The 109,211-nt window shown below is 45.1% G+C and overlaps 9 protein-coding genes and 1 non-coding gene across 14 annotated transcripts; 4 read left to right on the top strand and 6 right to left on the bottom strand.

Annotated features, from left to right (window-relative positions):
• Positions 1 to 5,212: 5,212 nt before the first annotated feature.
• On the bottom strand, positions 5,213 to 16,903 carry LOC146252586 (large neutral amino acids transporter small subunit 1-like). The gene is made up of 11 exons (XM_084679621.1): positions 16,828 to 16,903; positions 15,295 to 15,846; positions 14,876 to 15,001; positions 11,797 to 11,902; positions 11,565 to 11,609; positions 10,750 to 10,873; positions 10,351 to 10,454; positions 9,754 to 9,850; positions 9,163 to 9,312; positions 7,497 to 7,671; positions 5,213 to 7,093 (listed from the first exon to the last, which is right to left on the bottom strand). The coding sequence occupies exons 1-11, from the start codon at positions 16,901 to 16,903 to the stop codon at positions 7,017 to 7,019; spliced, it is 1,632 nt and encodes a 543-aa protein (XP_084535747.1). The 3' UTR covers positions 5,213 to 7,016.
• Positions 16,904 to 17,984: 1,081 nt separating this feature from the next.
• On the bottom strand, positions 17,985 to 18,235 carry LOC146252585 (RNase MRP). Its single transcript, XR_014732171.1, has one exon.
• Positions 18,236 to 22,676: 4,441 nt separating this feature from the next.
• On the bottom strand, positions 22,677 to 39,765 carry LOC146252584 (N-terminal EF-hand calcium-binding protein 1-like). 2 transcript variants are annotated; one of them, XM_084679665.1, is made up of 13 exons: positions 39,354 to 39,765; positions 35,862 to 35,886; positions 31,056 to 31,164; positions 30,343 to 30,368; positions 29,845 to 29,942; positions 26,094 to 26,230; positions 25,685 to 25,806; positions 25,406 to 25,488; positions 25,165 to 25,218; positions 24,724 to 24,836; positions 24,397 to 24,474; positions 24,175 to 24,266; positions 22,677 to 24,002 (listed from the first exon to the last, which is right to left on the bottom strand). In XM_084679665.1, exons 1-13 carry the CDS (start codon positions 39,471 to 39,473, stop codon positions 23,974 to 23,976), a joined length of 1,086 nt encoding a protein of 361 aa, XP_084535791.1. In that variant the 5' UTR covers positions 39,474 to 39,765; the 3' UTR covers positions 22,677 to 23,973. The 2 variants fall into 2 exon arrangements, with proteins under 2 accessions (XP_084535791.1, XP_084535792.1); XM_084679666.1 differs by lacking the exons at positions 35,862 to 35,886; positions 39,354 to 39,765 and adding an exon at positions 32,272 to 33,393.
• Positions 39,766 to 40,031: 266 nt separating this feature from the next.
• On the top strand, positions 40,032 to 47,442 carry alas2 (aminolevulinate, delta-, synthase 2). Its single transcript, XM_084679664.1, has 10 exons — positions 40,032 to 40,139; positions 41,157 to 41,518; positions 41,640 to 41,732; positions 42,014 to 42,236; positions 42,800 to 42,984; positions 43,411 to 43,590; positions 43,972 to 44,136; positions 45,036 to 45,304; positions 45,753 to 45,915; positions 46,773 to 47,442. Exons 2-10 carry the CDS (start codon positions 41,182 to 41,184, stop codon positions 46,934 to 46,936), a joined length of 1,779 nt encoding a protein of 592 aa, XP_084535790.1. The 5' UTR covers positions 40,032 to 40,139; positions 41,157 to 41,181; the 3' UTR covers positions 46,937 to 47,442.
• ttc34 (tetratricopeptide repeat domain 34) lies at positions 47,427 to 56,181 on the bottom strand. 2 transcript variants are annotated; one of them, XM_084679662.1, is made up of 8 exons: positions 56,059 to 56,181; positions 53,594 to 55,389; positions 52,910 to 53,132; positions 51,659 to 51,851; positions 51,155 to 51,321; positions 50,753 to 51,026; positions 50,313 to 50,527; positions 47,427 to 48,704 (listed from the first exon to the last, which is right to left on the bottom strand). In XM_084679662.1, the coding sequence occupies exons 2-8, from the start codon at positions 55,318 to 55,320 to the stop codon at positions 48,168 to 48,170; spliced, it is 3,336 nt and encodes a 1,111-aa protein (XP_084535788.1). In that variant the 5' UTR covers positions 55,321 to 55,389; positions 56,059 to 56,181; the 3' UTR covers positions 47,427 to 48,167. The 2 variants fall into 2 exon arrangements, with proteins under 2 accessions (XP_084535788.1, XP_084535789.1); XM_084679663.1 differs by having other exon boundaries at positions 53,594 to 55,376; positions 56,059 to 56,168.
• A 711-nt stretch (positions 56,182 to 56,892) lies between these two features.
• On the bottom strand, positions 56,893 to 64,438 carry LOC146252581 (tumor necrosis factor receptor superfamily member 25). Its single transcript, XM_084679905.1, has 9 exons — positions 64,287 to 64,438; positions 63,969 to 64,053; positions 63,601 to 63,735; positions 63,306 to 63,411; positions 62,308 to 62,423; positions 61,622 to 61,783; positions 61,391 to 61,458; positions 60,803 to 60,866; positions 56,893 to 59,218 (listed from the first exon to the last, which is right to left on the bottom strand). Exons 1-9 carry the CDS (start codon positions 64,299 to 64,301, stop codon positions 58,821 to 58,823), a joined length of 1,149 nt encoding a protein of 382 aa, XP_084536031.1. The 5' UTR covers positions 64,302 to 64,438; the 3' UTR covers positions 56,893 to 58,820.
• A 629-nt stretch (positions 64,439 to 65,067) lies between these two features.
• Positions 65,068 to 71,982, top strand: znf362b (zinc finger protein 362b). Its single transcript, XM_084679904.1, has 9 exons — positions 65,068 to 65,164; positions 66,263 to 66,326; positions 66,785 to 67,031; positions 67,173 to 67,277; positions 67,519 to 67,846; positions 68,083 to 68,307; positions 68,426 to 68,504; positions 68,698 to 68,856; positions 69,211 to 71,982. The coding sequence occupies exons 2-9, from the start codon at positions 66,264 to 66,266 to the stop codon at positions 69,325 to 69,327; spliced, it is 1,323 nt and encodes a 440-aa protein (XP_084536030.1). The 5' UTR covers positions 65,068 to 65,164; position 66,263; the 3' UTR covers positions 69,328 to 71,982.
• A 29-nt stretch (positions 71,983 to 72,011) lies between these two features.
• On the bottom strand, positions 72,012 to 94,181 carry ccdc30 (coiled-coil domain containing 30). Of its 2 annotated transcripts, XM_084679902.1 has the most exons (29): positions 94,146 to 94,181; positions 93,198 to 93,323; positions 92,032 to 92,214; positions 90,601 to 90,721; positions 89,921 to 90,111; positions 89,630 to 89,719; positions 89,289 to 89,363; positions 88,214 to 88,367; positions 87,910 to 87,981; positions 85,827 to 85,984; positions 85,517 to 85,608; positions 85,130 to 85,322; positions 84,376 to 84,477; positions 83,923 to 84,048; positions 83,422 to 83,559; positions 82,684 to 82,862; positions 82,207 to 82,522; positions 81,800 to 81,922; positions 81,108 to 81,278; positions 80,664 to 80,873; positions 80,325 to 80,482; positions 79,923 to 80,088; positions 79,598 to 79,719; positions 79,195 to 79,336; positions 76,927 to 77,063; positions 74,584 to 74,701; positions 74,422 to 74,489; positions 74,000 to 74,207; positions 72,012 to 73,315 (listed from the first exon to the last, which is right to left on the bottom strand). In XM_084679902.1, the coding sequence occupies exons 2-29, from the start codon at positions 93,210 to 93,212 to the stop codon at positions 73,133 to 73,135; spliced, it is 4,011 nt and encodes a 1,336-aa protein (XP_084536028.1). In that variant the 5' UTR covers positions 93,213 to 93,323; positions 94,146 to 94,181; the 3' UTR covers positions 72,012 to 73,132. The 2 variants fall into 2 exon arrangements, with proteins under 2 accessions (XP_084536028.1, XP_084536029.1); XM_084679903.1 differs by having other exon boundaries at positions 73,173 to 74,207.
• Positions 94,182 to 96,515: 2,334 nt separating this feature from the next.
• On the top strand, positions 96,516 to 99,406 carry LOC146252578 (epithelial membrane protein 3-like). Its single transcript, XM_084680174.1, has 5 exons — positions 96,516 to 96,665; positions 97,754 to 97,845; positions 97,933 to 98,035; positions 98,330 to 98,470; positions 98,791 to 99,406. Exons 2-5 carry the CDS (start codon positions 97,768 to 97,770, stop codon positions 98,964 to 98,966), a joined length of 498 nt encoding a protein of 165 aa, XP_084536300.1. The 5' UTR covers positions 96,516 to 96,665; positions 97,754 to 97,767; the 3' UTR covers positions 98,967 to 99,406.
• Positions 99,407 to 99,496: 90 nt separating this feature from the next.
• Positions 99,497 to 107,708, top strand: zmynd12 (zinc finger, MYND-type containing 12). Of its 2 annotated transcripts, none has more exons than XM_084680172.1 (8): positions 99,497 to 99,735; positions 101,649 to 101,790; positions 102,131 to 102,302; positions 102,482 to 102,651; positions 103,167 to 103,289; positions 103,432 to 103,513; positions 104,293 to 104,438; positions 107,552 to 107,708. In XM_084680172.1, the coding sequence occupies exons 1-8, from the start codon at positions 99,623 to 99,625 to the stop codon at positions 107,561 to 107,563; spliced, it is 960 nt and encodes a 319-aa protein (XP_084536298.1). In that variant the 5' UTR covers positions 99,497 to 99,622; the 3' UTR covers positions 107,564 to 107,708. The 2 variants fall into 2 exon arrangements, with proteins under 2 accessions (XP_084536298.1, XP_084536297.1); XM_084680171.1 differs by lacking the exon at positions 107,552 to 107,708 and adding an exon at positions 106,129 to 106,586.
• Positions 107,709 to 109,211: the final 1,503 nt, after the last annotated feature.

The following is a 109,211-nucleotide window of genomic DNA, read 5'->3' as shown; positions in this document are numbered from 1 at the left end:
TTCTCTCCAGAGAGAGAAATACAAAGACTGCAAATGCTTTGAGTTCCCTCGGCAGTTATTGGGGGTTCTCTGAGAGAGCGTCTCTCTCTGTCTCCACTTGGCCTCAGGATGTGACTGATATGTAGAGGTCAAAGGTTATAACCTCTCCTTTAGTTCCCTTTCCTGGTCTCCTGAACCATGCCCCTCCCCATCCCTCTCTTCTACATCACTTGTACAGGTGAATAAAAAAAGTTGCTAAATGTGAAATGTTACTAAAGAAAAAAAAAAAACATAACAGTGGGTTTTAAAGTTTTTGACTAGTTTTATTAGGTGTTTTAGGATTGTGTTGAACTCATCTTTATCATTTTTTGTGAAGAAAAAAAATAAGGCATTTAATTCTTAAGAAATTTTGGTTTTCACTGTAGCAGGATTTGAGTTTCCATGGAATGGTCGCGGGGTAGATATTTTGTTTGTGTATAAACCTGCCAAATGTACTTCTTTTATTTGTAAAGCCAGTGATGAGAGACTCCATTCTGTTTTGTTGAATAACATGTTTTGCAATATGGTCATCCTATTTAATTTGGCTTACTGGTTTCGCATCTATTTATGAATGATATGAAGTAAGGTTTTGGCTTGTTTTCATCAGGGTGCATTATTATTATTATTATTATTATTATTATTATTATAACCACAGTTATTCAAATAATTAATATTTTTACATCACTTACTGTTCGCGCATTGGCTTTGTGCCTGCATTTGGTTCATTTTATGTCACAATGCTTCTTTTGTTTTCTTTTGTCTGTAATAAAATGTTTTAAGTGGACAAAGAGAGTTTGTCTCTACTCATTTTGACTAGTGAATTACCAATTAGAGGCCACATGTCAGTTTGGTTGTGTTCTGTAGCTTCCCACACAGGCTAGTGTTGCAGCACTTGGTAGGGTTATTATGTGTTGTGGAACAGGGTCTAAATTAATTGGTGCCACCTGCTATTGGGCTGAAACTGATATCAGCCTGTGTTCTCTGTAAAGCTTAGGAAAGTACCATGGCTGGACATAAGCCTTGTCCTCAACTAAATAACTGGTGATACAGGTTTTGCATCGTTAAAAAACAAAGATCAGACTTTAGATTTAACTAGAAACTGTGAGGTGGTTTTACAGACATGAAACCTTTGAATACTGGATTCAATTAATTATATTATTGTTGAGCCAAATACATTAACAATGTAGGAGTCAGATGGCTGAGCGGTGAGGGAACCGGGCTAGTAATCTGAAGGTTGCTAGATCGATTCCTAGCTGTGCCAAATGATGTTGTGTCCTTAGGCAAGGCACTTCACCCTACTTGCCTCGGGGGGAATGTCCATGTACTTACTGTAAGTCGCTCTGGATAAGAGCGTCTGCTAAATTAGTAAATGTAAATGTAACAATCCCTACATCTGCAGACTCTAAGTTTTTCCAAAAGGGCAGTCAAACATCGAAATAAGGGCTGAACATTCAGATGTGAGATAACGAGACAATGTGACATACATACACTTGAAGTTCATACACATGAAAGATTATGTATTGATGTCAGTGAAACTCCACCCCCCACTACACAGGATAGGCCAGCAGTCAATGACAATGAGGAGGGGGAGCGGCAGCGATAGCAGTCTGTCACTGGGAAACAGGAAGAAGAAACTGACAGGTGAGCTGACAGCTGCTGCCTTATTGGTTGTGGTTAATAGGCTGATGCTGATTGGGTGGAATTGTTCTCCTCGTTGCAAGATGCACTGCGAGACACAGTGTTGTCTGACCCTTGCAAACAAGACCCCTTCAATTGTGTCTGCTCTGTTGGAAAAAATCCAGTTTAAGCTGATTTACCTTCTAAGATCTTGCATTCTTTACTGAAAGATGCTACGCAATACTACACAGAGTACAATGACTGTTCCTTCTGTCTCGTTTGACTGAATAGTGGTATTTGAAGGTATAGATAATTGCCTCTGATGGGCTTCTTAAAGGAATACATCTGTTGAGTTGTGTCCTTATTTACAGTAGGTGTTACAGTAGGATTGTTTGGACCTCTGTGGATTTCTCCCCACAAGGCCTATGTGTCTAGGGTTAGCCAGGGAAGATAAAAAGACTGTCGAGGTTGATGCAATACGCAGCCTTGCTAGTCCTACCTGAAAATGAAAAAGCACTGGCTCTCACTTATGAATTTCACAGTTGGATTAAAGGTAGAAAATAAATGGAATCTATCATGCCTTCCCCCTCCCTTTATCCCCATCTCTCCCTCTCTCTCTTTCTCTCTCTCTCTCTCTCTCTCTCTCTCTCTCTCTCTCTCTCCCTCTCTCTCTTTCTCTCTCTCCCTCTCTCTCTTTCTCTCTCTCTCTCCCTCTCTCTTTCTCTCTCTCTCCCTCTGTCTTTCTCTCTCTCTCCCGCTCTCTCTTTCTCTCTCTCTCCTTCTCTCTCTTTCTCTCTCTCCCTCTCTCTCTTTCTCTCTCTCTCTCCCTCTCTCTCTTTCTCTCTCTCTCCTTCTCTCTCTTTCTCTCTCTCCCTCTCTCTCTTTCTCTCTCTTTCTCCCTCTCTCTTTCTCTCTCTCTCCCTCTGTCTTTCTCTCTCTCTCCCGCTCTCTCTTTCTCTCTCTCTCTCCCTCTCTCTCTTTCTCTCTCTCTCCTTCTCTCTCTTTCTCTCTCTCTCTCCCTCTCTCTCTTTCTCTCTCTCCCACTCTCTCTTTCTCTCTCCCTCCTTCTCTCTCTTTCTCTCTCTCTCTCCCTCTCTCTCTTTCTCTCTCTGACACACACACACATACACACAAACATGCAAGTGGGCAGAAGTGAGAGATACTATATTGTCTATTTAAAAATGTGATGTTAGAGTGCCCCCTAAAGGTACATTTTTGTAAAACACCAATTAGTATATTCACATTATGCATGTACACTCTACACTGTGCTGGGACCATTTCAATTAATCGTCTCAATTAACAAAGTTACATGTTACCTGCAGCTGGCTAGCTTGCTTTTTACATTCGATAGCTTATGTGCCTTGGCTAAGATTGCGCACCCTAGGCAACTACCATGTTCTTTAAATCTCGGTAATCATACAAAATGTATTATGTAGCACTGCGAGCAGCCAGCAAGAATATGGACGTCACGTGTTTTGTATGAGGTGAGTTGATTGGTTGACACGCCCAAGCGTCAAAAATGTAGAAACGTTTTCACAGTCCCAAACGCTTGGAGCTGTGGCTCTGCTCCTTCACCAATCCAGATTTGTATTGATAACCGCCAGATATGGCTGAAGTACACACATCCTTCACTCAAGTAGAAGTACAGATACTTATGTTTAAAAAGACTCTGGTAAAAGTTTCAAGTATTGACTACACCTTTTCACTCAAGTTAAAGTAAAAAAGTATGGGCTCTGACATATACTGAAGTAAAAAGTAGTCATTACCTGTTTTAGTATTTTAGTAAAATCAACATAATAATAATAACAACAACAGTGTAACAACTGTACAACAACAGTGTAACGACAGTGTAATAACAACATAATAACAGTGTGACAGTATAACAACTGTGTAATAGGCTACAACTCCACGCCTCGTCGCACCTTATGTGAATGCCCGCACACTGAGGACTAAACATTTAAGTAATTAGATATGAAGAGTAGAGAAGTTATATCACGTAGGTTTGTTGCACCTATGAGTGTGAGATCACATTGCATTTATATTGAAGTAGGCTACAGAGCAACAACCAATTGCAAAACACACACACATTAATTAACATAAACAGCAGGGTGATTGTCAAACCAAGAGTTATGAATACAACGTTTTGTCTATTTAGTGGATGTTTCTCTTGGGCATGTTTAAGAAAACAGAGTAGGCCATGGGGATGACTACTAACAAACGACCCGAATACACGGTTGTCGATGTATTGTACAATGGCGCCATCTGTTGCCACTGGTACTTCAGCTTGAGTCTAACAAGTTGATGCAAACTGAGGTATCTTATGAGGGGCCGTTTAATACACTGTTGTTATACTGTCACACTGTTATTATGTTGTTATTACACAGTTGTTACATTGTTGTTACACAGTTGTTACACAGTTGTTACACAGTTGTTACACTGCTGTTACACTGTTATTACACGGTTGTAAATACTATTGTGTTGCTTTTACAAAAACACTATTACAGGTAGTAGTAATGACTACATTTTACTTAAGTATATGTCAGAGCCCATACTTTACTTTAACTTGACTGAAAAAGTGTAGTCAGTACTTCACCTTTTACCAGTGTCTTTTTAAACATGAGTATCTGTACTTCTACTTGAGTGAAGGATGTATACACTTTTGCCTTCTCTGTGTATATCGTAGCATCAAATTATTTTAATAACAATAACAATTTGAATAGTAAGCTAGTCTACGAAGCTACCATGGAGCTAGGCAAGAAGGCAACAAGAAAAAAAGTTTTGAAAAAACTATAAAGCTTTTTGTGTTGTGTGTGAAAAAGGTTTCAAAAAGTAGATTTTTTTTGTTGAATGTTTGTGTGAATATGTGTGTCAAATGTGTTTATGTAAGGACAGTTTGAATTATTTCCTGGGCCCTCATAGTATCTTTAATGTAAACACACACACACAATAGGATATATAGTTATATTCGCTTATGTATCTACATGAAACAATATATACTCTATAACTTTACTATAACTTTACTATAGTGATTTTCAAAACGAGTTCACAACATGCCAAACCGTAGTGGCTTGTGAGCTTGTCCAATCTCCCATCTGCAATATTGTCTTCCCTGGATCTGGTTCTAATGTCTCATATCCAGCGAGTTCATTTCCTCCGCAGGCGGATATGAGCTCTGTCGTCAGCGCGGGCAGAAGACAGAGCCATCTTGGGCTCAGGATCAACAGACAAAAGGAGGATCCGGTCTTTTGCGTCGCAAGGAAGGAGGACAGGAGGACAATTCGTTGAGACAAAACTCACAATGTAATACAGTACCAGATGTGATGTTGATGTGATACAGAGCGAGGTATCGTGAGATCGTGTTCTGAAACTCATTTGAAATGTACTTCCTTTTTTGTAGGAGTAGCCCATAGTAGTATGAGTAATCTTGTTTGTTGTGTTCAAAAAGGAATATACCCTTATCAGTTTATTATTTGTCTGCCAGTGACTCTATGACTCAGACACAATCACAGTAGATTTGCCATCAGTAATAATCTCCACACTCAAGTTTGAACAAAAATAGTTTTAATTGCAGCCTACATGTACCCACAACGGTCACTAACAATTAAGTTCAACTAACAATTTTTTTTTATTTTTTTCTCATAAAGTCCCAAGATGCCAATAATACAATCAAAGATTTTACTTATTACACATGATACTTGATACTTTGTACACACCTGAACAACAGCACAGTATGTTGTGCCTCACATGTAGAACAGTGACTACAGAGGACTCAAGAAGGTGGCCATTTGAAACGTTACATTTTAGTATGTAGCATATTTATACTCAAACAAAAATTGGTAATCCATCCCCATATCCTTATTAAATGTACAGTATTCAGTCTGACTGTAAACTGTAATCAATAATTTCACATTCCTGTTACTCTTAACATTGTGCTTCCTGTTTGCTGTTATAGTGCCATTGACAGGTTGTTTCCAATCCACCGATGTTTGTCAGACCAGGATGTTGTAGCATTACACAACTTGCATAATCGCAAAAAAAACATGGACGTCATCTAAACAAAAAAAGCCTCTTCATTAAGTTGTGGGGTTTTGTATGGAACTCTCCCGAAAGCAGTGTCCCAAAAACAACTGTTCTTTTTCCTCCTCCCTCACCCATAACATTATTATATCCTGCTGGCTCCCTGGTTTGTGCTAGTTTGTGCTTTTTCCAGCTCCAATAGGTTCAAACTGGGCTAGGGAGAGCTGTATGATTTACTTTCAATATGACAAAAAGATTTCGGTCAAACAACCATCTCTGATGTCACTTAAGCTACAGAACTTGGAACATTCATTCTGGTCTGAATGTCTGAAATTATCAAAGTATCAGTAGCAAAACAGCCATCCTGGTATAGGCACATGTCTTCATGTGCGAGGGAGCAAAAAAACATTACAATACACAGACATAAGAATGTGGTCCTTGTTAAAGTGGAAAATAAAACATGATTATTGACGGGGAACGTCCAAGTTCACCAGTGCGGTGTGATGCTTAGAACACTGCTGGTAACTTCAGGTGTGTCATAGTCATGATACGATATATAAACATCCCAAAAGAAGATTGACTACGGTGTTATGAGGCATGGCTTACAGGATGAGGTATACGGAGGGTTAGGCAACACAAGACGGAGCTGCATCACAATAACAATCTTAAGGCAACACATCTGAGCATAAGACAAGACAGCGTCACTCTGTACAATGTGCTCTCGGTAGTGCTGGGTACAAATCCTTACGTGATTGACTTGAGGATATTTTCTTTGTGCCACAAACCAGCTTTGACCAGCCTAATTGTAATTGTAAAAGAGTATAAACTGACAGAAAATAATAACGAGATTGTAAAATGCTAGATTTTTTTTTGTTGGAAGATTAATTAATGTGTTGATGTATTTCCCTGAATATTTCTTGTTTTTTTCAGGGTTAGGTTTTATCGTAAATACAGCGAATCGTTTCTTTAACCCTGCACTGTGTTGAATCAGAATCTGAATTAATCACTACATAAAGTTATTTAGTACGACTAAGATTACATAATGGTTCATTGTTATTGTGTCTATTGTTAGTAAAGTTTAGCACACTGTCCTCACATTACCCTTTTCCAAACATGCTTCTCAGGTAGTTAATACAGTAATTCACAAGTAGCAGAAATAGTTTGAGGACTGAGGGCAAGTTACAAATAATTCCTACGAAAATGTAAAAATAAAATAAAAAACGAGAAAAATAACAATACGCCAAAGTACAGAATACATTCTCTTCAACCCAACTTTACCAGCAGTCATGGAAGTCGAGCCACAAAAGTAACGCTCCGAAACGCTTCACCCATCCCTCTTGGGGGGTTGGGAACCCCATGCAGGACTACTCTGCAGATTCAAGCACCTCTCGTTCCTCTGGGACGGACATCAAGACCTTCTGGCAGAACATCGTGAAGATCTCTGAGTAGAGGAAAGGAGACAGGTGGCTGAGCTGTTAGGGAATCGGGCTAGTAATCTGAAGCTCGCCAGTTCGTTTCCCGGCCGTGCCAAATTACTTGTGCCCTTGGGCAAGGCACTTCACCCTACTTCGGGGGAATGTCCCTGTACTTACTGTAAGTCGCTCTGGATGAGAGCGTCTGCTAAATGACTAAATGTAAATGAGACAGGAAGTATGAATCAAACCATGTCGGCTGTTGTTATTGTGTGCTTTCACTCAGTCTGACTGGGAAATTGCACTGTAGTGAGCAGTACCAACAACCTGTAGCCTAAATAACAGCCATGCAGCATACATACACATGTATGAGGCTCTGATGAAGTTACAGTCAAAAAAGGAGGAGAGGGGGGCGTTCTAGGACCAGCTCACCTAGAACCTTCTGGATGACGTGAGGCTTCTTCCACTTGTAGCCCAGCAGGTAGGCCGGGATGCCTGTGAGGATGATGGCCGTTCCTATGAGGCACTCGAAGGGTGCGGCCCAGAAGGACACCACGATCATAAAGACACAGCCCAGCACAAACACAATGGGGATCACCAGGCAGATCTGCAGGGAGGAGACGGGAGGATGGCGTTTAACCATCTAACGTCAGTTGAGACGAAGACATGTGTAAACATCTAATGTTACATTTAACGCATTGTGTGGTACAAATGAAAGCCATTTTACCCGAAGCAACATAAAATAGTGAGTACTATGTAGTCAATAGAGCAGACAATTTAGGGCCAGCAGTGTTTTGTTCCAACAGTATTTCAGCGGTTAGTGCCAAGGAACGGTGTGCATTTGTATAATGTCCTCAGTGTTATTGTCACCAGTCTAACCCAGGGAGAGTTACGGGTTTGAAGACTGTTGGCGCAGCGGGGCGTGATCCGTATTCGTTTTCTTAAACGGCAAATCTGTTCACATTTTGAGGATTACTGAACACTCAGTCTGCTCTCAACTCCACATAGTAAACATAGACACGAAAGACATATTTATCCGGTTGTTGTTAAACAATAAGTGGTCTGATATGGATGGGAAGATGAAAGAAACAGGGCTAATCAAAGCAATGTTCTCAGTTTAAAATGCACCAAAAAGAACTGACAACAAACATACTTTCCTGCAACACGGGGGAGAAATTGTTCCCTGGTTCCTGTGGTTAGCAGTTTCAATGGGGTGTCACTAACAATGGAATCAATCTGCTCAGTTCGGCATGCTATTCAGGTAGTGTGTTCCCACAAGACAAGGGAATTTGCACTAACAGTTCTTTTGGGTGCTGTGGCACGTAAAACTAAATATAAGGAGATATTGCAGACAAAACAGAATAAGATATTTGCAGCCATACTCATTTGAAAAGGTCAGGTCATAATATAATATTTTTATGATAACATACACTTGAAAAGTGTATTTAAGAGTCCTCCATGTCCTTCGCGGCATTTGGAGAGACTCTGAGAATATAGCTTGAATACATAAAATAAAAAAAGTATTTCTATGTAGTCATTTCCGTTTTGAACATGGGAAACCATTTATTTCAAAACTGAGGGTGGGGCGCCCCGGTAGCTCACTGGAAAAGTGCACATACCATACAGCCTGAGGCCTTACCGCAGCAAGCTGAGGCCTTACCGCAGCAAGATGAGGCCTTACCGCAGCATACCATACAGGCTGAGGCCTTACCGCAGCAAGATGAGGCCTTACCGCAGCATACCATACAGGCTGAGGCCTTACCACAGCAGGCTGAGGCCTTACCGCAGCAAGATGAGGCCTTACCGCAGCATACCATACAGGCTGAGGCCTTACTGCAGCAAGATGAGGCCTTACCGCAGCATACCATACAGGCTGAGGCCTTACCACAGCAAGATGAGGCCTTAACGCAGCATACCATACAGCCTTACCGCAGCGGCCTGAGTTTGAATCTGGCTTTGGCCCTTTGCTGCATGTCTTCCTCTCCCTGCCTTTCAAGTTATACTTCTCTATAAACTGTCCAAGTAAGCATAAAAAATGCCCCAAAAAATATATATCTTAAAAACAATATGGCAGTGTGTGGTTGTGAGCGGGCCATACCTTGATTGGGCGGTGGAGTTCTGGCTTTTTCCAACGTAGCCAGAGCATCCCAGCGATGGCCATGCCCACACACAGCCAGGTGAAGAAGCTGAACAGGTTGATGACAGAGAAGATGTCCTGGGAGATGGCATACAGCATTGACAGGAAACACTGGAAGGAGCGGAAACACAGAGAGACAGAGGGGGGGTTATATTGTACGGGTTAATGGCACAGTGGTGCCATCCTTCAACTGCCATAGACTGCAGTAGCTGTGAACCAATTTGGGACGGACATCTTGTTATTACAGAAATGTACTTTTTCATCAGCTACCATATTATCAGAGATGGAAAGTAACAAAGTACAAATACTTCATTACTGTACTTCAGTAGATTTTTCTGGTATCAGTTCGTAACAATTTTTCTGACAACTTTTTTACTAAAACACTAAAACAGGTAGTAGTAATGCCTACTTTTGAATACAATCTACTGTCATGTTTATAGTGAATCTTCCACCCTCAATTGTCCATGGAAGTTTCTCAAAAATTCTGAATCTGTATTTCACAATTTAGAATCTATAATTCACAATTTTTACAATCAGTAGAAGTAGACTTACAGTGAAAATGAGGGAGGGCACTGGGGTGAAGAGGTCAGTGTGGACCAATCCCAGCGCAGCAGGAAGCTGGCCCTCTCGAGCACCAGCGTAGAAGAGCCTATGAAGCGAGGAGAGAGGCAACCAGCCAATCAAGACCAACCATGTGCCATGTGCTACAGATGGAGCGAATTGTTTTTGATACTATCTTTAGGTTTTAATTAAAATGCAAAAGAGCTGAATATTTAAGCTGCATATAATTAATATTGCCCACATCTCCATCTTTCTCTCTTCTCCCTCTCATTCACTCTCACTCTTTGTTGTCTCTCACTCTCTCTCACTCTCTCCACTCTCTCTCTCTCTCTCTCTCTCTCTCTCTCACTCTCTCTCACTCTCTCTCACTCTCTCTCACTCTCTCTCACTCTCTCTCACTCTCTCTCACTCTCTCTCACTCTCTCTCACTCTCTCACTCTCTCCCACTCTCTCCCACTCTCTCCACACTCTCTCTCTCTCTCTCTCACTCTCTCTCACTCTCGCTCACTCTCTCTCACTCTCTCTCACTCTCTCCACTGTGCCTTACTCTCTCTCTCCTTTAACTCTGTCACACACACACCTACTGACCGTGCTGACGTGAACAGACTCCCGTTAACGGCGCCAAAACAGGACAGACCCACAAAGACTGGGATGAGCCAGGACATGACTCCAAGATGGTACTCTCCAAAGCTCTGGAACACCACAGCAACATCCTCTCTCAAACCTCAGCATTATCACTGAGATCACGCTCAATACTCAGAACCAAGCCGGTACTCACTGAGCAGATGATAAAGGACAATTCTAACAACATTACAGAAGTTAGTGCCGTGGAACAGTCTTTGCAACAATAGCGTCATATTTCAAATGCCACATTACAAACATGTACATTTCATGTTTGTAATGAAATCGAAACTGACCAAAAAACGGTCAGTTTCGACAATCGACAAACGACAATCCTCTGCTTCCTTTCAACAAAGAAGTTCTTACCACGGCGACCGCCTGTGATTCCACCATCACTTCAGGAGGGATGGTGGTGAAGTAGGCCAGGTTGGTCAGAACATACACCACCGTCACAATGGGCATTGAGATGATGATGGACAGGGGCAGGTTCCTGGAGGAGAGGGCAAAGGTCACCAATGATCCTCCAAATGGCACACACACACTTACGTAACAGGTGTGGCCACGTCGCTCGTCAGAGTCACTTTCACACGATTTGGACCAAACAGGGGCTTGACCTTGTGACCTCAGACTTGTAAAAGCGACCATCATTTTTGTAAACATTGCTTTAACAAGCTACGCCACAGAGAAGCTAGCTCTTCAATAGTGCAGGTGGGCTGTATTTATACTGAGGAGTGAGTTTAACCAATTCGGTTACGCTTACATTCGGTAAATGATGCATAAGGAAATTTGTTTTGGTCACGTTCATAAGAGAGCTCATTAAAGTATTCTACAGTTGAAGAGAAAGTGGGTTGAAGAAATGTGTTGACCTGTTTCATGCAATTTGATCACCGTGCTAAATGTGAGATCTCATAAATAAGCAGGATATTGAACTGAAAAATGAAAAGATTACATTGACAGAACTATATTAAAAGAGCACAATATGATACCTCAGGCGTCACATGACTTCACTATCACCTCGAAAACAAGTCCATGCAATCAACCCATCGTAAGCAAGCTTCGTGAAGTTGGGAGAACACAATCATATTGCACAGCATAGCCACTGGATTCGTGGATATGTATATTTACAGGGTAGCTGTTACTATGCATAATCCACAACACAACCTCCGTCACATTTAAGTCACCTCTCTGGGTTGATCATCTCTTCAGTCACGTAGTTGAGGTAGTTCCTTGAGGAGAGGAGTCACAGCGAAACACAGAACTGATTATGACACTGATCAGACAGGGCCCAAAGATAACATACAGAATCAGGGGATTTTGATCGATTCATTCACTGATCAATGTATTGATTTACTCAATCCTGCATGTAAATGTTTTCGTTTTAGTGTATGGTGGCAGTGTTTTCACAGTCCCTACCAGCCTCCAAAAGCAAACAGTCCACTGTACAGAGCCAACACGATGTTGTCGACTCCCCATTTGCTGTCTTCAAACGCCCGGTCCGGCATCAGATATGGCACGTCACCTGTTCGGACACAGGGAGACGGACATTGATAGACTGAACTGAACGGAAGACGAAACACAGTTTGGACATTAGATTGTAATCTCTGTGAGGGCGTGAGGTAGAACCTTTGACTGCAGCTGAAGAGTTTGTAAACCCTTCTGTACCTCGCTTTGGATAAAGAGTTGGTTAAATAAATACAGTAGCCTTTTCTGTTAGGCTGTTATTATTACTCTAAACCAGTGGGGTTGTGAGGCCTGGGCCTCTGGGGCTTAAGCCCGGGGTCTTAACACACACACACAACACCTGCAAGTTAGCTGTGAACGCCCAGTTATCGCACAGCATAATGTCTGTAAAATCAATAGCAGCAAAACAAAGCAGGAAAAACATAATAGGACATTTGTATCTTTTGGGGAAATAAACTTGGGAAATGCAAGCATTTAGAACAGGAATCGGTTGTAGAGGAGTTTGAGAGGATTCCAGAAACGCAAAGTGTAGCAGCAGAGACAGAGTTGCGGCTACAGGTTTGTGCAGGATTGTGTTTGCAAATGTAGCTGGTTAGAGGCTGCTCGTGCCTGCTGGCTTTCTGTTGGCAGTAGTGGTCACGCTTGACATATCAGAGGTGGCGTGTGTTGGCATGAGTCGGCCAAGTGCAACATTTTGCGCTTGGGGTGCGGTGGGACTCTGTCTGGGGTCTGGGCTAAGCCCCTAGTCTCTTCAAACTCTGAAAACGCAGCTGCCTCACTGTTACATTGCTGAAAATGTCTGACACACCAAACCAAACAATCTCAGGTAACTTTTCTGTCCTTGCAATGTCTAAACAACATGCAATCACCTATCTGGCCAACATGTGGACCTGGGCACAAGGGTCACATATTTCAAAAAAAAAAAATTTGAAACAAAAGTTGTGGGAAGTTGATTTTTGGAGGGGTAAAAAAAGTTGAGAAAAAAAACAGCTTTCAACAGCTTTAAGAAAATATTTTCGATCTTGTCACATTTTAATAACTTTCAAAAATTTGAATGCAAAATGTTAAACCTAGCTGACGTTCAGCCACACCGGGAATCTAACAGGCAACCTCTGACATCTGAAGTATGACAACTACTAGGGATGGGTCGTTCGGCTGTAAGAGCCGGCTCTTGTAGGTTAACGTCTGGAGCTGGCTCGCATATCTGAAGAGCCAACTCAATTTTTTGTAGATTAATATAGCCTATACAAATTAAATGATTATGAAATAATAAATTTTTTTTGTATTTAAAATAATTGACTAATTCAAAGAACAACACAAAAATATTTGTAGACCTAAAGGCGCACGAGGCTGGCTGCCAGCCCAATTTAGCCCCGCCCACACAAAAAAATTGGTCGGGAAGTTTTGTCTGGACAAGCTCGGTTGGGGAAAAACTATGTATACAATGAAATTGTCAGGGCGGGCTTTATACGATGATGGACAGATGATCAACAGTAACGTTATCAACCACATCACCAAAGAGCGCTTGGGTTGAATTCGTTTTCAACAAACAACATATTACATTGCTCTGATTGCTTGTAGGTTTATCCAATTGAGCAAAGAGACATTTGTTTTACGAGTTCGGTTGAAACACGCCCCATAGTCACAGCCCAACGGAAAGTTATCAGACTCATATTCTGACTTTAATTATGAGTAGGCTATGACACTGTCAGGCTAAAGGCGCACACGATCATCCTGACATTTTGTTCCTGTCAATCATACACGTGGTGTCAACCAATCATACTGCATGAGGGAGGGCCGAGTCAACTCACACACTTAGTCAGACCAGTAGTCGAACCTCGGAGGAGAGAACCATGACAAATCAATGCATTTTTAAAGACATTGCGGTTAAGGTAGAGTATGATTTCATTTAATCATTTAATTCAAATTGTTTTCACACCTATCATAGTCAAATTCATAGTTAAAACATGATTTTTTTTAAAGACCCGTTCGAGAGCCAAAAGAGCCGGATAAGAGCCGGAATGCCCATCACTAACAACTACCAGTCGCACACTTCATCACCCTCGTGCATGTTCCAAGCTTTCAGCTTGCCGCCCACTGTAGTTTCCATGGCAACCCAATGAGAGAAACACAATGGTGTCCGGCGTGGCTTCGCAGCGTGAGCAGATGTAGCAAGGAGAAGAGAGAGCGAGAGAGACAGACTGGCACATTTAGCTCGTCCCGCCCTGTATGTTTGGTGGTTTTCCAAAAAAACGCTATGTGGTTAGTAACAATGAATGGAGTTAGGTAATGGACACAAATCAAGTATCTAAATCAATACAAATTTAGGCAGAGATCCTGATGAAATACAAATTTGCCTAAATTTGTATTGATTTACATAGCCTACTTGATTTGTGTGTATATATATATGATAATATTCATAAGCCGAGTGTATAAAAAGATTTAGAGAACGAATCAAATTAAATCCAGAAAATATATAGGCCTAGGCCTAGAAAAAACCTACAGAAAATCCATCAACGAAAACAAAGAATATCAGTGACACATTAATCTTCTGGTAATTTACCCTGACATTTAATATTCAACTCACCACTTAGACTACAACAAATCAATACCTTCCACTGGGAGGCATATATCAATATAAGAAATACAGCAGTGGGCCCACTTGAAGCTGTTCAGCAGAGCGGTAGTAAAACTAGAGCCGTCAAACCAGCAGAACCGCACTGACAGAGAAACCGAAAAATATCTATATCAAATCAATTGTATTTGTATAACCCTTTTTACAGGCAATGTCACACAGGGCTTCACATGCACCCATAGAACTGCACCTAAACCTACCTGAACCCATCAGCACACGTTCATGATTTAGGAACCATCGGGGGAGACCAATTGCAGCCCACAGGCCATGGTGATGGAAGAAAACCATAACAAAGAAAGAAACACTATTCAGAGTCCTCCAGCATTCATCAACCTGAAGCCCCTGCTGGAATCAAAACCCACAACTCAGAGCTACGAGGGTATAACTCATCCGTACCTGTACCAATCTGGATGAAGCCGAAGATGATGATGATGATGAGGGCCAGCAGCTTGGAGGCGGTGAAGAGGTCTTGGACCTTGGTGGCTGCTCTCACGCTGATGCAGTTGACAAACGTCAGCGTGGCTGGAAGAGGGAAACCCAGGGAACAACATTATTGTCCCCCAAATACAATGTTCCGGATTGTTTCGCATGAATATAATGGCTCGATCATTTCCACGTGGATATACATTGTGTGTGTGTGTGTGCGTGTTTTCTGTTCCGAAAGGCCAAGAAAAACACTAGCCTTCAACTGCGAATACATCCTGTTTATCCAGTCTCTAACCCCAGGGTTACGGTGACACGCAGTTGGCCCACACATAACGTTTGTTTACATGACATACGTAAGTGTAACACATCGCCGTGCTGGATGCACTCACTGAGACACAGACAGGCGATGATCTTGGCGGCGCTGTCGGGCACACTGCAATGAGGGTACAGCGGCTTGAGCAGGTAGGTGGCGAACACCAGCGAGACCACGTATTGGGAGGACGGTCGGATAATGAGCATCTCCACCCACAGCTTGAGGAAGGCCGCCAGCTCCCCGTACACCTCTAAGATGTAGGTGTAGTCGCCCCCGGATTTGGTGATGGTGGTGCCCAGCTCGGCGTAGCACAGGGCCCCCATGGTGGAGATCACCCCGCAGACCGACCACACCACCAGGGAGAGGCCGGCCGAACCCGTCTCCTTGACCACGCCGGTGGGAGTGATGAAGATGCCAGAGCCGATGATGGTGCCGATGATCATGCCCACGCCGTTGAACAGCGTGATGCTGCGTTTCAGCTCGATCTTGCCCGTCTTGGGTGGGGAGCCTTCGGCGGGGGCGGGGGCGGGGGCGGGGGCGGGGTTGGAGGGGCCGGCCAGGGGAGAGGAGGGAGACGGGGGCTTGTCCTGCACTATTTCCTCCTCGTCCGGTACTGCCTCGGTCGTCACTGAAGGGGGGAGAGGAGGAGGTGATTAGGAAAAGGAACGGGTAGAATGTTTTCCGCATTGAGACAACGGTGATTACAAAAAATTATACTTTTCTAACCATGTGTTTTTACATAGAACTAACAGACTCTATGAGTTTACATGAACCAATGCCACAAACATACTTATGGACAAACAACAAGTTTTTAGGAACTGCAGACAGCTCACTGTGGTTAAACTAGGTTGAACACGTGACCTGACACAGATGGTGTGTAGCCTGTGTGTGCTAACGTGTGCATGTGTGTGTGTTTGTGTATGTGCATGCATGCATGTGTATGTGTGTGTGTCATGCTAAGGGCCCAGGGTAAACACCATCCCTCACCCTTACCCTCCTCCATCCTGTTCATCTAGAACCAAACCCCAGTAACCGTGGTTACCACTTACAGATATGCCGTGTCACATTGGAGGATGGCGTGTAGGTGTGTTTGTGTCAGAGTGGGTCTGAGAGCAACCGTTAATGGTTACAAGCTCTTCACTGCAACCTCTTCAGACACCTTTAAGTTATTTGTGTTCCACTGAACGCCTCATGTCAAAACAGGCTTTCTGTTTTCCTCTATAGCACAGCAGGGGGTTAAGCAAATTCCATAAAAAAACCCAAACATCCATGACACAGTCTAATTACGGAGGAGGCAGACTGGTCCACCCCTTCATAACACCTCCATCTCATAGTGAAGCAGCCAGACTGATGAGTGGGAGACCATCCTGTCTGACCACGCTGCAACACCAGAACGTTCCCTAGCACGGGGTAGGCAGATGCAGCCATGCACCATGTGGTGTGTCTATGCATGCATGCGTGTTCATGTGTGAGTGTACGCTTGAGCGGGTGTGCATGCGTGTGAATGCGTGTGTATTCATGCGTTTGTTGTGCGTCTGAGTGTCCTGTGTGTGTGTGAGTGTTCTGTGTGTGTATGTTCTGTGCGTGTGTTTGTGTGTGTTCCACCTACCCTCCATCTTCTCCTGGCTCCCAGCCTTGTTAACACTCTCCCGACTGCTTCGTGATTTCAGCTCAGGCTCCGTCATCCTGTCCCGCTCTCTTTCCTTCTCTCTCTCTCTCTCTCTGCCTCTTCCTTCCTTCCTTTATTTATATACGCTCTCTTCCTCCTCCCAGGGTTTCTCTTCCCCTGACACACTATCTCTATCTCCCTTTCAGTCTCTCGATACTCCCCCGTCTCCGTGGTTCCCCTCTACCTAGTGCCTCAGTCTGTCTCTCTCTCTCACACACACACAGTCTCACACACTCATGCAATCTCTCTCTCACTCTATCTCCCTGCTCTCTCTCTCTCTCTATCTTTGTATTTATCGATGCCTCTCTCTGCTCTATCTCTTTCCTCCTCCGAGCGTGTCAGTGCAGAGCGGGAACGTGCTGCAAGCGGAGCCTGATATAGTGATGCTGCTGCTGGCTTGCTCCTGACCACGATCAGATGAGGAGGGGTGGGGTGGGGGGGCTACGCCCACTCCCACTGAATGATGGGAAAGCTCAGTGGAGGAGGAAGTAGGTCACGCTAGCTTTGGGAGGGAGCCTCCCTGTGAAGCTGTCTTGTTTCTGCTCTGGCTGTGAGGCGCCGGTGTGTGTGTGTGTGTGCGTGTGTGTGTGTGTGCCATGAACAAAGGATGGCGGAAGAAAGCGAGGCACTCCACCTAGTGGACATGAGGGGGAGGCCAGATTTCTTTGTTCTCTTCCATGATGGAAGAGGGCAATACAGGGGAAATACAATTGAGAAATTATATAACTCAATTTAAGTATTAATTTAGCAGAAACTGTTTTCTAAATTCCATTTCAGTTCTCTTGACACATGAGGATTTGTATCTGGATCCTCAAGGTTTGCAGCAGACTCCTGAGCTAGGCCATGATTGTAATCATCCTTGACTGAATTACTAATTACATGAATGTTCCTTAAAGGAATTGCTGTCTGATATTGGACAAAACTATTTCATTGTAGGCTATCAAATCGTATAATCCAGTGTAAATAAGAAACCAATGTCAAGAGAGTGTTTATACAGCTTTCATCCACTAAATGGCGCTCCTACCACACTAATTGGCAAGTGTGCTTGGTCGAGGGGGGGGGGACAGTTTGCTTTTGTGAACTGAACATTGTAAAAGAGCATTCGGAGAATGAGCCCCGTTCTGTTCATGCGCATGTATTACTTGCATACCTATCGCACTGACAATGACGGCTTGAGAGTGCCAAGCTCTGCTCCGAAGAGCGTCTTAGCTGCATAGTGACACGCTCAAGCCGGTAACTGCATCCACGCAGAGCAATTTCTGCTACGAGTCCGGGGACTTTCCCCTAGGCGGATATGGAGAAACTCGTTCTCTGTTGGTAGCCTAGTGTACAAGTATTCTGAATGCCCGGATGTTTAACGAAGGTAGCCGCTATATAGCCAAGAACCATAACGTAATTATTCCACTGACGGTTTGTGAAGTTGTTCATCAAATAATCAATCGCAAATAGTTTAATATTGCGATTTTAATAGGATGTGATCTAATTTTAGTCCTTCCATTAGTTTTATGAACTTGTAAGTAGAAAATACAACTGCAAAGTTCGGAGGAGGATCATGGGAAGTTTTAAAGGGACAGACCTCCATAACCTCCATTCGTTTTGAAAGATTGAGAACTTTATATATTTTAATCCACTTTCTATATTGTCTACAGTAAAGTCTTGTGGGCTAAACCGGTACCTAATATCGTTTTTTGTTGTTGTTTCTCTATTTACATTTATGCCACAGTTTTGCATATTAGTTTGTTAGTTCTCTAGCTTTCCTTTTGTGTTTGTTTCTTGTTCACTACTTTTGTGTTCCCTGTCAAAAGTGACCGCCCTATTATAGCTGACTATAATTCCATAATAATACATATATTATCAACTAATGTTGTGTTACATCTTTTCAGAAACTTAAGTTCTTGCAAACATTACAAGTTTTAAACTTCTGTTTGCTATTTATGGCCTGTAGGCCTCATTGACACAAGTGTATGCAACACATGTGCATGTTGGGTCTGGGAGGTTAAGGGTGTTGTCTGTTGTATGGGTGTGTGCCTGAAATGCCTGAAATGTTTGTCTTACCCATTTTTTGAATGACCGGTCATTTTTGACCAGGAACACCACAGGTGTACAAAAGTTAAATAAAACACCCACATTTTTATGAAATTCTGAAAAAAAATTGGGGCTGTTTGGGCCATTTTTATGGAGAAAACAAGGAAATCGGTCAATTTTGACCGGAACACAACAGGAGGGCTAGAACTGTTTGCTCTCTAATCCTGTCAAGTCTTTATTCTTGAGATGTATTTGCTGTGCCCTTTCCATCTGTGTTTTCCTATTAATTTGTATTTCTAACTCCTGCTTCCTTCCTTCTCTGCACCGTCAACGCCCTGCACCCTCTCCTTTTCCATCTCCCTCTCAGTCCTCTCTCTTTTATCTTTCTATTTTCTGTTCCCATTTTCCGTCACTCTTTTCTTCTCATCCTGTTTCCATTTCCCTCCTCCACCTTGTTGTCTTCGTCTCTGTCCTTCACTCTCATCTTGCTTGTTTATCTTCCTGTTTTCCTTCCCTGTTCTTATCAAACTCCATCTGTCTCCTTTCCTCCTACATAAGCTTCTTTTCATCCTATCTTTTTGCTCTCTCTCTCTCTCTCTCTCTCTCTCTCTCTCTCTCTCTCTCTCTCTATCTCTCTCTCTCTCTCTCTCTCTCTCTATCTATCTATCTCTGTCCACCTCCTCTCTCTTTTTCTTTCTCTTTCTCTCTTTTTTCTTTCTTTTTTCGCTATCTCTCTCACAAACGCTCTCTCTATTTCTCACATTCCCTCATTTCTCCAAACTGTTTTGCTTTTTCTTTTCTCAGCTCCTGTCTCTTATGTTCTCTCCTCTTGCACGGCTGTCTGGCTCAGAGCTTTCTGTACCTGTTTCCCCCTCTCCATCCTGTTCTTTCCATTCATTCTGACTTACCCTTTTATACTTTCCTCCACCTCCTCCTCTTCTCCTCCATCCTGCAGTTCGTATTGAGCTAATCTTTCTCTCTCTGCCCCTTAAAGTGTCACATTCCAGTCTGTCTTCTTTCCAATAAATCTCTTATATTCCCCATGCTCTTTATTCTGCTTCCTTTATTCTTCGCCTCTAATATGAAATGTTGTCTCCCCTGGTGGTCTCTCTCTCTCTCTCTCTCTCTCTCTCTCTCTCTCTCTCACTCCATCTCTCTCTCACTCCATCTCTCTCTCTCTCTCTCTCTCTCTCTCTCTCTCTCTCACTCTCTCTCACTCCATCTCCCTCTCTCTCTCTCTCTCTCTCTCTCACACTCCATCTCCCTCCCCCCCCCCTCTCTCTCTCTCTCTCTCTCTCTCTCTCTCTCTCTCTCTCTTTCTCTCTCTACATCTCATCCTTTCTTTTTGCCACTGACACATCTTCAGTTCTTTCTCTCCTTTCCTTTCCTTCCAAACATTCCACTGAGACATCCTTCGCTCCGCTCCTTCAATCTCACTTCTTCTGTCACAACCTAACGACCTGATCTTACTACCGTTATGTAATTACCATATTGTGTAATTACAATTATCACTTCATTTCTATCATGACATCACAACGATCCTTAGGAAACTATATTTATTTTACAGTGTATGAAGCTTGAAGATATAGCTTAAATATTACGTAACATGGGGCCTAACCCTAACCCTATACTGTAATTAACTCGCCTGACGTTTTCTGTTTATTATAACTGATGCATTGCATAATGTTTTGGATTTCTCCCGAGTTAAAATAACACGTGTGTGCGTGAGCGTTCATGCATCTTTATTTGTCAGCCGCTCAACCTGAAACTGAACGAAATGAAACAACCGAAATGCAGCAAAGCCCATCAGATAAGCAGGATCAAAACACCGCTGTTTTTAATTCCTCCTTGATCAATTGTCACCAGAACTGTCCTAGTTAAGATATGACTCGCTGTTTTCACTGATGTAGAACACATCTTCTGCTCTCTCAGACAACTGCTCTAGGTTGTCTTGTTCTTTTCCCAACTGACAAATCTCTCCAGTGTCTCCCAGGCCTTCCGCTGTTTTCCGAGACACGCGATTGGGGTACCGGCATACTGCGTTTCCATGTAGCGCTGCTTTGCTTCGGCACGGATGCATCACTGCCTCTGTCTGGCTGTCGTGGGCTCCGATTGTTTTTCTTTCTTTCTTTTATTTTCTTTATCTCTTAGCTCTTTTCTTTTTCTATTTCCATACCATATCATTAAAAAAATAACACCCATTAGGGCACTGCTGTTATTTAAGATAGCAGCAGTGTTCAGATCTACTATTCAGATGCCGTGGTTGAGTGCCAAATGCGATAAATGTCCCAATTATCCCACAGAGTAAATTGATTGGACGTCCAGTATGTCTGCTTTTCTTAAAGACTGTCTTTCAGATCTTTTATAAGATGGTCTCTTGCCATACAATTGATACACCTTATTACAAATATATACACTAAAGTATCGGGCAGATTGGACAATCAAACAATGGCTGGTTTCACAATCAATACAAGCCCAAAAGCTCCTGAAAATCCATATAACGGGTTGTTTGAATAAGGAGTCCTGTTTCCAGACAGTGTAAAATAGAAGAATAGGATTAAGGTCTTCAACACAGAGGAAGATTTTATCTGATAGTCTGCCTCTCAGTCTTGGCCTGCCGTCTAGGATTTCCACCTGCTCTGTTGTGGAACTCATCCCTTCATCTTTGAGACGACTCCAAACCACCCTTATGCAAGAGCTATACTATCTGAATGAGGCTTGTGCCGTGGCAACAATGCTGCCTTAAGCACACAGAGCCTTGTATTATATTCTGAGAAACTGACTTATTCACTGTGCATCCAGTGTTTGTCTTTCACAGAAAATACACCCATGCTGTTCCTGTCTTAAAATGAGTTCAGTTTGAAGCTGAGGGAGATGATGTTTCTCTGTGGCGAAGGACTCGCCTCTCCGGTCATACACATGTGATAGACCCCTTTGTTTGTGGTTGGGTTGTTTGGAATAGAATCCTCGACTAGAACCCAGAACTCTTTCAGAGAACGTTAGCATCTTCTTTTGCCCCTCCTTGAGCCCAAGCTTGGGATCGTAAACCACTTGGGGGTTGTAGGGTGAAACTGAGATGCCTCTAAGAGGGTCTCTGATACATCCTGTGTGTGACAGGCAATACTCACCAAGGTCTAATCCAGTTGAGCTGGCCTTGGACCACAAGAAAAACCCAGCAGAGTGGAAAAGGCTGGACCTTACTGGCTCATTTTCAACAAAGGTCTTTTTTAGTCACTTGGCTGTTTTTCTAGCATTTTGAAAGGCACCAGCCAGTGATATTATAAGCCAGTTATTAATATATTCATGAGGCATTTCAAAGGAATAGCCAGCAAAGCCAGTGGGGAAATAAACATTTCCTGGAGCTTTTGAACAGCTTTCTTTTCTCTAAAACATCCAGACTCACCAAGCACCACAGGAGGCAAGACTCAATTTTCTAAATCTTTTCTGAGAAGTTGGTGAAAGCCATTGTTCTTTGTCATTGTCAAAAATCCTATCTTGAGGATATTCCCTAAGCTTGTTTACACCCATTGTTGATGAAGCAACGTACTTATGTCAACTTGAATGAAATTAATGTTACAGCTCTAGGGTGAAATAATAATCCCCTTATCTTTTAGAATGCTTCTAGTATATACAGAATGTCAATCAACCATTCAAAACACTCTCCTACAACAAATCCAATGTTTATAATGTCATTACAACCAGAGGAAAACAATTATAATAATCAAATAGGATATAATCAAGTCATAAACTTTATTTCATGCCAGAAATAAACATAGCATTCACAATACAGTTTTAACATTGATTTGTAAAAGATTGTAAATGGTAAACAGCCACTGAGAAATATTTCCACATTCGTTCATTTTCTTTAGGCAAGTTTAGCGTCATACAGTACCAGACTCTTTATTCATATTTGTTTAACACATAAACAAAACGATTTTTTATATTTTATCCATATCCAGACTCGAGGCAAAATACATTAAATCTAATGAGTTATCACCTCACCTGTTTTGTTCTGAACACAAAATATAATGGTTTAATTTAATCATCAAATGTAATAAATCTGTGTTGTAAGACAACATATTAGATGTGTTAATGGCTTTGCTTGATGGAAAAATAACAGTACTTGGTTACATCTTTTATCTGTATCTAAACTATTCTCATTCAGACCTATGTTATTAAAACCTGACTAGAAGGTTGCACTTCAAACCACATGACATCTACAGTACCTTTTGAATCACTTAAACAGTCTTATATAATTTAAAACCGTAGGTTCAGAACATGAAAACAGACAGATTCATAGGTCCAGTCTGTCGGCCAAGGCAACAGTCACTGTTTACAACTAAGGTGCTGAAGTGTCACTAGAATGAGTTGGGGTTTATGTTGTCCTATTTTGGGGCAACCCAACCCTTTTATGTTTACATTCTATCTAAGAGAAACCTGTCACTTCACTGTTTGTAAGCTAGAAATGACTGTTGGGATCAACATTTCACAATATAGAGTAGGGGGGATTTTAGATGATGTCTATGTCTCTAAGTCATCATCTGCTTATAGTTTCTATATGCAAGCTAATAACTACAGAGCCAGTATGAATCTTGGTATGAAGATGTTAAAGGAACTACAGTTTTCTACAATGATTTTCTTTTACTACAGCACAGCTGTATGGGAAACCAACTATCAATGGGAAATTGTGGATTTTCATGCAAAGTTTTCTTCAAGGATGTGTATTTACATGAAAAGAAAATCATGAACAACATGTTCAGAAAGATATTAATGACGTACAGCTAAAGTCATGACATCAAGGACTCCAATAACACAACAATTATTGCAGTATTTCAAAAATCTCTCCCATAAAGGATTGGGTTTGGTTGACCGATTCAACTAAGCAGTTGTAAGTCGTGCATAACTTTTCAGTTTTAAAATTATATAGTTAACACAATACGCTGTTTAATAAAATATTCCTGCATGTCACATAATAATAAATACACTGAAAACAGTATAAATTGTGAAATTAAACAAAATAATATCTGCTTTTCTTCATATATTTTGAAAACATTGCTCTTGTCAGTTGTTGTTCATTATCCACCAAGATGCTGTAAGTAATAATTGAAAATACAAACTTGAATTAAAAAAATATTCCACTAAGGAACCAACCAACTAATGAATAGTTATTTTTAATGATATGTCAGTAAAAATAAAGAGATTTAGGACCCAAATATTAAGACTTCTAAATAATTGAGTCCTTGAATATTGTGGAGCTCCTACCTGGTAGTAACATAGTAGAGACCATCTCAGGATCTTCAAGGGCATTGATGATGCAACGCTGGAAAGTCTTGCTGATGGATGACTGTTGGTAGCTGGGGGAAGAAGGGGCGGGACATATGAGATTAGTGGACGGTACTGCAGTTGATTGACTGACATATCAGGCAGTGAATAACTTCCCCAGGACTCTAGTAGTAAACGAATTAGCCTGTACAACAAGCTTACCTCATCCAAGAAAGGCGATCCTGCCAGAACTCGTACATTATGAAACAGGATCTGTCTGGAAGGTTCTGAACAGACACACTGGAGGTAGAAGGAGAGGGAGAGAGAAAGAGAGAGAGAGAGAGGGAGAGAAAGTTAGAGAGAGGTAGAGACAAATTGAGTGAGAAATAGAGTGACAAAGCGAGAGGGCGAGAGTGGGCGAGTGAGGCATACGTCATCAATCTGCTAGAGCATAATCGATTCTGACTCATTGATTGGAGGAGATCAAATCAAATAATGTGTTATTATCTTCCCACTGGCCCATGTATCTGCTGAGCAGCAGGAACCTACTGCAGATTGTTGCTCTGGCTGGATGTGGCATCTGTGTAGCTCTTCAGAGCCTGCTGGAAGTCTTCAACATCTTTCTCCTTCACCAACATCTGTCTCTGGACCAGCAGAATGTTCTGGTGAAGGAAGGAGTAGTTTGATGTTTAGACTGGAGGTTCAGCTTCTCTTTATTCTAACTCTGGATACTGGAACTCTGACTTCAGCTCAGTGCAGTTCACACTTTATGAATGGTTTAAGGTAAAACTTCGGTAAAACTTTCAGATTTTAGTCAAGCAGCGCTGCTTGTTACTAAAGCTATCAATAAGAAAATGATAATACAATAAAGCTTAAAATGTATACTGCAAATTATATTTACGTTTTTTTTTTTAAAGTCTAAAACACTGTGATACTCCAGGGTACCGGGTGTTGCAGCTGACGTCTAAATCCTGTCAAAGTCAAACTCACCGATTTATACGTGCCAGCCAGTGTGTCCTCCTTCAGTGGCTCAAGATGTGGACTCTGCAAATGGAGGCATGAATATTTCAGTTGGTCAGAAGCGGAACGAGCCGGAGCCTCCGAAAGAACGGGACTCGAATCGAGCTCAAGCTCGGTCCCCCCCCCCCCCCCCCCCCGGTTACAGTACGCCTCAGAAGCACTGGCTCTGAAGTCTTGACGTTAACCCTTGACTGACTGAACGGTACTGTACCTCGTACTCCAGCTTGTCTATCAGCTGCTGCAGACGGTGGATCTGGGAGCTCCAGTGGTTGTCCAGCGGCTCCACGCTGACCCCTGACCCAGGAAACAACTTGTCACATTTAAGCAATTTCATTTCAAACCTCTTTTTTGAGGTTTCAAAATCTCAATTTTATGATGTTTTCCCATTTATTGCAAGGCTGAATGTGAGTCTATTGGGACTAAAACTGGAGCAAAGGTAATATGTAGCCCTGGAAGGAAGTAAATGGGGTCAGATAGTGGAGGTCCTCACCTGTGGTGAGCATGCCTGAGTAGGGGTCTGTTGGAGACAGACACATGTTCTTCTGGATGCGACGGTTGGGGCGTTTGGTAAACTTTTGGATGGCCAGTTCCTCTGGCTTCTTGAGCATCTTCCTACATACGACACCGCAGTGATCATCTTCCTCATCACAACCATGACCATCATCATCCTCATCGTCAAAACCACGACTGTCATCGTCCTCATCATCATCATCATCATCCCTATTATCATCCTCATCCCTCTCTAACTCCTCTCCCTCATCATCATCAAAACCACGATCATCTCCACCGTTCTCATCCTCATTATCGTCTCCCTCAACCTCACCATCATCACCACCACCACACCCCAAAGGGACTGGAGGCCTGGTCTGAGGGTTATGTCTTGGGGCCACTGTGCCTACCTGCCAGGGCAGCTCTGCTCGTCCACGGCCTCCATAGCGCACTCTAGTGATGACTGCAGGGACTGCAGCTGGGTGGAGGTCTCGCGGAGCAGGAACCGCGTCACAAATTGACCCAGCACTGATGAGCTCTGGTACCCCTGCAGAAAGGAAGTAGAAATGTACTCAAGAACTTTGTTTGAAATCTGCAACGGACATTGTTCAACTGGATTCACGGTTAACTTAACGATAATGGTATTGATCAACATGAATATTGACGATGTAAAAATCAAATTGTGATTGACGTTTGATGGTAGCGAGTAATGGGTTATTCTGAAAATGTCTTTCATGTTGTTTTCATCTGTTGTATCCTTCAGAATATGAAGCCCTTTTCCTGAGTAAAAATGCTTCTCCCCCACAGCTGCCCCCCCCACAGCTGCCCCCCCCCCACAGCGCTGTAAAATGGAGTTTGTGAAACCCAGCAGGTAAAGTATTGAAAAGATTGTTTTGAAAAATTGCAACCTGTCGATTTGGTTCCTTTAATTTTGTCGTATATTCCCCCTGGCTGCTGTTTTTTCTCTATTCTGGAAGCTTGAAGTGCACTTCCAGAGCAATGACCTCTCATTTATGTCAGACCCCGCCTCCCTTCTCACACACACACACACACACACACACACCTCCCCTTCTCAATCTGACAGGGCATCGCAATCCCAGACAATAGTTGATGTTTTGAGTTGTTATATATTTTATCTCAGCTCTCTACTGCAAGGGAGAAAACATCTTCTGTATTTTTTTCAGTCCTTCGTACGTCCTAATAAAGTCAACCTATGCTCACAGTATTGACAGTTTATCATCTAGAACAGGATACAGGTGGATCACGTCTGTATTTCAGCTGGTTCACTTATCAGCAGCTTTTCCTTGTGGAGGTGATGTGGTTCTGCTATTCCTCCTCCACCAGGAGACCAAACTGTTCCGTTAGTGAGCTGCAGTCTGCTTCTGAGAGGAGAGAAACCTGATACAAGCTCCGCTCCAGGACAAGTTCTGTTTTCATTTGGTTTCAAGGTTAAGACTTGTTAAAGCTGATTACAGCTCCAATCTCATTCTTATCTGAAGACCAATGTCCTCAGAGGGAATACTGAACGTAAACATGAGCTGGATTCAGTATTATTAGGGGAACTGAATAAAACAAAGTTAAGAGATGTGGGAAGGCAGAAATGGAGAGCGGAGAGTGAAAAGAGGGGGCGGAAGAGAGGATGAGTGATAGAGCGAGAGGGAGAGAGAGAGAGACAGAGAACGGAACAGTAGCTTAGTGACAGGAAAGAGAAACAAGGAAAAGTATATGACAGGAAAAACACATAGAGAAGGGGAAATTAGGGAGGATAGTGAGAGACAGGCAGATAATGGAGAAAGATAAAGATTGTAAGAAAGAGAAGAGAGGAGAGGAAGGAAGATGATGAACAGCTATATTTTCTGCTGCAGTTCTACAGTCTGTGGAGGGCGAATGACGTCAGACTGATGGACTGCTGGGGGCTCATGTCAGCACAGGTTATTGTCACGTCACCCCCTTGGCACATGGATGAGACAACAATCTCTCATGCACGCCAACATACAAACACATACACACATGCATACACACACGCATACACACACACATACACACACGCATACACCCACACATACACACACGCATACACACACATACACACACGCATACACACATGCATACACACACACATACACACACGCATACACACACGCATACACACATGCATACACACAGCACTATTATCATAGCCGTTCATCTACAAAAACGTCAGGCATCGAGGCAGCTGGGTGTCCACACACTTACCAAATCATTTCAAGGCGCGCTTATAATCACGAAGAGAAATAACAATTTCTCCCGCAGGCCTTACTTGAAGGTTGCAGGGGAGATCGATGGAGAATAACTTCTGGTATCGATCACGTCTAAGTGGAGATATTTGGAAGTGAATTTGCACAACGCGCTTGAAGAAATCTTGTTATTCTGTGCTCGTGTGCGTCCGTTCTCCCACTCAGTGTGCTGGCATGTGACATGCTCTTTAATCTACCTCACATCCTGTTTGATTCAAACACTTCTGCTCTGCGTGGCTGAAAAGCTGGATATCCACTGCTCTAATTGGCCGGTTGCGTAACCTGAGCCTGATTCTTGGAACGTTGTTGGGTTTTAGAAAGGACGTGGCTGTGACCACATCCTCGTGGTCATGGCGACCTTGTGCTGTCTTGTTGATTTTGCCCCCTGATGGCAGTTCATAATCGACAGACTAACTCCAGATTGTGATATTGGGATCAGGCCAAACAGCTGCTGCCACAGAGCTGTGCCTACACGTTTAAGGAGAAGCTCATTATCATGGTGTGTGTGAGGATATGAGACAGAACTGTCACCAGAGAATGGAGCAGGTTAATGGATGTGACAGCGTGCTGTGTCGGGGCAGAGGATTGTTAGGAAGGTGAGAGGACCGCAAGACCCCCTCTGGGTTTACTCCAAAGGTGACAGAACTGAACTGAACGTGTTGGATGAGACAAAACGATCCTGTCTGTCTGTCTGTCTGTCTGGGACAGTGAGAGGGCTTTCAAACAGTCAAACATGGATGTCTGCAAATAAGTTCTAGAATGGTCACTTCTTTGAAAGCGTTCCAAGTTCCACTATCAGTTACAATATTGCAAACTCAGCTGATATGCTTTTTATTATGACAAACTGAAAAACAACACTTTATGTGGTGAGTTATGGTTTGTTCAAGCCATAAATAAAAAAGGAAATTTGCAAAGGGCTCTGCGATTGGTAGTGATACAGCGGCAATATTGGCGATCTTTCTCAGGAACTGGATTTTGAATAGAAGAGTTGATCAAACCAGCTCCACGGCATTGTGCTCAGTAGTATGGGAAGTCAGATGGCTGAGTGGTTAGGGAGTCGGGCTATTAATCAGAAGGTTGTTGGATGATTCCTGGCCGTGCCAAATGACATTGTGTCCTTGGGCGAGGCACTTCACCCTACTTGCCTTGGGGGGAATGTCCCTGTACTTACTGTAAGTCGCTCTGGATAAGAGCTTCTGCTAAATGACTCAATGTTAATGTAAATGTAGTAGCCTGACATCTAACCTATGGCCAGAGCACTTAAAGGTTCTCTGTTTCACTCTGGAGACGTAGGACTCTCTGAAGGCTTATCCGGGACTTTCACAAGGATCAACTGGATTCTCTGTATGGCTCTTTATCAATATTTATGTCGGTCTCTATAGAACCATGTGTATCTTTCTAAAAGCTCTCTAGGACTCCCATAAAGGTATCGACTGGACTCTCTATGGCTTTGTATGGCTCTGTATGGCTCGCACTATAAAACTCTCTGTACGACTCTCCAGGGATCTCATAACGCTCTCATTGTCCTTGCTCTCCAGTCTAGTCCCAGAATACAAGAGGAGCAGGTGGGTGGCACATCCACCCTCCTTACTGTCACATCACCGTCACAGCTGAGAGACCTCCCAAAGCCTCAGAGAGGACTTCAAACTGACAGCCGAGACAAAAACTAAAACCTACCCACCATCCCGTTGGGGAAATGAGGGGCTTTGGAAAACTCTGAATGTCATGCGCAAACAAAGTCTGAAAAGGCTATCAGTTGAGTTGTCACACTGAAATCTTCACTCACATTTTAAGTTGAGCCAGCAAGAGGACATGAAAAATAGGGGGTGGAAACGACGGATGCTCGTTGTGAAGTTGAGAGACGGTTGAGAGGTTTGACACTCACCTCTTTAGTTTTGTCCATGGCCTTCAAGATGGCGACATTGAGCTTCTCCAGGGAAGAGAGGACATTCAGGTACTCCCCCAGGTGTGGAGCAAAGTACTCTGGAGGAGAGACAAGCTTGTCAGCACTGCCAACTCACCCTCCCTTCATCTGATTTCATTTATTTTTCCTCTCAGGCCACAGTGCTGAAGTGAGAGGTTTTATCTGTTAACATGACAACACACCCACAAACATCAATTACTGCTGCCTGTCATGGTGGCCAATAACGTGGAAATGCACACTACTGAGCTTCCACTTCTGTGAAACCCAGATTGGGATGAGTTGTTGGATGCAGTGGCAGTCAAACTGCCGACCAAAACACACCTCTCACTTTATAGCTCTCTCAAAAAATGAAGGGCTCTTTCAAAGCAACTGCAAAGACAAGCCATCAAAGCACATGCCTTGAATGCAATTTTGACAGCAGAGTCTATAAGAACACATTGAAGAGAGAGACAGAATTACCTGACAGTTTGTCTGTGTCCAGGTTGCTGAGCGACAGGGAGATTGATGAAAAAAAGAGAGACTTGAATTACTTAAATGGCATCAGGAGGATTAGTTGGACAGAAATGTTTCTTATCGAAAGCCCTAAAGGTCAGACAAAATGGTTTTCCTAGAGACAGAGAGCTGTTGATTGACAATCAAGACACTGTGAAGGAAGTCATCAGTTGGGCCCTTGGGCCCTATGGAGCTGTATGTGTGGGTGCAGAACTGCAGATAAAGAGAGAAAGTGCTAACAGGAAATGGTGGCTAATAAATGTCAAATCCGAGGGGTTCGCCTCTAGATAACAGCATGTCAAGCAATCTCGTGCATACGCTTATCTTAACACTTTAAAATGTTCATCCGAAAACTTACTGTTTAAATCAACAAGGCTATACTTCTATTAACAGCCCCTCGGAGCAGAGGAGCGCTCTCTCATCCTAAAACACTCAGACGGCGTACTGTATAGTAAACTGGCCCGCGTGTCGATGCAGCTTGCTCGTCACAGCTCCAGTCAACATGCTGTTTTCTGCCCTTCTTACACTGAGATCCTGCTCTAGATTCCAGCCCCTTGATGAAATATTGACACGTCCTCTTTGAAGCGTCGACGCCCGCCCCGCCCCGCCCCCCCCCCCCCCCTCGGTGTGCAGATGGCGGCTGAAGTTAGGGATCCCACAGGGTGATCCTCTCCACTCACTCCGTCTGCTGCCTGTCGATGGAGAAGTACAACTCCTGCATCTGGCCCTCGGTGAGAATCCCATCAGCGAAGTACGACTGGAACTCTTCCAGGGACAGCTTGCCATCGTCTGAGGACAGGAGATAAGGAAAGATGAAGTCCCACCAAAAAAACAAACACAAAAAAAAACATTTAGGAGGGACCTTTTAAACCTCTGTTGTTAAACTACTCAGGTTAATGGAATGAAAAACTGTGTATCTCAGAAATGCTTGCAAAATTAATAACATGAGCCTCTCGGCCTTGTTCTCTGCACGCCCATATTTCAGAATCCAATTATTTCCCATTACTCTCTATCTTGTTCTCAGATTCACTTTGTACTTCCACACTCCTGTTGTCAAATAAAACCTTCCTCTTTGAGATATAGACTTCAAAGACAATCTATCTTGAAATTATTTCAAGCAGACAACTAAAGAATACGACCTAATTGCTCCTCTATCTCTACCGTATTCAATTACATTATAATGTAACGAAATGATTGATTCAGCGTTTGAATTAGTGGTAGTGTCACTGAATACTGAACGTAATAAGATCGGCCTACTGCATGTAGGACCCATGACAGTTATTTCAGTAAAACCAAGACACGGGAACAGTCCATTTGTAAATGGAGGTTGTATAAAAGTCAATTCAGATAAAGAGATGTGGTCTATTTCAGCTCTCCTTCACAGTCAATCCGCTCTCCTCTAAGATAACAAAGCCAGCCAGGTTAGCATTAACCCACAGTTGTTCTCTCACACAGCTGAAGTGAAGCACAGGACTGAAGACGTGTGGATGTGTGTTGGGCCCAGACAGAGAGCCTGCAGTGAGTGAAGCCTGGTTGGAGCTTTCAGAGCCTGCTGACAGGACGACGGTGGATTAACGAGCTCTTCCCCAGGGCAGGCCTTGGGCACACTTAGCAACAGATCTCAGAAAGACACACAAACCCACCGTCCAGGCAACAGACATCAGGCTGATACAGGTTTGGGGTAAACACTAACATCTGTTTGTCGGTTAGGAAATGACTCGTCGTGCTTTCGTGCCAGACGGTGACTCGAGATGGCTCTGAATAATTTCGATTTGTTTACAGTAATTCCAAACCATCTGTGTTTTACAGATAATTGTGCGGTCGTTGTGTTCTGCCCCACAGGCAGCAAAGGTCTACACAGACTACACATCGTTTTTACTTGTATTTTTTCCTTACCCAAATGACCACATAGACAAGGTCTAACAGAAGTGAGTCCAGTCCACTCCCCTTAACCTCCGACTGAGAAGGTGAGACACTGGGATACATGAGACCCAGGCTGCCATGTTTCCCACAATGCACTGCGTGCCGAGCGCAGGTTCAGGCTCCTTAGCTCTCCTCTTGTTCTCGTTCCTTGGCTTCACCTGCACAGCAAGTTCCAGTGGTCTAGTTTCACACCCAATTACCCACCCGGAATACGCAATCAGTCGCAGCGCATGCCAGAACGCCCATTATGCAAGGAGTCAATGTTCGTCATAGAGAACAGGGGCTATTATGATGCTGAGTGAACGGCGCTCAGAACTGTTGCTCATTGTCCTCTCACAATATGAAGAAGCAGGTTAAATTCACTGCTTTTGTGATGCTATGTTCTGTCTCTTCTGTCTCACGCTGCAGCGATGCCTCGCTAGCCCGGAGAACAAGGACACCTGGAAATAGCCACACGTCAAGATGACAACCATTCTGAGTCCGACTGTGTGTGTTAACAAGCTGGCTGTGAGGGGAGATGGCCGTCACTCATCACCTGTCAGGACACAGATTTGTATCTAACGGAATATGTCAATTTTACTCCTCTTGATCCAGATTCTTTGTGGTTAAGATGTCAATGTGACACAAGTCGACTGCTAGGAAATTAGGAGTTGTCAAGATTAAAGCTAGATTATGTAAAACGATTTAGTTTTGTGCCTATTGGCTCCAATTTTGTCCTCAGGCTTTATAACTTTTTAACGTGACCTAGATCAATGCAATCCCCACAACAACACTATCTTTCAAGGAACACATTCCCTTCAGAGCGCTGGGAATTAAAGGCAGACGAAAATGGACTCAGGCCAAAGTAGAAAATCATCTGCCAGTGTCGTCATTGCCATGGTTTCAGTGGGGCAGTGGATTCCAGAAAACTCTCTGGTCTTTCTGCAGCATGACCAGAGAGCTGGAAGCATATTGTTTTCCTGTTTTACACTTAAATAAACATGTCAATACATGGACTGTCAACTAGGATGTTTAGTATTGACAGTACAGAAGGGGCTCTAACTAAATAGATAGAAATTCTGGAGCTTTCCAATCAGTCTGCATAGGAAGCTTATGACAGTAAATCTTCTCCCAGTATTTCAGTTTACATCTGAGGCCTTCAATTATTTTAATGAGGTATTCCCATTGGTCAAACTATTTCATTTACATCCTAATAAGTATTAAAGCCAGTGAAATTACACGATCAGAAACCTTCTACTTGGCCTGTTGGCCCTAATAAGCAAATTCAACCGTCCGACAGTAGGCCTCATTAGTAGGCCTCATTCTTTGAAAGGCAGTAAGTACAGGGACATTCCCCCCGAGGCAAGTAGGGTGAAGTGCCTTGCCCAAGGACACAACATCATTTTGCACGGCCTGGAATCAAACCGGCAACCTTCTGATCACTAGCCCGATTCCCTAACCGCTCAGCCTCCTGACTCCATTGAACCTAAACTCAAAAGAGTGCACGGGCAGATTGGTGAGTTCTTTTCAGACATTATTCCTCACGATGGCACGGAGACGTGGACGGCGATGCGGCGAGCAGCCAGGCTTCATGATGTGGTGAATCCGCAGTGCTGTCTACGTATCATGGCTGCCCACTCCCTGCTGCACCACGGGAGCCTCTCCCCTCCCGGGCGTCCGACTCAGCCAGTTACAGACGCACGAAACCCACGGAGGGCTCGGCTGCGAACCGCAGATAACTACGGCAACGCACACACACTCAAGTTCGTTCGTTCTTTGATTTTTAAACTGTGGAAGACAGAAGAAATCTGTGAGGGGAACCGTTTGATGTCATTGCAGCAGAAAGATAATCTGGTTTAGAAGCTCGGGGGTTGGAAGAATAGCGTGCTACATGAAAAAGATACCAGGCGTGAAAGTGTGAAGGCTGTGCTTATTGAGATGCATTTATCATGAACCAGGTTGAACAGACAAGCCCCTGTGGAGCAGTAAGGGACACATCAACTGCTCCCTCGTGTAGCCGGACCACCTGGCTTCCTGCTTCCCACAGTCCATAAGGTCACAAGCCAGGGCTCCAATCCATATGTATGGGTTTGTCATTATTTCTCTCTCTCTCTTTCTCTGTCTCTCCCTCTTTTGCACCCTCCCTCCCTCTCTCCCACCTTTGTCTCTCTATCCCCTCCCTCCTCTCTCTCTCTCTCGCTTTCTCTCTCTCTCTCTCTCTCTCTCTCTCTCTCTCTCCCTCCTCCCTCCTCCCTCTCACTCTCTCTCTCTCTGGGGTCAGTATGTCCTCCATCTCAGCAGCATGAAAGCCAGCTGAGCTCCTGACGATGTAGTCTGAGATCAGCTGGAGGGGGGGGGGGGGGGGTCACTGCAATCCAAGTGAGAGCAACCAATAGAGAGAGAGAGGGTTAGAGAGAGATAGGTAGAAATAGAGATTCAGAGAAATAGATAGAGAAAGAGAGATAGAGTAGATGTAGATAGACAGATAAACAAACAGACAGACAGCAGCAGCCTATGATCATGTTGGGGCGAAGTTTGTGTTTCATTATCACAGCTCTTACATAACACACGTGGGCCCCTGTAGGAAGCAGACCAGGCCTCATACATGCATTAATCACCGTCCTTATTACGTTTCACATTCCATTACGCTCTGATCCCGGGCATGAATAAAACATTAAGAGGAAACACAACCACCTATTTGTCACTTTAATTTCCTGAAGCTAAATGCCCAACTGTGTTGTGGTTCGGCAGCGAGGACGCTCAACAAATACTGTTTGAAATACAGAACAAATCTATTTAAAAAGATGAGGGGGCGTGGCCTTTGCTATGCTACTAAAACTTCATGATGCATTGATTGTCTCTGCGTAACAAAGAATAATGACAATCAAGCCTGACTGCTGTAGTAGGTCAATGTTAAGGTCTGTCTCCACTAGTCCTAAATGTCAACATGAGAGGGGATCACTGAGTTGACAGCCGCACGGCGGAGTAGTCACACTGAGTCAAGGGCAGCTCCATCTCTGCAGCTGGCTTCAGTTAATTTCAGGACGTTACATGACATGGACAATGTCTCTCACCCTTTGTGTGACACCCCTGTCAGGCTAGGGAGCACACTCAGGCACAGACTGATCAATGACACTCAACTGATACTTCCAGCCCGCTGCTAACCTGGGGAGGGGAGGGGGGGGGGGGCAATTGAGTGCTAGTCCACTTTAGTCTACTCTAGTCTGCTCGATACTACTTAACTTTGAGGATAAAGGTTATATTTCAAGGATACTCTGTGACACGCTTGCGTGTAAAAATGGCTATACAAATACATTTGCTTTGATTTGTTACATCTCTGTGGACCTTAGCAGGGTCCTTAGGTCTGTGGGGGAATCCAACACAGATGCTGCTCAGCCCAGCTGCCTTGGTGTCAGAGGCTGTGTTCCTTTCAGCTTCCCAAGGCCGAACCCAGCCAGCCAGCTACTCTCACAACCATGTCATCACGGTCACTTTGTGTACCGAGAACTGGACTCGGAATCGGTCAATGTCTGCACATGCCGTCATAACATCTTCAAGTGGAAACAGAGATACTTCATACTCACCATTTTTGTCTGCACGGCGAAATATCTAAAAGGAGAGAGAGGGGAAAAAACAAGAATTTGTTATGTAATCCTGTTTGATCCCTTGAGTAATTATTGTGAAACAAGCTGGAAATGTGTCCTCAAATATGAGGGAAAACTGTTATCTTGGGGCAGGGGGGAAACAAGGGTAAGGTTGGACACAGAGAGAGATTCAGCCTTGATTCCACCACTAGGATGAGGACGGGCAGTGATGCATGCAAGCAGCCTACAGTACGATCTATTTATGAGCCAGAGAAAACGTGTTATAATAAACCACTGTATCTAATTCATGTTTTGGCATTCTCTGGCCTATCTGTGCACAGCGGAGAGTCAGTGGAGGAAGGCTGCAATTTCCGAAAGGGTTTAAATATCGTGGACAAAAAACGGAAATGAGAAAGGTGACATTTATGACTGGAAACAGCTCAAGGAGTAGGTATCAGTTGAGAAATGGCATGACAGTTTTCTGTTTCTCTCTCTTTCTCACTCCCCTACTCTCAATATTACATAAAATAAAAATAAAACACTTCAAATGTTCTTTTGAGATCCAGTCTTGCCTGTGGTGTAACAGTTGCCGTGTCATTGTCATTGTCTCCATTAAACATTCAGGTGGCACTAAGGCAGTCCACACAATGCACCTCAGTGGGCTGCGCGAGTCCCATCTCCTGCAATTGAATCCCACAACCCTTTAACCTTGTGTTCTCCTCGGGTCATTCTGACCCATCAGTCATTGTGACCCACCTTTGTTTGCGACAATTTTACCGCATACAAAAACAAAGTGAAGCATTTTCTTTTAACCGTTGGGCTGTCTCAGACCCCCCACATTGCGAAGGTTAAAAGAAAATTATTTTTATTTGCCTTTGTATTGGGTAAAATTGGGTAAACACAACGATGGTTCGTTATGAACCTTTTGGTCATGTGACCCGAAGGCAGCACAAGGGTTAAAACAGCTCGTGTGCACCCGGTGTGTTCTGCGTCCCATCATGATCCCCCAGCCCTCTTATGGTCGACTGGGCCTCCACAGCGAAGCCTCTCCCCAACATCCATAGCTGTCAGCTATCGAACACACCAGGGTGTGAAGCTCCCAGATGAGGTGAGCAGCCTCTCTTCCTGAACAATCACACAGTCCCCAGACTGATATGTTGTGAGCACTCACAGCAAGCTCTCTGTGGTGAGATACTTTCGGATTCCGGACTGTTCAGAAGCAGCTGCAGTCTCCCATCACAGCAGTACACAGACCGGGGATGCAAGCTATTGAAGGCGATAGTTACTGTCGTTCATAACCGAGCCAGGGGAGAGAAAACCACCTATAGCAGCGGCCTTGAACCCGGTTCCTGGAGAGCTTTGAATCAGGTGTGCTCAAATAGGGTTTGAGTGAAAACCTACAGGGAGGTAGGTCTCCAGGAACAAGGTTGGAGACCCCTGAACTACAGGACGGTCCCCAGAACCTTCTGGATGACAGAGGTCTGGCTACTCTATAGGAAACACAGAGCATTCATCCACTGAGATGATGAGGATGATCTCAAAGGGGCGTGACGGTGTTGAGGATGATGAAGGCTAGGATGAAGTAATCCTCCCACAGTCTTGTTTAGGTCATTAAGAATCAATCTTGCATGGGTTTCTGTTTGGCTTCCTTAGGGCTGGGCTATTCTCTCTCTACACTGATGCCCATAGTGAGAAGAATTGCCAAGCTGTTATGCTTGCTCTCATCCAGGTCAGTTGAGTCCAGCAGGTACACAAGACGCAAGGGTCTCCTGTTATTTGCTAGGAGTCTTAAACACACACAATGCAAGCTCTTCTTTCTCCGGCACCTTCTGAAGTAAAACTAGCTACACAACGAAAGCAAACAACAGGCAGACATATCTAAGCGAAGGACAATCTAGACATCAGCAAACACAACTGTTAAAAGCCCTGCAAGACCAGCGGCCAAACCCTTAATCAGTTCTCTAACCCCTTCATTATGTAAACTTGAAGGAGGGGTATTTTCTCTAAGGACGAGGGAGAAGGGGGTTACACAATATTGCCTACAATGAATCTTGCTGCAGTTTAATGGGTCCATGGAGAAGACAGCTTCACAGATGAGACGAATTTCCAGTTTTTCATGCAAATGATCTGAAATTCTGCTTTCAGCCCCATTCCCTCGTTAAATCAGGGAAATCATCAGAACTAAAAAGCAAACAATCAGCATTACAAGGCGAAAAACTAAACACTCCCACTTTCGACTGCTTCTGTGTTGTTGGTTGAGTGATGCCAATATGTGTGGATTCGCTTCAACTGTTGTTGTTGGGCCAACTTCACTGTGGGGAGATTTGGCCTCAGAAACACTTCGACAACAGCGTTGTGTTATTGGAGGAAGGCAGGCGCACTTAGCATGCCAGCCGCTCATGTACATTTACTGTATGAAGTTATTATCCCATTACTTTCCAATAGCTGACATGATCTGATGCTCATTGTTTTGTTTTTTGTGCAACCTTCTAAAATGGATTCAGAGAAAAAGAGACACTTGCATCTCTGCCAAATGTGCTCTTCCCTGAGGTTCCATTCAGTGGTCAGTTAGTTCACTACCTAAATGGAAATTGGAGAATTGCATTTTCATCAAGGGAGTATGAGGAGAGGCCAACTGGTTTATCAGTCCATGTTTGGTGAATATGCTTACTGTTAATTAATGTATAATTAAACAGCCCAAAGGGCCCCGATGTTCAAAACACATTTTTGAACCCTTTTTACATTATTAATTAAGGTGATAATCTCTAAAGAACGTAACGCGACTACTTTCAATTCTGTCCTTGATACATATGCTTAGAGATGATCAATGAAGTGGTTTTATGTGGAACATTGGAGTAAGGGCTTACAATAACCTTTAAATTATTCATAGCAAATACTTATTGGATGCTCCTGCTGCATCCGGGACGTCGGGCACTTTTAGCAGCATTATTGTATCATACACATGAAAGGCTACATGCAAAATGGCAATTTCGAGCAAAACCAATTTACAACCAATGTCATGACCTTTGTGGTGGCCGATACCAATTGGTAGCTTAGTTTATCCCAGAGATACAATAATAATAGTAACTACATTTGTAGTGACGATGTTGTTTTAATATTTTAAGACTGAATGGAATTTGGTGTGAAGACGTGCAGGCGTGTTGTGACAGCGGAAGGCACGTCGTGAGACGGCATTACTACAAGCACTAATGGGTTTGAAACCTCTCACCTTGGCCTTATAAAGATGATTGGTAATGAACTGAGTGGAACACATTAACCTTAATTAGGCCCACAATTGGTCATTAATTAAAACTAGTGAAAAGGCTTGGTTCGACTTGTGATGTAGGGTTCTGCAGCCTATAGAATGCTTTACCGTGAGCACCTGTCAGAAATGTCATTTCATCCTTTCACAATGTATGACGAACTAATGACGTGATGTTAATGCTTTTATTGAGATATGTGCATTTAATTGAATATGGGAAATGTACTTACATCTTGGAAAATCGAAATCCCTTGATTTTGATTTTTCTGCTGCAGCTCTCTTTCGTGTGTTTGGTGGTCATGCTTGGCAGACTGAAGACACATTGTTATAATTTCTGTACAGGCAAGCATTTTGAGACGATTCTTCTGGCAATGTATACGCTTTAGTACTATCCTTGATCCTTGTGTTGACCGCGGTCGGCTTTCGTTACGGCTCTCTCAAAGATGCTGCACGGTCTTGCTGCGCTTTGCGCTCTCTCTTCCAGGGTGCCCAGTGGGCAACAGCGCAGCAATTTGATTCGATAACGTCAGGAACTCCGCCTCTCACTGTCACGAGCGAAACGCTATTCATAAAATTCAGAGGAACGCACCATCTGCTGGCGAGCACAGTGTTAAATACTGTAGAAGACGTTTGAGTGGGGTCAATAACATCCCCGCAAATTCAAATGGCCTAATTGAATGTGTAGCCTAGTGATGAAGATAGACGATTACAGTGAAAATCCCACAATGATGATAAGGATGTTAATGACGATGAGATGAAGAAAAAGAACGCAATTAAATCAAACACTATAACATTGCCGGTCATCAATAAAGTTTAGCTGAATATTATTTGTCATTATTAAGAGTCATCTTCACAAGTTTCTGCCATTGGCCACACATTAACCGTAACGCCTCTTCTAGGGTGTGAACCCAGTAGATTATTGCATGATGCAATGAACGTCATCATAATAACTTCTGACGCTATTCCAACACTTAGTCTTCTGATGCTTGAAGTTCGTCCTCAGTGCAGGTCAACAGGTGAGGTTTTCAGAATTATTTTTTATTTAAAATGTTTTGGGGTCATATTGATTTTTAACAATATAACCTGTAACATTTTGGTAACCCTTTTAATACAAACGTTCGTAACCCTAACAATGTTTGATCTGAGTTCTTTGTCAGTTTTTTTATATTTATTAATATAATATTTTCCAACTAAGTTAGACTACTAATAAGGAATAAAGGTTTTGTATGACCTCAAATGGTCTGTAAAATGTATAAGGCTATTAAAAAAGACACGCACTTCTGTCCTACAGTGTAGGTCCAATAGGTGCATTTCTTCCAAGAGAGAAGATCTTGTCGCCAACCCTAAAAAACACAAGAGTGAAGCACATATCCTGAGAATTGCTTTATCTTCACACTGCAGTCTCCCTTTTTATGACATTTTTACTGTCAGGAGGTCAGACATCGGACAGCAAGCTATAATTCAAATATCACTTTGAATTGGTTATTTTTATAATTATATTCTGCCTATATGGATGGCCCAAAAAGGCTAGGCGTTACTTTGTGTTTGCAAATCGGGGTCCTTTCGTTTCCAAAAGTAGAAAGGCTTCCACGTTATTGCTCTAGTCTATAGGAATACTTTAGTCGATTTTATACAGTGGATTGCTGCTCTGCTCTAATCGACCACAGCGAAAGTAGAATTACGTCGTCTTCCTAGAAATCTTTGTTCAGCACTTCGCAGACCACGGACAGCGCGTGCCTGCGGGGGAAAGATAAGTTCAGCTGTCGCGCCCTCAGGGAAGACGCACCTAAATTTCACTTCGTATCAAACATGTCTAATGGGCCACACTGTTCACAAATACATACTTAACAACATGTTTACAGTATGAAAGCTCTGTAAACAAAATATTTACGTGGAACCAATACTGGACTACTGGAATTAGGCCTACTTAATTGGTATTTTTGATGAAATGATACATTTTCTAACATAGACTGATTCTACACCTATATTGTTCCATCATTGAGTTACATTATGTGTTCTCTGTGTTTCTTCAGTTAAACAGCATTCAGTAAAATTGCCATGGCTGCCTTATTGCATCACTGCCCATTCCTGAAGTCAAGCCACAAGCCGGCTTTACGCCGAACAGGGGCCGCTCTCCTCTCCCTGGCTTATCGATGCCCCATCGTGGCTCGCCAGATCACCATCTGTGCCTCGTCTTTCACTGAGACCAAGACGGGCATCTCCTCCAGCCGATCAGCTGGTCACCTGCCCCTGGGGTTGGACTCTAAACGCCATTTAGCAAAGTCAGCCACTCAGGTGGCCGTGTCCATATCAAATGGCTGTCCCTTCGTGTCCTCTCAGATGGGCATGGTGAAGGCTAGCGCGGAGGTTCAGGAGGACGTTGAATCAAACACAGGTACTGAGAAAGACTAAATGGAAAGTTACAGACACTATCCCAATGTGTAAACGATGTGTGAAATATGGATAGTGAAAGTTGTGAACCACACCATTAACTTATTTTGTCTCTCTGTCGACAGGAGCGATGAGTTCCCTCCTAAAGGGTCTTAAGGAGACAGTCTGGCCTTCGGTCCAACCAAGCACTGTGTCCCACCTGCTCAAGGATAACATGGGTGAAGCCTAAAGATAGGACTTAGTCATTCTAAAACCCAATTTTACAACCTCCCATACACTATGGTTACTGGAGAAATCATGATGCAATCAATTTCATGGAAAAACATAAAAATGACTAATGTTATTACCGATCGACTGTTATGACTATTACTAGGCCTACATCTTAGACTACTTGGCTAGTATTCCTACCATACTCTGATAACAATTTAACAGCAAGGGGCACCAAATTATTAAAATCACTTGGCCAAGAAATCAAGGACACTACCTTTTACCTCTCCAGTGGGACCCAGTTTTGACTATGATGGCTTCTTCGATGGGAAAATCAGCGAGAAGAAACAAGACCACACATATCGCGTCTTCAAAACGGTGAACAGAAGTGCAGACGTCTTCCCATTCGCTGAGGATTACTCTGTGTCCGGGCGGGAGGGGGCCCACGTGTCGGTGTGGTGCAGCAATGACTACCTGGGGATGAGTCGACACCCGCGGGTCTTGCAGGGGATCAGGTAAATCCAGTCAATCTCTGAAGGCCTATTGGACAAAAAAATTATAAATACATAAATAAAAACATTTTGAGGGTAGTAATATTTTAATGTTTGGCTTGTGTTCTTAAAAAAAAGTCTGAGTATTGAGTAACAGTTTAAAAGGTGAAAGATCCAACCACATCCTCTTTTTTTGCCAGCAAAAGAAGATGTAGTTGGATCTTTCACCTTTTAAACTGTGATACTCAGACTCATTTTCATTTCGTTTCATTTAGTCATTTAGCAGACGCTCTTATCCAGTGCGACTTACAGTAAGTACAGGGACATTCCCCCTGAAGCAAGTAGGGTGAAGTGCCTTGCCCAAGGACACAACATCATTACGAGCCCAACTCCCTCACCGCTAAGCCATCTGACTCCTGAAGTCTGAATACTCAGACTTTTGTTTAAGAACACAAGCCAAACATTCAAATATTACTACCCTCAAAACGTTTTTCTAACCACATCCTCTTTTGCTGGTTTCGAGAAGCGTGTTGTAAATGGACTCCCAAGTTGAACATTTGTTTCCTTTTGTTTGTGTGTGCCGTCAGGGATGCCCTGGACCGGCATGGCGCGGGCGCTGGGGGCACCAGGAACATCTCCGGCACCAGTAACTTCCACGTGGCCCTGGAGGTGGAACTAGCAGAGCTACACCAGAAAGACGCTGCGCTGGTCTTTTCCTCCTGCTTCGTGGCCAATGACTCCACACTCTTCACCATGGCTAAAATGCTGCCAGGTACTGCAAACTCAAAATAGAAATATAATAGAATGTGGACTTTTAATGTTCTGGTTTGCAGAGCTTTTATTATACAGTGGTAAGCCTGACCTAAGAAGAGACCAGTGGTTTGGTATTGATACTGTAGGAAGAGGACAAGGTGGCATGATTGGAAAGAGGCAAACATCAGACATAACCTCCTGACAATGTCGTTAAATGTTTCTTACCTTCTCTATAAAACCCCTGAGAACAGTGTGAACGCCATTGTGAACTCACAGTAACATCGTTTTTGATCAATTAAAGTATTTTTTTGGGAGAAAACCGCTTTACACAGAAAGACTCAGACTGTGGCGGTGCAAGTACAGCTGCAGAGAGAAAGTTATGCGAGTTGACACGGATGAGAGTTCATTCTTTGGGGCCTTGTGGCATTTTGTGTCTGACGCACAGGCTGTGAGATCTACTCTGACATGGGGAACCACGCTTCGATGATTCAGGGCATCAGGAACAGCGGTGCCAAGCGCCACATCTTCCGCCATAACGACAGCAGACACCTGGAGGAACTGCTGAGACGCTCCAACCCTGGGACGCCTAAAATCGTGGCCTTCGAAACCGTGCACTCAATGGACGGTAATTGTCACTAGATTTTTGTTGGGTTTTTGGTTTGTTGAATTCAGTCTTTGAGTCTTTTTGTAGCAGTTGCTCAATCCCAAAATCATGTTTTCAATGGATAAGACTTCTAATTCAACACCATTCTATTATACTATTTCCGAAACTGCACAAAGTATGCCATCATGGAGTGCTAAAAAGTCAACAATTCTTGCTGTGTTTCGAAAACAAAAACGCTGAATGTTAGTTTTTTTTTTCTTCGTAGACGTGTGTGAACACGTGACTCTATTAATAGGTGCGTTCGACTTCATGCAGCGCCGGCTGCAGCCGACTGTTGGCGCCGCCGGCGCTGCATGAAGTCGAACGCACCTAATAGTCCCGTTTTTGTGCGTGTGCCTGCAGGTGAGATCTGTCCCCTGGAGGAGCTTTGTGACGTGGCCCACAGGTACGGAGCTCTGACGTTCGTGGACGAGGTGCACGCCGTGGGCCTGTACGGCGCAAGCGGAGCAGGAGTCGGCCAAAGGGACAACATCATGCACAAGCTTGACATCATCTCCGGAACCCTTGGTAGGTCAAAACTTGATTCTTCTTCCCACAAAACTTGATTCTCCCCCCCCCACAAATGATTTACAGTAGCCTATACTCTGTAAATAATTTGGAGTTAGATGACTGAGCGGTAAGGGAGTCGGGCTAGTAATCGGAAGGTTGCCGGATCGATTCCCCGCCGTGCCAAAGGACATTGTGTCTTTGGGCAAGGCACTTCACCCTACTTGCCTCGGGGGGGAATGTCCCTGTACTTACTGTAAGTCGCTCTGGTTAAGAGCGTCTGCTAAATGTAAATGTACTACGAGGGAAAACTGTTAGAAGTCATTAGAATCCCACATAGCACAACGGCATTCTGCAAACCACTGTGATATGATAATGTGCTAACGGTTATCATGCTGTTGTTGTGTATTTATTCTTACACTTACACGTTGTTAACGTAAATGCAAATGCATAAAACTTGAGAACTTGTCTGTGCCTGTCTCCGTATTGTGTGTGTCTCTGTAAAATTTTAGGGCAAGATAAACACAAATAGATGAGATTGAGGCAACAGACATTCCTTTTAGCTTCTGCCCTATACAGCCAATCAACACTTGTGCTTGTACACCCGATAGCACATCTAATGTATGCCACTGAAAATGCAGCAATTTACTTTGACCCCTGCAGACTGTAGTCAACTGAGGACAGAGAAGCTTCCTCTGCTCGGTGCAGAGGAATTATCAGCTGTGAATATGCGTGGTACAACCCATCTGGCCAGATAGATAAGAGGAACATGCAGTGAGCATGTATACGGATCAGTGGGAAAGTTGCCCTGAGTACTAATCTTGACACTGTGAAAGTCAAAACATAAGCTGCAGGAACACAAGATAGCTATCAGCCCATGCGTGTCATACTCATAGCTTCACTTTTTTTTCCCCGATAAGGAAAAGCCTTTGGATGTGTGGGAGGCTACATAGCAAGCAGCGCCGCCCTGGTGGACACAGTCCGCTCCTTCGCCGCAGGCTTCATCTTCACCACCTCCCTGCCCCCCATGGTGCTGTCAGGGGCCCTGGAGTCTGTGAAGGTCCTCAGGGGCCCAGAGGGCCATGCGCTGAGAAGGGCCCACCAGAGGAACGTTAAACACATGAGGCAACTGCTCATGGACAAGGGCCTGCCGGTGGTCAACTGCCCCAGTCATATCATCCCTATACGGGTGAGAGATCTTACTGTTCCATCACTGTCCTCGCAGCACAACTCTAATATTGACAGTTTAACAGAGCTTGTTTTAAAAAACGTCAGATTTTTTTTTTTTTTTTACTTTAGACATGTTTCCCAGTATGTTCCCACCAGAATATCTCAATATTTCACACACATCCCTAATAGTCTTAAAAAAGCTACATTCAAAAGATTTCGCCTCTTATATCTGTACCAACGACATGCATGTATCCTGAAAATGTTTTTGACTGGTTTTAAATGAGCTCGACTAGTGATACCAGTTCTATCAGGCCTGTGGTGAGACACGCTCCCTCCTGCTGGTTCTAACCGCTCAGCCAGTAAGATGGCTGAGCGGTTAGGGGAATCGGACTAGTAATCTGAAGGTTGCCTACAGTAAGTAAGTCGCTCCGGATAAGAGCGTCTGCTAAATGTCTAAATGTACCCAGGTGGGAGACGCAGAGCTCAATTCCAGGGTGTGCGACATCCTGCTGGAGAAACACAACATCTACGTCCAGGCCATCAACTACCCCACCGTGCCCCGAGGCGAGGAGCTACTACGCCTGGCTCCCTCACCTCACCACAACCCCGCCATGATGGAGTACTTTGTGGGTAAGTGACTGACAGGATGAGTTATATATATATTTGATTTTTTTCATGGTTTATTGGACAGTTTTGAAGTGAAGTGCAACAGGAAAGGCAGGGTGAGAGAGAGCGAGAGAGAGAGAGAGAGAGAGAGAGAGAGAGAGAGAGCGAGAGAGGGGAGGACATGCAGCAAAGGGCCAAGGCTGGATTCAAATCCAGGCCGCTGCAGTAAAGGCCTCAGCCCACTCATCCAGTGAGCTAGCAAGTGTCATGTGACACAAGTGTGTTCCTTGGTCATCGATTCTTTCTTTTTAAACATAACCCTGACCAAGTAACCCTGACAGAGAAGTCTTGAGGGATGGGTATAGATCAATGGTGGAGCAATTGACTGCCGATCAAAAGGTCACAAGTTTCAAATTCAAAATGATTGGTCCGTTTCTAATGTTAGCGATGCCTCTGAATCCTGCTACTGAACAGGCTTCTTTATAGACTGGCACCCTGACTTTATAATTGGCTACTGACTGTTCAAATGCAATGTTTGACTTTTTTAACTAGCAAGGGTAGCCTAGCAACAGTAGCCACATTTTTACTCAACCTCCCTAGCAACAGAACATTTTATCTAGCGGCATCTCACTCTCACAGCTAGAATGTTGCCATTTCTGAATAATGTTGTGTTGATAACATGAGCACTCAATGATAACATCGAGTGCTCTCCGATTCAGGGAATTTAAATCAAAGCCGGAAATTGCTCATTCATTTTGTTCACTCATGCTGATATATGGTGCACTCACTGCCGTTCACTAGGGGATAGTGAATGACGCTAGAGAGCTAGTTTTGCTGATCTCCTATTGTGACTAACGCATGATAACCCTTCTGATCGGCAGATAAACTGGTGGAGGTGTGGCAGGAGGTGGGGCTTATGCAGAACAGCCCGGCAACCTTTTCCTGCACCTTCTGCGACCGTCCGATGCACTTCGACCTCATGAGCGAATGGGAGAAATCCTACTTTGGCAACATGGAACCCCAGTACATAACTGTGAGCGCCTAACGCTAATCATTGTGACGTCACAATCAGAGAACATACACAAGTTTAATGTATGTCAGGCTTTGTGAAGTATTACTGCAATCATTTCATTATCGAGTTGACTACATTCCTTGTTTTTTAAGCCATTTATTTTTATGTCAAGGATTCACTTACTCACCTAGTTATTGTTTATTATTTCAAGTTCATGTTCCAGTCATGACTGAGATAATGAGTAGAGAAAGAGATAAATAAAAGTGTCTTCCCATTTTACATAATGACAAACCTGCACACGGGCACTTTAAATATATATATATATATTTATATAATCTTTGAGTCACATAAAATGTATTGATTTATCAATTAACGTCCACATGCTATACCAGTGAAGGATAATAATAGTGAGTTGTGCTAAGATAAATGTTACAGATCACAGATCACTTCCCATCACTTGAACACCTGAATAATAATTGCTGCAGATTTGATTTGGTTTATTACGCAATGATTGATCAAATAAACTGGAATAAACAATGCTGAAGGGTACTTGTGAATTACTAGACTCATTACACCCCCACACAATAACAGCACAGACATTATTGCATAGTTAGACTGAAATACTACGTAACAATCATTTTGTCTAAATCTGAAGACCCTGTATGTCACCATTATTTAAAAAGTCCTTTGGAATAGAGTCGAATCCTTTAAGATTCGAGAGAGGAGAGACTTGTGACTGTTCCCTACAGCAGGAAGTGTAAAGACGTCTCAGAATGTGCAGTACCAAGACAGCCAGTACTGTCCTCATTACTATTCACCCTCCTGCCCCCTGAGCATCACTCACCTTCTCATCTCCAGGAACAGCCACTTGCAGTGTGTGACTAGTGGCACACACTGCTTGTGAGTGTAGCATTACCTCATGTAACTGTCCTGCAATGAGCGAACGGGAGAAAGGGTAGCAGCCATAGCTCACTGGTAGAGCATTTACCTATCTAGAGGTCCATGGTTTGAATGCCCCTCTTTGTACGTTGCTTTGGATGAAAGCATTATGCTAAGTCAATACATCATGAATCCAGTAGTATTCCATCATCCTCATCATCCTCATCCTCATCATCCTCATCATCATCCTCATCATCCTCATCCTCATCATCATCATCCTCATCATCATCATCCTCATCATCATCATCATCATCATCATCCTCATCATCATCTTCACAGCACCACACAGCAGGGGTGTCTCATCGGTATAGCGAGCCGTCTGTCCCTAGTGAACCAAGCAAGGGCTGGATACCTCTCGTTTGACCTTCCCCCTGAGCCTGCGTAGCTCCGCGTGCTCGCCGTCCACTAGCAGGCCACTCTCCAGCAGGCCCCAGGCTCTGGCCAGCTGCTGCTCCCCGTAGCTCTGCAGCGCCCCCCTGAGGAAGCACTCGGCCAGGCAGGCCCTCCCCAGCCCGGCCTCCACACACCGCAGGGCCTGGTCTCGGTGCAGCTCCAGGGCCCGGGTGAAGTCCTCCAGGCCGGGCCCCTCTCGGGAGCTCAACACCAGGCTGCGGCCTCGCCGACAGAGGTCCTCCGCCCACAGCTGGGGCTCCTCCGCCTTGGGCCCGGCGTGGGTCTGGATGACCCGGTCCAGGTCGGCCACGGCCCGCTCGTGGAGGCCCAGCTGGGCGAGGCAGGCGGCCCGCTGGCGGAGGTACTGCAGTCTGGACTCGCCCATGGCCCGGACGGCCACCGTGAGGAGAGACAGGGCTTTGTCCCAGTGGCCGTTAGATGACACGCTGCTGGCTTCCTGGGCGGCCGCCTACAGGGGGTCACACAGACGCCTGTGGCTTTAGAGTGTTTCATGAATCATCATTAGTCTGTCTACGTCATATGTCTGTGGCTTTAGAGTGTTTCATGAATCATCATTAGTCTGTTTTAGGGCAGGGCGGTATGGCCTAAATGTTTATCATGCATTGACGGTAACGATATATATATCACAATATATTTATTATTTTTAAACCGCATGACAATGCAATCGGCTAATCTACCGCACTTGGACGTATTTGGATTGGGTAACTCCGGTGTGTCGCATCATGAGTTGAATTTTCCAGATGTTTAATTGCCACGGAAGAGCGATTTCTCAGTAGCCTACGTGTTCAACAGTAGCCTACGTTTATGGGATCGCAAGAAAACTCTGTTAAATATTTGTTGTGAGTTAGCTTGAGCTATAAACAATTATGACATGGCTGAACACTCGATTCTGTTGGCCTACAATAAACATTTCACAATTCTAACCAACCTGGCATTGGATTTGTCAAATGCATTCTGGTAGATTGTTCATATCGCACACATTCATGGCTTTCAGGTGGTGAAAAATATTGCTAGTGTTTCCACCTTTGGCTAGCACAATTCGACGACACAACTTACAGAATAGGCTACTGTTTGTTGGTTGAACTATCACTTGATTTATATTTTATACCAGACAGAAACACTTTACTTAATACATTTATTAATATTTCGTGATATCCATGATATGGCAAAATCCAATATTCGCTTAATATATCCGGTATTCCGGTATTCGCTTTCATACCGGTATACTGCATACTCCTAGTCTGTGGCTTTAAAGTGTTTCATGAATCATCATGAATCATCATGAATGCATTCTCTACATTGGATGTATTTTAACCCTTATGTTCTTCGGGTCATTCTGACCCATCAGTCATTGCGCATACAAAAACAAAGTGAAGCATTTTCTTTTAACCGTTGGGCTGTTTCAGACCCACACATTGCGAAGGTTAAAAGAAAATTATTTTTATTTGTTTTTGTATTGGGTAAAATTGGGTAAACACAACAATGGTTCGCTATGAACCTTTGGGTCATGAGACCCGAAGGCAGCACAATTGTATAAATATTTAAAGTCTTCAAGAAAAGGCTTAAGACGCAATTGTTCCGGGAGTACAAGGGTACTTGCTGGACCTGATCTTAGCTTCCTCCAGGAACACAATGACTCTTTTTGAGGGACTTGTTGCTCTTGTTGGTTAGTTGGAACTGATTTAACTTCTTGTACTCGCTGTGAATTATTTTATTGTTGCTTGCTTTTTCTACAGGTACACTCTGGCACTTTTTGAGGTTCATGTTGTTTAATTGTAACTTGTCTAAATACATGCTCTTATGGTTCTTCCCTTTGGGACTTATTTGCTTTCCACAATGTATGCTTCATGTTTGGCTACCCGCAATGTTTGGGGCTATCTCATTGTTATGATCAGTGACCTATGGACTTTTGTAAAGCTCTCTCTTGGTAGTTGCTTTGGATAAAAGCATCTGCTAACTTAATAAATGTAAATGTAAAGTAAAAAAAAAAAATGAGAAAGTTGCCATTGTACTGTGAAACCAGCTGCCCCCCTTGCTGCCCGCCAGGCTGTCCTACCTGAGCCATCCGTTTCTTGTGGGAGGGAGGGACCAGGGCGAGGAGGAAGTCCAGAGAGGAGGCGTCCCTCTGGGCCAGCGTGCTGAGGCCGAGGGCAGCCAGGCGGTGGTTCTGCTGCCAGGCCTCCACCACGCCCAGCCTGGCCTGGGCCTCAGCCTCCCTGGGCTCCCGACCAAACACCTGGCTCAGGTGGGCCCCTGCAGCCTTCACCTCACCTGCCACAAACACACATCCAGGGAGACACACACACACGCACGGACACAGAAAACGTGACATCTTATACATTGCTCAGACACCTCTCCTCAAAGCGATAATCAATCAGCAGTACAGCAGATAATCAGTAACACGATGGTACAACGGTACAAGCATTGTCCTCCACAAGGCATAGCTAGACGTCTCAATAGAAGGCTATCCGTTAAGCAGAGCTGAACTCATCTTACCTTTGGCGAGGAGTATGTCCACATAGAGTAGGTGCCATCTGGGGTCTCTGCAGTCAGTCTTCATCAGGGCTCCTCCAATCAAAAACGCCTCCCTGAGCTGCTCTTCCTGGCAGGGGACCGCCCTCACGGCCAGGATCTCCATTAGATTGGTTCGGCAGTACTGCTGCAGCCAATCGCAGACAAGCTTTCTTGCCTTGTCCTTGAGTGACAGGATGTCTCTAGTGACCGTGTCAGTGCTTATCTGCAGAGCAGTCAGAACATCCCGAGTGCACTCCTGGAAAAGGAAGGTAAGTCGATAGGAAAATATGTCAAATTGACTGGATAATTGACATAAGCAGCTTGACTTGCTTACAGGGCTGGCCTGAATGTAGTTGAATGGAACTGTGATTGGCTGTGTTGTACCTTCTGCTGGTTGAGTGTGAGGTAGGTGAAAGCTCTACCACAGAGAGCGTGCACATGGTCAGGGTGCTCCCTGAGAATGGCACTGAAATCAAAGATGGCCGTCTTACGTTGGCCCAACAGGGCATAACACCTGGCCCTCTCCAGCAGTGAATCTGTTGCCTCGCCACCTACAACAAGAAATCAGATGACATATAGATCATATACATCTATTTTAACATATGTACTGTATATATTAACACTTAACCTTAACTTGGCCCTTAAATATACCATTAGAACAAGCAATGAAATACATTTAACCATAGATTGTGAATGAAAGCAAAAACTTAGAATGCAAAATAGAATATTTGACTCAGTGTGACCTATTTCAGGCTCAAATACAAGCACTGCCATGTACATTGAGCTAACATGTACCATCGCTGCATCGCTGACCAGTACCACACAACATCCGTTCCAAAACTCTTGTTCCTGTCAGAAAACACCAAAACAATCCCAACAGTGAGTCACCTGAGGCCATGATGGCGATGGACAGGTAAGCCACGGCCTCCCTGAGGGAGCGGTCGTCTCGCTGGCCGTCCAGGACGCGTTTGGAGGCGGAGTGGCACTGGCCCTGGAGGAGAACACGGTCCTCCGGGGTGGCCAACACCAGCAGGGGGCGCAGGCAGCTCGTGTCGCCACACTGGGTGAGCTTCTTCAGCAGCTGGGACAGGAAACGGAAAAGGAAACTGTCAGCGTTGTGAGACCCTTTGTTGGCCACCAGAGGCCCTCGCTGTGTTTTCTTGTTTTTGGTTGTTAATCTGTTCTCTCATTATGACATATTGTTTTCAGCTGTGCCTCGTTTGTTCTGTGCTTTTTAAGTGGCTTGGATTTTTTAGTTCTGTGCTTAGTTTTTCCTCTGTCCTGCCAAAGAGTGAGAGTCATGCTTTTTGACAATCTATTTTTGTATGTTATTTTCTGCTTCCAATAAAAGGAGGAAAGACACATCTTTTGGAGTCTGCTTTTGGGTCCACGCCTGCATTCCTGACAGGAAATAGGACAGAGTGAGTCCTTTCAGTTTGGGTGGTTTGAGAGAGGAACGGTCACATCTGGCGGCAGCAATTCTGAGCGAGGTTATAACAGTGTCAGAGCTAGATGTCTAATGTTTCACAGTGTTGCATAATAAACATTACAAGGCCATTTGTTATACATCATGATGTCTCCAGGAAGTCATGTGGAAATAGTTAACGATTCACAATATAGATCCAGACATGACTTCTTCATTATGATTTCACCTATATCAGCCAACTATATGTGCCTAAAACAGGTCAGAATCAGAAAGGGTTTGAATCGCCATGAAAGTCAAGGAATTCACAGACAAGGAATTTACTTTGGCAGGAAGGTGCATACATTAAACATTTAGGAATCTTAAAAACTTACATGTGGTCTAACTATACTAAAGGTACAGTATAGTCCAGCAAATACTAAGGGGATTTAGAATTGAAATAGAATATACAATAAACTATCAAAAAGACACAAGCACCAACAAGATGTCAATCATCGCATGGCGGTGTCTGGCTCACATTTACACTGAGTCATTTAGCAGACGCTCTTATCCAGAGCGACATACAGTAAGTTCAGGGACATTCTCCCCGAAACAAGTAGGGTGAAGTGCCTTGCCCAAGGACACAACGTCATTTGTCACGGCCGGGAATCGAACCAACAACCTTCTGATTTAATAGCCCGACTCCCTAACCGCTCAGCCATCTGAGCCCCACAGACCTGGTTGGCGTCGTAGAGGAAGCCGCGGTGCAGTTGGAGCAGGGCCAGGCGGGCCAGGACTGAGGCCCGTGGGGTGAAGGGTCCGAGGGCCAGCAGGAGGCGGTGGGCCTCCTCTGCCCGGCCCAGCCGGTACAGGGCATCAGCAGCCAGGATCTGAGGCTCGGCAGAGCCAGGCTGCAGCTCCATCAGCAGCTGGGCCAGGCAGTGAACTCCTACAGTAGTCCTCCAGACACAGACACACAGGACGTCTGAATTCACTTCTCATTTCTAAGGGAAGAATTGACTGAAATCGGTTGGGCATGATTTTCTGACCAGTTTTATGGGAGATTACAAATTTTTCAGTCGTGTCAGAAGTCTAAAAACAGTTCAAATCCCTGTTATTAAATCACAATCAATCCAACAAGTGTCCTACAATTGTTCCCCGCTTTGGAAAACGTGTCTGCTAACACAAAAGGTATTCACAGCTAGTCCTAAGGGTCCTCTGTCCTGCTTGTTTTAGATGTTTCCCCGGCTCCAACACACCTGATTCAAATGAATGAGTCGTTAATGAGTCGTTGTCCGAGCTTCATAACGACCCATTCATTTGAATCCGTTTCGCTGTAGCAGGGAAACATCTAAAACACACAGCAGTGGGCCCTGAGAATCAAGGATGAAGACGCCCCGCGACCGACGACATGACCTTACCCCTCCCTGTGGCTGTCCTTCCTCTGAGGGGTCGGTGTGTCTTCCCCCCGCTGCTCGTCCTGGGGCTCAGCGGCAGCGGCGCCGGGGTCTCCGTGCCCCTCCAGCATGGCCCTCCCCTGCTCTAGCAGCACCGTGCACAGCAGCCCTCGGCGGTTCCAGGGGACCAGACAGCGCACCGTCAACGCCGTGTCCTGGGGCTGCAGGCGGCTCGCCGTGGCGTAATCCAGCGCCGTGAGGTAGAGCAGGCCGCCCGTCATCCTCAGGAGACCCCGGCCGCACAGAGCCCGCACGCAGCTGGACGGATGGGGCGCGTTGTGCTCGATCACAGCCCGGAAGTCTTCCAGCGCCCCCCGGTGGTCGTCGGAGAGAAGACGGGCGTAGCCTCGCAGCACTTGGACCGTGTTCTGGTAGCTCTGCTGGCTCGGTGCCGCGGAGGCCAGCTGGCTACAGATGGAGAGAGCTTCTTTGTGTTCGCCTCGTAGCAGCAGGCAGTCGGCCAGGCGCACCCTCAGCTCTCTAGCGCCCCCGTCGGACTCAAGGTGGCACAGCGCCCGCAGCTGGGCTACGACCGGGTCCAGCAACTCCACGCCCTCTGTGGATCGCAGGTCGGGTCGGGCCATAACGGTCTCCCTGTAGCCAGACAGGCCTCTTTCAGCCTGCTGGCGGAGCTGGACGCGGACGGCTGCTCCTGTGCCCTGGTCGACGAACAGTCTCTGAAAGACCATCCTGGCTGTGGCCGGGTGTACCTCGAAGGCCTCTCCCAGGTCCCTGCACACCTCTGCGGCCCGACCCCCCGCTGAGAAGAGGGCGGCCGCCCGGCTGGTTAACAGGTTGGCTCGTCTCTCTGGCGCCACACCCTGGCCTGCCTTGCCCTCAGCTGCTGCGCCTGACTGGACTCTGCTCGCCTGTGGCGGACCATTAAGGACGGACGAAAAAATGTCCGCACTCTCTTCGAACCTGCCCGTCGAGAAGAACTGGGCCGCTCTCAGCTCCTGCACTCTCGAGTCCCCTGGTAAAACTTCCGTCAAGAACTCCAGGAAGTCTGAGGTGTCCGCTGGGTCGAAACCTACAACCTCCTTTATAGCATTTCCAGTCTTCACCTCTGGAGTCAACGACCTGTGTTTGTGTGAAATTTGCTCAGAGAACGCTGTCAGTATTTTGGGCAAGTGTTGAGCCTGTCGGCTCGTCACCTGTATCACCGTCTCAGTTTTATTTTCTCTGAAAGCCTTGAGGTAAAGAGTCAGACCTTTGGGATTGTGAGGGTGAGCTAACAGGCACGCGAGTGCTCGAGTCAGCTCCAAAACGACACGCGTGGCACCTTCGGGGCGAGGGTTTCGCTTTCCTTCCAGGAGAGTGGAGCAGCGTGCGAAAATCTCCTCGCTGCCTTGACTGGCACTTTTTAGGACAGACTCCATTTTGAAGAGCGAGGCTGATAAATTGTTGGGGCTCAATGTGGACAGGAATACAGCTGCTAAACCTTTGTTGAGGCCTTCCATGGACACCGGGGCATCCCCACGCCCATCAAGCCAGTCTTCCAAAGTGGAAATAACCCCGGATAGCCTTGACCTATCCAGGCTTCTCATGTGTGAGACTGTGGATCCAGCATGAGTCCTGAAGGCAGTGGTGTATAGGGCGGTGGCCCTCCCTAACTCTCCAGCCTCCAGGTGTTGGTCTCCTTCTTTGCACATGTCTGCAACTCCAGTCCCAGGCCTTGGAAGGCCTGTCATGGTCAGGTTGCTCCTCACTCTACAGCTGTTCTACTGATCCGGTGAACTCCACATTACTGTTAACAGAGACTGAGAGATGGGGTAAAACTATTTCAAAGTTCTCAATTGATTGTCTTCTGAATCTCTTAACTTAATCAGCAAACATTAAAAACACTAAAATCCCTTATCCTAACTCTGTCATCCATGCATACCTTTTGGGCCATTTATAGCCGAACAAAGTGTTGGCTAGTATGTTGTACAAAAGGAGTAACAATTTATTACTTGTGTTTCTTACTGAGAAACATGACATTTTTTACTAAATAAGCACAAATCAAGGGAAATCTTCCACCTCATGAATCACCAAATAGGCCTAGGGGTCACATTTTCCCAGAGGAAAAACTATTAAGAAAAACCTCGTTCCCAACAGCTTCTTTGCAGAGCTTCGGACACCGATTACTTGAATTAAAATAAAAACTACGAAGGGCTACAATATTGTAAACAGTAGACTATTAGTCCAAGCAAACTGATCAGATGCACAGCATCTCAACACTTTTAAAGTCAATTCACCATTCGGCTCAGCCTTCACAGAAATATTGTCCACGACAAGAGACAAGACCTAAAAACTATGACCCCATTGCTGTAATTCAATACTACGTAACTTGCTACAAAGTCAGAAATTGAGGGCAACTTAAGCTTGAATTTAAGAATGTTCCGTTTTGCGACTCATATCGGGACGATTATAATGACATAGACACTTACATCCAGCATTTCTTGATCTCCTTTCTTTACATCTTTGTTCCCTACTTTTGCGCGACCCAGTGTCTGTTGTTGTTCCCGTGGGCATGTGTCTGGTTACCATGGAAACCATTAACGCTCACGTCCCATTCAGCTCAAATTTAAAACCATAGACATGTCTGTTTAAAACGGGCTTCATGGAACTGAAAACAACCAAGACTACAGAGCAAGTTAAATATAGCCTATACCTTTATTCACACAACAGAAAAGTAGCCTATAGCCTACACGTATCCAAATTAAGGACAACTTCACAGGCGTTCTTGTTATTAGTGTGATAACCATTTGGATCTGAATGTAGCTACGCTATGGCTTGTAATTTAAGTTGGGATACAAATGTATCTTTGAACACAATAACATTGCACTAAGGCACATTTCTCCAACAACATTGGCTCTATATTTTTGACTACCACTGCCATCTTGCGGTACTGACACATACCGCTGGTATCCTTTCATCACTACCAGAGAATGTTCGGCTCTGTCACTATTGTGCTAGATGACGTGGAGTTGCCGTTTGAGTGATCCATGACTCACATCATCGCTCAGCCAATCATCAACTAGGCCTACTGTAGGTAGACTTCTAACGCCACTTCACTCGAGGGCCTCTTTTGCAAGGTTTTCTGTCCCCCCCACTCATTGGTCCCCACCCCCACGTTGCCCTCATTTCATAGTGATATGAGAGATAAAATGTTCAGCCACAATTTGGAGCATGTTTTGTTGTTGTTGCAGTAGCTAGCCTAGAATCGACGAGTCTTTGTTGCTGTTTTTCAACTGTTAGCCCAGTGCCCCTGCAAACGTTGGTGAAATCTGTGCCACTTATCGGCGAATGTTTTTATTTATCGCAAACCGCTCGTCCAAACGACATTACAGTGAGTCGTCCTGAGTCCTGAACCATTCATTTCAACTTCATACAATGCCCAGTTCTCGAGATAATCAAGCCACAGAGAGACACACAAACACTACTGGACTTATAGATACAGCATCTTTATAATTTAACTAAATAAACTTAATTCATACATTTCATTTTATAAAACCAAGGAGACGAGCATAGGTAGTTTCCTGTACATTGAATAGGCTATAATTATATCCCAACCAACACATTTCACGTTTTATGATAATATGAACATCATCCGTCATTATTAACATTTTCGACAGTGACCATAAACCATCAGTCAAAATAAGATTTTACAATTAGGAAATAAATAAATACAACCTTATTACTAGTGTTGGCATCTTTCCTTACCCAACTTGCAATATGTGTGTTTTCTCTCAGGGATAAATAGTTTCACTGATGTGTCAGGTGTGGAAAAAACTGGGGAAATTTGACTGAATTTATGTTACATTTAGTCATTTAGCAGATATCCAGAGCTTACTTACAGTAAGTACAGGGACATTCTCCCCGAGGCAAGTAGGGGGAAGTGCCTTGCCCAAGGACACAACATCATTTGGCCGACCGGGAATCGAACCAACAACATTCTGATTAATAGCCAGAGTCCCTAACTGCTCAGCCAAGTGACCCCTGATGATTAGATGATTATTAAGCTGACCACTACCCCATTATTTAAATATTAAAGTAATAGAAAGATCCTTTATCATACATCAGTGTAGCTGTAGTAGTTGAAAATGGCAGGGCTGTCATATTCAGTTTGCCTTGTGAGGTTTCTGTGGTGATGTTCCATTTGACCATATGAAGCGTAAATATAACTTTTAAGATAAAAAAAAAACTTTATATCTATCTGGCTACATGATACTGTTAGGATATCATATGACAGTTCATCCTGTCTAGCCCCAGAGGTTCCATGTTGCAATTCGATCAATTTTTGTCATAAAGACCGTACGTCAAGGACTCAAAGAATCAATAGTCCTTTACTGCAGGTTCGAAAGGGTATGAGTCAACGTTACTAATAAATAACTTCAAACAGACCAAGGCTTCTTCTAGAAAATCTAGATTACAAGTGCTTGCAGGCAGCTGTAATTTCATAGCTAATAGGTTCATAGCTACAAAGTATGGTTAATCCACTTTTATAATCATAAACAAACAAAAGGATGCCTTCCACCCCTCTTCCAAACCCTTTCTTATCTGAACCTGAAACTACCTCTTGCCTCAGCATTTGTTTTCTGATTTGGAACTGTAAATGAGGGCCAACTCCTCCACTTTGATGTCCCACTACCACAGGCACAGGGCCAGTTTGAACCTATACCTACCCAGTGTCGGCTCCAAGGGGGGGGCACTGCCCGTCAATGCCAAATGCCCCCCCCCCTCATTATTTTAGAGATACGTTTCTATAAGAAAGCGACATACAAAACGCCCCCTAGTGAAAACCAAATGCCCCCGCCCCCCCATCCAATTAATTCAGGAGCCGAGCCTGTCCCTTCTTCCAGCTGAACTCAAACTCACACACTACCTGCTGAGCCCTCTCTCTGTTCACACATCCAGGTGATTAACAGTCGTACGCCCATATGCACCTTCGACATGTGTCTTTACCTCTTCGTTCAATTGTTACTTCTAAAACATCAATTCAATACAGTGAATGTTTAGGTACATATTCATGTACACATTTTGCTTGGTCAAGGTCTATGGTCCCGTGATGCTGTATGATATCATTGAGAGTCACTTCTATGAGAGCCCAAACTGCATTACGTAGACACAGAACCGTTTATTACCAACGGCAGTGTGTCTGAGGTCCTACGACACCGTACCAAACACGGACGCCCTCAAACTGCCACCATCACAGTTCGGTCTTCATCACCCACGTCTCCATAATCCTGTGAGGCTGCGGTGACGTCACAGGCTGGGTGACTAGCCGGCCAGCCCCGGTGCACCACTGCATCTGGTCCAGGCTGCTCTGCAGCTGGTGGGCGCACCCGGCCAGCTCCATGTACTGCAGGGCCGAGTAGACATGGTCCAGGGTGGCGGCCGGCTGCTGGCTCCACAGCCGCAGCATCAGGTACTGCCTCTCCAAGGAGCCGGTGACCATGCCGGCCTCCAGCTCCACACGCTCCATCTGCCGCTCGGGCACCGCCAGCAGGCGGAGGAACTCTTTCCAACGGCGGAGTGGCACCTCCTTTATGATGGCGTAGAGAACGGTGGCGGGGATGCGGTCGGGTTGGGACTCTTGCCTGGGGACTGGAGAGAAAGGGTGGAGAAGGGTTCAGAGTGGAGGAGAGCGACTGGCTAGGAGGGTGACTGAGCGAGACAGAATATTGTTTAACAAGGAACTGTGAGAAATCGAAGCTTGATGCCCCAGTCTTGGGGACGATGCCCTTGAAAGGTGTTGTTCTTGATTCTCTCTGGTCGCGATAAGACAAAGCGGAGCTAAATGTCACGTGGTTTGTATCTCACATCTTTCTGCCTGTGTACCAAAGGCTTTGAAAAAACTGACTTGTGGCTTAACGTAAAAAAAAAAAATCTCCCTGGTACTTTCAAGGTTGGTTCTGTTTTAATCTGAGAAATGTTTGCAGTAAATGACGAATGAGGATGGAAAGGCTTCAGAGGATGTCATCATGAGGTTCACACAACACCCAACCTCACGATGACAAGGAAAGATTGGACCTGACCACACTGTTAGTGTCTGCCACAGCCTACCTTTACAAAGAGAAAACTGATGTCGAGAAAAATCCTAACATTTAGGTTTCCTCCATATAAGACAGAATTTCCTCACTGACACCAATGTGAACTCAGGTCCTATCAGGTGATGTGTGGGTGTTATGTCTCTGTGAGATTTCACATTCATTAGAACGGATGTATGAAATTTGGCAAAGTTTACAAAAAGGATATGGCAATTGCTCAAACGAAGGAGTGGAGAAACAGTTTAGCTTATCTGATTTCAAATTTCCTTCGTAGTACAACTTCTATGTGATTCCCATCAGCAAGGACCCTCCACTTTCCCAGTTCCTGACACGTGACTGACCATAGATAAGAGATGCGCTGACTGAGCAAAACGGAAAGAGTGTCGCTGTTTCTCAGTACCTCACCACATCAAAGCGTTTACCACACCACATCACAGCACAAACAAGTTCGTATGAGGCTGGAGAACACTCCTGGACTTATTTCCAGTAGTATTAGCACAAACAAACTCATTTGGTTTTGAGTTGTGTTTTATAAGGCAACCTACATTTTTTACATTCTTTGCCATATGATTACTTCCTATAACTCTTATATGTGGTTCAAACCTTACATCTATCTCTTTGATATAAGTCTGTTTGACGGAACACATTCAGGCTAGATTTTAGGCTCCAACAACAAACTTGCTAAACATCCCCAGATGGTCATGGTACCAACTAAAAGTCAAACTTATTTTGAATCTGAACCAGTGGGTCTGAAAGTGACGCAGAGGATGATCATGTGACCATTCCGCTGGTCAGCTGTTGGTTCAGTCATCTCTTAATTTGCCCGACAAACTGAAACTTGTGCAGAGTTAGAGATGCTGCTGTGATTTGGAAGTTGTGTGAGTTGGACATTGGAAATATAATGGGGTATTACTGAAAATATAGATGCTTGATTTAATTATGTATATAAATATAATGTCTAGTACAGGGACTTTAAAAAGCTACATGAGCACAGAAACAAAGTATTTTGGTCTCCAGCACTAGGTCTTACGGGTTGATGTAAAGGAGGTTTATCTCAGGAGAGATTGGCTGAGGAGCAGTGATTTTGAGCAGATCAAATCAGTCCCTATACCGTAGAAACATGTCTACTCGTTGGACTTACTTTCTACTTGTGGATTAGGCAGCAAAGGTGTCACATGGATTAAATCTTCTGTCCTGGACTGAGTCTGGAAGGAAGGCATAGTGGGAGAAAAACAGGAGTCAGGTGGCTGAGCGGGTAGAGCATCGGGCTAGTAATCAGAAGGTTGCCGGTTTGATTCCCTGCCGGTGCACATGATGTTGTGTCCTTGGGCAAGGCACTTCACCCTACTTTCCTCTGAGAGAATGTCCCTGTACTTACTGTAAGTCGTTATGGATAAGAGCGTCTGATAAATGACTCAATGTAAACACAATATGACTCAATATAGCATGTCCGAAAAACATCAACTGCACTGTAGTCTATGACACTGAAGCAAATGTCTCTGTGTGATTCACAAACAACACTACTCACATTTTGAAGGTATGGATGGAATCTATGACCTTTAGTTTTTCAGCCACCACACTCCACCCACCAAACCACATATTGTGAGGAAAGCCTTGATCTATAGTTTTTTTTCCCCTTGCATGTTCTCTTTCAGTATCTTCTGTCACCACTGACCCACACAGATTCTTATCCAAAGGAAGCAAAAGTAACATGAAAGTCAACACTCACGGTTAAAGTTCTTACAGGACAAGGCTGGTTTGCTTGAAAGACAGACATGGATGTTATCTCGGGGTTTCCTGTAGTACAGATATCACTTTGAATACAGAACATCAGGCTAACAACAGTCAACAAGTAAAAGTGAACATTGATCCGTGTTTTTATAAGCTGCAGTTTAAAACGTCTAAATTCATAAACATAAATTTAAAACACCGAAGGTGCCAACGACTATGTCATGAATACCGTTGCATTGGAGGCTCTTTGCAGATAACTCCAAGTCCTTCTCCCTTCTCAAACAAGCTTTTCTTGAAGTAGTGAGGTAGATCTTAATAAAAATCAGGATGCCAGGGACAACCAAAGTCAACAGTATGACCAGGGGAATCATCTTGGATAAATTTGGATCTGCTGGTGAAGAAAGATTGAAATTCAAGTTTCATGTTATTCTGCCAAGTACAGTTATGTTTTTTTTGAGTCCCCCAAAGACTAAAGAGATATTAAACAAAGAGTCACTGAGGCTGTTACAAGACCTTTGGGATGGGGTGCTTCTTATACAATACATTTTCAAAGAGGTCAAAGATGTTCTGGGATTCTCTCAAGCAAAAGTGGGAAAACTAGGAGTGGGGGGAAAAAAATCGATTCACATTTGAATCGCGATTCAGTCTGCTAGCGATTCCGATCGAATCACAAATGTGTCGTGACCCCAAAAATCGATTTGACTCGAATCCTGAGGTACCAAAAGATTCCCATCCCTAGGGAAAATGTTACCAATAAAAAATTAAAGAAATTCTAAAATTATTGATTCAAATGTATAATGTCAATTAAATTGTCAATGAATTAATTTATCCTTCACAAGCCGGCGCTACTGATACACAGACCTGTCTCGATTTCCAGTCAGCGTTGGGGAGCAAGGTGAAGGAACCAACACAAACCTTTAGACATTGAAGGTTTTGATGATGTGGTAGAGCTTGAGTTTTCTGTTTGGGTTGTGAAGGGGGTGGTGTTAGTGGGGCATCTGGCCACGCAGGCTACATTCCCCTTACAGTCACTGCAACACAGACAGGATATAGAGGGAAATCGAAGGAGCAAAATGATGGGTATACAGTGCCTCTACAATTCATGTAACACAATACTTTGGATATACAAATGGTAAAAAAAAAAAAAGATATGTAATAGTTATGTAGAACAGGTTTTAAATTAAACTACACAAGGTGACTGACCACAGCCACACACACAAATGGCAAACACCATTTCAATCTCATTTTGAGAATTCTGGTACAGGGTATATTTTAAATACGGTATATTTTAAAACTGAGAAGGTTGGTGTCCCCTAAGCCGACCTGAAACTATAAACAATCAGAGAAACCAAGAACACTAAGTTGGAAGATGTTTGCATTTTTGGCACTGGAAGGAAGTGATCAACCTATTGACCTGAATGAGTGCTCCATGTTCTGTTTGACATGGTTTTGGCATTAGTTACCATTTTGAATCTTTTAGTTTTAAGTTTGTATTTCATCAACAAAGGAAATTACTTGTCTTATGTGGCATACTGCCTGTGGAAAATGCATTTCAGATGCCTGGATTTTTCTTAAAGCCTCAATTGAAACTGCAAAGAAAGTCACTGCAATACAACAATGGTCAGTTCACACATTTGAATTGTGCTTCTATATCATGTGGTTCAAATGACTCAATTGTTAAGTAAAATCTGTTTTACTGTTAAAATCTACTGCTAAAGCTTCAGAACAGCCTTGTAACTTTGGGACTATCCCATGTAGAGTATGGCAAAAATAGAGGTTTGAGTAGTATCTAAGAGAGTTACTTCATATTTGGTGTCATCTGGTGTGGTCTCGTACACCTTGCAAATCTGGCATGCCTTCACCTAGTCTTAGTAAAAGCAACTCTTCACATGAAGGACATTCCTCATACTCACTCAACACAGGGTTTACACAGAGACTCAGGGTTCTCCTGGTAGTATCCGTCTTGACAAACACACTTTGCATCATTGTTGTAAACACAGTCCTGCGTTTTCACTTGATCTGGGCAACAAACAAACAAAAAAAAGTATTGATTTGGATAGAATATATCTCCAACGTAAATGTCAAAAAGGAAACTCATAACTAACAGGCCCCCTACGACGTAACAACGTTACTGCAGTCTAGTTAAAGCATCAATCATTGAAATCCGACCTCACAGACCCTTTAGTTGTAGTAAAATGTTACACTTACTTCCTTCACATTCACTGCATCGTAAACACCTATCTATAGAGTTGATTATTGCAGTGAATGTACCCTTAACACATCTGACGCATTTGTGGGTTCGTGGATTGGTTTTTGTAAGGCATTTTTCACCGGCATGATAGCCTACAGTGGAAAAACAGTGACATCATGATATTGTTTGATACTAAAAGATCAGCCTTAAAAAAAAAACGAGTTATATTTTAAATTGATGGATTAAATATTTAAAATTAGTATTGAATAATAAAGAAAATTCAACTAATGATATATATATTTTTTGGTTTACCTACTAACTATCCGTTATAATTGTGGAGAAGACATGATTAGGGCTGGTGATCGTATTACTTTGTGTTCCTTACCTGCTGGACACGATTCACAACAGGTGGTATTAGCTAGTATCTCGGTGCAGCTCAAAGCAGAGTGAGCCAACATCAATAGGACAATCTGGAAAGAAAAGGAAAATGTCTTATGGATAAACATAGCATGGCATGCTAGCTTGTAAGTAAATTAATTCACTGGAAAGCATATTGTACACCTCTAGTGTAACTCTTATTGAAGCATTATGAATGCCTAATTACCCAAAGGGTTAAGGAATAAAATAATACATCTTCAAAGATTTGGATCAACAGAAAAAAACAACCCACTATTCCATTGTGAAAATAAATGTAGATACTCACCAGTGAAAGAAACATTCTTACAAACTTGCTTTAAACCAAAATACTTGTAAAGATCATAAAGCCAAAGCAACTGTGTAGTTCTTTAACTGACATAAGTCTAAATGTTGAAACAAATATGATCTGAGTATGTACACTCTGCTGTGTTGGAAGGAAGTGAGTAACGTGAGCTTGTTCAGAAATTCGGAGAAGTGATATTAAGCAGGAAACAGTGACATAAACACCCAATTTTATGCCTTTCTATTGGTGGCTGTGATGGATACATTGATTACACGTAAGCAAGGTGCTTCTGATAAAATGCTGACATGTTATCTGGTATTTTTCGTGACTGAAAAACGGAAGTATAAGAGCAACAGTAGTGAGACAAATTATTTGTCTTCCGAATTATAAAAGAATACCCGAAGAAATAGCCTACACCATCAATGAAAGAAAGAAAACAATATTTCGACAGCAAAGGGTCATTAGTGTTTTAGTTCATAATTAGTCCACATCTGGCCAGCTGTGAAATCCATGATGAGACCTAATTGAATCGGCCAGTTAATGTTAATCTTGCGTGTTTACACATAACTGTGAGTCTTAATAACACCATTATAAGTTGTGGAGACAGAGTTGGTTGGCTATAATGATTGCATGTCAGTCACCTTATCCATAATTAAGAGCCGATGCTGTCTTTTAGCATGCGCATTTATTTTATTATCACAAGACGCAATTTAAGATGTTATAATGTCAAAAATGACCCAATACGACAGTCTGCAGCACCCAGAAGTGAACAAAGCGACCCGGAAGCGCTGAACCGATTGGAGGCAGGCAGAAAGAACATCAAGCTTTTATTATAAAGCTAGCTTTACTCGCTAGACTAAAATCTGCGATCGGAACATAAGGTATGAATTCAGTTATTTGGGGGGGTTCCATATATGTGCAATACTGTAGTAATAGGCAGTCACCAAAAGCGTGCATTGTGCAGAAAATGTGAGTTTCTAACCCTTGGTTCGTCATAAAAGTTGCAGAATTTTAAAAATAGATCAAAAGTAGACGCATCTTGGCCGCAATGAGCATCGTCTCTCAGAGGATTTAAAACAAATTGGTAACACTGTGGCATTTTATTTTCAGATGAAATTATCTTATCAGTAACATTGAGGTGCAGCATGCATCTTACCTATGTCCGTGCTATTTTGCAGGGCATGGTTGTTGTAGGAAGTGTCCGTGTTTTTTTTAGAGGTGGGGAGGCCGGGCTATTCAAACCTGCAATTCGGCGTAAACAATCATTCATGCTTTTGACATAATAAACACACCTTAGTGTCACGTTCGGCCTCTTTGTCAAGACTAACAGATGATCCCAATTCTGGGGTCTGCAGAATATGGCGTCCCGCCTTATAAAAATAACTCAGGCTGCCATTTTTGTTTCTCTTTTGTCTGGAAATGTTTTAACAAAACTGTCTGAGAATGTCTGAGTCGCACTGGTAGAATCGCACCGCCAAATTGTGCATTATTGATATCCACAGACGACATGAAGCATATGTCTTTACGTGTAGGCTACCAGAATAGAAAGTTTGCATGCTATTTAGTTGAGTTGAGCCACAACATATTAAAATCATATTACAATGTTAAATAATTGATCTCTTCTGACTTAAACATATTTCTATATATGATTGAATACACAAATTTCATAAAAGGAAAGAGCCCACCATTTACAAGTGTCTGGGTACGTCATGTGTGATATATCACACTGTAATGCAGTATAATAGAGTACCGTTAGGAAGCAAAACAGACTACCGTAATGAAATAGTAGAAATAAGTATTATAAATATATCGTCCATAACATTTTAAACAATGGTGAGAAGTCTCGCAATTGTAATTTTCTTGACAAACGAATACCTGCACATAAATAACCATATAAGCTTATCCTTTACACCGTAGGCTATTTTCAAATGTATCATTATTATAACTTTAATGCCTTTATCATACTACTTCTGTCTCAGGATGGCAGAGCCTCGATTCAACAACCCATATTTCTGGCCTCCACCGCCCTCTATGCCTGCTCAGGTAAGACTATTTTAATACTAACCCCGCAGTTCCACATTACAATGGTCAGGTTTCCCAAACCTAGTCGTAAAACAAACAAACCAAATGTTTTCTTAGTTTTTAGCGGTTTTGTGTCCATGTGTCAATACATACGTCACAATTTTGCCTGATCACTGTATGCCAGTAACATAACATTTATACTAAGCTTCATTTAACACTTCTGTTTTCTTTTATATTGAACTGCAAACAGTTCCATACTTTATTGTTTTATAATCCAACAGTTGACACAATATTAACCAATGATAAGAACATATTTACATTTAAAGCAAATATACGATGATCTGACCAAACGATCAAAATAGCAGTAAAAAAGGACTTCTCATTGTGCCAGTCGATCATTTGTAGGATCCGTAAAAGGCGGGACGACATTCACGCAAGGCGTCCGTTTTCTGTTGAGCATGACCCGTTAACCCTTTCAGCTGGATAACCTGGTGCTCATCAACAAGATCAAGGAGCAGCTGATGGCTGAGAAGATACGACCTCTGCACCTGCCACCCACCTCCGCCCCCTCCCAGCAGTCCCTCCTTGTGACCTCCTCGCCCTCAGACAGTGGGCAGCACAGCATGCCCCTGTCCAAGCCCCAGCAGGTTCCCGGGCACCACCAGCAGGGCTCCGCCCAGCCCGACATCGCCCTGCACGCCCGCCCGGCCTCCAGCTCAGTGTCAGGTACTGTCAAGAAGGACCCCGACCTTTTACTTCAAAGCAGATTCTTTCTTCAGAAGTCCCCCCCCCCCACACACACACACTTTTTTTTCCCCCGCGATACGATCAAATGATCGGTCTTGCCTTGTTTTTTCGGTGACGCAGACATAAACATGGACGACAAATCGGCCGTGAAGGCCAAGGGCCTGTGGGAGGACTGGCACATGCGGCAGATCGTGGAGCAGCCTTCTAGAATCAACCACCGCGCAGGTACGGTCACCAGGCCTCCTCGCACACACAGCTTCGTCCAAACGGATGGACCACTCGCAAACGTTGCACCCACACAGACAATATTGTTAGCAAAGCTGGCCTAGTCCTTACCTCCTGTGTTACATTCTCTCCACGCTAGCATTAAGGCTACTTTCCCAAGCTTTCATCTGTAGGCTATGGCATCTCCAGCACGAGCAGGGCTTCTGAACCTGCGTGTGCCGTGCACCCCTCCCCACTGCAGGTCTGAACCAGTCGTCGCGGGCGGACGGTCACGGCACGTCGGAGGCCCTCACCCCCACCACCCCAACCTCCAGCAGCCAAAACCGCCTCGGAGGCGCCCCCTCCGTCAACATCATATCTGGGTTGGCCAGTGGGCCCGGCATGGAGCACATGAAGGCCGGAGGCCTGGCGGGCCTCCTGGGGCCCCCGCCAAAAGCTCCTCGAGGACGGAAGAAGATCAAGGCGGAGAACAACTCCGGCCCTCTACTCGTGGTGCCCTACCCCATCCTGGCCTCTGGAGGAGACCAGGGCTGTATCACAGTCGCCCCTAAAGAGGGGAAAACCTACAGGTGAGGATACTTTGCATTGAAAGGTATTTTGGGGGGAATAAGTGTTCCTTTAGGTATGTTCCTTTACTATACAACAAAAGATACATTTCCTGTCTTGAATCGTCACTTTTTAGGGAATTCACACTTACTTCGTTGTTGCTGCAATCGTGCTCCAAATCTGGTTTCAATTAAAAGCAGTGTAAACTAGACCCTGCGCGCAGTGCATCATGATCACCTGTGTGTATCCCTCCACCCAGATGCAAAGTGTGCCCGCTCACCTTCTTCACCAAGTCCGAGATGCAGATCCACTCCAAGTCTCACACGGAAGCCAAGCCCCACAAGTGTCCCCACTGCTCCAAGTCCTTCGCCAACGCCTCCTACCTGGCCCAGCACCTGCGTATCCACCTGGGCATCAAGCCCTACCACTGCTCCTACTGTGAGAACTCCTTCCGCCAGCTTTCTCACCTGCAGCAGCACACCAGGTCAGTTCAGGATCCGGGAAAACAACGGGAACAGTCATCTGTGCATGTTTGACTCAGTATTACGTGACTTCCTACGTTTGCGGCCCTAACTCTGTGTACTTCTCTTCATGTGTCGTAGAATCCACACTGGTGACAGACCGTACAAATGTGCCCATCCTGGATGTGAAAAGGCCTTTACCCAGCTCTCTAATCTTCAGGTCAGTGCTATCACTTAAATGATTCGGTGTAGCTCAGTGGTAGAGCATTTGACTGGAGATCAAGGGGTCACGAATCTCCCCATGTATGGCGCTTTGGATACTAACGACTACTTAGACGTTATAAATACTAACAATATATTGTATACTATACATGTACTGCTACTTACCAGCTGCGTTTCCCATCCTGTTCCAGTCTCATCAAAGGCAGCACAACAAAGACAAGCCGTACAAATGTCCCAACTGTTACCGTGCCTACTCAGACTCCGCCTCGTTGCAGATCCACCTATCAGCTCACGCCATCAAGAACGCCAAGGCGTACTGTTGTAGCATGTGTGGCCGCGCCTACACCTCAGTGAGTACCCTCAGCATCAGAAACACCCCGCACGCTCGACGACAGACCGTTCCTTGACAGACCGTTCCTTGACAGACCGTTCCTTGACAGACCGTTCCTTGACAGACCGTTCCTTGACTCTAACCGCCGAAATGCAGTTTGAACTGCGCTGACTTCTGATCCTTGATTTTCTATGCTGTTTACTGTATATGCGCTGTTTGTATGTCGCTTTGGTTCAAAGCATGTGCTGGAGAAATCAAATGTAAAACATGTAATAAAATGCTGTAGGTAGTTAAGCCAAGCATGTAAACTGGCACCAACGTCAAGTCCCTTCCTTGTAAGTAACAGTTTTCTTTCTAACCTGTATCTTTCCAGGAGACGTACCTTATGAAGCACATGTCCAAACATACTGTGGTGGAGCATCTGGCTAGCCACCAATCACCCCAGCGGACTGACTCCCCAAATATCCCCATACGCATCTCCCTCATCTGAGCTCCACAGTCCATCGGCGTTACGTTGGAATTCGTTTTCTATGTAAGGCTGTAGTTCAGGGGGGTCCTGCACAGAAAGCCATCTACATAAGGCCTACTTAAGCACCAAACCACACCTGACTGGCTTCCAGAGAGTTCCATTTGATTCAGACTATTGGAGGTGAGTGTGTGGTGCGAGTCTTCTCAAATGTAACTGTAGAATGTGTCTGAAGGCACGGAACAGTCTTGTGCTGGATGTAATAAGCACTGACTTAGGCATTATGTTGGCTGCCATGCATTGGGCCCTCAAACTGCCATTTTTTCTTCCATTAAATGGGTTTCCAAAATGCACCAGACTATATTTGCCCTAATAAGGAATAAAGAAATACATGTTTGCTGGGTGTATTCTAGAGACATCCAAAGATAATCTTTAAAGCACTTTCAGGCCTTGTGGTTTTGGCTCAAATTGTTTCAATCTTTTAGAATGGAAAAGCAAAGGCATTGCTTGAGGCAGCTAAGAGTAATGACTGTGTCGAATTGAAACGTTTTTCTTTTTTTCCATTTCTTTTTTTTTTTGCGCTTTCTTCGTTTTACTTATTTGTATGCGTTAACAGGGTCATACATATAATCATTGAGAAATCGGAATTAAATGCATAATTATTTTATACGATTGTAAGTTTTTTTTAGATAATGATAAGTTATCAATTAAGCTACACAAACTCAAGTGCACAGAAACATATGGAATTTGTATTTTTTATCAAGGACTAGTTTCTCACTATTCATAGCAATATTGTTTTATTGATAAGAATCTCACAATTTGACACAGATATTATATCACACTTGGGTCAGGCATAATTTGCAAATACTGTCAAATAGGTGGGTTAACTTGTTTAAACCCCTGACATTAAACTAGTGGTCCAGTCCCATAATCTGTCAGTGTACCTTGACCTAAGTCTGAATCAAGAATCTACATGTAATCAGATTGGACTGGCCTGGGAGTGTAGCTTAAAGCTGTCAACCGCTAATGGGATTTGAAAGCAAGCTAACGGGAAAAATAAAATTCAAGCCTTTAGTGGTACTTGACACAGCTCTTAGAAGGCTTTCACAAAAACTCATGATGAGCATGTTGCTAATGTCATTAGCAGTTTTATCTTATGCCTGATGAGATAAGAGGTATTTGGCTTTCACAGAGAATGGTGCTTCGCAATACTTCAGTATGATTGAGTTAAGTCAAGTTCTCACAGAGTGACTCTGGCTGACAGTCATTACTCAGACAAAGCTGTGAGGACTGTGACAGAGAAATCGAGTGTTGTGGCTTGCATGTTCTATGAGTATTATCCATTAATTTCTACTCTGAATACTAGAAATATATACTGTAGCATTTGTAATCAGGCTCAAATATACTGTACTTGTATTGACTTATTCTCTGTAGTCTCACAATTTATGTTACTTTATTTTAATTGTAGTACCATGTCAAGTCAAAGCTATACCTCAGCTAGGTGAAACAGAAGCTGCTTCATTGATGACAGTCAATGAATTAAAACTGAGAAAATTGTTTTAAGTGCAAAGTTGGACCAAAAGGTGACCTGCTATTTGTGCATAATCTGTCCCCAGTTCCTTTCACACAAGTTATTCTAATGTAAAAACAAAAGAATCCTTACTGGTTTGCAAGTGCAAGCCAATGCAGTATAAGTCAGTTCCAATGCTTATTTAGCATACTATAAGTTGATGTGGTGGTGTATCTGCTAAGGTCTACTACTATTTTATTTCTTCATGCTATATACAGTATCGTTTGATGTACTCTTACTGTAACTTTACCCTCTGGTTACTCTGGGTGGTACTAGTACTCTGTATTATTCAGAGTATTTAAGAAAAGGTGCTAAGACTAGACATTTATTTAAGATGGAACTGACATGTAAAATACCTATAAATATTGTAGCTACAGCTACCAATAAATGTAGTATGTTTTCAGAAAAGTATAACTCAAGCTACTGGCCTGGAAACAGACATTTATGCCAACAACAGACCCTGCCTCTTCAACTTACTCTCTTTTGAGAGAATGGGGAAATGTACATGTTGCTTCACTGTAAAACATGATACTCATTTATAAAACCATTTTTTCCATACTGTTCTTTCTATTCACATTTTGTACAGGTATGCTTATGTAAGAACTTACTGTAATGTTTTTTTTTCTCTTTAGTTTTTTTTAACCGTATATTGATCATTCGTTATTAATATTCATGTTTTATATCAGTTATTTACTTAAAGCCTTAACTATTTTATCATAGAACAACAATTCTATTTCCATACTCTGTATTGTGTTCTGCAGTATTAAGTCTTGTAAACATATTTTTTTCCGCATGGAATATCAAAACTGTAATCTGTATATTAACTGTTAACCCATGTTCTCTATGAAAAGATACTATCTGTACATTTATTACACTTTTTCCCGTCTTGCATTGTGGTTTCATATAAAGTTTCCAGACAACTTCATATGCACAAACAAGACTGAGAAGTAAAACTAAGAATATCAATGTTTAAAAATCTTTGTATCTTTACCTTGTTTAATAAAAAGACTGTTATAAACACAATGTACAGTACTGAGAGATATTTCTAATCAAGGCAATATCATACACTGTATGCAGCTGCCATTTAAATACCCCAATATTTCATATCATTTAGGTAAATAAGAATGCAATTACACAGTTTAAAATTCCATGTTTATTTATCAAAATAAGCTTTGTGTCTTACAAAGTATTTAATGTACATGGTCGCTGGTTATAGGCTAATTCATGACATGCAAGTCTTAAAATAGTGGCCAGTATTGTTGATTATTATTGTAACTCACCCTCAAGCTTAGCAGCAAGACAAAGTTATACACTTCATCGTTACAGGCACAATGCAGACAAAGTCTGGGTGTTCAAGATGTACCTAACACAATCAACTAGTACGTCACCATTCTTTGTCCAATATCTAAAGGCTACAGTGATTTGATGCATTTAGACTTAGTTGAAAGTGTGAGTAGACTCAGACCTAAAGGCAAACTTGTATTACAGATACATTGTACGTGTCAATGATTCATTGACTCAGCAAAGCACAGACTACAACTAAAGGTAAAAAATATATATGCTGCACATGAATGTAACATGTATTTAAGTGAAGTATATTTAAAATAACATTTGCCATTTTGCCATTTATATTCTCCAGCTAGGGTAATGCATACCAACACCATAAAAAATACCAAATACTCTCGTCTCATCTGACATATTTCATCACACAATAAGCTAGCTAGTTATTTAAAACAGACTTAGAAAATATATGTTCATAGACCAGAACATAAGTCAGTCATTTTGATTGAAAAGTGTTTGATGACAAGTGTAGTTTGGTGGGAAAATTGTGAATAGTTTGAATTGGGTTTCTAAATCTCTTGTACCATACAATATACTCAATTATCGCTCCAAAACCACATTTCATTTAATAATGACCACGTTTGCTAACTTTGTAAACAGATACATACCAAATTAAGGTTTAATACCAGACGATACCGTAAACATATAATTCCCAAGGCTTTTGTTTTTCATAGAAAATAATCGCCAATATTGGACTTTTATTATGGTCAAAAACAGAGCACCAAAGGTGGCTTTTCTCTGCTCCGTTCTCAGAACATGAACCACTTCATGAGAACACAATAAAAGTGCTTCAGAGCCGCTCCTGTGGCTCGTCCCTCTCGTTCGACATCAAAGATGCACCAGCATTTAGATTGTGATGTCTGTACCAGTTGTACCATTACACTGTCTAACAGAGACCATAGTCTTGAGAAAGAACATTTAAATAGGAGCAATCACTCGTACAACTGGACAACACTTATCCACACCCAGGCGTACCTTAAGACAAGCCTTCATAACACATCTCATACAGCAACCGCCATTGTGCTCTGTATATATGTTTCTGCAGTTCTCCCAACCCTTCCTCAAATACCTGTTTATTATGTCCCACAGGGATGGAGTGATCTGCAGTAGAAAGGAGTAGTATGTATTCCTCTTGATGCAAAACACAGGTTGAGACTGAGACACTGACCATAGCATCTATCAGTTGAGCTCTTTCATCAACAATCATAGAGGTTCTCTCTGTTATATTATGATTGCGCAGCTTATACTACCACCTTATGGTTATCCATTTCCTAATGAAGTAAGATTGGTTGGTTACCTACAGTACCAACCAAAAGATACGTTTATTTGCGAGTACCCCCAGGGGCGTTTACAGCCACCATAGGCGTCTCGTCGTGGCCAACAGTATAGGTAGAATAACGCAGGATACTTTTCCTCTTAAAACTTGTAATTCTTGCATTTAACTTATTTTGTTTATAGTCTTTAACTCCATCTTAAATCGTTTGATTCACTGCGCTGAATCACCAGGTCAATCACAGGGGTCAGATGGCTGAGCGGTTAGGGAGCTGGGCCATTAATTAGAAGGTTATTGGTTTGAATCTTGGCTGTGCCAAATGACGTGTCCTTGGGCAAGGCACTTCACTCTACTTGCTTTGGGGGAGAATGTCCCTGTACTTACTGTAAGTCGCTCTGGATAAGAGCGTCTGCTAATTGACTCAATGTCAATTTCTTCCCGTCCCCTGTCCTTATGGCAGATACAGCAATACAGATGTAAGACTTGCTCCCCTGTCCACCCCGCTGTCATACCTGCTCATCTCCCACACCGAGGCCGTCCTCTGGGTCTTTAGGCTCCGGAGGGACCGAGGGGGAGGTGAGGTTCAGGTATCCCAGCTCCGAGGGCTGAGAGCTGGGCACGGAGAAGGCGCTGCGCCCGCCGCCCACCATATGCTCGCTGGCCTTCATCCGACAAATGGCATCCAGGATGCCCAGAGGATCACACGCACCCGATGTCAGACTGAGGACAGGCAGGCACAGGGTTAAAATAAATACACATATCAAACTACGTTGAAGCAGGTCCGAGTGAGTTGAACACAACGGTTTCAGAACATGGTCTAGATAGCACACGACAGCTTAGCAACATCAGCTGCAGAACAGAATACATTTTATTTACAATCTCAACGTGTTTCCAAATCAAAAGTAATTTTTATATCACTCAAATAAAGTGTTACCTTATAGTTGATTTATGTAGAGTACTGTCATTAAGAAGACTTTCAGAATTGTACATTTTCTTCACATCCTAGGAGAGGGAAATAAAAACAAACATGTAACATTTATAGTTGATGACAAACTCCCAAGACTTTGGCAGGGACCATGCCTGATTGGTTCTGTACCTCGAGGCTACAAAACGATTGGACGTTCCTCAGGGTGCGCTCCAGTGCCCCGACCTCATTGGACAACTTGAGGGTTCTTTCCTGGAGTTGTCTGTTCTCCACCTCTAACACATTGACCCTGGAGGAGAAGCATGAATTCAACACTGAACAGGGGATTAAGGCATGATACAGGATTGAGGATCGATACAAGCTTTCATATTTATACATCAGGTGTCACGTGGCTGAGCGGTTAGGGAATCGGGCTAGTAATCAGAATGTTGCAGGTTCGGTTCCCGGCCGTGCCTAATGACGTTGTGTCCTTGGGCAAGGCACTTCACCCTACTTGCCTCAGTCCCTGTACTTTACTGTAAGTCACTCTGGATAAGAGCATATACTAAATGTAAATGATATCATATACATTTAATATTAATATATGTCTTTAGTGTTTAAGGGACGGTCAGTGGGTCAGTACCTGTGGGTCAGTGGGTCAGTACCTGTGCTGTTTAAGGGACGGTCAGTACCTGTGCTGTTTAAGGGACGGTCAGTGGGTCAGTACCTGTGCTGTTTAAGGGACGGTCAGTACCTGTGCTGTTTAAGGGACGGTCAGTGGGTCAGTACCTGTGCTGTTTAAGGGACGGTCAGTGGCTGTGCTGTTTAAGGGACGGTCAGTACCTGTGCTGTTTAAGGGACGGTCAGTACCTGTGCTGTTTAAGGGACGGTCAGTGGCTGTGCTGTTTAAGGGACGGTCAGTACCTGTGCTGTTTAAGGGACGGTCAGTGGGTCAGTACCTGTGCTGTTTAAGGGACGGTCAGTACCTGTGCTGTTTAAGGGACGGTCAGTACCTGTGCTGTTTAAGGGACGGTCAGTGGGTCAGTACCTGTGCTGTTTAAGGGACGGTCAGTGGCTGTGCTGTTTAAGGGACGGTCAGTGGCTGTGCTGTTTAAGGGACGGTCAGTGGCTGTGCTGTTTAAGGGACGGTCAGTGGCTGTGCTGTTTAAGGGACGGTCAGTACCTGTGCTGTTTAAGGGACGGTCAGTACCTGTGCTGTTTAAGGGACGGTCAGTGGCTGTGCTGTTTAAGGGACGGTCAGTACCTGTGCTGTTTAAGGGACGGTCAGTACCTGTGCTGTTTAAGGGACGGTCAGTACCTGTGCTGTTTAAGGGACGGTCAGTGGCTGTGCTGTTTAAGGGACGGTCAGTACCTGTGCTGTTTAAGGGACGGTCAGTGGCTGTGCTGTTTAAGGGACGGTCAGTGGCTGTGCTGTTTAAGGGACGGTCAGTGGGTCAGTACCTGTGCTGTTTAAGGGACGGTCAGTACCTGTGCTGTTTAAGGGACGGTCAGTGGCTGTGCTGTTTAAGGGACGGTCAGTACCTGTGCTGTTTAAGGGACGGTCAGTACCTGTGCTGTTTAAGGGACGGTCAGTGGCTGTGCTGTTTAAGGGACGGTCAGTACCTGTGCTGTTTAAGGGACGGTCAGTGGCTGTGCTGTTTAAGGGACGGTCAGTACCTGTGCTGTTTAAGGGACGGTCAGTGGCTGTGCTGTTTAAGGGACGGTCAGTACCTGTGCTGTTTAAGGGACGGTCAGTACCTGTGCTGTTTAAGGGACGGTCAGTACCTGTGCTGTTTAAGGGACGGTCAGTACCTGTGCTGTTTAAGGGACGGTCAGTACCTGTGCTGTTTAAGGGACGGTCAGTGGCTGTGCTGTTTAAGGGACGGTCAGTACCTGTGCTGTTTAAGGGACGGTCAGTACCTGTGCTGTTTAAGGGACGGTCAGTGGCTGTGCTGTTTAAGGGACGGTCAGTACCTGTGCTGTTTAAGGGACGGTCAGTGGCTGTGCTGTTTAAGGGACGGTCAGTGGGTCAGTACCTGTGCTGTTTAAGGGACGGTCAGTACCTGTGCTGTTTAAGGGACGGTCAGTGGCTGCGCTGTTTAAGGGACGGTCAGTGGGTCAGTAGCTGTGGGTCAGTGGGTCAGTAGCTGTGGGTCAGTGGGTCAGTAGCTGTGGGTCAGTGGGTCAGTACCTGTGCTGCTTAAGGTACGGTCAGTGGGTCAGTAGCTGTGGGTCAGTAGCTGTGGGTCAGTGGGTCAGTAGCTGTGGGTCAGTGGGTCAGTACCTGTGCTGTTTAAGGGACGGTCAGTGGGTCAGTAGCTGTGGGTCAGTAGCTGTGGGTCAGTGGGTCAGTAGCTGTGGGTCAGTAGCTGTGGGTCAGTGGGTCAGTAGCTGTGGGTCAGTGGGTCAGTAGCTGTGGGTCAGTAGCTGTGGGTCAGTGGGTCAGTAGCTGTGGGTCAGTAGCTGTGGGTCAGTGGGTCAGTAGCTGTGGGTCAGTGGGTCAGTAGCTGTGGGTCAGTAGCTGTGGGTCAGTACCTGTGCTGAACGGTGGAGGCGGTCCTGAGGCCGTTGCTTCCCACCTCCTCCGCCTCGCTCATCCTCCCCAGCAGGTCCCTCCTCTCCACCAGCAGCTTCTCGTTCTCCTCCATCACCGTCCGGATCCAGTCCTTCTCCTGCACCGCGTCACACAGGTCACACAACACCATGTTTAGTAGGGGTGGGGAAAAATTGATTCACATTCGAATCTTCATTCAGTCTTATAGTGATTCACAAATCGATTCACAATTATTTTTTTTATTATTGTGGAAAAATCATGAATCCTTTTTTTTCTTGAATCGTGAGGTACCAAAAGGTTCCCACCCCTAGTGTTTAGCAACTGTCGTTAATGAAAACCGACCCCACCCAGACAACTCTCTACAGAACCGACCCCACCCAGACAACTCTCTACAGAACCGACCCCACCCAGACAACTCTCTACAGAACCGACCCCACCCAGACAACTCTCTACAGAACAGACCCCACCCAGACAACTCTCTACAGAACCGACCCCACCCAGACAACTCTCTACAGAACCGACCCCACCCAGACAACTCTCTACAGAACCGACCCCACCCAGACAACTCTCTACAGAGCCGACCCCACCCAGACAACTCTCTACAGAACCGACCCCACCCAGACAACTCTCTACAGAGCCGACCCCACCCAGACAACTCTCTACAGAACCGACCCCACCCAGACAACTCTCTACAGAACCGACCCCACCCAGACAACTCTCTACAGAACCGACCCCACCCAGACAACTCTCTACAGAACCGACCCCACCCAGACAACTCTCTACAGAACCGACCCCACCCAGACAACTCTCTACAGAACCGACCCCACCCAGACAACTCTCTACAGAACCGACCCCACCCAGACAACTCTCTACAGAACCGACCCCACCCAGACAACTCTCTACAGAACCGACCCCACCCAGACAACTCTCTACAGAACCGACCCCACCCAGACAACTCTCTACAGAACCGACCCCACCCAGACAACTCTCTACAGAACCGACCCCACCCAGACAACTCTCTACAGAACCGACCCCACCCAGACAACTCTCTACAGAACAGACCCCACCCAGACAACTCTCTACAGAACCGACCCCACCCAGACAACTCTCTACAGAGCCGACCCCACCCAGACAACTCTCTACAGAACCGACCCCACCCAGACAACTCTCTACAGAACCGACCCCACCCAGACAACTCTCTACAGAACCGACCCCACCCAGACAACTCTCTACAGAACCGACCCCACCCAGACAACTCTCTACAGAACCGACCCCACCCAGACAACTCTCTACAGAACCGACCCCACCCAGACAACTCTCTACAGAACCGACCCCACCCAGACAACTCTCTACAGAGCCGACCCCACCCAGACAACTCTCTACAGAGCCGACCCCACCCAGACAACTCTCTACAGAACCGACCCCACCCAGACAACTCTCTACAGAGCCGACCCCACCCAGACAACTCTCTACAGAGCCGACCCCACCCAGACAACTCTCTACAGAACCGACCCCACCCAGACAACTCTCTACAGAGCCGACCCCACCCAGACAACTCTCTACAGAACCGACCCCACCCAGACAACTCTCTACAGAGCCGACCCCACCCAGACAACTCTCTACAGAACCGACCCCACCCAGACAACTCTCTACAGAACCGACCCCACCCAGACAACTCTCTACAGAACCGACCCCACCCAGACAACTCTCTACAGAACCGACCCCACCCAGACAACTCTCTACAGAACCGACCCCACCCAGACAACTCTCTACAGAACCGACCCCACCCAGACAACTCTCTACAGAACCGACCCCACCCAGACAACTCTCTACAGAACCGACCCCACCCAGACAACTCTCTACAGAACCGACCCCACCCAGACAACTCTCTACAGAACCGACCCCACCCAGACAACTCTCTACAGAACCGACCCCACCCAGACAACTCTCTACAGAACCGTCGCCATCCAGCTCAAAAACAGAACAGTCTGTCCTACTATAGTCAGGATTGGAGGATTTATTTGATTTAGGACAGTTGATTGGACAGTTGGTGAGTGACAGGAAAGCAGGGAAAGAGAGAGGAAAACATGCAGGAAATGGCCTCAGTCGGATTCCAACCCAGGTTAGCATTAGCCTCAATGCTACGCGCTCTTACCCAGTGAGCTAGCCAACACTGGAGGATTTTGTATTGAAATCATAGTGTCATCACCAAAACAGTGAGATAATGAAACGTGTGGGGGCGGGCTGACCTTCTGGGAGAGGCTGGAGGCCAGGGCTAGGTCGTTCTCCAGTTTCTGGATGGTGCGGTCTCTCTGAGCCGTAGCCTTCAGGAAGATCTGCTTGGCCTTTCTCAGCTTGATCTTGTGCTGAGACTGTTTCTCGTTGTGCTTCCTGTAGAGAGAAGAGATGATGATGCGTATCCTGTAGGTTCACACCGTGAAGGTTCTGTTGTTGGGGCTACTTTTCATGGTACTTTTATTTTGGTCTGGTGTGTGTATGTGTGTGTGTGTTGATGGGTGTGTGTATGTGTGTGTGTGTTGATGGGTGTGTGTTGAGGTGTTGATGGGTGTGTGCGTGTGTGTGTGTGTGTTGATGTGTGTGTTGATGTGTTGATGGGTGTGTGCGTGTGTGTGTGTGTGTCTCAGCTCTGACCTGATGTGTGTGTCCAGCTGGGTGATGACCTGCTGGATCTCCTCCTGGAGTCTCTCCCTCTCCTGCTGACTGGCACCCAGCTCTCCCCCCAGCCTGAGAGCCGTCCTCTGGCTCTCTCTCTGCTGGGCTCCCAGCGCACACACACGCACGCACACACACACACACACACGCACACACACGCCATAAATCAGAACTCTCCGACATATCAATATAAAACTATACATCCCGTTGGTCAACTACAGAAACGAGTACTTTCAAGGTTTACTCAAATCGTAAAAAAAAAAACGCTCAAGGCCTTGTGGTGCGTTTCCCCGGCCCGGCTCACCTCGTCCCTGGCCTGGCTGAGCTCCGCCTCCAGAACGGCCAGACGAGCCTCCAGCTGCTGGCAGCGGCTGCCCAGCTCAGCGCTGCTGCGGCTCAGAGACGCCTCCTTCCCCCTCAGGGAGCGCACCTGCTGCTGGAGATCCTCCTCACGCTGCTCCAACAGCTTCCTGCTCGGGGAGGAAGTGAGGACGTTGGAGGGGGGGGGGGGGGTTAAGAAGATGGATTTCATTAATTTGAAACTGGAATGACTCGGACGGATGTAATGACTGGATGGGAACGACTGTCTGCACTAGTCTAGACGTTTTTATACTTTATGAACCCAGTGTCCTGTGTGTGTGTGTGTGTGTGTATAGAGTGTGTATCAATGTGTGTGTGTGTGTGTGTGTGTAAGAGAGAGAGTGACCTGTGCAGCTGCTCCTCCTGCTGCCTGGCTCTCAGGGCAGAGAGAGAGTCTGACATGTCCCTGGAGTCTCTCTCCAGCCGGCTGGTCTCTCCAGCCCTGGCCTGCTCCAGACGCAGCTGGTGCTGACAAGTCTTCAGCTGCTGCTGCAGCTCCACCACCTGCACACACACGCACACACACTTCAGTATATGCAATAACACGTTAACACGCAAAAAAACAACAAACACTTATGGATACAGCAAGTTTGACAATCCACTCCGCCACCAAAAAAACGAAAACACTACTGACATCCCCACTGAAAACAGCTCCAGCGCATTCGGTCTTAGTTGCTTAACAGACCTTTTTATCGGCTGCGATGACGCGCGCCCTCTCCGCCTGCAGCTCCTCCTGCAGGCTGGCGTTGGTAGTGAGGCTGTGTCCGCTGCGAGCCAGCTCCAGCTGCAGCTCCCGCAGCCTCTGCTGCAGACGCTCCGTCTCTGCAGCCTGGCCCTGGGAGCCCTGCTCCGCCTGGGCCTGACGGGCCTGGGTCTGCCTCAGCTCCGCACACAGCTGGAGGGGGGGGGGAGGGGAGAGGAGGAGAGTGAGAGGAGAGGACAATAGGGGAGAGGAGACAGGAGAAGAGTGAGAGAAGACGACAGGAAAGGAGAAGAGGACAGGAGGAGAGTGGGGTGGAGAGGAGAGAACAGGAGGAAGACAGTGGTTACTGGTTTCATTCCGGATCCTTCTGAGTTGCCACAAGGTAATTGTCGTGGCGTTGCAGACTGATATATGTTGCAGCTGCACCTTGAGTTTCTCCTGCTCCAGCAGAGTGTTGTGTTTCTTCAGATCCAGGCTCTTCTCCCTCTCGTAGCGCAGCTCTCTCTCTGCCGAGGTGAACAGGCTCTGGGCCCTCTGCAGGTCCTGCTTCAGCTGCCTCTCCTCCTCCGTCCTCTGGCCCAGAACAGAGTCCTGACACTGGGGGGAACACAGATTTATTTAAATGTTTTACAGAGCTAGACGTAACAGTGAGGTAACATTCAGGTAATACTGAGCTGACATGAAGTTAACGCTGATTTAAGAGGGGAAAAAAAAGTATCTAAAAGGTTTGAAAAATATTTTTTACAAAACGTTTCAGAAGGTTACAAATATTTAGTTAAAATATATATATATTTGTTTAAAGGTTTGAAGATAGTTTGACAAATATTTTCTACCCAAAGTTTCGAAAGGTTGAAAATATATTTGTGATAATAATAAAAAAAAAAGGTTTGCATCGTTAATGAGTACTTGATGAGGACTGCTCTAAACTCTATTGTGCTCTGCTCTGCTTTACTGAACTGTTCTTCTCTCCCTTCTGTGTGAAAAAATTGTTTACAAAATAAGTTTAGAAAATATATTTTACAAAAAAAAGTTTACAATTTTTTTTTCTAAAGGTTAAAATAACTATAAATAACTTAACCCTCCACATGACTCTGAGGTCATGTGGAGGGTGGTTGGACCTTGGAGCGTGTCAGGGCCTCGGTGATCTGAGCCTGCAAGGAGGCCTGGAGCTGGGAGGCCAGCTGCCTCTCCTGCTGCAGAGTGGCCTGCACACGAGACAGCTCCAGCTTCACACACGACAGCTGTGAGGGACAGCACGCACACACACAGACACGCACACACACACACCATTTTTATTTAGGACTAAAGAATTCCAAGATACTTGCAATTATCTTTAAGGAAGGAATTCACAGACTGGTCGACTTTCACACACACTGGTAGACTCACACTCTCACATTCAAACGCACATATTCTGAATTACAAATGGAATAAACTAGGGGATGTAACACATGGGGGGGGGACTAGTCATGCGAATGTAGCTGAAGACGACAGCAGACAGGTAGAGGCCCCTGGATCTGTCCAGTACCTGCTGGAGGCCGTCCTCCCTGGTCTTATCTGCCAGGCTGAGGCTCGAGGCTGAATGCCCAGAGTGTGTGTCCGGCTCCTGCCCTGCCCTGGTGGTCTGCTCACTGGACACCTGGAGGTCCACACCCAGCATGTCTCTCTCTCCCCGGGCCTCCAGACCCAGTCTCTCTACCCGGGCCTCCAGACCCAGTCTCTCCACCTGGGCTTCCAGGCCCAGCCTCTCCTTCTCCCCCTGGGCCTGCAGCTTCTCCTGGACCAAGGAGCTCAGCTGGGCCTGGAGGTCACTGATCTGTCTCCGCTCACGAGCCATCTCGTCCCTGGTGGATAGACAGGCACACACAGTATATATACACACACACATGGGAAAAAAAGATTGCAACCACAGCCTTCAACCACGATTAAGAAGTCACATGTGAACCCCCGCCCTCTTCTGACATGTGAGCAGGTGGTGCAGGAGGAGTTGGCTGGCGGCCCTGACCTCAGACTGTGGTTCTCCTCCTGCAGGCTGGACAGCTCCGAGGCGACCCGCTCCAGCTGTCCCCTGAGCTGTTCCGCCTGGGCGCGGCCCTCCTGCAGCTGCTCCTGGGCGCGGCCGCCCCCGCGCTCCCTCTCCAGCTCCTCCCGCAGGCGGCTCTGAGCGCGCTCCAACTGGGCCACCTGGACCGAGGGAGGGGCGACCAACGTTCAAGTTCAACTTTATTTATATAGCACATTTACAAACAGCCACACGGCTGGCCAAAGTGCTTCACAGTGCGTTTGACCGTACACATACAGTTAACAGTACACACGTACACAACAGTTCAAAAGCTAAAATAGGAATGATTATTTTATTTTGTGTACTATTTTTAATCAGTTTAAAAGAAAGGGCTATAAATAAAACCATAAAAATATAAACAAACATAAACCCCAGAGCAATCATGGAAAGGAAGAATAGGTTTAGCCTGGTCTTAAAACTAAAAATGGAGGGTGCCAGCCCAATCTCTAGTGGGAGGGAGTTCCATAGTCTAGGGCCGGCCACAGAAAAGGCATGTTAAGAAGAAGTGAGGTGCGGGACACTCTCTGTGACAAGTATACAGTGTGTGTTTCTGAGTACTGTGTGTGTGTATTTGTACTGTGTGTGGAGTGTGAACTTGTGTACTGTTTGTGTGTAGTGTGTGTGTGTACATTGTGTGTGTGTGTGTGTGTGTGTTGACCACCACCTCCAGCTTGAGCTCACCTTCTCCTCTAGAAGACCCTTCTCTCCTTTAACCTGGGTCAGGCTCTTGATGAGGGTCTTGCCCTGCTGGCACTGTGTCTGCAGGCTCTGAACCTCCATCCTCAGGCTCTTCAACTCCCTCTCTCCCACCTGCAGAGCCTGGAGAGCCCACACACACACGCACGCACACGCACGCACGCGCGTCAGCATCACGCAGCACGCACACACACACTCGCGCGTCAGCATCACGCAGCACACACACGCTCGCGCGTCAGCATCACGCAGCACGCACGCACACACACGCACGCACGCACGCACGCTCGCTCGCTCGTCAGCATCACGCAGCACACGCACGCACGCACACACGCACGCACGCACGCACACACGCACGCACGCACACACGCACGCGCACACGCGCTCGCGCGTCAGCATCACGCAGCACACACACGCTCGCGCGTCAGCATCACGCAGCACACACACACACACGCCGGCCCACGTAAACCCCAGGTTGTGTTCCCTGACCTCCTTGTCCTTCTTGAGAGCGGCCTGGGCGGCGTTGAGGTCCTGCTCCAGCTGTTTCCTCCAGTCCTTCTCCTCCAGCAGACGGGCCTCCAGCAGGCTGGCCCGCTCCTGGCTGCTGGCCCTCGTCTGAGGACCGGGACAGGGTCACGAGGTCACACAACCATGGCTGTCCCTCACTCTTATGGAGGTCGTACAACCATGGCTGTCTCTCACTCTTATGGAGGTCGTACAACCATGGCTGTCTCTCACTCTTATGGAGGTCGTACAACCATGGCTGTCTCTCACTGTTATGGAGGTCGTACAACCATGGCTGTGTATACTCTCTCTTATAGAAGACACACTATCAACCATGAATGTAGCTGTATTCTAACACCCAGTTCCAAATAACACACATTGACCTTTTGACTTTTTCAAGACGATCTTGGAATGAAACCTCTGTGTCGAGGTTCTCACCTGCTGCTGTGTGAGGGTATCGGTCTCTCTGCTGGTCTCTCCATCCCTCAGTGCTGGATCCAGGGCGGCCATCTTTTTCAGCTCTGCTTCTAGGCTCCTAATCTACAACATCCAGACAGCAGCTGCAGTTTAACACCTGTTTTCACATTCCTTGTTAGAGTCCACTGTCCTGTGTTTTAGATTCTTTTATTTTCCTTCTCTGTCCTCAGGGTCGGACTTGTTTTTGCTTTCTTGCAGGTGTCCATTGGATTTGGATGTACTTTAGTTTAGCAGGATTACATCTCCTCAAAATATGCAGTGTGTTCTCCCGAAGTCAACTCCCCAGCCCTCCACCCTTGCGGTGCCTCCCTCCCTTCCTCCCCCCCTCCTCCTCACTTTGCGATGCCTCTCCCTCCCCCTCCCTCCCCAGCCCCTCACCTTGCGATGGAGTCCCTCCCCCTCCCCCTCCCCCTCCCCCTCCTCCTCACCTTGCGGTGCAGTCCCTCCAGCTCCCTCCCTCCCTCCTCCCCCTCCCTCCTCCCCCTCCCTCCCTCCCTCCCTCCCTCCCTCCTCCCCCTCCCTCCCTCCCTCCCTCCCTCCCTCCCTCCCTCCCTCCCTCCCTCCCCCCCCTCCCCCTCCTCACCTTGCGATGCCTCCCCCTCCCTCCTCCCCCTCCTTCCCTCCCCCTCCTCACCTTGCGGTGCCTCCCCCTCCCTCCCTCCCTCCCCCTCCTCACCTTGCGGTGCAGTCCCTCCAGCTCCCTCCCCCTCCTCACCTTGCGGTGCAGTCCCTCCAGCTCCCCCTCTTGATGCAGGCGCTCCTCCTTGCTGCAGTTCTGGGTCTCCCCTAGCAGGGCCTCCAGCTCCTCGTTCCTCTCCACCAGCTCCTCCTGCTCCTCCTGCTGCCTCTGCAGGCGCCGCTGCAGCTCCCGCACCTGGCAGCGGGCGTCCTCCACCGCCGCCACACACCTGGGGAAGGGGAGGAGGGAGGTGGATGGATGGATGGTTAGAGACAGAGAAAGTGAGAGACAGAGAAAGTGAGAGAGAGAGAGAGAGAGAGAGAGAGAGAGAGAGAGAGAGAGAATACATCTTCTGGTGATCTAAAGGAGCCAGCTGTATGTGTACGCTGTTCTGCTGAGGGGCAGGGCTGAGAGCATCCAAACCTCTTATGAATCTGCTCCTCGGCTGGGGTGTCTAGCAGCTCTTTAGGGGTCTTCTCTCCTGGGGCTTTGCCGTCAAGGTCCTCCCTGGTCACCTGCAACATTGGAGAATAGGAGGGAACTGTGTAAATACACCATACTACAGTTAGATGCTTCAGATCAGGTTCAGGTAGCTTATACTAGTATTTGTAGCTGTAGGTAGATGCGGTTTGCAATGCGTCATCCATCTTACATTTTCAGAGACAAAACAGACGTAATAAAAGTACTCAATGCGTTGCTTCCGGAATGATCCGAGTGTATGTGTCTCCTGTACCTTCTCTGCCAGCGTTCTCTTCTCCGAGTCCAGGGAGCGTACTCTCTCCCTCAGAACTCGGATCTCCTCTTCCAGCCTCTCGTTCTGCTCCTTCGCTCTCTGCATCTCCTCTTCCAGCCTCACGTTCTGCTCCTTCGCTCTCTGCATCGCCATCATGTCTGAGGGGGCAACACAGGCTCCATAACTATGCCAGGACTTGCACTTTCTTTTTTTCTACTAGACGTATTCTGAAGACACGTAGATTTATTCTTGACATGTTCTACTGTGTCATAGGAATTTATCATCTTCACTGAAGTTTGGTCCTCCCCCCTCTCTCCTCTACGTTCCCTGTATACCGTTTCCCAAAAAGTAAACAAAAGATGGCGCACAGGAAGCTTGACTGAGTCAGTGCAGGAGACTCACCACAGTGCTTCAGCTTGACTGAGTCAGTGCAGGAGACTCACCACAGTGCTTCAGCTTGACTGAGTCAGTGCAGGAGACTCACCACAGTGCTTCAGCTTGACTGAGTCAGTGCAGGAGACTCACCACAGTGCTTCAGCTTGACTGAGTCAGTGCAGGAGACTCACCACAGTGCTTCAGCTTGACTGAGTCAGTGCAGGAGACTCACCACAGTGCTTCAGCTTGACTGAGTCAGTGCAGGAGACTCACCACAGTGCTTCAGCTTGACTGAGTCAGTGCAGGAGACTCACCACAGTGCTTCAGCTTGACTGAGTCAGTGCAGGAGACTCACCACAGTGCTTCAGCTTGACTGAGTCAGTGCAGGAGACTCACCACAGTACTTCAGCTTGACTGAGTCAGTGCAGGAGACTCACCACAGTGCTTCAACTTGACTGAGTCAGTGCAGGAGACTCACCACAGTGCTTCAGCTTGACTGAGTCAGTGCAGGAGACTCACCACAGTGCTTCAGCTTGACTGAGTCAGTGCAGGAGACTCACCACAGTGCTTCAGCTTGACTGAGTCAGTGCAGGAGACTCACCACAGTGCTTCAGCTTGACTGAGTCAGTGCAGGAGACTCACCACAGTGCTTCAGCTTGACTGAGTCAGTGCAGGAGACTCACCACAGTGCTTCAGCTTGACTGAGTCAGTGCAGGAGACTCACCACAGTGCTTCAGCTTGACTGAGTCAGTGCAGGAGACTCACCACAGTGCTTCAGCTTGACTGAGTCAGTGCAGGAGACTCACCACAGTGCTTCAGCTTGACTGAGTCAGTGCAGGAGACTCACCACAGTGCTTCAGCTTGACTGAGTCAGTGCAGGAGACTCACCACAGTGCTTCAGCTTGACTGAGTCAGTGCAGGAGACTCACCACAGTGCTTCAGCTTGACTGAGTCAGTGCAGGAGACTCACCACAGTGCTTCAGCTTGACTGAGTCAGTGCAGGAGACTCACCACAGTGCTTCAGCTTGACTGAGTCAGTGCAGGAGACTCACCACAGTGCTTCAGCTTGACTGAGTCAGTGCAGGAGACTCACCACAGTGCTTCAGCTTGACTGAGTCAGTGCAGGAGACTCACCACAGTGCTTCAGTTTGACTGAGTCAGTGCAGGAGACTCACCACAGTGCTTCAGCTTGACTGAGTCAGTGCAGGAGACTCACCACAGTGCTTCAGCTTGACTGAGTCAGTGCAGGAGACTCACCACAGTGCTTCAGCTTGACTGAGTCAGTGCAGGAGACTCACCACAGTACTTCAGCTTGACTGAGTCAGTGCAGGAGACTCACCACAGTGCTTCAGCTTGACTGAGTCAGTGCAGGAGACTCACCACAGTGCTTCAGCTTGACTGAGTCAGTGCAGGAGACTCACCACAGTGCTTCAGTTTGACTGAGTCAGTGCAGGAGACTCACCACAGTGCTTCAGCTTGACTGAGTCAGTGCAGGAGACTCACCACAGTGCTTCAGCTTGACTGAGTCAGTGCAGGAGACTCACCACAGTGCTTCAGCTTGACTGAGTCAGTGCAGGAGACTCACCACAGTGCTTCAGCTTGACTGAGTCAGTGCAGGAGACTCACCACAGTGCTTCAGCTTGACTGAGTCAGTGCAGGAGACTCACCACAGTGCTTCAGTTTGACTGAGTCAGTGCAGGAGACTCACCACAGTGCTTCAGCTTGTCCACCTCCTTCCTCAGGTTCTCCACCTCCTGACCCGTCCTCTCCAGCTCCGATCCTAAGACCCACCAACGTTAAAACACCCACCAAGGTTAAACACCCACTGACCGCCCTTTGACCTTCCACTCGTATGTTTACAAACACACATCTGGCCCTACCCAGTAGACAAGCGCCAATACAGCACACTCACACGTCTGTACTAACCGACAGTAACACTACCCCAGCGAGCACACAGGTTGGTCAGTGTTGGTAGTTCATGTGGAGAGTGACTCCTGTGCCGTGGTTCGTACCGCTCATTCCCTGGTTCCTCCTGGCGGCGTCCAGCTCGTCCGTCAGCCGGCGGATGTCCAGGTGGGCCATGGCGAGCCGGCGGGATGCCTCGTCCAGATCCCGCTCCAGCTGCTGCCGGTCAGAACACTGCCGGGACAGGTCCTCACTGTGCACCTGAGGCCCAGGGAGATTCGGGTCGTTTGGACGTTACCGTTCGGTTCTTTATCTGAATGGAGGCTGGAGGTTTAATGTGCTAAAGCTTCAGCCTACACCTTTTCAGACAATTTATCATTTTCAATTTAATGCCTTACTGTTATGTATTCAATTTAGGAATGCTCATTTAGATTCATTTTTACCGATAACCGATGCTCTTTAACGACCATTAACCGTTAAAGAACAAGATCAAAACATTTAGAATGGGCAAGTGTCTCTGACCCATAACATTTAAAAAGAAAATCCAAATTACAAAAAATCCCATAAGATGTTGATTTTCAAATAGCATTATGAACAACAACATAACAAAACCAATAACAAAACGAAAACACATACACCGTCATTTTTCTGCTGCTCAACAACAAAAAACAGAGATGGCCAGATTGCTAATTATGAGCATTCACTAACTGAACCGGACACAGAGACTGGTCAACATGCTGCCGTTGTACACATGCATCTGGTTTTTGTCACAACCACCACCGCAGCAGTAACCACAGAGGTAGTAAAAACATCAAAAGTGTATTGTCATTTTAGACATGAATCAACACCAAACATCCCATGCCCAAACTCAAACAGACACTGACTCGTGTGGTATTAATTGGGTTTCAAACAGGCGATCGTCTTTGCTTGATCTTTAACAGGGTTCAAAGGAAAACAGTTAGTGAGGCTTGCAGGGTTAGCTAGTGAACAGCATCGCGATGATCATGCATAGCATCCACAAAACAGACAACGTCCTCGATGCACAAATAGTAGCGGAACTGAAGCTCAAAGTGAAAGAAACAAAAATATACATGTCCTATCCCCTGAGAGCGCGAACATGCCCAGTAGCTGTTGAGCTGGTTAGTTTGGGGGGCCAGGGAGGGACGGAGCGGTGAGACCTACGAGGGGGGCAGAGTGTGGGCTCTGAGGAGACCTGCGGAGACCAAACAGCTTCTTCCAGGAGCTCTGACCTGCACGCTGTTGAGGAGACCAGGAGCACAAAAGACAAATAATCTGGTGGAGGCGTCTACTACCAGGATGGAACAGACAGCATTGTCTCCGGCCACCTGTAACATCCGGATCTCAGTGATACGCCTGCCAGGGCTGCTGGGACATGAGAGGAGCGACTTCACTTCCTCAGCCCCACGTGTTTCCACCCTGTGACCTGAAGCTGTGAAACGACCCGTTTAGAAGGAGGCCTGGGGAGGCAGAAGCATGCCCTCAGACGAGCCCCTCCCCCTCACCTTGCTCATGGTGTCTCTGGTCTTCTGGGCGACCTCTCTCTCCTGACGCAGCCCCTCCTCCATGGTGTGACGGATCTGATCCAGCTCCTCCTGGAGGCAGGAGCACCCCACCCCACAGCCCGTGTCACTCTGATTGGTCGAGCACATGTATGTGTTTATGCCTGGAGGCGTAGATTGGTTTTCAAATGTGGGTAGGACAGCTTTTTTTTTTGTGTAACTGCGGCTGTGACCGACACAGCCTCCCTTCAATCTCCTTGTGAAGCCCAACCTCCACCACGGTCGTCCCCCTACCTGCATGTGGACCTCCCGGAGGCTGCCCGTGAGGCTCTGGGTGTCCAGCCTCCTCTCTGCAGACTCCAGCCTCTCCAGCAGGGTGGCCCTCTCCACCAGCAGGTAGGCCACCTGCTCGCTGGGGCCGCTCAGGCCCACCTCCCCCAGGCCCTCCTGGGTCAGCATCTCCTCCAGCTCCTTCCTCTGGGACTCTGTGGAGGGGGACGAGGAGAGCTGTCAGAGGGGGCTATGGAGGTGGGATTATGGTCATTAGGGGAAAACATCGATTCACATTAGAAGTGCGATTCAGTCTTCTAGCGAATTCACATCGATTCACAAAAAAAACTATTTTTTATAAAAATCGCTTTTAATCCATTCATGACCCCAAGAATCGATTTGAATGGTGAGGTACCAAAAGATTCCCACCCTTAATGGTCGTATAGGTAAACACCAGGGTTCTTTCTACTCCCCCAGAAGTATGTTGACATTTGGCATGTTAAGGACAAATGGTATTTTACACTACCGAGTATTGTAGATTGACACTGTATATCTTATACAGTATTCTGCATGCTTAGCATTTTGTTGTTGCCTCTGCTGGTGTTGCAATGACCCCCCTTCTCTGCCCTCCAGGCCTGGCCTGCTGCTGCTAGGACGCTAACACAGGGATGCTAACCCAAGCTAAGGCTAACAGGACTGCCAACCTTGCTGGAGCCGGATGTGCTCCAGGTCCAGCCGCAGCTGCTCGTTGTCCCGCTCGTACTCTGCAGTCAGAGACTCCCGCTCCTCCAGGAGCCCGCGGATGTGCTCCACGTAGTTCTCTACCTGAGACAGACAGGATATGACATGGAGGATGATATCATTCTCTACCTGAGACAGACAGGATATGACATGGAGGATGATATCATTCTCTACCTGAGACAGACAGGATATGACATGGAGGATGATATCATTCTCTACCTGAGACAGACAGGATATGACATGGAGGATGATATCATTCTCTACCTGAGACAGACAGGATATGACATGGAGGATGATATCATTCTCTACCTGAGACAGACAGGATATGACATGGAGGATAATATAAGGTGCGTTCGACTTCATGCAGCGCCGGTGTCGCCTGCAGCCGCCTGCAGCCCGGCTGACTTGAAGCAGCCAATGGCATTCTCAGCTTAAAGGCAGCTGACTGCAGCCGACTGTCGGCGCCGCCGTCGCTGCATGAAGTCGAACGCGCCTATAGTGTTCTATCTGAGACAGACAGGATATGACATTGAGGATGATATTGTTTTATAACAGACAGATGGTGGGACACAGACAGACAAGACATGGTGAATGGGATCCTCTGTGGTTCAACCTAATCTGAGGCACCGCCCACCTGCAAGTCGAGGAACACGGTTTAAAAGCGACAGAGTCACCATGCGGGTACTGCTAACCAACCTGCTGAAACCGCATTAGCGCCGGCAAAGAAGTGGACACACTTTCCGTCCATTAAAAGAAAGAAGTGGGTGTACTCTACATGCTTCTGCAGAGCCTTGACCTTACTACTGCCTACAAGGGCCCTCAGGTGCAGGGACGGCAACGCGGATTAAAAGTCAGTGATGTAACAGGAGCCAGGCCTCCTCTCCTCATCCTCCAGCAGGCAGAGGGAGGGAGGCAGCATGCAGGAACACCTCATTAGACATTCTTTAGAGAGAGCAGAGGGGGGGGGGGGGGGGGGTCGGATAGCAGGATCCTGGCTGCCGTCTGGAGCCCCTGCCGTGTCGACCAGGGTCCGTTGTGCTGTGTTGTCGCACTCGGATCAGATCTGATGTTTAGGGTGAGAGAGTTTGTGCTGTTAAGGAAATAACGAAGCCAGAGTCTGTTATGACTGACGAGGGCCGTGCATGAGCCCGTTTTATCCGCACTTCTCTGACCAACATGATAGTGTTGTCGTAAGTGTTGTGGACAGATTGAAAACCTAGTAACTTATAGGGAATATTGAACCCAGTGCTGCAAGGGTGGAGAGGTAAGGGGGGGGGGGGGGAGAAAGAGTGTGTTCTAGAATCCTAGATGTCTGATCGTGGCTCCTCACCTCCTGTTACTTTGGAAGAAAGCGTGTGTTCAAAGTGTGCTGGTGTAACGCGAGGCAGGCCCACCTCCTTCATCTCGCTGGCCTGCTGGGTTCTCAGAGCCAGCATGTCCTGCTGAGAGGAGCGCAGGGCCTCATCGCCCTCGCGGAGCTGACGCCACAGGTGGCGTTGGCGCTCCTCTGAGCTCGCCCCTGGAGGCAGGCCGTCCTCCTGCAGACGCACCGCGATCTGGTCCAGCTCCGTCCTCGCCTGGACGCCACACACACACACACATGCCACACACACACCCACACACACAGATGCCACAAACACACACAGGCGCCACACACACACAGATGCCACACACACACAGGCGACACACACACACACAGATGCCACACACACACAGGCGCCACACACACACACACACACACACAGATGCCACACACACACACAGTTGCCACACACACATTGACACCAGATACACATGCACACGAGTAATTGGTATTATGATGTTAAATACATCATTCATGTTGAGATTCAGAATGGGTTTTAATCGCCATGAAAGTTTGCACAGACAGGGAATTTACTTTGGCAGGAAGGTGCATACATTTAAACATGGAGTGTTAAATGTAAATCTTAAATAAATAAACAAGTCTAACTATAATATACAAGGTGCAAAGTCTAATTAACTAATACTAACTAATACTACGGGGAAAAATTAACTAAATATAAAGTATAAAATAGCTATAATGTACACAATAAATAAATACAAATACATGTGGATTCAACATCCAATGCTGATTAATCTATTCTGTCATAGAATGTGAAAATAATTTTAACGATAAAATATCAAACTGGCTGGAATTTGATACCCCTTTCGTGGTACATGGGTGGAGAACAAATGCATGGAGACGCCTGCCAATAGTGAACACTACAGGCAGAATTCTATACTGCTATTTGCACTACACTGTAACCAGATACATCTCTACAACAGGGACTCGTGCTCAAACATGTTGACCATTGTCTGGATCTGAAGAGCAAAAGCACGTCACATTTTGTTTCAGTCACAAGTTAACGTTATAATCATAGTGATGATAAGTGGTGTACTTATGAAAAACGAAAACAACTTTTACATTGTACAACTGAACTTTACTTCGGAGAAGAGCTTATCAAAGGCTGATTAGACAAATTCCGAGTGAAGGCATATCTTGTTTGATTAAGCAAACTCTGTTCCTGAGTTAAATGGTTACCTCTTTATAATCCATCGTGCTTTATGTCCAGAGGAGCGGCATCGCAGATGGCGAACTTCTTTCTCCGGAGACAAAGTCACCCTGTAGCACACAAGGCTACATAGCGCCAAGCTCTCACACCGTTAGCTGGAAGGAAATGTCAACACACAACGAGAGAATCCTTATACTACATACCATCCAAGTGAGGCATGCTTAGCAACACCACCTCTCGTGGAAAACACATGAACCAGCTGACAACAGCCTCTGTAAAAAGCAAAGCCTTGTAGATCGCTTATTATAATCGAATATCCTGATTTTCTGAGCCTGAATATGTTAACCATTGCACGACTTTGAATAGAATGATACTACATGGCTGGCCGTGTGCTGTGTATCGCCTCACCAGCAGCGATTAATGCAAAGCTTCAAGGCGATTATAGCAATTGATAAGTCTGTCATAAAACAAGGACACCTTATATAGCGTTCTTGGGTGAGGTTCGCTGTTATCAGCTCATCTAGTGTGTAGATGTAGCATACATGAACTAGATAATTGTTCAAGACTAATGAACAAGCACTTCATAGTTGTAGAAGTTGTGCACTAGTTGTTATTCTCATTGCATTGCTTGAACTTAATCCCCCTGCATAAAATATCGACGATCTAACCGTATGTTACAACCAAAAAAAACAGAAGCATTTTAATCCTGAAAAGCAAATAGTCTAATTACTCGATAGTTTCACCGACGCAAACTGACAAGACTATCGCTAATTTGAGATAGAAAACCGATAGCGGGTCGTTTAAACTAGCTTGCAAAAAATCAAACTGTGAGGCTACGCTAGACGCAGCACTGCAGTTAGCTATGTATTACATTCAACAGGGTCCCAAAAGAAATGCTCTTAACTGTAAGACTAAACGCAGCTACCATGCAAATTATACATAGTCTAGTTACTTAGGAATTAAGACATGGTCCATACCAGCAGTGTGTCTAGCCTAGCTCCTAGTGAACCGGTGTTACGTCCCAACTGGTTCCCAATTTAACTGGTTCCCCAGCTGTGCGTGCACCTATCAGTCTGCCTCTGTCACCAGATTCGTCACAAATTCACAAACATATTACTGGCGATTTTCAAGTCGGATCTCATATTTGCTGCGGCAAATATGAAAGTAGGCCTATAGGCTACGTGCGCACTACATTAGGCTACCATTCGCGACAAAATAAATGGAGACAAAATAAAACATTTGCAGACTCGCATGAAGTGGGATTCGATCGCACTAGAGTAAAACCATAAACGTACCACAGTCTGTTGACTAACACCACGAGCTATACCAGCTCACTAAACATGATTGAATCGTTAGGTATTTCTTAAATACATTGGCCTTCAGGTAACATTTTGAATTGGCTTCTTCTGATTCAACTGGTTCCCATAGACACTACCCGAATGTAGGCTTAGTATGCACGTATTTGGGGTTGTTTCGAGGCAATAGCCGTATTTTCCACGACATCCCAGCTGCTTCTGACACCACATATTACAAATTCATACTAAGAACGTCGCTGCTAACCCAGACGATACGATAAAAATACGCGTAACACAACATGGAAACATTCGTTTCCTATGCGATTTCGTGTAGCCTATTGCTGAGTGTTTCTTCGCTATATCTTTTGAAATCAATTCATTTCATAATTGTATATTCTGAACAAATGTACTGAGCACTACATTACAGCCATTCACGCCATAATAAATGGAAACTAAGAAAATAAAAGATTCGAGTGGTCTTCGATCCCACGAGCAAAAACACATACAAAGTGACAATCCTGTGCATTACACCGTAAGCTACTGGAGCACGTGAGTAATTCAGGAACTCAGTCACAACTTGATTAACTACGTTGGCCTTCAGGCAACAAGTTGTTTAGGTTCTTCTGAATCAACTAGTTACCGTAGACACTACCAGAATGTAGGCTACTCATCACGTATTTGGAGTTGTCTCAAGGCAATAGCCATATTAACCACAACCACCATTTGTTCAGAATATACAATTATGAAATGAATTGATTTCAAAAGATATAGCGAAGAAACACTCAGCAATAGGCTACACGAAATCGCATAGGAAACGAATGTTTCCATGTTGTGTTACGCGTATTTTTATCGTATTGTCTGGGTTAGCAGCGACGTTCTTAGTATGAATTTGTAATATGTGGTGTCAGAGGGAGCTGTGATGTCGTGGAAAATACGGCTATTGCCTCGAAACAACCCCAAATACGTGCATAGTAAGCCTACATTCGGGTAGTGTCTATGGGAACCAGTTGAATCAGAAGACGCCAATTCAAAATGTTACCTGAAGGCCAATGTAGTTAAGAAATACCTAACGATTCTCTCACATTTTGTGAGCTGATATAGCTCATGGTGTTAGTCAACGGACTTTGGTGCGTTTATGTTTTTACTCTAGTGCGATCGAATCCCACTTCATGCGAGTCTGCAAATTTTTTATTTTGTCTCCATTTATTTTGTCGCGAATGGTAGCCTAATGTAGTGCGCACGTAGCCTATAGGCCTACTTTCATATTTGCCGCAGCAAATATGAGATCCGACTTGAAAATCGCCAGTAATATGTTTGTGAATTTGTGACGAATCTGGTGACAGAGGCAGACTGATAGGTGCACGCACAGCTGGGGAACCAGTTAAATTGGGAACCAGTTGGGACGTAACACCGGTCTCCTGCCAGCTAGGCTAGGTGCGGTAGGCAGGCGTGGACAAGTGGGGTAAAGTGGCTTGAGCAAGCACCTAGGCAACGGGACATACCATTCCGGTGAGGTGGGGGGAAACTAACGGTAAATCTTTTCAAGGCCGTAAAACATACTGCTGAGTTATGCGGGCAATACCAGTACCAATCTGACAAGAGCCAAGACTGACCCAATGGTTATGATGTAAAATAGCCTTAGACTCTTTCTTTCAGTCTCTCTCACAACTCACTGTAGCTGTGCTCTCCAAGTAAACAAAGCCTCCAAAATATTCCTTTGGCAGACAATCCAAAATCCAACTTTGATCTAAGTGAAACAGCAGGGATGGATAAGTCAAATTATAATTGCATGATCATTTTTGTAGAAAGAACGAACTAAGGGAGTGTTTACAGTGTAAACGTTTCATGTGGGTGATTTTGCAGTTCCACTGCTCATGGGTGGGTTTGGCTTGAGTCTTATTTTATGCACATTTTGGACTGAGGGAGTAAGAAGGAGGGAAAGAAAAGAGAGTAATAGGCTCCCTCCAGAGTAGAGAGTGCTCTGTTCAACTGAAAGGAAATGGGCGTTTAAGATTTGCTTTAAAAAAAAACTTTGCATTCCACCTCCTGGAAATGTTGGATGGAGTGATTGAAATAATGAAAGGGGGAGTGTCTATAAAGGAAAGGAGAGGACCACCGAAAGGGACAAGATTTTTACTACAGAGCTGAACAGTTGATGGTGAAGTTGTTTCATATATAAGCAAAGGAACAAAGCAACCCAAGGTGAGTAGACATTTCTGACATAAAGTTGTCAACTTTAGTTTGTTGAACATAAGTGATTGTTGTCTAAGGGATTGTAGACTATTTTTTGAAGCAAAACATAAATTGTATTTGGGTGTGTTAACGTTTTTTCCCTTTCTCTGTAGTAATTTAATAAAGAAATAATGAACAAATGTGACATTTCACTTTGATCATGAAATTGTACTATTTTTTTTACAGTCATACTGTATGTATCTCAGCATGTTTGGGGGCCTTGCTATAAAATAAAACAAATGATTTTTTTCTGATATATTTCCTAGTGTCACATTTTAAAATCCAAAACTCTGAAATTAAAATAATTTGGAATTTAAATTATTTCTCCATATAACTCTCAGTTTAATAGGACTGATCTCATGTAATTGTATAATTTGACAATCATAACAACCATTACTCTCACCCACCCAACAGTGGACTTCTCATAAAGATAAAGATCTGACATTTTCATCCTGTTACTTGCCCTCTTGCTTCACTTTTGGACCCCTGGATCTGTGTTACGTGAGAAACTGCAGGAACACGATGTAGTACAACCACCACTATAAAAAGCTAGGCTTACTGAAAACAGAATTAAAATGTATTATTTCACTTATGCTGCTTTAAATTAAAGCCATGTGTGAGCATTCGGTCCATTGTGTAAAACCTCTATTTTAACTCCACTGTTAACGTTTATTGTGGTTTCAGGCTTAAATATTTTTACACCATTTAGATTTGAGCAAACTTCGCCCTTTCAACACAATTTTCATTACAGGGACACATATGCCAGTCATGGAGGCGTTTCAGATTGAGTTCCTTGGCTTGGGCTCTGTTTTGCTGTGCGGTTGTACATAACACAGAGTATCCTGTGCTCACCAGCTTAGATTTTCCATTTCTGTTTCGGGGGGAAAACAGATTCTGTGATTTTGACCAATGAGCTTAAGTGGGAGGAACATTTACAAAATGGCAACTCAAGTCAACAACAAGAATAAATCCGCTGTAACTAATTCATGCAATTTATGTCTATAGTTTTCAAAAGCATAATTCCTCACAAACAGTACTTTTGTCATTGTTTTGACTAGAACCTTCTGTAAAGATGGCATACCTGCTGATGTTTGTGACCCTGCTACACCTGGTAACCCTGGCTATGCTCTTCATTGCCACCATGGAGAAGGTACAGTATATCACTTTAACACGACTCACAAAACGTCTTCTCATTTACCAGCATTCTTGCTTATGTTGACTCACATTCCTCTTTCAGTCCTGGTGGGTTTGGAATGGGACGGAGAGTTCCGATCTCTGGTACAACTGTCGCTATGACAACGACTCTGGTACCTGGTTGTGTGCATCCGCTGAAGAGACAGGTAAACACTTTTTCTCTCCCAAGCACAGTAATCCCCTCCCTTTCACCACCCACCCACCCACCCCTACCTGTCCTGCATTATGATGTTTATCTGATGTTGTCCTCAGTGATTGTGATGTTTACGTCAGGTTTTCCTCAGTGATTGTGATGTTTACGTCAGGTTTTCCTCAGTGTTAATGATAGTTATTGGATTTTTCCTGAGTTACGTGATGTTTTCCTCATATCACAACGATATCAACCGGACAACATCAGTGCATTTGATGTTTACGAGATGTTTTCCTCACCTCATCCTCAGAGTGGCTCCAGTCAGTCCAGGTGCTTATGGTGCTGTCTGTAGTCTTCTCCTCCGTGTCCTTCCTGGTGTTTCTGGGCCAGCTCTTCACCATGTCTAAAGGGGGCCTCTTCTACTTCACTGGGCTGTGTCAGGTTGTCGCAGGTAATGAACTTAAGAAATAAGCTCTCTATGCTTCAGTTCACACATACGAGTTGTGTTGTCCAGCTGTTTGATAAATACTCTCGACACACCATCAGCAGAATCAATCTTCATCAACTCTCCTGAGAGAGGTGGACCATAGGCTTCCCCTTGTGGTGAAATGGGAAATAGGTGTAACTGCATTTTGGAGGGATGATGGATGGATGGATGGATGCATTGTTTGACCTCCTACTGTACATATTGGGCCTATAGGTCCCATGATAGAAAATACTCTCTCTGGGTAAATAAAGGTTCGACTAAGCGTTCTCGCATGCCTCTCCCAGGTCTCACAGCATTTACGGCAGTCCTGATCTACACTCTGCACAACAAGGAGATTCTCCTGGACTCGTGGGAGAACAAGTCAGGTCACTTCGGCTACTGCTTCATCCTGGCCTGGGTCTGTGTTCCGCTGCTGCTCTGTAGCGGGGTCATGTACATCCACCTACGCAAGAAAGAGTGACAGAGAAAAAAGGAATCGCGTGAGGGGTGTTGAGCTGTGGTAGTTGTTTTAACTGTCCACATCCACCAAATGAGGGTTGAGTCAGGGTCAGGATCTGTTTTTGAATGGAATAGATGCAGCTAAAAATCCAAAGATATATATTTTTCAATATTAAAAATGTTTTTTACTGTAAAGTTTTTAGACGCAAGTATATAACCTCCGCTTTAGGAAAACAGGTTTGGGCTACTGGTAGAATATTAGTCTTTCTGGCTATAGTCCTTTTTTTGTGTGTCTGAAAACACCTACATCTACCGGTATTTATTGTAAATAAAGTGACTTAATTAATCACAATAGTCATGCTGTCATCTATTTTTCTACCAATATATGATCTCATGTTATGTTATAAAATAACCTGTATTATATTGCTGGCTCTTTTTAAATAAAAGATTATAATAACTTCACGAGTTGAATCTTCTTTGTTCAGCTAAGATGTTGCTCTCTGAAGTGAAGTTCTGAAGTGCTCTCTGAAGTGAAGGAAATAGTTCCAAGGTCGTCTCCATAGAAACTTAAAGGCGTCCGGGCAGAAACAAGTTGCTAGTGTAGCTAGATACTTATACAAATCACATGAAACGACCGAATAATTAAGTAGTGCCGGTTAACCTGAAGTTCTGTTGGTCATGTCAACCACGCTAAATCCACTTGCCAACCCAAGAGGAGCGAAAAAGCTATGTGAGCTTTGTCAAAAACCCGCATACTTGCAATGCAACAAGTGTCGTGTCACTTTCTACTGGTAAGTTTGGCCAAGGTAGGCCTTCTTTAATTTCAACATTCAAGTTGAATTCAGCGTTACGTTTGCTGAATATAAGCGTATAATGCTGTTTATAAAGTCAATGTTGTACATAAATGTCGCGAAAATCAGAATGAGTGAACCTCAAAATGTTTAGACACTAGGTGGCAGTGTTTTCAAAGCAATGAGGCCCACTAAACCCAAGACAAATGGAAACTTGCTTTGCTTCTAAATGTGGTTAGAGAGAGGAACAGCTGGAATCTAAGTTATCCGGGATATATATTTATATATTTAGCTACACGAGAACACTGTAAAGGAAGTATGCTTAGGCGATCATGTGGTCAGAAAAAATACAAATGTGCACTAGCTTTATGCAACACATCTTTCTTCAATTTAATTACAATGGTTGGTGTCAGTTCATAACATGTCAGAATCTGTCCGTGACAATTTGGGAAAGTAGGCTACTTAAAGCCAGCCATGTAGTTCTTGGTGACAGCCTCTACACTAAGCTGTAGGGGATGAGCCAGTAAATCTTTTGCCTTGGAGGAAGCTTAAAGCTACTTCTATCCCTGGCTCTCTTGTATGGCTTCATGCCTTTAAAACGAAGCATTTGTCTCATGTGATGTGCATTTTCGTGAATCAATGGAGCATTGTACAGATCGCTCAAGTATGCCACAAAACAAGAGAGAGAGAGAGACAGAGAGAGACAGAGAGAGACAGAGAGAGAGAGAGAAAACAACTGGTCCACCTCTGGGCCAGCTGTCGGCCTGTTTGGATTAATAGACTTGTCTCTGTGCCAAGCTACTGCATAAGAGCCGTGCTGCAACACTATGACCAGGGACCTCTCCCCATTTCCCCTCCAATCCCTTCACAATCCTTACCTGCTGCCTGTTACGAGTTGGAGAATCACAGTCATGGCAATCTCTGTCAGAAAGAGCGGCTCTAATATCCTGGAGCGCCCCATGACTTCTGTGTGTGTGCACGTGTGTGTGCATGTGAGTGTGCATGTGTGTGTGTGCGTGTGTGAGTGCATGTGTGTGTGTGCATATGTGTGTGTGCATGTGTGAGTCCATGTGTGTGTGTGTGCATGTGAGTGTGTGTGAGTGCATGTGTGTGCACATTTTAATTCCTCGGGACCAGTCAGCCAGCCCATAGACTGAGTGTTATTGTTGCCATGACGTGGCTGCTGCACTGCTTTTGAATCTAGACCAGTGAAAACCCTAAGGAACATGCGCGCGCTGCAGAGAGAGAACACCATGCGGAGGGAGTCAGACCAGAGTTTCCAAAGCTGTGAGGAGATGTGAGGGAAAAGCAGGATGAGCAAAATTACAGACCTGTTATGTAATGACATACAATTTAGCATTCCTTTTGTGAAAGTGAAAAGACTGCACACAAAAGCAAATAGGGAGATGGGGTTTTTCAGTGTCTTAACCGGTTAAGATTGCGTACCACAGGAGCGAAGGCTTTACTGCAAAAGCTTGGGTTCGATTCCAGCCCAGAGCATTTGCTGCACGTCATCCCCTCCACTCTCTCCCTCACCCTTCCTGGTTGTAGCAATCTGTCACTGAAATCAAATCAAATATTCTCACACACAAAAAAAATACAGGGAGGTGGCCTTTTTATTGAGATGGAATACAATTCATGCTAACTCATGCTGTGGAGTTAAATAAATCACATCAGTAACAGCTCTTTTTGAGTGTCTAGATGGTATGTACCTGCATACTGAATTGCCTGACATGTCTATGTGAACACAGTTGGACTTGGACATGACCTGACACATTTAAGCTTTCACAGTGATGCTTCCACCCAGCCTTGAGAGATTTACACAGCACAGGTCAGCGAGGGCAGAGGAAATGGAGAGAGGGAGCGACCTTTCTGGATTGGAATTCAGCCCTGTGTGTCTGTGTTTCACACAGTGACACGGAGCACCAGCAGGCAGACTGGGTGGGGATCCACGACAAGGTCTGCCAGCTGCTCATCCCCATCCGCTCTGCCGTGCCCTTTCAGTCCCTGCAGTCCGACAGAGACCTCCACCAGTCCCAGACACGGCACAAGCAGGTGAGGAGGAGGTGGTGGAGGAAGAGGAGGTGGTTGTAGAGGAGGTGGTGGAGGAAAGGGGGGGGGGGTGGAGCAAGATGTATTCATGCAGTGAAACAGACACACAGCATTCCATTTTGACGTCTTTACTGTGTTCCATGTGCACTTTCAATTGTTAACCTATCATAGATGAGTAAATCTCCTGACTAAACCCTACACAGACTTCACACTATGCCGCTTCTCATATTGAAAGTTGATATCAGCACAACACAAACTGGGCATGTGTCAGGGGGTCAGAGCAGTCACTCACATCGACACAGCCTGACTTCCCCCACACTCTCGGCCTGACCCATCTCTCCAGGAACAACTGATTGAGATCTCCAGGTCAGTGGCCCAGAACAAGCTGTTTGAGGGGAAGTTCCAGGAGTCTCTTCCTGCCTCTCTGCTCTCCCTACGCTGTGCCATGGACGTGTATGGCCCCAGCGCAGCCACGCTGGTCCCTGCTTACCTGCTGCTGGCAGAGGCCAACGTCGGTGAGACTCCCCAGATAGACCACCCACCTGGCTTCTTACGGAAATAATACATTATCGGCACGACCCAATGCTGTGTCGGTCTGTAAATATGTCACCTGAGAAACCTCGACGACAGTGGCTCGTTTGCGGGACGCTGAGGCGCGAGGCTCGCGTCCGCGCGTGTGTTTGTGTGTGTCCAGGTCTGGGCAGCCTGGCGCAGGCTGAGAAGTACCTGTCTCAGGCAGAGTGGACCGTGACCAAGACCCCGGACTGCAGCCAGGCGGTCCGCCACCAGCTGCACCGCAACCTGGGCCGACTCTACACCTCCACCGGCAACCTGAAGGGGGCGCTGCTGAGCTTTGCCAACGACGTGGGTGGCACGCCGTGTTTACCATAGTCAGCAACATGACATCATCACTCACAGCGAAGCAGGATCCTGGCAACCGACATAAACAATCATTGAAATATGGATCTGCCAGGACCGCTTTAACAGGAGTGCCTCTAAGTCGAGCATTCAGGGCACACCCACACATGGCTGAGAACACGTGAGGGGGCAGTTGACCGGTTGTCTGATGATGATGTCATTTCGCTGAGTCTTTGGCTTTAAATGTGGTGCTTCTACAACAGCTCGAGGCAGGGAAATCACTCTTATGACAGTCATATTGCACTCTTATTTTATTGTAGATCTTTATGTCTTACATTGTATAGCATTGTTTTAGATTTAGACTTGTACTTTTTCTACTTAAGATCCTATAGGTTTATCGTATGCACCTTTCTGCCACAGTAAATTCCTTGTTTTTGTGAACTTACATGGCAAATAAAGCAAATTCTGAATTTTGAAATGACGGCTGTAGCTTTATTGGAGATGTACTCTCTGGCCTTCAGGTGTACTATGCCAGTGACGAGTATGGTTTGGATAACATTGTCACTAAAGGAGGATACTTTCTCATGGCCAACGTGTTCATGAAACAGGAAAAGAAGGACATTGCCCATTCCATGTACGCCGAGGTAAACCGCATCTCACATGGAAATGAACAAACACGTTTCAGAATGTTTTATGTATTTCATAATTATTGTTATGCTTACGATGATTTACAATTAAACAAAATGTGATGTAATGTGCCTATTTTATGTCAAATTCCTATCATAGGTGGCAAAAACATGGCACTCACACTTGACCAGACTCGTGGAGGCCCACACTCAAAGCTCCATATCACTGGAACCATGTTTTGGTGAGTGTGGACATTAATACTAACTACATTACTTACACTTTTAATATTTTGAAGAGTGCTAGTAGCAAGCTGTTTTCTGACTATTTAAAGTGAAACTGGATCTGAAAGGCAACTTTTGTTCCTGTCAACCTAATGGATATGCACTCTACTCATGACATTCATTAGTCCCCTATTAAGGAATCTCACTAGATGCAGCTAATGACACACTGTCACAACATGAGGTTGTGATGACAGAGCCCCAACTGCGATTGGCTCCATTCGCGTATAATTCAAAAATAAGGTCAATGGCGCTAAATTTAGCCAGGCTAGCCTGACGTGCTATCCAAGAGCTAAAGCCCAGCTTTTCACCAGCATGCCAGCGGCTGACATAGACCACTCATGACACATCTCCGGCAGCGCGGCATCCGCGTCGCAACCGCCTCTCGCTGCTGCTGCCCTAGTTATAACGCTAAGCCTGTTAGCCTCTATGTAATTTCCCAGGCTTTTTGGCCAGCCACCGCAGAGCGTGACCTTCCTGGGCTAGTTCACCCCTACTGGCCCCTGCTGGGTCATCGTCATACCGGTGTCTACGGCTGGCTGGACATGAAAACATAAAATGGCTGCGTTGTGGTTAAAATACCTTTGTTTTTTTTAATACCTTTGGTGGATGCTACAGCACACCTTGGTGGATGACGTAGCTAACCATGACGCAATCAAAAGGCCTGTGTCCGTGTAAAGTGTGTGCGTGTTTGTCGCTGTACGTGTACTTAATCGTGTGTAATGTGTGTGCTGACTCACAGATGAGGCCCAGAGGACAGAAGCAGATCAGATGCTAAAGACCATGCTGGAGGTTCAGGCGCAGAACAACAAACAGGATGTGGCCCAGATTGCTCTAGTGACCCACTCCTTGGCTATGTTATGGTTCCTGGGAGGATCTCGTAACAAGGTATAAAGGCTTTAGACGCACACGTACACAGACGGAAAACTAAAAACAGAAACACAGCTCCCTCCACAGTTTGTCTGCTGGCACAATGACACGTGTCTTCACGTGCGTGGCTACCATGTAGTGCTGTCTAGAGACGGGATTAGCTCTAATTGGTAAAGCCTTAAAGACTATCACTCGAGATTTAGCGGGAGTTTACGCGACTAACTCCCGGTCCTGGGGCTTCGCCAAGACTTCTCTCTTATCTGGCAGGGAGGCTGGCTAGTATAGCAGGAGTTTAATGTGAACGCAACCGGTAGGGTGTGTTCTCTTGCAGGCCGGGGTTCGGTAGGCAAATACCCAAGGTATAAGATAGGATTTCATTCACTCTTGAGGAAAGGTGTCGACCCCTTGACTAATGCTGGGTGAGCCCCAGTTCAGTAGATCGGGAAAAGGGGGGTAGGAGGGCGGATGAGATCAACTTTAACTGGGTTAAGGTTATTAGGTAGGTAGAACACGCTTAACCTAACACATAAACGGACATAACGGGGTTCAGTATCACCGCCGTACAGAAGACTGCCCCTTTTGTCAGATATTATGGAAGTCGGAGTGAACTTGAGTCGCCATTTTAGGTGTTGGTCGTAGGTCTGTCTTTAAACAGCTAAGATTTTAAGACATCTTCAGTATCGAAGGTAATTAAGTAAGAATATGACAAGTTGTAGATAACCCAGAGAATCCCTCTGTTCTTCAAATAAGTATCATCTTGTGTAGGAACAGGAGCGTGCCTGCACACAAAAAGGTGTGATCATTTGACATGCCAAACCCTATAGGGTTATATGATGTCATGAAGCTAAGCTAACGGCTTAATGTCTTAAAATGGCCAGAGCCACCAGTTCAAGCTTGTTCTCCATAGCTTATATGTCAGCAGGGTCCCCAACCTACTCTGCTGACCTGGAGGGAATAAAAGAGACAAGAGCCAAGAAAGGGATTTGATTTCCCTCTCAGCCTTGTTATCAGTAGGAGTGAATGAAGGAGAGAGGAGGGGTGCGATCTACCGTGTCAGCCTACACAAATGTTGGGAGTCGCTCTATTGTGGAAATTATCTTCCGAGGAGAACATTCAATGAAGGGCGTTCATTCATTCCGAGCCACTGCCTTCTTCTTGGTATTTGTCACACCATACGTAACTCCTGGTGTCAAATAAATTGCTGAATAGTGTTAAGGACGTCTTGAGTCGAGCACAGACACTCCTCACAAGCGTGTGATAGGCTACCTGTGAACTGAGCTTCCAGCCTGCTTTATGAAACACACAAAGGAGCACTGAGGTGAAGGCTGTACCCCCAGGCATGTCTGCATCTCAGCTCTTCTCTCACCCAGGGGCGTAGCCACAGGCCTACCCAATTTGTTCTAAGGCCCACCCTAAAACGAAAATATCTCGGAATAACAATGCACTGTGTCCACATCGCAAAAGTAAAAAAAACTGAAAAGATGCCTATCCATATTTTTCTGGCTACGGCCCTGCTCTCACCACTGATAAATCCAACAACTTGGAGAGGTGTCAGCAGTGTTAATTCACTCCCAGAACAGCGACTGTGATGAGGAAATAGGGAGCTTGTAAATCCAGTTGGGACCCCACCCGACTTATAGTGATATTATGTAAGCTGGCTTTAGACTCTTAAGCAGTGGGCTTCACTGTGTGTGTGTGTGTGTGCCAGGCGGTGGAGTTTGGCAGGAAGGCCTTGCAGGTCAGCCAGCTGGTACCAGATACCAGTCTGACAGAGTCTATCCAGCGTCTGCTGCTGTTGGCAGGGACAGACCCTCATCCTACCCAGGCTAGATGACCAGCCGGCTGCACACATGCCCGACACCCGGCCACCAGCCGGCACCCCCACCAACCACCTCCGCTGCCCAACCCTGGATCCTAGGGTCACTGTAGAATCTTGGGGGAATAAAATATTCTAGAATTGATGTGGGTTCTGCCTGAGTTATGTGAGACTAGGCAGGACACTAATGTTCTGTGTAAGCATCGGTTTGATTTTAGTTGTTTTGTTGTTGTCCAGGGTTAAACACAAGACATTAAGTTCTAAATCCAGTTATTTCCTCTGGTGATTAGATTGTCTTTGATTGAATTGACATTAATAAAATAAGCTTGACATTTCATTGAATGTTGGCACTTTATTCCCCAAGTGAAATAAGAGACAGACACATTATTCCCGTTTTCAATAATGACTCATTTTAATCAAAAAAAAGAAAATAAAGAGGGGGTGTATATTTACATAATTTTGCACAACTTAATTTGCAAACCAAAACCAAATTTGGATCAATTTTGCCATGCTGTCAAAATGGTTCACAGTAATGATAAGAGCAATGATTTGAACACATTTTCTCACACAAATTTCTTGTATGACTCGTACCTCCAGAAACATGGCCTAAGCAGTTCAAAACCTCTAAATAAGGCTTTAACATGTCATCATACCCAGTTTGAGGGTGACCCATCTTAAGATAACTGGATCACACTCAATTGATATTCTGGATTCTAACCAGCATAGGAAGTTTGATTCTCCCCAAAAAGCATGTGACAGATCTGTAGTATTTTTGAAATTTACTCAACTATGTTTCAATCTATATCAGGGGACTGTTGAGCAAAGTCGGCTGTGTAACACATCCATGGATTAATGGGAATCTAAGGATCGCTTTAAAATCCTAAATATGTACATTTCTGAGATGTTTTTAATATCATTTATATCAAAACAAATAATCAATATTAAAAACATTTCACTAGTTTTATTAGTACTGAATTATACAACAATGCTTGTTTTTGGCATTCAGATTCATCTTCTAGTTGTTGAGAGGCAACAAAACTTGGAATTAGTTGGATTCCTAATGTTCCCTTTTAAATATTTGAGCCAAATATACATTAGCAGCAATTCAGAAATAAATAGTGACCTTGTGTTGTGGTGCAATACAGACACTAGGGGGGGAGGGGTCACAGACCAGCCCGTTCCCATTGGTCAGTACGGCACACGCTGATGTGTTACATCATCAAAACGAGGACCACTTCACCACTTACCAACACTTAGCCTAAGCTGTGTCATAAATAGGCAGTTTGACCATCACTTGCTTCCTCTCCCTGTCTAGGTTCGGTTATGAGCGCTGACTTGAAAAGCTTGGGATAGCCAACCGGAAGATGGGTCTTAGAGGCTTTCCCAGGATGAGCTTCTCAGATCAGCGGTCAGAAACAAACTGGGACAGTAAGACAGGCGTTCTAATGTTTACAGGGCACAGATGTACTGAAGCAGGCCGACCTGTGTTGATGTGCTTTCTGGATAAATGCAGTAAAAAGTAGAGATACTATTTGAACAATGAATATGTTGAGAGCAAAATGGTCTTCGTTTCATTCTTTGCTATGGCTGGTCTTAAAGTCAAGAAAGGATATGTCCCATCTTTGATTAACATGAATCTACAAAGCAATGAAAGTGAAATGGCACAGGCTTCATTCTACACAACACAACAAAACATAAACCGGTTCTTTGAAAGTGGAAAAAAACAACAAAAAAGGGGTGACAACACCTATTTTCAGATTGGATCTCCCATGAGCTGTGGTCGCTAGGGTGACATGGTGGTGTTCACACCCCCTAGCCTATCATGTCAAGTACAGGAGGGAGGGATTCACAGTTTGTTAACTCTCAGAAAGAGATTTCTTACGCTGAAACACATCACAGTACTGTATTGGTAACCTTCAACCTTCAGAGAAAACCGCTGCGTTACTTAACCGCCAAGACTTTAGTTACAGAAGTCACCTTCCAGTACTTGTGTTCTATTTTTTCCCATCTTTATACGCCCTGTTCGGATTTGGCACGCTTGTGGCTCCTCCTTCTTACAGACCCGTGAGATTCCAGCCGGTTAGTAACATTTCCCCCACAAAAACCAAGCTTCACAGCGGCCTCACGTTATTGAGACGAGATTAGTGCACACAAACCACTTTTTCCTTAAGAAAAACCATAAATTAGGAGAAAAAAAACACTGAACATTATAAAAACAAGCAAGGAGAAAAAGCAAAGTGCATGGTACCATGGTTCAGGGTACACCGCATCTTTTTTGTAGTTTGATTTTTTTTCTTTTTTTCTTCTTCAGTTTGTTTGTCGATACACATGTTTTAGGCAGATCTTTAGCTAGGATGGATATGTGACATGCCTTGAGAGGGAGAGGGTGAGATCCAGGCTGCTTCCCTGAGTTGGGTTTTAGTCTCAACTGGCGGACTGTTGGGCTGGGAATCTAAACACTGGCCCCTAAGCCTCCCTCATTTGGCTGGGCTTGTGCTTGTGATAGTGTCGTTTCAAGATGTTTCTGGCTTGTTTTGTTTTTTGGTTTAAGGGTGCCCCAAGCTTGGTAGCTATGGTGATTCCAGGTGTGATTAGAATAATCTACAGGCTAGAGAGGTGAATAGAGAGAAGCTCTCTGGTCCAAACCAAAATTGTTTTCCTGTTGATGAAGGAGAACAAATTGATTTGCATAAGATGCTTGGTGAGTTGAGAGTTCAGCTCACTGTTGGTGGGGGAAAGGAGAAAACATCTTTGTCTCAAACTACATTCAGACAAATTCAGAAAAGTTCTAAAAACCTTTTTTTGTTTGTTCATACTTTATTTTCAATATTTGCAGTTCTGTATAAGCCAATTGTACACAATACTGTAGCTTCTCAAAATACTTAAATTGAGGAAGGTAGCAGTTAGTTCAGCCATTACTAATCAACCAGTCTAGCCAGCGTAAAGATTGCTACATTATCATTCACAAACGACAC

Source organism: Hypomesus nipponensis, chromosome 18 (genome assembly GCF_054491055.1).
Source record: "Hypomesus nipponensis isolate SF chromosome 18, ASM5449105v1, whole genome shotgun sequence".
NCBI classification, from domain to species: Eukaryota; Metazoa; Chordata; class Actinopteri; order Osmeriformes; family Osmeridae; genus Hypomesus; species Hypomesus nipponensis.
This window is presented reverse-complemented; position numbering and strand designations above follow the sequence as displayed.

Bases quoted from the DNA above. Each gene is read 5' to 3' on its own strand.
- LOC146252581 (XM_084679905.1), bottom strand. The intron at 62,424-63,305 runs GTGAGTATGAGG...TCTGTGTTGCAG, and splicing joins CTGTGTAAACCCTGTGTTGA to TGACTGTAAGGGGAATGTAG. The intron at 61,784-62,307 runs GTTTGTGTTGGT...TTTCTTCACCAG, and splicing joins AAAACCTTCAATGTCTAAAG to CAGATCCAAATTTATCCAAG.
- ccdc30 (XM_084679902.1), bottom strand. The intron at 88,368-89,288 runs GTAGGTCTCACC...CCTGGGCCTCAG, and splicing joins GCCCACACTCTGCCCCCCTC to GTGCACAGTGAGGACCTGTC. The intron at 77,064-79,194 runs GTCAGCCCGCCC...GACGCGGTGCAG, and splicing joins CCTCCAGCCTCTCCCAGAAG to GAGAAGGACTGGATCCGGAC.
- znf362b (XM_084679904.1), top strand. From the start codon at position 66,264: ATGGCAGAGCCTCGATTCAACAACCCATATTTCTGGCCTCCACCGCCC. The intron at 67,032-67,172 runs GTACTGTCAAGA...TCGGTGACGCAG, and splicing joins GGCCTCCAGCTCAGTGTCAG to ACATAAACATGGACGACAAA. The intron at 67,847-68,082 runs GTGAGGATACTT...CCCTCCACCCAG, and splicing joins AAAGAGGGGAAAACCTACAG to ATGCAAAGTGTGCCCGCTCA.
- LOC146252586 (XM_084679621.1), bottom strand. From the start codon at position 16,903: ATGACGGAGCCTGAGCTGAAATCACGAAGCAGTCGGGAGAGTGTTAAC. The intron at 15,847-16,827 runs GTAGGTGGAACA...TCCCCCCTTCAG, and splicing joins GAGCCAGGAGAAGATGGAGG to TGACGACCGAGGCAGTACCG. The intron at 11,610-11,796 runs GTAGGGACTGTG...CCTCTCCTCAAG, and splicing joins CTGTTTGCTTTTGGAGGCTG to GAACTACCTCAACTACGTGA.
- ttc34 (XM_084679662.1), bottom strand. From the start codon at position 55,320: ATGACAGGCCTTCCAAGGCCTGGGACTGGAGTTGCAGACATGTGCAAA. The intron at 53,133-53,593 runs GTAAGGTCATGT...CTGTGTCTGGAG, and splicing joins AAGGACAGCCACAGGGAGGG to GACTACTGTAGGAGTTCACT. The intron at 50,528-50,752 runs GTAAGATGAGTT...TGTTTGTGGCAG, and splicing joins GGACATACTCCTCGCCAAAG to GTGAGGTGAAGGCTGCAGGG.
- zmynd12 (XM_084680171.1), top strand. From the start codon at position 99,623: ATGTCAACCACGCTAAATCCACTTGCCAACCCAAGAGGAGCGAAAAAG. The intron at 102,652-103,166 runs GTGGGTGGCACG...TCTGGCCTTCAG, and splicing joins TGCTGAGCTTTGCCAACGAC to GTGTACTATGCCAGTGACGA. The intron at 103,290-103,431 runs GTAAACCGCATC...TTCCTATCATAG, and splicing joins CCCATTCCATGTACGCCGAG to GTGGCAAAAACATGGCACTC.
- alas2 (XM_084679664.1), top strand. From the start codon at position 41,182: ATGGCTGCCTTATTGCATCACTGCCCATTCCTGAAGTCAAGCCACAAG. The intron at 41,733-42,013 runs GTGAAGCCTAAA...TTACCTCTCCAG, and splicing joins CCTGCTCAAGGATAACATGG to TGGGACCCAGTTTTGACTAT. The intron at 45,305-45,752 runs GTGAGAGATCTT...AAATGTACCCAG, and splicing joins GTCATATCATCCCTATACGG to GTGGGAGACGCAGAGCTCAA.
- LOC146252578 (XM_084680174.1), top strand. From the start codon at position 97,768: ATGGCATACCTGCTGATGTTTGTGACCCTGCTACACCTGGTAACCCTG. The intron at 98,036-98,329 runs GTAAACACTTTT...CCTCATCCTCAG, and splicing joins TGCATCCGCTGAAGAGACAG to AGTGGCTCCAGTCAGTCCAG. The intron at 98,471-98,790 runs GTAATGAACTTA...TGCCTCTCCCAG, and splicing joins GCTGTGTCAGGTTGTCGCAG to GTCTCACAGCATTTACGGCA.
- LOC146252584 (XM_084679665.1), bottom strand. From the start codon at position 39,473: ATGCTTGCCTGTACAGAAATTATAACAATGTGTCTTCAGTCTGCCAAG. The intron at 30,369-31,055 runs GTGAGTGGAGAG...CCTGTCGCTCAG, and splicing joins ATCGACAGGCAGCAGACGGA to CAACCTGGACACAGACAAAC. The intron at 25,807-26,093 runs GTAGGCACAGTG...TGTCGTATGTAG, and splicing joins GAGCAGAGCTGCCCTGGCAG to GAAGATGCTCAAGAAGCCAG.